Source organism: Piliocolobus tephrosceles, chromosome 9 (genome assembly GCF_002776525.5).
Source record: "Piliocolobus tephrosceles isolate RC106 chromosome 9, ASM277652v3, whole genome shotgun sequence".
Classification (NCBI taxonomy): domain Eukaryota; kingdom Metazoa; phylum Chordata; class Mammalia; order Primates; family Cercopithecidae; genus Piliocolobus; species Piliocolobus tephrosceles.
In genome coordinates this window covers 83,243,551-83,370,980 of record NC_045442.1, presented here as the reverse complement: position 1 = coordinate 83,370,980, position 127,430 = coordinate 83,243,551, and the positions used below count along the sequence as shown (strand labels likewise).

The window sequence follows — 127,430 nt, the reverse complement described above, 5'->3', positions numbered from 1 at the left end:
AGAAGAAAGGAAGGAAGGAAGGAAGAAAGGAAGGAAGGAAGGAAGGAAGGAAGGAAGGAAGGAAGGAAGGAAGGAAGGAAGGAAGGAAGGAAGGAAAAGAAAGAAAAAGGGATGGATTAAAGACTTAAATGTGAAAACTCAGGAAGATGGCTGGGAACGGTGGCTCATGCTTGTATTCCCAGCACTTTGGGAGGCTGAGGCAGGTGGATCACCTGAGGTCAGGAGTTCAAGACCAGCCTGGCCAACATGGTGAAACCCCATCTCTACTAAAAATACAAAAAAATTAGTCAGGCATGGCGGTGGGTGCCTGTAATCCCAGCTACTCAGGAGGCTGGGGAAGGAGAATCACTTGAACCCAGGAGGCAGAGGTTGCAGTGAGCCCAGATCACGCCACTGCACTCCAGCCTGGGCGACAGAAAAACACTCTGTCTCTAAAAACAAACAAACAAACAAACCCTGGAAGACATCCTAAGCAATACCACTCTGGACATAGGAACAGGCCAAGATTTTATGACAAAGACACCAAAAGCAATTGCAACAAAAGCAAAAATTGACAAATGAGATGTAATTAAACTAAGAGTTTCTGCACATTGAAAGAAACTATCAACAGAATAAACAGACAACAGAACATGAGAAAAATTTTGCAAAGTATCCATTTAACAAAGGTCTAATATCTAGCATCTATAAGGAATGTATGCAAATTTAGAAGAAAAAAATAATCCCATTAAAAAGTAAACAAAGGACATGAACATTTTTCAAAAGAAGACATATGTGATGTTAATATGCAGGGTCAACTTAATTGGATTGAAGGATGCAAAGTATTTTTCCTGGGTGTGTCTGTGAGAATGCTGCCAAAGGAGATTAACATTTGAGTCAGTGAACTGGGAGAGGCAGACCCACCCTCAATCTGGGTGGGCACCATCTAAATAGCTGCCAGCGTGTCAAGAATAAAGCAGGCAGAAGAAGGTGGAAGGATTTGACTTGCTGAGTCTTCCAGCTTTCATGTTTCTCCCATACTAGATGCTTCCTGCCTTTGAACATCAGACTCCAAGTTCTTCAGCTTTTGGACTCTTGGACTTACACCAGTGTTATGCCAGCGTCTCTTGGGCCTTTTGGCCACTGCAGACAGAAGGCTGTGCTGTGAGCTTCCCTACTTTTGAGGTTTTGGGACTCGAACTGATACTTCTCAGCTTGCAGCCTATTGTGGGACTTCACCCTGTGATCGCGTGAGTCAATTATCTTAAAACCTCCCTTTCATATATATATATATCCTATTAGTTCTGTCCCTCTAGTGAACCCTAATACAACATACATGTGGCCAACGAGCATATAAGTAAAGTGTCAACATCGTTGATCATTAGAGAAATGCAAATCAAAACCACAATGAGATGCCACCTCACATCAGTCAGAATGGCTATTATGAAAAATAACAGATGAACAAAAAAATAACAGATGCTGGTGAGGTTGTAGAGAAAAATGAACACTTATGAACTGGTTTGTTTGCTTGTTTTTTGTTTGTTTTTTCAGACATAGTCTTGCTGTGTCGCCCAGGCTGGGGCGTAGTGGTGCAATCTTGGCTCACTGCAACCTCTGCCTCCCATGTTCAAGCAATTCTCCTGTCTCAGTCTCCCGAGTAGCTGGGATTACAGGTGTATGCCGCCTCTGAGCCCTAACTAAGCCATCATATTTGGGGTGACCTGCACGTATACGCCCAGATGGCCTGAAGCAAGTGAAGAATCACAAAAGAAATGAAAATGGCCTGTTCTTGTCTTAACTGATGATGTTCTACCACAAAAGAAGTAAAATGGTCCCTACCTTAACTGGTGACACTACCTTGTGAAATTCCTTCTCATGGCTCATCCTGGCTCATCCTGGCTCAAAAGCTCCCCAATTGAGCACCTTGTGACCCCCACCCCTGTCTGCCAGAGAACAACCCCCTTCTACTGTAATTTTCCTTTGCCTATGCAAAACTTATAAAAAGGCCCCACCCCTATCTCCCTTCACTGACTCTCTTTTTGGACTCAGCCCGCCTGCACCCAGGTGAAGTAAACAGCCTTGTTGCCCACCCAAAGCCTGCTTGGTGGCCTCTTCACAGGGACGCAAGTGAAAATACACTGGTTTGTTTGTTTTTTGTTTGTTGGTTTTGTTTTTTCAGAAGCAGTCTAGATCTGTCACCCAGGCTGGGGTGTAGTGGAACAATCTCGGCTCACTGCAACCTCTGCCTCCCTTGTTCAAGCAATTCTTCTGCCTCAGACTCCCAAGTAGCTGGGCTTACAGGTGTATGTCACCATGCCCAGCTAATTTTTGTGTTTTTAGTAGAGACTAGGTTTTGCCACATTGGCCAGGCTGGTCTCGACCTTGGCGACTCCTGACCTCAGTGATCTGCCCACCCCGGCCTCTCAAAGTGCTGGGATTACAGGTGGTAACCACTGCACCCAGCCAGGAAGACTTAATATACTGTTGGTGGGAGTGTAAATTAGTTCATCCCAACCTTTTTGTCACTAGGGACCAGTTTCATGGAAGACAATTTTTTCATGGACTAGGGGTGTAGGGGAGATAGTTTTGGAATGATTCAAGCACATTACATTTATGTATTTATTTATTATTTTTTGAGACAAAATCTCACTCTTGTCACCCAGGCTAGAGTACAGTGGTGCAATCTAGGCTCACTGCAATCTCTGCCTCCTGGGTTCAAGCAATTCTCCTGCCTCAGCCTCCCAGGTAACTAGGATTACAGGCACCGGCCACCACACCTGGCTAAGTTTTGTCTTTTTAGTAGAGATGGGGTTTCATCATGTTGGCCAGGCTGGTCTCAAACTCCTGACCTCAGGTGATCCACCTGCCTCGGCCTCCCAAAGTGCTGGGATTACGAGCGTGAGCAATGGCGCCCAGCACAGGCACATTACATTTATTGTGCACTTTATTTTTGTTATTATATTGTAATATATAAAAATTATGCACCTCACCATAAAGTAGAATCAGTGGGAGCCCGGAGCTTGTTTTCCTGCAACTAGACGGTCCCATCTGGGGATGATGGGAGACAGTGACAGATGCACACTGCAGGGGAAGTGCATTAGATCATCAGGCATCAGATGCTCATAAGGAGCATGCAGCCTAGACCTCTCATATGTTCAGTTCACAATAAGGTTGGTGCTCCTATGAGAATCTAATGCCACCATTGATCTGACAGCAGGCAAAACTCAGGCAGTAATGCGAGTGATGGGGAACAGTAAATACAGATGAAGCTTTGCTTACTTGCTCACTGCTTCTACTGCTATGTGGCCCAGTTCCTCACTAGGACATGGACCTAGTCCATGGCCCACAGGGTTGGGGACCCCTGATCTAATGTGACAACTCTGGAAATCAGATTCTATACCCCCTATTTGTTGTTGCTGTTGTTGCTGCTCTTTGTTATTGTTGTTCAGTGTTTAATGAGCTTTCTGAAATAATTTTGTAGTCTGGGGCTACTCTTCAATACTCAGCCAGGCAGTTTACATCTCTGCCTTAGCCTTCACTTCCTGCTTGCCCAGAGCCTCAAGGTCAGTCAGAGGTGAGAGCTTTGAGCCTTCCCAGGTCTTTACTGAACATGTACGCTGCCCTACACTTGGGAGTAGCCTCACAGATTCCCAGGAATCATTCAGTTGGAATTTTCAAAGCCCTTATGGACATCTCATTCTCCTGTTTTTCTTTTAAAGCTTTTTGGTTAGCCTATTGTCTGCCCAAAATGTTATGTACAACCTCATACAGGCACCAACTTGAATAATGGCCTTTAAATGTTTTTGACAAATACCCTAAGGAAAAAACTTTTGCATTAAGTGAGCTCTTAGGACAAATAAAGACATCCTGGCAGTGGGATGTTTCTGAAAACCACCAGCCAATTCAAATGACAGTTCTCTGGGAGTGAGGCTTTGAAGGCTATCCAGCCCCATTCTGTCTTTCCAGTGGCTGCCGGGCTATTGGTCCTCACTGTAATTATGGGCTGTTAATTTTCAAGGCTGCAGTGGAGCCAGTGAGGCAGGGATGAGTATAGAATAGGGCAAGTTAAAAATACTATATGGCTTGCTGTACTTAATGAGATTTTTCAATTTGTTTATTTGTGTGTGTATATACACACATATATATACATATACCTACACACACCCCCACACACCCCCACATACACACATAGTGAATGGAAAATAAATCTTGGGGCCCCAAAATCACTAAGCTAAAGGGAAAAGTCAAGCTGGGACCTGCTTAGGGCAAACCTGCCTCCCATTCTATTCAAAGTCATCCCTCTGTTCACTGAGATGAATGCATATCTGATTGCCTCCTTTGCAAAGGCTAATCAGAAACTCAGAAGAATGCAACCATTTGTCTCTCACCTACCTGTGACCTGGAAGCCTTCTCACTGTTTGAGCTGTCTGACCTTTCTTGACAGAACCAATGTATATCTTACATATATTGATTGATGTCTCATGTCTCCCTAAAATGTATAAAACCAAGCTGTGCCCTGACTACCTTGGGCACGTGTCATCAGGACCTCCTGAGGCTGTGTCACAGGTGTGCATCCTCAACCTTGGCAAAATAAACTTTCTAAATTAACTGAGACTTTTCTCAGATATTCAGGGCTCACATTTTGGCAACCATGAAGGGATTCTGGGTAGAGGCATCCCTGACCTTTGACAAATCTCCTATCCGTGCTCGGTACCAGCTTGAACCATCTTTATGGCTCAAACCAATCGGACAATTTGCTGAGGCCTGGAGGCACCCCCTCCAATCACTGATCTTCCAAAATTTGGTCAAGAGCTAAAGTTTATTTTGCTGTGCAACTCCTTTTGTTGGAGTTTTACTAGCTTCCAACACAAGAAAGGCAAGTTTTTCCTGCTTTGATGACGATAAAATGCAGGTAACTCCTTTATGGAGTTTGACCTTGCTTCCAATGGCAAAGACAAATTTGAGTTTTTTCCTGCTTCTAGGATGGTAGAGAACAGCCTTCAGCCTGAGACCCATCCCTTACTTAAGGATGGGTAACTGAATTGGGGTTTGTCTTAGCTAAAGTTAACAACCAGTTGGTTGTAATTTGTCTTTACCATTAGAGCACTCAGTAGTAGGATAAGTTGTGCCATCTTTGTTTTCCTTAATTGTTTTTGTTGTTGTTGTTTGCTTGCTTCTGTTTTTGTTGTTGTTTCAGTCTTTTTCCCATTGGGATTGATCAACTCTGTCTGACTTGATCAAATCCAAAGGAAACTTCCAAATTATGGGGAACAAGACCTCTGAAGTGACTAAATTCCCACAGTGTGGTGGGGGAGAAAAACGGCCAACAAAAGGACAAAAAAAAGAAAAAAAAGCAGGAAAGATTTTTTATTTTGATTACTTAAGGGGACTTATTTACATAACAAGGCCACCTTTGTGCTAGCCAGGCCAAACTGAAAGCACAATGGCTGTCACCCCACACTGCGGTTCCATAGCTAAGGGCTCTGGCTTCTGTTTTTCCACCACGACTGCTTTGGTGTTGTTCCTAAATCAAGCTAATTCTGGTTTGATACTTGGCACTTCTGAAATAGCAGCAATTTGTTCTAGCTGAATTATGGTAATGAGATTTAAAAAGGTTTTTTAAAAGGAGCTCAGTGATTAAAAGCTTAACTAAAAGCTAACATCCAAGATGTGTGTGTGTGTGTGCATGTGTGTATGTGTGTGTTCATGTGTATTTGTGCATGTGTGTGTTTGTGCATGTGTGTTTGTGCATGTGTGTGTATGCATGTGGGTGTGTGTGTGCATGTGTGTTTGTGCATGTGTATGTGTGTGCATGTGTGTATGTGTGTGTGTTTGTATTGAAAAGGCCTTCACATTTTTTTTTTCTCCTAGGACCTTGTCTCTCTCTCTCTCTCTTTTTTTTTTAACTAAAGATTTCTTTTCTCAGTTGACTGAATTCTGGTTTTTTTTTTTTTTTTTCATTTACTTCCGCTGTCTCTCTCTCTCTTTTGCACCCTCTGCTGCATAAGCGACCTAAAATATTATAGTTTACAATAGCCTGACTTTCCTTCAAGAAAGCAGAGAAGGCACCAGATGCCCTTTTGGGGAGAAACCTGTTTTTCCTTATGAAACCCCAAGAGTATAAGCAGACAAGTTCATCACAGCTCTTACACTGCTTGCTTTTGTATTGTGTTACCTGACTTATTGACTACAAGAGTTATTGCACCAAAGGCTTTTTTAAGGAAGAGTGTAGTTCAGACATTAGAAGTGTCTTCGTTTAAAAAAACTTTTTAAGTGAACTGTGAAAGCATCACATGGTCTAGCCTCATAATAATTCTCCCTTTTTGGAGACCCCAGGATCCAGTGTGGGCTCTGCCCGGAGCTCAGAGATCTAGTCAAAAGATAGGTAGTTCGTATATAAATAAAATTGATCTCCTCATACAGTCCTATGATAGATTTCTCTCTTTTTTTTTTTTTTTTCTGAGACAGAGTTTTCACTCTTGTTGCCCAGGCTGGAGTGCAGAGGCGTGATCTCGGCTCACTGCAACCTCCGTCCGCCTCCTGGATTCAAGTGATTCTCCTGCCTTAGTCTCCTGAGCAGCTGGGACTACAGGCGCCCACCACTATGCCCGGCTACTGTTTGTATTTTTAGTAGAGACGGGGTTTCACCATATTGGGCAGGATGGTCTCGATTTCCTGACCTCATGATCCACCTGTCTCGGCCTCCCAAAGTGCTGGGATTACAGACATGAGCCACCGTGTCCAGCTATCCTATGATAGATTTCTGCAATTTTTGTTTGATTTGGCGTACCTCTTTTTTTTTTTTTTTTAGATGGGGACTCTCTCTGTCACCCAGCCTGGAGTGCAGTGACACAATCTCGGCTCACTGAAACCTCTGCCAGGTTCAAGTGATTCTCCCATCTCAGCCTCCCAAGTAGCCGGAATTACAGGCATGTGTGACCACACCTGGATAATTTTTGTATTTTTAGTAGAAACTGGTTTTCACCATGTTGGCTAGGCTAGTCTCAAACTTCTGACCTCAGGTGATCCACCCACCTCGACCTCCCAAAGTGCTGGGATTACAGACCTGAGCCACTGCACCTGGTTGGTCATGGGGAGGTCTTGTTTCTTTGATGGAAGCCATTTCTGACTCCTCTCATGAACAGGTTTCATACTGCTTTGTGGTGTTCCTGGATCCTGGAAGGAGTCGGCTTGCTCCCTGGGGCATCAGGAGGGGCTTCTCTGTAGCTTCTCTGTACTCCTCTCTGCCTCTGGCGGGGGGACCCACATCTGAACTTCCAGTGGTGCTTCTGAGCAGCTGTAGTAAGTGTCCTCCCGGCTGGCTCGGGATCCAACCCGTTTCACAGTGCTTCTGGGATCCACCTGGTCGTCCTGGAGCCGGAGCAACCGAGGCTGCCACCATCCCCGCCCCGGAGCCGCCCCACACCCCTGTATATGCAGTATTTGTTAACCAGTCCCTTTTGGTGTCCATCTAGGTACAGGTCTCAGTTTTTGAGCTAAAGTATCCATAAGACACTGGAACTGATAGATGTCACCTCCACAATGTATGCCAAACCTAATAAGCAGAGCAAAACTTTTCATCCAAGTGATTTGGTTAACATTTTAGGATGTTTCTAATCTCTCAGTAATACAAATATGCTACAATAAATCTCTGTTTATCCTTTGGGCACCTGTGTGTACCTGTGCACATCTGGAGAATGAAGTCCTGTGAGAGGAACTGCCATCCAAAGAGGGTGTTTCAGTCTATACTGCCACCAACAATGTGCTCGTGCTTCTGCGCTTGCATTTGGATCAGGAGAATTTGAAAGTCATCAGGAAGCAAACCAGGATATAAGGTCCAGCTGTAGCTGGAAAGTGGCAAATGTTCCAAAGCTAAGACATTGGCTATTCCTGGGCTGTTCACAAACTGTGAGGCCAAGTCTAGATGAGATCCAGAAATATGATGAACAACTCACTTATTTTTTAAGCAAAACACATTTTCTTCTCATTTCTGCTAAGAACAAATAGCTTCCAGCAAGATAAATAGGGGATGCAATATTTTTACAAATTATTTCTTTTTTATTAAAAAAATTTTAAGTTGAATGCTACTTAAAGATATGTTTAACCTCTGTGATACTGACTTGCTCATGAGAAGAGAGAGAGAGGGCCAGGCATCTTGTCCACTACTACCCACTATCAACATGTAGGCCTGACATCAGTCGTGAAATATTCTGGGCCAGGTGCGGTGGCTCACGCCTGTAATCCCAGCACTTTGGGAGGCCAAGGCAGGCGGATCATGAGGTCAGGAGATCGAGACCATCCTGGCTAACATGATGAAACTCCATCTCTACTAAAAATACAAAAAATTAGCTGGGGATGGTGGCGGGCACCTGTAGTCCCAGTTACTCAGGAGGCTGAGGCAGGAGAATTGTTTGAATCCAGGAGGCAGAGGTTGCAGTGAGCCAAGACCATGCCACTGAACTCCTGCCTGGGCAATAGAGTGAGACTCCGTCTTTAAAAAAAAAAAAAGAAAAGAAAAATAGTGGCTTCTAGGATGACTGAGCAGTGACTCAGTCTCTCCTTGACCGGATTCTGTAACTGTCCAGCAGAAATGCTTATCTGATCTCTGTGAGAACAGGAAGCAGCTCAATTGGGGGCCTGCCTTGCTAAATTCTTCATCAAACTGCTTATCTGCCCTGAGTCCTGCAACAACATCTCAAGAAAAATCCCCAAAACATGCAAAACAAATGAGGGTTCTCCTTTACTGTGTTCTTGAAGTACTGAGGTGCCTGAAAGCTATATATAGTTTCTGGGAAACAGTTTTTTAGGAAACGTAGCACAGACACTAACTATTCTTCCAGAAGAGCCCTTTCCTTACATGAAAGATCTTAGCGTGAGAGAGAAGCATCTGATTAACCATGGGGACCTATCCAGCCAGCAGTATGGGCCCCAATGCCAGTGTCCGCCTCAGCAGAGGAGACACGGGGGACATGCAAAATGTTTCTGTTGAAAAATACTTCACCTAGGGTGACTATAGTTAGCAGCAATGTATTGTATATTTCAAAGCAGCTAGAAGGCTAGGTGCAGTATCCCATTCCTATAATCCCAGCATTTTTGGAGGCCCAGGCAGGCCAATCACTTGAGGTCAGGAGTTTGAGACCAGCCTGGATAGCTTGGTGAAACCCTGTCTCTACTAAAAATACAAAAAATAAGAAATAAAAAACTAGCCAGGTGTCATGGCCTGCGCTTGTATTCCTAGCTACTCAGGAGACTGAGGCAGGAGAATTGCTTGAACCTGGGAGGCAGACGTTGCAGTGAACCGAGATCACGCCACTGCCCTCCAGGCTGGGTGACAGAGCAAGACTCTGTCTCAAAACAAAAACAAAAACAAAAACAAGAAAACAAAGTAGCTGGAAGAGGGGACTTGAAATGTACCCAACACATAGTAATGCCAAATATTCAAGGTGATGGGCACCCTAAACACTGACTGATCACCACACATTCTGTGCATGTAATAAATACTCAAATGTACTCCATAAATATGTAAAATATTTTATATCAACAAGAAAACACTTTGCCTAGTGTTTCCCTCCAAATGGGAATAAATCCAGGGCTCGATGTACTAATTTCACAGCTTTTTATTGAGACTCGGGAAGGGTGGACCGTGGCAGCAGGTGCACTCACTGTCCAAGTTTGCCCAGACTCTCTGCTGCATGGGTGATGGCATTTGTGACTGTGTTGGTCACTGTCTCAGTGACTTCCTTCATCTTTTTGTCCCCTGACTCTTGGGCTTTCTTTACGGCTTCGGCAATGGCTGTTGGAAAGAAAGAGGAAGAATGTCCTAGTGATCCACCCGCTGAACTTGTGTCCCCTTGAGTGGCCTGTGGGATGTGGTCATCTTAATGGATTAGTCCCTGGAGTGGCCTGACAGGACCAAGGGCAGCAGGACTCCTGGCAGAATGAATTTGAATTTGGTTTTAATTTCTCCAACAACTTGTATTTCTTCAACTGTGAGTGAGACTGAGCATCTACTCGTGGGTACATTGCCTGCTTGTCCTTTTTTTCTGGAAAATGCCTGCTTATGTCTTTTGGCCATTTTTATATTGGGTTGTTATATTGGATTATCATTTGTATTACAAATATTTTTTCATCAGTTTGTGATTTTTCTTTTGGCTTGGTTTATAGTTTGTTGTTGTTGTTTTGTTTTGTGTTTTTGGCTACAGAAAATTTCGAAGTTTTGGATTGTCGAATTTATTTAATATTTCCCTTATGGCTACTGGGTTTTTTTGTCATAGTTCTAAAGATTCTCCCCTCTCCAAGATTAGGCCGAAGTCTCTTATGTTATTACAATGTCTAAATGTTTATGATGTCTTCCTGCTCAAAACTTATATGTTGAAATCCTCAGCCCTAATGTGATGGTATTAAGAGGTGGGGTCTTTGGGAGGTTGAAATTAGTACCATGGGTAAAAAGGACCACAGAGAGCTAGCTCCTTCCACCACGTGAGGACACAGCTAGGCCCATCCACGAACCAGGAAGATGCCCTCACCAGATGCCAAATCTGCCATTGCCTTGATCTTGGACTTCCCATCCTCCAGGAGTGTGAGAAATAAATTTCTGTTGTTTCTAAGTCACCCAGTTTATGGTTTGTTTTTGTTTTTGAGACAGAGTCTTGCCCTGTCACCCAGGCTGGAGTGTACTGGTGCAATCTCAGCTCACTGCAACCTCCGCCTCCCTGGTTCAAGGGATTCTCCTGCCTCTGACTCCTGAGTAGCTGGGATTACAGGCATGTGTCACCATGCCCACCTGATTTTTGTATTTTTAGTAGAGACGGGGTTTCACCATATTGGTCAAGCTGATTTCGAACTCCTGAACTCTGGTGGCTCACCCGCCTTGGCCTCCAGAAGGGCTGGGATTACAGGTGTAAGCCACTGTGCCTGGCCTATGGTATTTTATAACAGCAGCCTGAGATAAGATGGTTATCTCCTAGTAAGTTAATAAATTCATTTATGTAAATTTAAGACCTTCATCTACCCAGAATCTATTTTGTTGAAACTGAGATATACACATGCTTTGTGCATAGTTCTACTCATAGCTCACACACATCAATTTAATATTTAACACAGAAGTTTACATGTTAATTTTTTTTTTTTTAAAGTTTTTTTAGACAGAGTCTCGCTCTGTCGCCCAGGCCGGAGTGCAGTGGCACGATCTCAGCTCACTGCAAGCTCCGCCTTCCGGGTTCACGCCATTCTCCTGCCTCAGCCTCCCGAGTAGCTGGGACTATAGGCACCCACCACTGCACCTGGCTAATTTTTTGTATTTTTAGTAGAGACGGGGTTTCACCATGTTAGCCAGGATGGTCTCAATCTCCTGACCTCGTGATCTGCCCGCCTTGGCCTCCCAAAGTGCTGGGATTACAGGCGTGAGCCGCCGCGCCCGGCCGTGTTAAATGTTTTGTCCCAGTATGCTGTCACATAGTCTTTTGTGACTTTGTCTTCTTATCATTCCACAGAGAGAACCATGTAGACAGTGCCCTAACGCAGTACGCTCTGCGGCCTCCGATGAGCATAGATAACTGCTCCGGCCAAGAGGCTCTGAACGGCTGCAACATCAGGGGCAGAGTTTGACCTGGTTAGTCAAAGAACAGACTGGCCCAGCACCTAACTTCCCTTCCTTCCTCCCTCCTTCCCTGCCCGACCTCAGCCAGCTGTACCTTTCTCTCCAGTCTCCTTGGCATGTCCCACCACCTCCTTCACCACTTCCTCCACGGCATGAACTGAACAGAGGAGACAAGTCCAGGGTGAGGTCTCAGAGCAGGCCCACTGCCCCCGAGTCCAGGGTGAGGGCTCAGAGCAGGCCCACTGCCCCCCAAGTCCAGGGTGAGGGCTCAGTGCTGGCCCACTGCCCCCCTGAGTCCAGGGTGAGGGCTCAGTGCTGGCCCACTTATCCTCACAACGGACCTGTATGTCCCTGGACATCCAAGGTGGGGCTCTGGGATGCCACCCCCAGCCAGGACAGACTGGCTCACGAGAAGGACCTTCGTCCACAGCAGGCTTCATTAGGAGATGCTGGGCCCTGGCTGCCGGAAGACGAGCTCAGTGAGCCCCATGAGGGCATGGGTCCCTGAAACCCCTTGGCCCTGTCCAGCCTGGAATGGCAATGAGCAGGCCGTCTTGCCAGCTGAGACATGAAGCCCAGGCTGGGCCTGTGTGCCAGGTCATACTCCTTTCAGGATGTGCTGGTGCCTGCCTCGGGTCAATTTCCAAAGCCTCATCCAGTAAAACCACATCTCTCAAAGCAATTCCTCCAAAAAGAGGGAATTCTCTGCCTACTTCATAGTTTTTTAAAGTGTGGGTGGTAGCGTGCTAGAACTGAAAGATTTCGGAGTCAGAAGAAATGGTTCTTACTCTAACTCTACCTTCCACCTCTGGGTTCCCTCATCTTTAGAATGGGAATCTGTTGGGATGATGAGACCCAGCACCAGGTCGTGGGGGCAACAAAGTCCCACGGAGACAAAGGAATGAGAAAAAGACAGTTTGAGAGAGAAATTGGACGAGGGAGCCATCGCACGTGTGGAGGCTGCAAAGGCCCCGAGCTCTGGGAGCCCACGCTATTTATTGGTGATCTAGCAAGGAAACAGGTGGTGAGGATGTGGGGGTTGAAAGGAAAAGGTGTATCAAGTGAATGAGAAACATATGGCTACTTGAGATAATGGGCGTGCTAGAAGCAAGGAGCCAGCAAGTCTAGCAGACATGCAAGCCCTGCCTCAGTTTCTCTCCCAACACTCAGCTTTTCTCCCAACAGGAATCACAGAAAACTCAGAGGCTAGTGAAAGGTTAAAGCAGGTGGTCCACACCAGCTGCAGAGTCACAAACAAAATACGCGTCTGCTGCCATTTAGAAAGAGGACACAAACTCAGGCAAGACTGTTTTTCACACAACCCACGGGTGGGACCTGGCTGGGCCTCCCCATGCACAGCTGCTGACCTCCGCATACAAAATACACTTCGGGACCGGGCGCGGTGGCTCATGCCTGCAATCCCAGCACTTTGGGAGGCCAAGAGGAACGGATCACGTGAGGTGAGGAGTTTGACACCAGCCTGGCCAACATGGTGAAACCCCATCTCTGCTAAAAATACAAAAATTAGCCGGGCATGGTGGTGGGTGCCTGTAATCCCAGCCACTCAGGAAGCTGAGGCACAAGAATCATTTGAACCCACGAGGCAGAGTTTACAGTGAGCCAAGATCACACCACTACACTCCAGCCTGGCGGACAGAGCAAGACTCCATCTCAAATACAAATACAAATAAAAATAAACATGCTGTAGGGGACTTGGATGACATTGAAAATGTCCTTTTTGACTTTGAACAGATCAGACTTGGTGACTTGTTAAGAAATCTCTGAAGCTTTAAAGTTATGGTAAAAATAAAAATCCATCTTCCTTTTCCTGCATAGGTTATTCAGAATAGGCTGTTTTGACAAGAAAGGTTCCCCAGATTTCCAGAGGGAAGGGTCCAAGCTGCCAGTGTTCACCCAGCATCCGGACTCATGCCCTGCCCCCAGGAGACCTCCCCAGCTCTGCACCCCTCAACTCTGTGCTGTCCTGGTTGGGCTGCAGACCAGGGTTCCTGAGGGGCCAAGGCCTCCCCCCAGGTCCTCACCTGCCCATTAAGATCCACCTCCAACAGACCCAGTCTGCCCCAGATCCCCCCAGCCCAGGTAGAAAGGAGCCCCAGGTCCTCACTGGCTCCCTCGGTGGCCTTCTCGGTGCGGTGGGCCAGGCCCTCAGCAGCCAGCTTCCCCAGGCCTCCCAGCATCGTGTGGCAGCAGACGGTGGCCAACTAGGATGCTGAGGACTGGCCCCAATGTGCTTTTATAGCTTGTTATACAACACGCCCTAGCCCCAGCCCAGTAGGAGGCTGGACAGGTGAGTCAGAGAGGGCGGCAGCAGGAAGGGGCTGGGTGGAACCACCCCAGCACTGAGATGGCAGCATCCCCTGACAGCATGAGACTTCTGTAACCCCGTCGTAGGGACCCCGTGAAGGATAGGGGCAGGGAGCAGGGCTGAGGCTGGACAGGAGAGATCTGGACATGCCTTTTCCTTTAGGCAGAGGGCCTGAGTCCCAGCCGCCCTGAGACCAAAGCTTCCCAAGCCTGGGCACTGATATGTACCTGGAGACAAGGCCTAGGATTCCAATCCTGCTGCTCAAGGTCCCCAGTGTGGCCTGGTAAGGGGTTTGGGGGTTCTATGGGCCTGGAGACCTGGGCAATGCTTTGGGTCATGAACACAAGTGGAGTGAGGGTGACTGCCCTCCCCATTCCTGGGGACCCTGGCTCTGCAGAGCAGTTTGCAGCCTCCATGGGATAGGTGGGGCGTTCAGGGTGGTGCCTTGCCCAAGGCAGAGGGGGGCACAGCACTGAGCAGAAATGTAGTCACCTGGTGCTACTCAGCTGATGCTCACTCACCCAAGAGGCTCTGTGACGTCAGCGGTGCCCTCCTATCCCCTGGCAGTACTGGAGGAGTAGACAGAGGCCTCCACCACCACTCAGGGAGATGCTTCTGGCCCTAGCTAGAATGCTCTAGAAAGTAGCTTCCCTGGCTCCTGGCACATCACATGAGGAGTGGCAGGGCTGCTCTCTAGTCACTCATGATGGACAGAGATGCCTCGAGCCACCTGCCACATGCTGCTTCCCTTAGTCACCAGCCCAACCTGAGCCTCCGTTTCCTCATCTGTAAAATGGGGATAGTGTGCTTTCCTGGCTGTGTCACTAATTGTCCCTGAGACAAAGCATGCAAGCTCCTGGTAAACACCTGTTTCCTCCACTCATCACTGAGGGGCTGGGAGGTGCCCTTTGGCAGTGAGCTCTGACCAACCGGTGGGGTGGGCCAAGGAGTAACTGGGACATGAGGCTGCCTTGGAGCCAGAGGGCTGGGGAATGTGACTTCCGCTGGCCAGGAGCCAAGGAGAGGTCTTCTCATGCTCCTGCTTCTGGGGTGCAGGCCTGGGGCAGGGGTCTGAGGCTCTCTCCCCAGTGCAGGCTCCCGGAGCTGCTCTCCTGGATGTGTCGGATCTTGATTAGTTTACTGGACTGTGGGCCCTCCCAGCCTGGGACTCGGGAGCCGAGACCCTCTTGCATGCCCACATGGTGTTTCGGGGCTCCAGGGCTACAACCAGTCCCCCTAGGGTGGGCAGTGGGTATCGTGGGCAGCAGGACCTCTAGGTCTCAAGGCCACGGCCCCACACATGCCATTGCTGTCTCCTTTGGGCAGGGGTGAATCACGGCTTAAACAATTTAGAGGGGCCCTCTTTATGAAAGGGAATTCAATCATATGCTTCTTGCACATTTTTCATTTATATACATATGAACTTCTGGACCCAGACAGGGCTATGAAAGTGGGGGGCCTGGAGCTCAGGCGGGCCCAGATGACCCTGTCCTCCTTTGTAACAGCCAGAGTCCAGGATGTTTTGTCCAGGGCATTGGGCTGGCACTGCAGAGGGTTGGGGGGCGGGGTGACCCCGGGGACACGGCTGGTAGGAATTGTGCTAGGAAACCTCAGGGATGCTCCCTGGACCTGTCAAAGCCCCTTCCCTGTTCCTTCTGAGGCTGTGTGTCCCCCACCCCCACAGGGGTCCTTTCTATGCCTGTTCCCCTTACAAGTGTCATCTGCCTGCTCTAGAATGGTTTTCAGAACCCCCACAGACCCCCTCCTCATGAGCTCCCACCCTCAGGTACTCTGCACCAGTCCCCTCTCTCAGGAGCTCACCAGCCCCAGACAGCCTGTTGTCAAGAGCTCGGCCACACAGCAGGACCCTGGCCCCACTGCCCAGCCCAGAGCCAGGCCCACCACAGCCTCTGGGGACAACTCGACATGGCCTCCACATGGCCCCTGCCCATGAGACCCTGCCCTGCTAATTTAATGCACTGCCTTGGTGTGAGCACTGCCATTCTAATGACAACACACCATGGCCCTAGACCTCCTGGGCAAGGCTGGGTCCAGACACAGATCCCGAATGTCTTCGGGGGAGAAGACAAGAGGCCTGGGGAGGCCCAGGACCAGACATGGGCCCCAGGCCCTGGTGCCCTCCCACTTGGCCTTCCAGCTGCTGCTGCTGTGACCGATCCCTGTCCACCCAGCCCAGCCCATGGCCCCCAGAAAGCCATCTGTGACCCATAGAGGGCAGACCCCTAAGAGTGGGACCCCTTTGTAGCCAAAGAACCTGAGATAGCCCCAAATCCTCCTAACTATGATGGATCCTGGTCTGAGGGGCTGGGCTTAGGTGACTCCTGCAGGGAACTTCACCTGCCTGGATGAGGTCAAGGGTGAATTAGGTGTGGCCTGCCCTCCACCACCCCATCATGGAAGAGGTTCAGCCCACAATGGCCCAAGGGGGCTGCCCTTGGACCCAGGGACCCAAGTCAGCATATCCTGAGTCAAAAGGTCAAGCCCAGCCTCAGGCAGGGAGAATCTGGCTTTGACAGGAGCAGATACATTCTCAAGGTGGAATTTGCCCAACAAACTAGCTTGGCAAGCGACTAGCTGGCTGAATCACTGAGTCAAGGAGAGCCAGTGTTTCAAATAGCAATTTGCCAACTTAGCAATTACCAATTCTGAAAAACAATTTGTTTATTTGAAGTACTTAAATACTTAGGCTGTCTCATGTCTGAAGCATGATGATGCCTTGTGTGATTTAAAGGACAGATGTCACAAACGCCAAGAGTTTTCTGGCAGTCCATCCTGCTGGTGTCTTCTCCCACTTTTGTTCTGTGGATTTGAGCTCACAGCTTGTGCTGTGCCCACCACCTGCCCACCCTAACGAGAATCCCAGAGACTTGGCTGGCCAGTCACCAGAGGAAGAGGGGCCCGGCAGCACGCCAGCATCCACCCACCTGTGGGTATCAGTCAGGCTCCTGGTGGAAGCCAGAGGACGCATTCAAATGGGTACTTGAGGAAAGGGCCTGTAATCCCAGCACTTTGGGAGGCCAAAGTGGGTGGATCGCCTGAGGTCAAGAGTTAGAGACCAGCCTGACTAACATGGAGAAACCTCATGTCTACTAAAATAAAATACAAAATTAGCTGGGCGTGGGGGCACATGCCTGTAATCCCAGCTACTCGGGAGGCTGAGGCAGTAGAATTGCTTGAACCGAGAAGGCGGAGGTTGCAGTGATCTGAGATGGTGCCATTGCACTGCAGCCTGGGCAACAGAGTGAGGGATCTCAAAAAGTAATAATAAAAAAAATAATAATTATTCTATTTTGAATTGTGGTAAAATATACACAAAATTTACTAACTTAATCACTTTTAAGTATACAGTCGGAACAGAGGTCAAGGAGAACCCTTGGGTTGGGTAATATATATTCACATTGCCATGCAACCAATCTCCAGAACTTTTTCATCTGACAAAACCAAAACTCTGTATTCGCTAAGCAACTTCCCATTTTCTCCCTTCCCCATGTCCCTGGCAACCCGTTCCACTTTGTTTCTATTAGTTTGCTTACTCAGTCTAGATGCTTCACATAAGTTAGAGAACACAGTATTTGTCTTTTTGTAACTGGCTTATTTCACTTACCATAATGTCCTTGATGTTCATCCATGTTATAGCATGTGTTAGAATTTCCTTCCTTTTTAAGGCTGAAGAATATTTTATTGTATGTATATACCACATTTTATCAATTCATCTCCCTATGGACAATTAGGCTGCATCCATCTTTTGATGAGTGTGAATACCACTGCTGTAAGTATCAGTGTACAAATATTTGTATGAGACCTTGCTTTCAATTATTTTGGCTATATATCCAGAAGTGGTATTGCTGGATCATTTGGTAATTCTATTTTTAATTTTTTGAGAAACTGCCTGTTCTCTGGTGAGCAGGTCTATATAAACCTACCTGCAAAGGCCAAGGAAACTGAGATACCAAAGAAGGAGGCTGACAAATGAAGTTTCTCAGAAACATACATTTAATAGGCATTTATGAACAGAAACCAAATCAGGGATGGCACCAAGACAAGATGCTGGATCCCTGCACTGTTACCCCCACCTTCCTGACCAGGGCTTACATAGCATAGGGAAAGGGTAATGCGTGCTTCAGTAGGGATGTGTACGGCCAGCCACGGTGGCTCATGCCTGTAATCCCAGCACTTTGGGAGGCCGAGGTGGGTGGATCACCTGAGATCAGGAGTTCAAGACCAGCCTGGCCAACATAGTAAAACCTTGTTTCTACTAAAAATACAAAAATTAGCCAGGCATGGTGGCAGGCGCCTGTAATCCCAGTTACTCAGGAAGCTGAGGCAGGAACCTGGGAGGTGGAGTTTGCAGTGAGTTGTGATTGTGCCACTGCAGTCCAACCTGGAGTGAGACTCTGTCTCAAAAAATAAAGAATAAACTTTTAAAAAGATAAAATAGAAATCGTAGATGAATTCTTGGAAGTGGGATTAATCAGAACATGGCAGATTAGCATCCAAGATGGAATTGCTTTATTCTCATTCAAGGTTTCCCTCAATCTTCATTCTGACCATGCTGGTCACTTTGCTGTTTGTTCCTCAAACACACATCAAATGCTTTTCTGTCTGTCTTGGCAGTCATCCTGCCACCTATAATGTCAGCACTGCTTTCTGTCGTCCCTTTAGTCAGGTCACTGTTCCAATGTCAGCTCCCTAGAGAGGCTGTTCCTTATCATTCTACCTAAAATAGCCCCCAATCACTGTGTCCCTTCAGCCTGCTTCCTCTTCCTGCTGCGTGTACTACCTGAAAAAATACTTAAGTTTGAACTTCCTAGAACATAAGCTCATAAAAGCAAGAACTGTGTTGCACCTGTCCTCTCCCCTACCCCAGCATTTAGAAGAGGAACAGAGACAGCATCCAGTGAGTGTTCATGAATCAAGTCACTGCTTGGCAGCATTCAGCACTGTGACCACAGCCTCGCCTATCTTCAACTCTTTCGTCTTTTCTTATCCTCTTCTGCTTTTCCTCTTCCCACTCTAGTAGCCACTCCTCTGGGGGCTTGTCCTTTAAATGATAATAGTCCTTACCAACCTATTTTCTGTCCACTTCATCTGTTTTTGAGACAGGTCTCACTCTGTTGCCCAGGCTGGAGTGCAGTGGCATGAACATGGGTCAGTGCAGCCTCCACCTCCTGGGTTCAAGTGATCTTCCTGCCTCAGCCTGCCATGCCATGTAACTGGGGCCACAGGCATGTACCACCATCTCCACCTCATTTCTTGATTTTTTTTTTTTTTTTGGTAGAAATGGGTCTCACATAATTTATTGCCCAGTCTGGTCTTGAACTCCTACACTCCAGCAATCCTTGCAACTTGACCTCCCAAAGTGCTGGGATTACAGGCATGAGATAATGTACCTGGCCTTACTTTTTCTTTTCTTAAGATACAGGGTTTCACTATCTGGCCCAGGCTGGACTCAACTGCTGAGCTCAAGTAATTTCCCCACCTCAGCCTCCCAAGTAGCTAGGACTAAAGGCATGAAACCACCTTGCTTGGCTTGTCCAATTTCATTCTACACACTCTCTCAGTATTTAAAGAGCTGCTGTTGCTCTTCATTCCGCAGCTCTACGTCAGATTCATGCTCTAGTCCTGTACATCCAAATGATGACTAGACGCTGCTGGCTCTGCTCTCTCAAAGGCACACTGAGCTTAGCCCATCTACAAAACTCTCCCTTTTCCAATCCGGCTTTCCCTCCTGCATCACCTATCTCTCTACATCTGGAACCATCAGCAGCTGCCTTCGTAAGGCACCTCGGTCTGGCATTCAGAAAACAGCCCTCTCTTGCCAGAGCCACTTGGTCTTGGGTAGCAAAAGCCACATGCAATCTAAATCAAGCTTTCAATCATGAGAAATCACAGTCCTTCTTTTCCCTTTCTACTATACTCCAGTGTGCTTTTTTTCTTTCCTTTCTCAATTTTAATAAGCAAATTGTACCACCATCTTATTCTGAGATGCTCCTTTTTAAAAGCTGTAGATCACATTAATGGATGTGTTTACTGCTGGGAATATTTTCCATGTGCAATGATCTGTAACCCTCTTTTTTTTTTTTTTGAGACGGAGTCTCGCTCTGTTGCCCAGGTTGGAGTGCAGTGGCACGATCTCTGCTCACTGCAAGCTCCGCCTCCCAGGTTCACGCCATTCTCCTGCCTCAGCCTCCTGAGTAGCTGGGACTACAGGCGCCCACCACCATGCCCTGCTAATTTTTTGCATTTTTAGTAGAGACGGGGTTTCATTGTATTAGCCAGGATGATTTCGATCTCCTAACCTCGTGATCAGCCTGCCTTGGCCTCCCAAAGTGCTGGGATTACAGGTGTGAGCCACTGTGCCCAGCCAATCTGTAATCCTCTTATCTCAACTAGCTGCACTTTATTAGTTCACATCCAGTTCAATTTATAAATTAAGAGAGGTGCCATGGGCCAGGCATGGTGGCTGGCCTGTAATCCCAGCACTCTGGGAGGCTGAGGCAGGTGGGTCATGAGGTCAGGAATTCGAAACCATCCTGGCTAACACGGTGAAACCCCATCTCTACTAAAAATACAAAAAATTAGCCAGGCGAGGTGGCAGGCACCTGTAGTCCCAGCTACTTGAGAGGCTGAGGCAGGAGAATGGCATAAATCTGGGAGGTGGAGCTTCCAATGAGCCGAGATCGTGCCACTGCACTCCAGCCTGGGCAACAGAGCAAAATATGATCAAAAAAAAAAAAAAAAAGAGGTGCCATGTGTACAAAAATCAACGCATATTTATGAACGTTTTTTCAAATACATTTTCACACATCTTATCTAAATACATAATACAGAAGCCTGTGTGACTCGGGCAATGTGGCCCAGGAGGGCCTGAGACTAACACATCCACCTCAGCAAAAGGACATAAAATATATCTTATAGTCAGAAAAATCAACTTTTTGTGTATTTACTTAGTTTACAAAATGTACTGAAAATGCTATTATGAGCTGAATTTGTGATTTCCTTTTGAATTTCTGAGTTATTCTTATTTATTTTCCCCATTTTGTTTTTACACCAAGGAGACTGCAGTCAAATAAAATTAAACAGATACTACATGTGCTCATCGGGGCAGCCGTACTGCAGCAGTACGTTGATGCACTCCTGGCTGGAGGCCTGCCGGGTGTAGGCCAGCACTGTGTTCCCGTGGGCATCTCAGGCCATGACATCCACCCCGTACCAGATCAGGAGCTGCGCCAGGACCACATTCCCCTTGCGGCAGGCCAGATGGACCGCCGTGCAGCTGTCTCCCTCCCCACAGGTCTCATTTACCTCCTCCTGGGAGCCATGTGCCAGCAGCAGGATGGCTGTCCACAGGTCCTCACTGGGGTGGACTGCAGCAGGTGCTGGCCCAGGGACAGCTCCATGTAGGGTAGTGGGGCCAGGAAGAGCTCTGTTCATATTTGGCATGGATCCACCATTCCTTCTCTTCCCTTGTGGAGTCTACTGAGGGTTTCGTCCGCCCCTGGCTGCTCTCTTGCCAGATGCTGTTGGCTAGCTCATTGCCAATAGATGACAAAACCTTCATGAGCTCAACTGGCCAGTCATCCAGGTCCAGAGATCGGACTTGGGAAAGGTGGGTGCCAAGATTACGGTGGATCCCTGAGCATTCAATACACATGAGGACTCCCAAGTTCAAACTGGCCCAGTTAGGATTCTGGGTCTCACAGTCCACACATTGGGAGTTCCCACACATGTTTCAGATGGACTGTAGGGCCATGGCCTCGCTCTGGCTTATCAGCTGGAACTTGCTTTTGCTGCTCTTGCATGACTGCAGGCTGGCCAGGATCTGGCTCTCGATGGCTTGGACCCAGGCATCCCGCTCCTCACACGACGTGGCTTCAAAGTGCCACGTTTGGCCAGTGAGGGACACAATAATAAAGTTTTCTTCTTGTTCCTCAGCAGTGCCAGACAGGCCATCGTCTTTCAAGCTGTTGGTGTTTTTCTTCTTTCGGTGTTTGTTTTTGTTGGCATGAGGAGAGTGGGGCGGGTTGAGCTTGGGGCTGGTGGTGCTGGAGATATTGGGGCTGGAGCATATGGAGTCACTCAGCCCAGTGTCTGAATTGGCTGAGATAGGTAGACTGTTCATGTCCTTGAATAGGCCATTGCTTTTAGAGCTAGAGATAGGCATGCAGGCCAATGTGGCTAGGGGTGGCCTCTTTCCTGGGACTTTGATGGTAGATGTTCGAAGGTCAATCTCTTTTTTGTGAATATTCTTCATATAATCACCTAAGCTTGAATAATAGGTGAGCACGCCATTGTCACAGCGGGTGACATATTTCTTTTTCCATTTCTTCAGCCATTTCCCACTTAACTTTAAGAGCATGCCCTGTTTAATGGGGATGGCTCTGCCACTCCCGATGGTGTCAGCATGACTCTCCAGGGCTTTCTTCTCTTTGTCTGGGTCACTACCTTTCTCAGATGTAAACAGCTTGGACCAGCGCTTGGACTGCTTGCGAACGGGTGTGGGTGTATTGGCAGAGGGAGGAACATTGACCTGAAGGTCCTCCTGGCTGGTGCTGGGAGTCGATGGAATGGACGAGGAATAGTTATTTAAACTCCCGCCTCCATTTCTTGTCTGGGTAATGTGCATGGTGGAAACCTGTGTGGAATAGAAGGAGGAATGGCTTCAAGAACTGGGTAGTGACTTGCAGGGTCCTATAGACAGCTCACAATTACCTTTTAGAAAGATACATTTTCTGGGCCAGGCTTGGTGGCTCACACCTGTAATTCCAGCACTTTGGGAGGCCGAGATGGGTGGATCACGAGGTCAGGAGTTCAAGAGCATCCTGGCCAACATGGTGAAAAATTAGTTGGGCACTGTGGCACATTCCTGTAATCCCAGCTACTTGGAAGGTTGAGGCAGGAGAATTGCTTGAACAGGGATCTGGGAAGCAGAGCCTGCAGTGAGCCGAGATTACATTATATTACTCCAGCCTGGGCTACAGAGAGAGAGACTGTTTAAAAAAAAAAAAAAAAAAAAGATATATTTTCTGTTATTTGGATAATATATTTATTCATACTAGCTCACCAACTAAATAGAACTGCAGATCAGTTCTTATTCCAGCACATTCTTTTTACAACACTTAAGATGGCTAAATGCAACATGAAATGGGGAAGATTTTAAAACAGATACAAGTGTATGATGAAAATACAGCTGCAATAAAAGTGCCACTTAACATAAATGAGTATAACTGTTCATCAAATATGCTCAAAGATCCATCTGCATCTCTATAAAATAAGAATGTGCATTACTTCAAAAACTGTTAATATCTTATTATAAGATATTATAATATATTATAAAATAATGCCTCCTGTGTGCTTTGGTGTTCATCAAAGCAGTTTTTACGAATTCTTCTGGATCCTGACTTGCAGAGGGTTTCCTGACTTCTTCCTCAGCACATCATGTCCTGTACTGTGAAGTCTTTTATACGATAACCAGTCAGAAAATGCCCGTAAGTATTGACTCTCCCTAACAGGCAATGGCAATAAACCAAATATATTTTCACTCTTCTAACCACACACTGAAACACAAGAATGTTTTACAAAGTAGTAGTGATGAATTTTAACAAATGTAAACGTGATTCAGATTTCCTAGCTTCCTTTCTCTTTAGTTCTCTGTAGTACACTTTCGTGACGTATTTATGTATTTTCTGTTGTTTGAATTAAAAACTCATCTGCCTTCTTAAGAGGCTAGTCTTTGATGAACTTTAAACTTTGTAAAAACTAATGCATTTTGCCTGTGTGATAAACCAGTGGTTCTCCAAATGGGCTCTGTGGACCTCTCGAGATCCCCAAGACCCTTTCCAGAAGGCCTAAGAGGTCAAAACTGTTCTTTTTTTTTTTTTGAGACCAAGTTTCACTCTTATTGCCCAGGCTGGAGTGCAACGGCGCAATCTCGGCTCATGGCAAGCTTCGCCTCCCAGGTTCAAATGATTCTCCTACCTCAGCCTCCCGAGTAGCAGGGATTACAGGTGCACGCTACCATGCCTGGCTAAATTTTGTATTTTTAGTAGAGATGTGGTTTCACCATGTTGTCCAGGCTGGTATTGAACTCTTGACCTCAGGTTATCCGCTCACCTTGGCCTCCCAATGTGCTGTGATTACAGGCCCGAGCGACTGTGCCTGGCCAACACTGTTCTGAATCATATTAATTAAACCTGAGAAAGCTGATTAAAAATTTAAAAATTTGTAAAAGTAATACAAAGTCATTGCCTGTTTTTTCATTGACACTTACCATGATTGTATAAAAGCAAAAGTGGGTAAAACTGCTAGTTTTTCAGCATAAATCAAGGCAGTGGTACCAATTACATTAGTAGTCATTCTATTCTTTACTGACCCCTACAGTTAAAAAACATAGCCTGAATTACTTAAGAATGTCTTTGAGGAAGCAGTAAAAATTAATGTTATTAAACCTTGACATGTCTCTTTAATATTCTGAATAAGTGGAAAGTTAACAAGAAGCGCTTTGCTGACTGCAGTATGTTTTGTTTTTTAGAATTCGTGATTTAATTGTGAACTGAAAAATCACTTTTTTCACAGAACATCGTTTTTATTTAAAATTACAACCGGGTCAGTGCAGTGGCTCACGCCTGTAAAATCCCAGCACTTTGGGAGGCCAAAGCAGGCAGATGACTTGAGCTCCTTCAGACCTCAAGGAGACCAGCCTAGGCAACATAACGAAACCCTGCCTCTACCAAAAATACAAGAAAATTAGCCTGGCGTGGTGCCACACACTTGTGGTCCCAGCTACATAGGAGTCTGAGGTGAGAGGACTGCTTGAGCTGAGATCATGCCAACGCACTCCAGCCAAGTGACAAAGTGAGATTCGGTCTAAAAAAAAAACACAACTATCATTCTCAAAAATAAATGAAGTGAGACGTTGTCACTTCAAGGAAAATAAATATTTGTTCCCAATGATAAAATTTAAGCTTTCCTGAGGACTTTGAAAAACTTGTTCCTTCTACTGTAGGCTTGACAGCTTTTCAATACTTAAAGGCATTTTAAAGTAAGATTGGTAGTTAAACTAAAAGTGATTTTTGACATAATAAAACATAAACTAATATATTCCAAGTAATTAATGCATATTATAAATGCAAGTATGGGGCGAAAGATCCATTTACTGTGCAAGAAAGATCAATGAGTACTGATGGAATAAATTTATTAATATGGAAAATGCCACTGTAACTAATTTAAGAAACTAGCACTTATGAAGTTTTGATTTAGTATTAAAGAATACCCACAAGTATCTGAAAACTTTAAAATACACCTTTTACCAACTACATATTTGCATGAGGTTAGGTCATCTTATTGCTTCTTTTTTTCTATATTTGAGATGGAGTCTCCCTCTGTCGCCCAGGCTGGGGTGCAATGGCGAGATCTTGCCTCACTGCAACCTCCGCATCCCAGGTTCACGCGATTCTCCAGTCTCAGCCTCCCAAGTAGCTGGAACTACAGGCATGCACCACCATGTCCAGCCATTTTTTGTACTTTCAGTAGAGGCAGGTTTCACCATGTTGGTCGGGCTGGTCTCAAACTCCTGACCTCAAGTGATCCGCCCACCTCGGCCTCCCAAAATGCTGGGATTACAGGTGTGAACCACCTCACCTGGCCAGCTTATTGCCTTTTTTTTTTTTTTTTTTTTTTTTAACACGGAGTCTTGCTCTGTCACCCAGGCTGGAGTGCAGCGGCATGATCTCAGCTCACTGCAACCTCCGCCTCCTGAGTTTAAGTGGTTCTCCTGCCTCAGCCTCCAGAATAGCTGGGACTACAGGTGTGTGCCACCATGCCCAGCTAAGTTTTTGTATTTTTAGTAGAGACGGGGTTTCACCATGTTAGCTGGGATGGTCTCGATCTCCTGATCCTGTGATCCACCCACCTTGGCCTCCCAAAGTGTTGGGATTACAGGCGTGAGCCACTGCGCCTGGCCTCTTATTGCTTCTTTAAAGCAAATTGCAAAGAAAGATCTAGAGAATCCAGTTGTCTCTTATTAATCTCAACAGGAGAGAGTTTAAATAATATAAATACATGACACACATTTTACTCAACTTTTTGTTGTAGAAAAGTTACCTTTCAATGAGAAATTTCTGTTAAAAATATTATTCTCAAGGAATATTTTCTGTTTTTACAATCTGGGTCATGGGTTACTACTGACATCTAGTTGGTAGAGGCCATGAATGCTGCTAAACTCTCTGCAATGCACAGGACAGTCCTCACAACAAAGCTCTATCTAGCTCATAATATCAACAGTGGTAAGGCTGTGAAATCTAAACTAAAAATAGATTCTGAAAAAAAATCTCAATTTTACATTTCTACCATAGTCAATATCAATATAATCAATATAAACACATACTCTTTGAGATTCTCAATCATTTAAGAATTAAAGAGTCTTAAGAAACAAAGAAAACACTAATAATTTGCTTCGATATTTTAGTATACACAATACAGCTTATGATGTCTAGAGCTGTGACCTAACACTGAGCTTGATATCTTGCAAAGTAATTAGCTGGAATAACAAGACAGGTTTCTAAAAAGCTTACCTTTGCGTGATATCATGATGTATCTCCAAGGTCACTCTGTGGAAGGAAAAACAATTCATAACAATAGATGTTATCATTTGTTAGGCCTGAAGACATTTTTTAAAGGGGGGGCAGAGGAAACTCTCCTAGCGGCCCTGAAATTCAAATCTTCTAGTTCAGAACAGTACCATAAGTGTACTTTGTTTTCATTTCTTGGTTTTTTGTAAAAATATGAGAGCCAAAATGCGAGGCAATATGCTGTTAGAAGACATGTTTCTGTTGACAATTATAATATATAAATAATAACAGATTTCCTTGTTATATGCTCTTCTGCCCACAAAGCCTTTCATCCCATGCGATTTATTTTACGTATGTATTTATTTTTTGACTTAAGAGTCTTGCTCTGTTGCTCAGACTGGAGTGCAGTGGTGCGATCTTAGCTCACCACAACCTCTACCTTCCAGGTTCAAGCAATTCTGATGCCTCAGCCTCCCAAGGAGCTGGGACTACAGGTTGCGCCACTATACCCAGGTAATTTTTTTGAGGGGGGGATGGAGTTTTGCTCATGTTGCCCAGGCTGGAGTGCAATGGTGCGATCTCAGCTCACCACAACCTCTGCCTCCCAGGTTCAAGCGATTCTCCTGCCTCAGCCACCTGAGTAGCTGGGATTACAGGCATGCACCACCAAGCCCAGCTAATTTTGTAGAATGAGGCTCAAAATAACTGAGGGAAAGCAAATCTCAATTTTAGTAATAGGTCTATGCAATATTAGCACTTTTTTAAAAGGCTGTAACATTGGCATGTAAGATGGACATGTCAATAATGCTTCAAGTAGTTTTCATCACTAAAACAATTTTAAAATTACAGAATTTAAAGTTACATGCTGGAAAGGACCAATGACCCTACACGACATTTAATTCAACACTCATTTTACAGATCAGGGAAACAAACCTTAAAACTGACTTGCCCAAGGTCTCACCAAATAGGAGCAGTTTCTTGTCCTAAACTCTAAACCGTGGCTCTCAAACTTTGCTGCACATTAAAATCACCTGAGAAGCTTTAATAACGGCCTCATCTTCAACATGAGACATTTTAATGTAATGAGTGTTGGGTATGACTTTGGGCATTAAGGTTGTTGGTAAAAGTTTCCCAGGTGATTTCAATGTGCAGCAAAGTTTGGAATGATTGAGCTGGGGTGAAAATCAGAACCTTCTGGGATGCCTTTCCTCACGTAAAGATGCCTCACATCCATCCCAGTTTTCCTAAAAGGCTTCTCAGTGCCTAGAGATAGAGGGAAAGTGGAGATGGGAAGATGCATGTGTTTGCCGACATGTATTTTGGAAAAAAAAACCTTGCATAAGTGATCTCAGTGAGTTCCACCTATCCCACTGACAACACTGCACTACTGACTCATCATAAACATTTTTCAAAATATTTTCTTGAAGCCAATTTGCTCTATTAATTTGCTCAATAAACCTTTATTTCATCAATAGTGAATATACCAAATGATTATTTCTCAAACTTGCTAATGGCAAATTAAAACTTACTTTACTTTCAAAAGTAGACTTCTAAAAAGTAGAATAATGAGGAAAAAAGCATGAAATTTGTTTGAGAAAGACTAATCTTCAAAGCTACTTTTGAATTTTATGCTAACACATGAAAATCTTTTGAACTCAAAGAAGTCAGGGACTCTAGGTACAGCAGTTTTGGTGTATGTGTGCTCAAAGATTTAAGAGACTCGGCTGACTACAGACATTTAGTGATTACTCAATAGGTCCCAAAGCTCAGGACCTGAGACAGAGTTTGAGTCCAGTTTTTGCGCAAACACAATTTCATCACAACTATTGTTAAAAGGGAGGGAGAGGCCGGGTGTGGTGGCTGGTAATCCCAGCACTTTGGGAGGCCGAGGCGGGTGGATCATGAGGTCAGGAGATTGAGACCATCCTGGCTAACACGGTGAAACCCTGTCTCTACTAAAAATACAAAAAATTAGCTGGGCGTGGTGGTGGGTGCCTGTAGTCCCAGCTACTCGGGAGGCTGCAGCAGGAGAATGGCATGAACCTGGGAGGTGGAGCTTGCAGTGAGCCGAGATCATGCCACTGCACTCCAGTCTGGGAGACACAGCGAGACTCCATCTCAAAAAAAAGGAAAAAAAAGAAAGGGAATGAGAAAAGTGACACTATTATGAGTGTAAACTTGCCATTTTTCATTGAAATAAAAGTTACTGACAATTGAATTAGCTAAAAAGGCTAGTGCATTTGAAACAAAATTGTTTATAAGCTAATTATGTTTACAGAATGAAAAGTAAAATTAAAGATAAAGACATTAATATTCTAAATTAGCACTTTCCAAACTGTGTTCTAAAATTCAACACTCATAACCCAAGGAGATGATAATAATGTACACTGGACAGCCCCTATGGAGCTGGTGCTGGTGTTGGTTGTTCCTTTTAAAATAAACTTCATCTCAGGGTGCTCTCAAAGTGCATCTTTGTGGCCCATGAGGTGCTCATGCACAATGGGAGAAATTCAAATGCAGATACACTGTGGTGCCAGAAGAAAAAAAGTTGTTCCTTCTTCCAAGGCTAATGTCCAAAGAAAGTAGTGCACACTGATTTAGGCCTACAATACATTGAAAAACTAGGTTTTCACAAAAAACATTCAATAAAGGGAACCTATCCTTCTCACTGTGTTCAACATTGTCTAAAGGCATAAAGGTATCAAAAAGATACACTTTTTCTGGGATTACTTCTCTGCTAACTGATTTTTCCTTCCACCATGGTGTCTAAGATTAAAAGATAAATTGATACTTAATATTTAGAATCTGGATATCAATATATAGTTGACTCCAATTTCTTAAACTGATTGTTGAAGAGGACAACCAAATAGCTGAAATAATTTTAGAATAAAAGAATCTATCCCTTGGCAATATAGTTGTACTCACGATACTATTGTCATTGTAAGATAAGGCTGGCTGGCTGTGCTGTCATCAAGGAATATTGTCGAACATGAGCTGTATTGTTGACTGAAACTCACCGCGCCCGGCCACTAAGATATTTCTTACACTCCATGAACTGCCTGAGTGCGGTATCATGTGCACTCTACAGAAAACCCATTGGAGGCTCTTAACTTCCAGAGACGTTGTCTAAGATACGGGTTATAAAATGCTGCCCTTAATATGGTACCTGTCATCAAACCTAACAAGGATTTTACGAATTACCTTTAACAATCACGAGAAAAGTCGACTTTGCTGGGCGCAGTGGCTCACACCTATAAACCCAGCACTTTGGGAGGCCGAGGAGGGCAGATCACGAGGTCGGGAGATCAAGACCATCCTGGCTAACATGGTGAAACCCCGTCTCTACTAAAAATACAAAAAATTAGCCAGGCGTGGTGGCGGGCGCCTGTAGTCCCAGCTACTCGGGAGGCTGAGGCAGGAGAACGGCGTGCCGGGGCTGCTAGGCCACCAACAAGTGAGGAAGCCATAGGTTTCTCTAGTCCTACTTTCTTATGTGGAGGATAAAAAGAGTATCACTTAAATATTCTCTCACACCCTGAAAACAGATGACAACTTAAAAAGCTACCTTTCACTTCATGTTTAAATAAGACTGCCATGACATGACTCAAATGACACTCTCAGAGAATACTTTCCAATTTCAAAACTTGATTAATTTCATTCTATAAATCTGGCCTGCACCTAACCATTTTCCTGCTCTACCCATGCTCTCTCTGCCTAGAATATTACTTTTATCTTTCCTTGCTTCAGCAAGCTCGACTCCATCTACCCTCTTGGATCTCTGTCGGCAGCCACACCAAAAAATGTTTTTTTGTACACTAATTAGTCGAATTCACCACTGCTTACAAGATGCTAATTCTTGCAGAGTATTCCCCTCATGAGAGAGTATGCCTCTCCATAAGAGTAGGGCCCTCCTCCAAACAAGAACTCACATAGCCAAAACAAAACTAAGCAAAAACAACAAATCTGGAAGCATCACATTACCTAATTTCAAACTATACTATAAGGCCATAGTCACCAAAATAGCATGGCACTGGTATAAAAATAGGCACATACACCAATAGAACAGAATAGAGAACCCAGAAATAAACTCAAATACCTATAGCCAACTGATTTTCAACAAAGCCAACTAAAACATAAAGTGAAGAAAGTAAACCCTATTCCACAAATGGTGCTAGGATAATTGGCAAGCCACATGCAGGAGAATGAAACTGGATCCTCAACTCTCACCTTACACAAAAATCAACTCAAGATGGATCAAGGACATAAATCTATGACCTGAAACCATAAAAATTCTAGAAGATAACACTGGAAAAACCCATCTAAACACTGGCTTAGGCAAAGACTTCATGACCAAGAACACAGAAGCAAATGCAACAAAAGCAAATGCAACAGAAACAAACAGGTGAGACTTAACTAAAGAGCTCTGCACAGGAAAAGGAACAATCAGCAGAGTAAGCAGACAACCCACAGAGTGGGAGGGAATCTTCACAGTCTATAGGACAAGTGGCTATGATCCAGAATCTATGAGGAACTCAAACAAATTACAACTTCAAAAATATGGAACCAGCTCAAATGCCCATTCTAAATGAAGTATCTCAGGCATGGAAAACCAAACATTGTATGTTCTCATTCATACATGGGAGCTAAGCTATGAGGATGCAAAGCCATAAGAATGATACAATGGAATTTGGGGAGTCGGGGGAAAGACTGGGAGGAGAGTGAGGGATAAAAGACTACACATTGGGTTCAGTGGATACTGCTCAGGTGATGGGTGCACCAAAATCTCACAAATCACTACTAAAGAACTTAGTCATGTAACCAAATACCACCCGTTCCCCCCAAAACCCATGGAAATAATACATAAATAAATAAAGTACAGCATTTTTCTCAGCAAACATAAATAAAATAAAGACTAAAGTTTACATTTTTCACTCTCCTTTTGGGCAGGACAAATTTTAGATATGTTTTTAAAGAATTAACAACTTTTTTCCTTTTTCTGAGACAGGGTCTCCCTTTGTTGCCCAGGCTGGAGTGCAGTGGTACAATTATAGTTAACTGCAGCCTCAAACTCCTGAGCTCAAGTGATCCTCTGCGTTAGCCTCCTGAGTAGGTAAAACGAAAGGCACATGCCACCAGGCCTGGCTAATTTGTTATTTAACGTTTTTGTAGACATGAGGTCTTGTTATGTTGACCAGGCTAAAAATGAACAAATCTTAATTAACTTAAATATTTCTAACACTTTGGGCGTTCATGAAAACAGCTCCATCTCTGTTGTGAAGTAATGGGAAGTATATGGCAGTGGATAAAGTTTGAAAATATTAAACAAGGCCTTAGGAGAAAAGTATAATATGCTTATTATAGATACATTAATTTTAAAAATTCTCTGGGTTAATCGTAATTATACTAAAATTAGACTTTGATTTAAACATAGGTCCTAAATTTGGATAAAATATAACAGACTGACCACGAATTTATTTCCTCTCCCTCCGGAAGTCTCATTAGTCATAAAATAAAGGTTACACACATGACCAGGAGAGAAGGTTGACAGAGATAATTTTTAATAAATGCTGAAACATAAGAAGTAGAAAAAGGACTGGTAAATAACACGGAAGCACAACTTTGGTGCCTACAGAAAATGACTGGAACCGAAGTGAGCCAGTTAGTCTTGCAGAACTAAAGGCAGGTTGTGAACTTACAGGCAAATGGCACTTTGGAAAGTCAGGTAAAATGTAAAACAAAAGCCAGCAAGGTCAGTTGAAAATCTCTAACCAAAGCCCCAAGTCCACCTGTACTTCCATCTGACAAGAAACGTAGATGTGTGTTCTCTGGATATATCAAACCTGAGTATTTCTGTCTCAGAGATACCACGGCTTAAACCTGAGATATAAAGAAAACTGTATACCAAAAATGGAACTCCAACTTCCTTCGCTAACTCTGCTTTTGGAAAGCAAGTGGTCATGCTTTTACTTTCCAGGCAGAAAATTGGGAGATCCTTCTCAGAAGAAACTGAAATGTCTCGAGTAAAGATCCCCCGATAATACACTAAGGTCCCCCAAATGAAAAGCTAGTTTGGCTTCCAAAACCTCACGCTGAGTGCTACCAGTTAACAGAAGTTCTGCTTCCAAATAAAGCAGGCCAGGGACCACCACACATTGGAGGGAAGCCTCCAACAACAGAAATCAAAGCAACAGAAAAAAAGAATTCATGGGAGCAGTCAAAACCAGGAGCAAAAGTTAACAAAATATCTTAAAACACTCTCAAAAACATAAAATTCAATAGAAATAGTAGAAGATAAAGTCACAGAATATCCCACAACTAGAATAAAAAGATAAACTGAAAAAATTAAAAACCAATGCAGGTGTACTGGTCTCAGCAGCCTAGCATCTGAATAACAAGACTATCAGTAAAAAAGTAACAGAGAAAATAAAAAAAAAAATCTCAAGAAGAGATAGTCTCAGGTTTAGTAGCCTCAATAAAATGAAAAGATCCCCAACATGCTGTTATTATAAAATTTCAGAACCTCAGAGTGAGACAAGATCCTAAAAAGCTTCCACAGCTACCTAAAACCTGGTTGTAAATAGTGTATCACACACTGGCAATAGATTCAAGAACAACGCTGTAATGACAGCATAACTGCAAAATGTCTTCAGAACCATAAAATTTAGATTCAACGTAGAGATGTATTCACTATCAAAGAGGAGGGATTTTAAGACTGGCCAGCTCTCTAAACATCTCCACCCAGGAAAATGTGTTCAAGTACAACTAGAGAGGATAACAGGACAGAAGGAAACACAGAATCTAGGACTCAGGTGATTCCACACAAGACAGCAGTTATGTGAGACAGGATATTTCGGAGACAGAATGAAGGACATGTAATGCAGAGACACAGTGAAAATACCATATGACTTAGCAGTGAATAATATTTGCAGCGTCATAATTATGTAAATATTACTGATTTAATGAAAAAGTGTGCTAATATTGGAAGAAAAGGAGGGAGAAAAATAAGATCTTGGTGTAGTGAGGAAGGTATGCTTTTACCTGCTGTGATAGAAAGTCAATAGACAGTGCTGGCAATTAACTTAGCTATTCTATTTTTGTTATTTCATTAAAAATAAGATTATTTAAGGCAGATATTTTTTTCACTCTGTCACCCAGGCTGGAGAGCAATGGCACAATCTTGGCTCACGGCAACCTCCACCTCCCAGGTTCAAGTAATTCTCCTGCCTCAGCCTCCTGAGTAGCTGAGATTACAGATATGTGCCACCACGCCTGGCTAATTTTCTATTTTTAGTAGAGACAGAATTTCACCGTGTTGGTCAGGGTTGTCTCAAACTCCTGACCTCAGATGATCTGCCCACCTCAGCCTCCTAAAGTGCTGAGACTACAGCCATGAGCCACCATGCCCAGCCTTAAAGCAGATCTTTTGAACCAGACTATTGAAATTTAACTTAAATGTCAGAAATCTTTAAAAGGTGGACACCCTAAGCTAAATACTTTTCTGGATAAATTTAATACTTAGGAAAATAGAAGAGATTTAGAAAATCCACAAAAAGAGGTCCATGCTATCACCACTGGGTCCACATTGTAATTTAAAGAAATCAAGAGAGACTACTTTTATGTCAAACTATCAATTTCTTAACTATTTGACTGTTTACTTACATGGTTTGTACAATTGCTTCTTCTTATTTCTACAACTAAGAATAAAAAAACTGGTCACTTCTGATACAAATACTATAAAATAAAAGTAGTTGTTAACATCTTACTGATTACTCCTATGTAAAATGACACAAAATTACATTTAAAAAATTATTTTCAATAATTTATAATTTAAATTATCTGGTATGATTAATTTCATAAAGTAAAATCTAAAAACTTAGTTTTTCATCTAGTTTACTTTTTGTTTCTATTACATTCAAATGAAAGAATCCTCATGTACAAAAGAAAAGGGCAAACATTTAGGCCATATGAAAAATTTAGCTAATAAAAAGTTTAACTGTTGCATATATGAGCCATGATCCATTAGTATTCTCTCATTCTGCATTTACACACAGGTTACTTTAATTATCAGAAGCTAAGAGCTAACAGCTCTAAGAACTACTTCCTGACCAGGCACTTATCTCTAGATGCAATAGAATCCCTGTAAGCATCTTGAACCACACGTAGTGGTTATCTACTAATATGTCACTAAAAACAAAACAAAAAAAAGGTCTTTATACAACTGGAAAGTAACCTATCTTAATTTTTTTCTTTTCTTTTTTTTTTTTTTTTTTTTGAGACAGAGTCTCACTCTGTCACCTAGGCTGGAGTGCAGTGGCAGGATCTCAGCTCACTGCAACCTCTGCCTCCCGGGTTCAAGTGATTTTCCAGCCTTAGCCTCCTGACTAGCTGGGACTACAGGCACGTGCCACCATACCTAGCTAATTTTTTTTGTATTTTTAGCAGAGAGGAGGTTACACTGCATTAGCCAGGATGGTCTTGATCTCCTAACCTTGTGATCCACCCACCTCAGCCTCCCAAAGAGCTGGGACTACAGGTATAAGCCACAGAGCCTGGCCTAAATTTTAATTGTAAAATGAGTATACAAACTTAATTGGACATGGTGTCTGCAGCACAATAAATATTTTTATTTTTCCTGAAAAAAGCCCGAATGATAAAAGCCCCAAGCGGGATTTGGACCATGCTTTGTTTCCTACACTGCCTCTACCTTTGATGCTGGAAGGGCCTTGTAGGTAAAAGTTCCTACCACTGAAGAGTGAGGGACATGGAATAGCTTTTCTTTTACTGCTTCCATGCTCTCTAGGTGAGAGAAGCCAATGGCTCTGGAAGGAGCTGGGAAATACAATTCTGATATGTCTTGAATATGTTCCCCCTCCAAATCTCATGTTAACATGTGACCCTTAATGTTGGAGATAGGGCCTAGTGGGACGTGTTTGGGGGATTCCTTATGAATGGCTTGGTCCCATTCCCATGGTAATAAGCAAATTCTCATTATGGTAGTTTAAAAGAGCATGGTACTGGACAGGTGAAGTGGCTCAAGCCTGTAATCCCAGCACTTTGGGAGGCTGAAGCAGACAGATTACCTGAGGTCAGGAGTTTGAGACCAGCCTGGCCACCATGGTGAAACCCCATCTCTACCAAAAGTACAAAGATCAGCCAGGTGTTATGGTGCCCGCCTATAGTCCCAACTACTCGGGAGTCTGAGGCAAGAGAATTGCTTGAACCTGGGAGGTGGAGGTTGTAGTGAGCTCATATTGCTCCATTGCACTCCAGTCTGGGCAACACAGTGGGACACTATTTCAAAAAAAAAAAAAAAAAGAGTGTGGTACCTTCCCCCTTCCCCTCTCTCCTCCCTCTTTCACCGTGTGGAACCACCTGCTTCCCCTTTGCTTTCTATCATGATTGTAAGCTTGCTGAGGCCCTCACCAGAAGCAGACGTTGAAGCCATGTTTGTACAGCCTGAAGATCTATGAGCCAATAAACCTCTTTTTGTTATAAATTATCCAGGCTTAGGTATCTCTTTATAGTAATGTAAAAAATGAACACAAATTCTAATCAGAAATAACTGACTCAAGATGGGCAAAGTCTACTAAAACTATAAAAACAAAGGTTTACAAACCCCCATGTTTTACTGTGCTGCATTACTTCACATATTATTATAGGACCCTCATTTGTATTCCTGCTGTTTAAGTCAACTGGAAAACCTGGCTGTGTATGGCTTTTTGGCAAATAAATGAGGATTTAACATAACATTGAGGAAAATAAGCAGGTGTAGGGCATGTTTAAATTGACATTACATCAAATGAAAAGGTTAGTAACCTAAAAGTTTTGAGTAGTATAAACTTGGATGTGGTAAATGAATGTGGTCAGAGGACTGTGTGAGAGGAGGCCCAAATCACAGATTCAATCCCCAATGATAAACAGCTATGTTTTTAATTTGTTTAAATGAAAACCAAGCTGAAGCCTAAGTTCTATCATTCATCTTTAAAATGTACTCTTTGGAGCAAGGGAAAAGGGATTGTAAATAAAGATAAATCCAAGAATTATAAATAAAGAGAAATCCATGACTCCTCCATCACATGACACATTAATTGTGTTGATAAAAAGATGGCAAAATGTATAAACAAAAAGGTTACATGTTTTCACTAACATGATAACAAGTAAAGGAAAGTATATCACACGGTAAAATAAGACAAGTGAACATGTGAAAAGGTGAAAAATTTAAACCCATATGAGTTTTTCCTAAATACTTTCTATAACCTGATCAAACAAAAGCTTTTATTCTTTCTCTTGGCAGAAAAAACAATGTTGTCTCACCATCTGTTTAAGAGTGCCTCTGGAATATTGTGGTTGCCTCTGGATTGGCAGAAGGGTTAAACTCCAAAGCTATATGTATAGAGGGAGAAAAGAAAAAATGATGTAATCATTTATAAAAATTTATCAACTCATTTATTCAATCGCTGCATTTAGGCTATTTCACTACCTCTACTTTTATTCTTATCCACTGAAATGAATGTATAGACATAAGAGAGAGCCAAGCAAGATGGCACATGCTTGTAGTCCCAGCTACTCAGGAGGCTAAGGTGGAAAAATCACTTGAACCCAGGTCAGGAATTTGAGGCCAGTACGAGTAACATAGTGACACTCTCCTTTATTTAAAAAAAAAAAAAAAAAAAGAAGAGTGTAAAATCAACTTTGCATAAAATAAATCAAGATGGCAGTAAGTTTTAAAAGACAGGTCTATTTAATAGGCAAAGTATAAGATGTATTCTAGAGTTTTAAAAAGTTTTAAAAGTAAATTCAGCATATCTGTCACTTCCATGTCATTCGGAGACATAGAACCTTACTTCTGTTGAGTAGCTGTCTTCCATAGTCATGTGATATCTCAAACTCTTCATTTCTTCATTAGCAATACATAGGGAGAACATACACAGGCCTTATTTGTATTGGAAAGGGCCAAGTGAAACATACATAAACTGTGTTGTAATCCTAAAGAATGACAATAAAGAGCCATTTTTGGGCTCTCCTCCAATACTACCCATCTACTAAGTGGTGTGTAACATCAATCAGCCTTTCCTTACATCACCAAGCAGACTACACGTTTACACAACTACTTACATGTTTTGTGTATAAAGGTATAATCAATTAATTCATATATTTGTTTGTTCTAAAGCAATCCTTAAATATCTTGAAAAGTGAGGATAGTACTTCCAAGTTACAAAGTCACACTCATCAAGCGTCTTAATTATTCTACTTCTTAAAAAATTAAGAGCCCAACCAAAGTTTAGATAGAAGAACTATAAGACATTTCCTCTACAGTAACGAATCTCTGGCATTTAAATGAAACCAATAAGCCAACTGGATTTAATATCTTTATGATGCAACGTTTTCTATTTTGAAAATTTTAGTTTTTATTCAAGAACCATATTATTACCCAGAATAACTTTTACTTAGATTCATCTCTTTGCAAAATTTTGGAGGCAAACCAACTGTTTTCTCTTTTCTACCGCCTCCCATCCCCCGCCTCTCCCAGCAGTGTAGACTGAAAAACTCTAACTTTTTTTTTTTTTTTCGGTGAGATGGGGTCTCACTCTGTCACCCAGGTTGAGTGCATTGGCGCAATCTCTGCTCACTGCAACCTCCGCCTCCTGGGTTCAAGCAATTCTCCTGCCTCAACCTTGTGAATAGCTAGAACTACAAGCATGCACCACCACGTCCAGCTAATTTTTGTATTTTTTTTTTTAGTAGAGATGGGTTTTCACCTGTTGGCCAGGCTGGTCTCGAACTCCTGACCTCAGATGATCTGCTCACTTCAGCCTCCCAAAGTGCTGGGATTATAGACGTGAGCCACCATGCCCGGCCGAAACTCCAACTTTCTTCTGTTTGAACAAAATGCTATTATCAGGAAAGGAAAGGATAAAGCGGGAGCCACAGCAACAAACACTCTTACAGGGAAGGTCTCAGACTTTAACCTGCAATCTTTAGATTACACATGAAAAGTCTACACTGACATTTCATGTCTTTTGAAAGTTTTGACCATGACCCAATCCCCACATCTTTTAGAACAAGGAGGTAAATAAAGTCTGTTAAGTCATTGGAATAAATCTGGAAGACACATTTTGTGTTAAAGTAAGAATTTTAAAGTAATCAGAGCCTCATAGGTAAACTCCTTTGAGAAACCCCAAACACACACACACAACCATTTTTCTGCAGCCCTGACCAGGACGTTTCACACAGTTTCACAATTATTTTAAGCACTCTTCTTTTTTCTTTTTCCTTCTGCGTTCAAATTACAGTTAGAAGAAACTAAGCAGCTTCTATCAAGATGACTTACAGCAGCCCATTAAGAATACCATATAGCCTCTCCCATGGCAACCTCCATTCTGATTTTAAACAAGAAACCCCCAAATATCTAAATATGAAATGTGCTGAGATTTAGCTACTTTAACAAAGGAAACAATTAGGCACTTACCTGGTTCCTTCACTTAGGTACCATCTAGATAGGTACAAAGAAAAAATAAGATGGGTACTGGAAAGTTGAGATATTTGAGTTTTTATTGAGAAAAGGTAGAGAATAGTCCAAAGAAGCCTCAACAAAGTCCCACAGGATAATACACAGAGATACAGACAATGTTGTCTCACCATCTGTTTGACAGTTCCCATGGAATATTGTGCTTGCCTCTGGATTGGCAGAAGGGTTAAACTCCAAAGCTATATGTATAGAGGGAGAAAAGAAAAAAAGATGTAACCATTTATAAAAATTTATCAACTCATTTATTCAACTGCTGCTTATTCGACAAGAAGAGCCATAAATAAATAGTCCCATGCCAGCCTGGGAGAATGAAATGAGAGAGCAAGAACTGAGCGACTGGGAGGGGAGGCGAAAAGAAACTGGGGAAAGACTAAGGGGTGGGAATGCAAGGCAGAGCCAGCTTGTGCTCCTGGGCAGCCCCGGGAAAGCTGACTACAGGCAGAAAGGAGCTCGAAGTGGGGGATGCCTCAAAGGGAACCTTGGGGACAGCAGCAGCCAGAGGCAAGCAGAAGGCAGATGGCACCCGTCACCTCCTTACCTTCAGGCATCTCCCGGTCATGGATGTGGTGCATGTGGAGGTCTTCACCAACTTCAACAGTCACCTTAGCAGGCTGTACAGCAGCAGCCATGGGCGCTCCTGCCATCCCGTCCCCAGTTCCTCTCATCCTGTCCCCAGCTCCAGCCATCCTGTCCCCAGCTCCTACCATCCTGTCCCCAGCTCCAGCCATCCTGTCCCCAGTTCCAGCCATCCTGTCCCCGGCTCCTGCCTCATAGATCTCGGACTCAGAGGGGTACACTGACCCCTGTTGCTGGTCAAACTCGTGGCTGTCCCTGGGGCACACACAACAGGTCAGTATGTTCCCCATGCAGCATCTCTACTGTCTGCCACCACCTGGGCCTCTGCTCACAGCTTTGGCCACGCACTCCCGCTGCCCTAGGCCGAGGCTATGCTGCACTTGCAGAGATGGTCTTGCCTGCTGCTCGCCTGCCCACCTCACAGCCGGGCCCCAGCCCCAGCTAGGGCTGCGGACCAAGGCCCGTGCCCTGCCGCCTCCCCTGAGTTGACTTGTCTGGGAGGGTGAAGACCAGTTGACTTATTTAATAGGTTGTGAACCCAACAAGCGCTGAGAGACACAACAACTGCCTGAAGAGAGAACAGACGGTGCTCCTCCTCCTTCTGTAGTCACCTACAGACTGAAGCCCACTGGCCCAGGTGGGAACACAGGCATGTGACACACAATGCCCCACCCCACACTTCACAATGCCCTCCCCGACAGCTCACAGTGCCCCACCCTGGCTGCCACCCCTCCCCAACAGCTCAGAATGCCCCTGCCTGGGCTGCCCCACCCTGTGGCTTATGATGCTGCTGCTCTCCTGGCCCCTCGTGCAGTGTCAGTGGGACTAAGGTTTTCATCCATCACCAGCTTCCTGAGATTTTTAGACCTAAGAAAAGCACAGGGTAGTTCGTTACTTGAAGCCATCTTCCTCTATGAGTTCTATACAAAGCCTCAGTAAAGTGGGTCCCATTAGCAACGAAGTTGAACAACTTTTATTTGCTGACTGAATATGGATACATCTGAGTGGCTGACTGCTTTTGTAACTAAACACTCCTCTCCTGTCTTCCAATGAGTGGTTGTTTTTGTCTGCAACTTGACCACAGCAATCCCTGGGGCCCTAGCTTACTCTCAATAAAGAGTTATGGCTGTGTGTCTTGAATGACACCTTAGGACCCATCCTGCCTCCACCTCCTTCTCCATAAAATAGAAAACTAACGTGTCCCTCCAGGCTCTGAAATGCTGAAACTTACCAACTTCCCTTTCTCCCCGCTATTTCTTCCTTCCATGGCAGGGACTTTCAGATTTTCTTTCTTTTACTAACAAAGCACTAAGTATAATTCCGTCACACAAAATCGAGAGCCATAAAGTGGGTTACCGCAGTCTAAAGTGGGTTACCACAGTCCTAATTCAATAAAGATGAATACTTGGCATCTGGCAAGTAGTATGTGCCTGACAGTGTCCCCACTGTGTTATGCTCATTTAACCCTCAGAAACAATCTCATTTACAGATTTTACAGGAGTTGAGATGGAGAAGGTAAGTAACCTCCCCAAGGTCACATGACTGCTAAGGGTGGGGCACAATTTGATCCCAGGTAGTCGGAATTCCCCAATTCCTCAAGCATGGTTATCAGAAAGTGTATCAGTCTGTTTTCACACTGATACACATAAATACCTGAGGTTGGGTAATTCATAAAGGAACGAGGTTTAATTAACTCACAGTTTCACATGGCTGGGGAGGCCTCAGGAAACTTACAATAATGGCAGAAGGAGAACCAGGTCTGACTTACATGGTGGCAGCACAGAGCGTGAATATGTGAAGAAGCAACTGTCAAACATGTATAAAACCATCAGATCTCAGCTGGGCATGGTGGCTCACACTTGGAACCCTAGCACTTTGGGAGGCCAAGGCAGGTGGATCAACTGAGGTCAGGAGTTTGAGACCAGCCTAGCTAACATAGTGAAATCCTGTCTCTACTAAAAATAGAAAAATTAGCTGGGTGTGGTGGTGCATGCCTGTAATCCCAGCTACTCAGGAGGCTGAGGCAGGAAAATCGCTGGAACCCAGGAGGCAGAGGCTACAATGAGCCAAGATTGTGCCATGGCACTCCAGCCTGTGCAACAGAGCAAGACTCCATCCCAAAAAACAAAACAAAACAAGACCAAACCCTGTAAGATCTCATGAGGACTCACTGACTATCACAAGAGCAATATGAGGAAAACTGCCCCCATGATCCAATCACCTCCTCCCAGGCCCCTCCCTCAACACTTGAGGATTATGGGAATTATAATTCATGATGAGATTTGGGTGGGGACATGGCCAAACCGTATCAGAAAGTAAAGGTAGAAGTCAAGCTTGAACAGGAAGGGACACTGTAAATTATTATTATTATTTTTTGAATGAAGTTTTGCTCTTGTTGCCCAATGAAATTGTTTAGATTAGCTTTGGACTCCCACAAAAGCAAGAAGGGAGAAAGGACCATGTGACTCTAGAGATATTTTTGGCAAAGGAAAGGTTTAAGAAAACATCTTTTGATGACCTTTATTTTAACACACTTAAAAACAACAACAACAAAAAAAAACTACTGTGGGAAAAAGGATATTATGTATAGAAAAGTCTACACTTCTTGACACAACTAACTAAAAAAAGCCTGATACACTAAACAAAACCCAAATAATGTCTTCCCTAAAAGTGGGTAACTTGAAAAGCAATTTGAGCAAAAATCAAGGAGTTCAATTATAAATAAATATATCAACAAAGTGAAAGATGGTTTTGTTTCCCACAAAAAGTTAAAAGAAATAACAGCAACTTTAGAGGAAGAGGAAAAAATAATAAGAAAATTATATGCAATTGCAAAATCTGTGAATATTTACAAACTCTAATATATAACTACAAAACGGACCAGAAGAATCATTATCATAGGAAGCAAAGGGGCATTTCAAAAATCAGAGAAGGAGGAATGATTCATATTTAATTCAATTCTGTGGAAAATATTTAAGTAACATTTGAGGACAAAAATAGGTGATATGTTGAAATGTGGGAAACCAGAGTGGAAGGAAAAAGAACTCAAGAAAACTCAGTTTCAGTAACCAGTATCTAGTAAAATCTTCAGGACCTAGAGGCTACAATCTGCGTTAATAGTGTCTGAAGACCTAGGAAGGTCATTAGATATCATTTTGGATAATTCTTTTTATTTTTGAGATGGAGTCTCGCTCTGTCGCCCCGGCTGGAGTGCAGTGGCGCGATCTCGGCTCACTGCAAGCTCTGCCTCCTGGGTTCACGCTATTCTCCTGCCTCAGCCTCCCGAGTAGCTGGGACTACAGTGGCCCATCACCACCCCCGGCTAATTTTTCGTATTTTTTAGTAGAGACGGGGTTTCACCGTGTTAGCCGGGATGGTCTCGAGCTCCTCATCTTGTGATCTGCCTGCCTCAGCCTCCTAAAGTGCTGGGAATACAGGTTTGAGCCACCTGCCCGACTCATTTTGGATAATTCTTGTAGACTTGAGATGATGTCTATTTAAAGTAACAAAATAGTGCCTGTATTTCTGTATTCATTACAGAAAACAACTGGATATGGAAAGGAAACTAGCATGCTGTGCCACAATCTCTAAAGAAAGATTAGGGAAATTTCAGCTTAAAGCAACAATTATCACAATAAAGTTTTACAACCCTTTGCAAGCATATATGAAAAACATACAAAAGTTTGTAATGATCTTTTTTTAAGCTAAGAGAACAGAAAACATGAGAAAAATTAAATTATAAAATGAACCTCTGGTTTAGAGGTAAGAAACATTTTATGACAGTCAGGAGATCAGGGTTGCACAGTGTATTATGTGAATGTTGTGACTCATTGGTTTCATCTTGGATATCATAACTTGACATTTTGTAAAAGTGATTTTTCATGGGAATTTCTTCAGGTGCCCTATAAAGTCCTGTCCCATCAGAAGTGAATAATAATCTTCCATATTCTTGAGATAGCTTAATGGCATCTTCTACAGTCTTCCATTGTTTAGTTTAGGTAAACCTGGGAATCATGTTTGGGTATCATCTCATCCAACTTCTTTACCCATCCCCATCATAAGTCAGGAAGGTCTTGGATATTTTCTGCTCTAGCAGTTAATTCATCATTAATCCTGGAGTTGTTTGCTATTCCAGTCATTTGTCCTACTTCACTTCCCGTAAGCATGATGCATTTGCCACCATTAACTCCTAAACCATATTGAATTTGTACATCTGACTTTGTGAGCAAAAGTTCTATGTATATCCTGTTATTCTTGCCTAGTATGAAACTTACTTTCAGTAGAGATTGTATTTCTGCACTCACGCACCTATGTAACTTGCACTGTTATTGCTGGTCAGGCTTCCCAGAGGTCACCATAACCTCCTGGGTTCTCTGGAAGAGGGACATATTCTTCAGGGTGACACTGTAATATTTAGTTAGCTAAAATCTTTTATCTATTTAAATGGATAATTCCCAATGTCTTGAGTAAGAAGGCTGGTACTTTTTTTCTTCGCTCTTCGAGTTGATGTGACCAATTCCTGAGGTTGGATAATCAGGCCAGTATCAGACTGGTCTTTGCCAGAACTTTTTGCCTAATACATTTCTCTATTGCTTTCTACAGGTCATTGGATGTTAATATGGGTTCTGGAATGCAATTTTTAAAAATACCTTGTGAATGACTTGCAACATGGTCATTTAATTTTCAAATATAATTTGCAAGTGAAATGTGTAGGACTCTGATAAGGCACAATGACCTAGATCCTGGGTATGATCCCCTCGAAAGAGGCAAATAGTGAATTGAGCAAGCTCACTCATGTCTGCTTACACCAGTCACTTCTGAACTGCTCAATGGCAGGCACAGGAATGACCCCTGGTTGGCAGATGTCCACTCACTATGACCCTGGATTGGACATGTAGTTACCTTGAGTCAGGCCAGTCATGTGTTGTTGGACTAGTCCTTGGAGATACACTCATTAGTGACTGTTAAGGTACCTGAGTTATTAGGTGCCTGTAGACTATGCCCAGTGATATGTGCATTAGGTACAAACTCCCTAGCTGTACTGACATTGACTGAAGCTGTGAGGTTTCACAATGACACGTCAGCCAAATACAGATGTTCAGATTTACCATTTATCAAGAGGTCTTCACACTATCAATTACGCAATTATCATTCTACACACAGGCAGTAATAAAGGGAGTAAAAAGTCACAGCCATGGCTCGGGAGACCAGTGAACCTCCAGAAGAGTCCAGTGGGTCCAGAAGCCATTTGGATGCTGGTCGGAGGCTCCTTTTGGGCAGAGATCACAGCAGCAACCACCAGGTCTGGAGAAGTCCTTAGAGTTCTCATGGACAAAGCTTCTGAAGGCAACTTACACAAGACCTTGTATTTGCTGGTTTTATGATCCTCTGCAGATGGGTCTATTCTCACTATCTCAGCCATCTTTCACTTCCTTTCAGTTCATTTCAGGTCTCTCATGATCCCAGGCAGCAGTAGTTATTATCTTATCACTTCAGTTCATTCCTTATGTTTATCTCTTTGGGGATGAGGGGACAACTTCACTGTCAACTTAATTCTACCGGAGATGAGTGACCCCACTTTAAGATATCAGGATCACAAATTAGTATTACCTATCATCAGGGCAGACAATAGCTACCACCTGGGGCTGAAAGCAGGTAACTCTTTTTATTCTGAAAACATTCTGTCTTGATTATGGTGACAGTTGCTGCAAGGGACTTCCTTTCCACAACCTGTTTTTCATAAGGTTTGAGTCTGAACTGCTAACATTCTACTGATTTCTGGGTGAAGGGACTGACTGCACCATCCTAGCCTGTCAGAGAACTTTCCCCAGTACTTCCACTGTAAGAGTTTTCCACCTTGTCCAGAACTACAGTCCATCAATCCCCTCATTTTCTCTCTTAAGAGAATAAACAGGCTGGGCGCGGTGGCTCACGACTGCAATCCCAGCACTTTGGGAACCCGAGGCAGGCGGATCATTTGAAGTCAGGAGTTTGAGACCAGCTTCACCTACATACTGAAACCTCATCTCTACTAAGAAAAAAAAATTTAAAACACACACACACACACACAAAATTAGCCAGGTATGGTAGCGGGTACCTGTAATCCCAGCTACTTGGGAGACTGAGGCAGGAGAATCGCTTGAACCTGGGATGCGGAAGTTGCAGTGAGCCAAGATTGTGCCACAGCACTCCAGCCTGGGTGACAGAGCGACACTCCTTCTCCAAAAAAAAAAAAAAAAAGAGAGAGAGTGAATAAACAACATATCTCACGTACACACGCATACCCCTCTTACCCCAAATACCAAACACACAAAAATCCAATCTGTCTCCTTCTACCTAAGTAATTTTACATAGTCACTTTCTCATAATTACCTTAAGCTCCCTGACTTGCTGCTTGTCCTTTCTCTGGCAAAATCAAATCCCTGGATGAGCCCCACTTTGTGTTTCCTCAATGGCACCACTCAGCTGAACCAGAAAAAATATCAAAAAGTGGTAAGAGATATCATCATACACTCAAATTACTTACACAAAAAATTGGCCGTAAATGTTTCCAGAAATCAGTAAAAGTTTTGTTTCTCCGATGACACCATTTCTTCAGGAACCCAACATGTATAACCTATCTTTTCTATGTTCTTATAACGTTTATTCAACTTCTCTCATCTGATATCTTGCCAAATCATTCAAGGAGAAAATATATCCTATTAGGCAAGAACCGACCATACTCCCATCACCTGAGAAAAGAATATGCACAGGATGCACCCACCTCCCCTTTCTCTGCTCATCATGTCAGAAAAAGTATCCCTCCTTTTGTCACAAGGCAAATCTGAGATAAAAGATTTAGATGGCCTGTGATTCCAGCATTTGGGGAGACCAATGCAGACAGATTATTTGAGTCTAAGAGTCTGAAAGAAGCCTAAGTAACTTAGGGAAACTGCATCTCTCAAACAAATACAATTAGCCTAGCATGGTGGTGTGGTGGCACATGCCTGTAGTCCCAGCTACTCAGGATGGGGAGCACTGAGGTGGGACGATCACCTGAGCCTGGAAGGTTGTGGCTGCAGTGAGCCATGATAACACCACTGCACTCTAGCCAGAGCAACAGCTATTTTTAAAAGGATCTTCTCTGTTAAAAATAATCAAATAAACAAGTGGCCCTGAAGCCGAGGTGGCTACAGTGCACCCAATTCCTCCTTAAACAAACCAAAACTTGACTCAGTGTAAATAATAAAAGGAAACCTAAGCTTAACCAATCAGAAATCAACAACTAACATCTAACTACAGGCTTTCCACTGTAGTGTTTCAAATGAGGCCACTGCTCCACTTCACCCAATCAAGTATTTTCCTTTTCTTCCACATTCACCATACACAAGTTTTCTCCCACCCTCCCTAAGCCTCTCTGTTGGACCTTTGAGCTGCTTGAAGTCTGGGGCTGGGTAGTATATACATTTCTGAGTGCTCAAATATATTTTCGAATGTTTCAAAGTGTCTAATTGTATCTTTTAACAGCTCTCATGATTACGTCATTGTTTCTGGATCCTCAAGTTCTACCTCCTTCATTGGATTGATTCTTCAGTGTGAGAACACATTCTCCTCTACCATCGTAAAGACTCTCCAAATATGGGCAGTTTCTTATAAAACTATACATACTCCTATTACGTGATCCAGCAATTGCACTCCCTAGGTCTTTATCCACATGACCCAAATGCTTATGTCCACATGAAAACCTACACACAGATGTTTATAGCAGCTTTTAAAATAGCTGCCAAAACTTAGGAGGAATCAAGATGTCCTTCCATAGCTTAACTGATAAATACAACTGTGGTATATTTAGAAAATGAAATATTAATCACCTCTGAAAAGAAATGAGCTATTGAGCCATGAGAAGACACTGAGGAATTTTAAATGCATATTACTAACCGAAAGAAGCCAATCTGGAGAGTTATTTACTCTGTGATTCCAAGAATACAACATTCAGAAAAATGTAAAACTATGGAGACTGAAAAGATGGGTGGCTTCCAGTGGTTAGGAAAAGAAAGACTAAATAAATAGAGCACGAGATTATTACAGTAATGAAAATATACTGCAGGATATCATAACAGCTATAATGATACATTCATTAAACATTTCATTCTCATTATACATTTCTCCAAACCCGTAGAATGTGAGCCACCAAGAGTATCACTCTGGGTGATGATGATGTGTCAATGTAAGTTCACTGACTATAATTATTCTACTCTGCTGGAGGAGGTTGTTCGTGGAGTGACCCGAGCGTGTACAGGAATTGAGGGCATATGAGATCTCTGCACTCTGCACTCCATTTTGCTATACACTCAAAACTACTCTAAAATAATGTATCTTTAAAAATCTATATCACATAGCCCTTTTCAAGTATCCAACTGCTCAGAGCCAATTCTATTAAAGCTCAGAAAACACTGATTCATAAGCTAGTTCTGACCCAACTGGCAAGAAGCAGGAAAGACCCAGGCCAGGGGAGTATATTGCACATGTATGCACCGGGACACTGGAGGAAGCTTAGAGGCCCTTTAACCTGGTCCTGAGCCTGCTGAAACTGCAGTTACAGGCACAGATGCCTGGGGCACCAATCTGAATCTGCCAACATCCAAGGCCACATGAACACAAATTCGCAGTCTCCTCTGCGATCAGGAGCTAAAGATGTTAGGCCATGACTGGACTAGGATGGGAGATCAACTGAGAACTATAGATTCTGTAGGCTTTTGTTGTCTCTTCTCACCCCCAGCAACAAGTGATGAACACACACACACACACACACACACACACACACACACACACACACAGACACACACCCCATAGTGACTAACAGGATCTCCCTCCAGGCGACTTGTAGAGAGGGGAGCAGAAAACATCCCAGGGACCTTTCACAGCTACTTCCTTGAGTCCCCTTTCAGACAGTGCTGTCTAGGCCTGTCTCAGACCAAGCACCACCACCCTGATATACAGAAGCTGGCATCCTTACCTGAAATTCAACATCAGGAAATGATCTCTTCTACTTAACACTGATGAAAATATCTCCAAGCAATGACCTCATTGGTAGGGGTGGAGTGGGGGAAGTTTCTTAAAAAGTGAGGCTTCTGCCCACCACCTAGAGAACCTGGAAATTTCCGTCTATGCCACAAAGTCCAAATCACTGGCCACTGCCCCAGTGGTGGCAGATTAGAACATCTCTCCATTATATCTGGGTTTCTAGTCCATTGAATGAAATGGCTTTTCTATTACAGGGACAGAATAAGGGATCAAAAGGGTCTTACAACTGAACTCCAGTGTACAGTCTGCACAGACACTAGGCTTGTGCAAATATGACACAGTGAAGTCCCAGGACCCTTAAGCCAGCCGAATGTACTGAATTTCAGGAAACAGTGAGATACATTCAGCAAAACAGTAGGCTTCATGCTGAAAGAAGTCAATCCAAGAAAATATCTCACACACACACACACACACACACAGAGACAGCCTAGTGGCCAATAGGTCCTCTCACCAAAAACCTGCCATCAGGAGAGCAGAAAGCCTCCCAGGGATCCATCACTGCACTTTCTGGAGCTCCTTATCAGATGGCCAGCTCCAGGACAGGACTGTTTATCCTGGTCCAGCCTAAACTGCTATCATCCTGTGATGTGGGAGCTGGCCACTTCACCAGAACCTCTGTGTCAGAAAAATTTCTCCTCCTTTTAAAATAATGAGGGAGAACCTTCAGACAGTGTCCTGATTAGGGTGGGTGGAGAGGGGGTTTCCCTAGAAAGTCAGGCAGGGCAGAGCTGAAGCCCTCTGGGTTAACTGTGGGCTTTTGATATGAAGGGAGGTAAGACTGGACAGGTCGGGGGTTAGAGAGGGGATGGACTAGGGTGTGCTAAAGAACTCCACTTGGGCTCTGTACACCAGGGAAAATGACCATAAAACATCCCATCTTCACTGCTCAGAGAAGGCTAGATCTGCTGTGAGCTAGAAAGCCATGTGGGGGCAGCTGATGAGTCATCGAATAGAAGAAACTTGAGAGCTGTGTGTTCCACAGGCCTCTGGTCCTTGTTCAGGCGGCAGGGCACTGTGAGATGTGGCTCCTTGGCCCCTTCCAGCCACCACCTTGACTACATGCTACAGGGAAAGACACTGAAGCCCAAGAATGGGGTCTTGCTCACCACAGGATGACGGCTCAGTGCAGAGCCGAGCTATGGCCCAGGAGGCAGAAGGTGGGGATGACCCAGGCTGGGCTGGGGGATCCAACGGAACATGCACTTGCTAAGAAGCTGTGGACTACCAAGATGCCTTGGGACCCCAGTCTGGATCTAGAATTGCAGCAAAACAGGCTACTATTAAAAGTTCTTGGGAAGCTAACCCACTTTTGCTACCATCCACAGGCAAACCAACCAACCCCCACCACTTCCCACTCCCTGTGAAAGCCACCTGCCCCTCTGATCGACCACAGCACAATGGTGTCACTCCCTAAGGCACAGGTAGACAAGGCATCCAGCCATGCACACTCCAGGGCCCACACATGTCCAGAATACACTGGTTCTTGTTGAGACTCCACTCTTCCAACTACAGACAAAAGCTCCCCACTCTCCTCAGCCACTCCCAACAACTGGAGGCCTGAAAACTTTCATGCACGCCACTATGGTCTAAGCCACTTGTGGCAGTTTTGATTTTCATTTTCCTGGTAATCAGTGATGTTGAGCACCTTTCCATATGCCTTTTCACCAGCTGGATGGCTTCTTTGGCTAAATGTCTATTCAAATCCATTGCCCATTTACAAATCTGCTTTTTGGGGGCTTCTTGATGGTTTTCTTTTTTTTTTTTTTTCCTATTTATTTATACAAATTCCTTAGCTATTTTGAGTATTTGTTAAAACAATTTTCAATTCCACTGTCCAGTTATAAATCTGCTTTGTTGTTGTTGTTGTTGTTGAGATGGAGTTTCGCTCTTGTTGCCAAGGCTGCAGTGTAATGGTATGATCTCAGCTCACTGCAACCTCCACCTCCCAGGTTCAAGTGATTATTCTGCCTCGGCCTCCTAAGCAGCTGGGATTACAGGCATGTGCCACTATGCCCGGCTAATTTTTGTATTTGTAGTAGAGGTAGGGCTTCTCCATGTTGGTCAGGCTGATCTCGAACTCCCGGCCTCATGTGATCCATCCGCCTTGGCCTCCCAAAGTGCTGGGATTACAGGTGTGAGCCACTGTGCCCAGCCAATCATCCCTTTGTGTGGGTGTGTGTGGTTTTTTTTGGCGGGGAGCGGGGGAAGAACAGTCTCGCTTGTCACCCAGGCTGGAGTGTAGTGGCGTGACCTCGGCTCACTGCAGCCTCTGCCTCCCAGGTTCCAGCGATTCTCCTGACTCAGCCTCCTAGGTAGCTAAGATTACACGCACACACCACGTGCCCAGCTAATTTTTGTATTTTTAGTCGAGACAGGGTTTCACCATGTTAGCCAGGCTGGTGTCAAACTCCTGACCTCAGGTGATCCACCCACCTCAGCCTCCCAACGTGCTGGAATTACAGGCGGGAGCCACCACTCCCTTTTTGTGTTTTAACATCAGTTGACACTCATATTTTAAAATAATAATAATGAATGGCGGTACCTTAGAACAAGGGAATTATACCTCTTCCTCTTGTCCTTATCCTAGTGCAGACATTTTGTCTATAAAATGTTATTCACAGATGAATTCATGAGAAAATTACTGTGAATTTTAAATCCACATACAAGCATATGCTCATTCATGAATATTTCAATAAAATAAAACTAATAGCGATAAAGAATCCCAGGGTTGAAGCAGTTTCAGGAAAAATAAGATGGCAGTATGAAGTAAAATAGCAAAAAATGGTTTTTTTAAATGGGTATATTTGTGCCTATAACTTTTTTAAAAATTATAGCATTAGACAATGTATATATATATATCCACATACATAAAGCAATGGAAGTGGCATTGTTTTCATACTAGTCTGGAATATATATATGTATAATGTGGTCAGCAAAATAATGGCCCCCAAAGATGTCCATAGATTCCTAGAACCTTACATGAAAACGGTACATCATGCATGTGATTAAGGTAAAGACCTTGACATGAGGAGACTACCCTGGTGCTATGGAAGGAACGTTGTGTTCCGTCAATGTTCATGTGCTAACATCCTAACCCTCGAGGTGATGGTATTAGGAGATTAAGCCTTACGGGGGACTCTGCCCTCATGACTGGGATTAGCACCTTTATTAAAGGCACAAGGGAGCTTGTTTGCTCCTCTCATCATGTGAAGACACAGCAAGAAGGAAGCCTCCATGAGAAAGCAGACCTTCTCCAGACACCAACACTGCGGGCACCCTGATCTTACACTTCTCAGCCTCCAGAACTGTGAGAAACAAAGTTCTGTTGTTTACATGCTGCCCTGTCTAGTGCATTTCCTTGTAGGAGCCTGTATGGATTAGGACAGTGGGCTCATGTGGATGATGATGGCGTCTCCATTCAGGACTAAGTAAGCACATGAGTCCTTAACAGTGGAAGGAAGGGGGAAGGAAAGAGCCACAGAGACACGTGGCCATAGAAGAAGGGCCTATGGGATGCAAGGTTGCTAATGGTGAGAGTGGAGAAGAGCCCAAAGCCAAAAAACGGAGGCAGACTCCAGAATGTGGAAAAGGCCAGAAAAAAGATTCTCCCCTAGACCCTCTAGAGATGAAGGTAGCCTTTCCAACACCTAGATTTTAGCCCAGGGAGATCCACATCAGACTCTGACATACAGGAGTGTAATCAGTTTGTTTTATGTCCTCACATGGTGGTAGTTTGTTGTAGCAGCAATGGACTAGATGGACTAGTAATATATAAATACACACACACACACACACACACACACACACACACACTACCCCCCTCCCCACCCACACACACAGAACTACATATATCCTGCCCTTCAAAACTGAAGCAGATAAACTATACGTTAGCATTAACTTAGCTGGGTGTGGTGGTGCACGCCTGTAGTCCCCGCTACTCAGGAGGCTGAGAGGGAGGATCACTTGAGCTTGCGAGTTTAAGACCAGCCTGGGCAACACACTGAGGCCACATTTCAAAAACCAACAAACAATAACACAAATCTTTGATTAAGCTCATTTCCCAAATTTGAAGAGGAGATAATTATTAGATAAAGAAGAGAAAAGAGAAAGGTAGAGCTGCTGACTTTTGTGGTGGAAGCACAGGCCCAGGCCCAAACACACTCCTGTCCTCCTGGCTTTCCTGTCCTTTCTTGTAAGAGACACATGAACCTCTCAAACTGAAGCACGGATCACAGATCCATTCTCAGAACTCAATGCAGTTTTGTGCTATGATTTTTTATACATCCGTGTCCTTGTTTCTACCTCCCATTCCCACCTCCCTTACTCTAGTTAGAAAAAAAATGGCTATTACCAAATATGAGTGTATCTTCATGTACTAATGCCAACTGATCACCAGCTGGTTTTCTTCTTTTACAAAGTCATAACTCTTTAGGCTTTAACGTGTCTTCCAAGCAATAGAATGCTATTTTCCAGTTCATTAACACAAATTATATATTTAAAATGAAGACTTCACAAGTTGATTTCAATAATATATTAACCAAAATAGACTGGCCATGGTTCAAACTGACATTTTAATTAAATGTGATGATAGGTTGAGTAACCTAGCAGTACTCTAACATGACTTTTCATTGTGGCTTTCTCCATATTATGCTTAGTCTGAGGCATCCCTAAATGACTCAATTGTAATTCCCCTTCTTAACAATGAGATTTATCTTTACAAAATAACTTATTTTCTTAAAATTACAAGCTAATTCTATAGTTCATGCCTACATAATCTCACTAGATATCAGCTGTATGTGTACACACATACATATAGGTATTTGTATATACACATATTACATAATTTCTAAAAAAACTTATTAGTAGGGTACGACCACAAAGACAAAGAGGCTTCATGTAATGTGATGGAAACACAATAGCAGGACAAACACCAGGCTGCTGTGAGGGCGGTATTTACCGTTGCTGCTGTAAAACTTGGAAAAACATAGATAGTGGATATTTAATCCCCATAACAGAAAATTTAGGGTGCAGAAAACTTCCCACAATTTTTACAGAGAATATCAATAGAAAGACATTCAATGCAGGGAATACACAGTGTGACAGTATACAAAAATAAGCAGGTTGATGGTTTAGATTTATGAGTCAAGAGACAGAAATAGTAGATGATGTCATAATTCTCCTTTTATGGAGTTAGGAAAATTCTTCATTTTATATATGGTCAGGTGCTTTCAAATGTCAATGAGAAAAATATTTAAAGGAAGAATCAAATCTAAGTTTGTGGAGAGATCTTTATAAAAATGACCTTCAGGCCAGGAACGGTGGCTCACACCTGTAATCCCAGCACTTTGGGAGGCCAAGGTGGGAGGATCACGAGGTCAGGGGATCGAGACCATCCTGGCCAACATGGTGAAACCCCATCTCTACTATAATACAAAAAATTAACCAGGAGTGGTGGCATGTGCCTGTATTCCCAACTATTCGGGAGGCTGAGGCAGGAGAATCACTTGAACCCAGGAGGCAGAGGTTGCAGTGAGCTGAGATAGTGCCACTGCACTCCAGCCTGGCAAGAGAGCAAGGCTTCATCTCAAAAAAAAAAAAAAAAAAAAATTACCTTCATTCTGAGAAAGTATAATCATCAACACATTCTTGAGCACAACTATGCACACATGCACTTCCGCATTCACAAGCCATGCTGCGTGCACACACTGACGCCCCTAGATTCCTTCTTTGAAGAGATGGTGTCTTGGTCTGTCACTCAGGCTGGAGAGCAGTGTTAGGATCACAGCTCACTGCAGCCTCCAACTCCTGGGTTCAAGTGATCCTCCTACCTCAGGCTCCTGAGTAGCCTGAACTACAGGAATGAGCCAAAATGCCCAGCCAATGTTTTCATGTTTTTGTAGAGATGAAATCTTGCTATGTTGCCCAGGCTGGTCTTGAACTCCTGACCTCAAGGAAGCCTCATGCCTTGCCCTCCCAACGTGCTGAGATTACAGATGTGAACCACTGTGCCCAGCCACCATATTCTTTATTAAGAAGAAAATTTGTTTGCTGACATGTAGGCCAGGAATTGATAGATAATAGTTCATAAATTACTAATTTACAAGTCAATATAAATGAGCTGAGTAAACACAAAATAACAGCATAAATTAATAAACAGTTTACGACTTTCAAGTTTCTTTTTTTCCTTTGAAACGTAGCTCTGACAGAGACTACTACTTGTCCATTAGATGGAAAAGTCAGAGGTGGTTAAAATGTCAGAGGTACACTTATTAATACCTTGCTGCCTTTTGTGTAGCTTCTTCTCAGTACTTCACCAGTTGGGACTGACTCACCTCTCCAGCTGGGTTCAGGAGCCAGACAGGAGCACGCAGAACTGGGAATCCAAAGCCATCTCTGATACTAAAAGCAATGAAAACATAAATAACCAAACATATTATCAAGAAATGAATAAGAGATCAATATCAGGTACAGCAAGAAGAGAAGAAAGCATTAAATCTGCCAGGCTTTCATTCTGACAAAATAATTTACAACACCCATGTCTCTATCTGACATATGTGAATAGAAAAAGAACCTAAATACCCGGTTAATTGCAAGATGAAAATGAAAAAGAACTCTTGCTTATTCACCAGTGTACAATTGAATCTGGGCTACTAAAACACTTTCCTGCACTGACTCTCTCTATGTAACACATGCTTTATCGCCATTTGGAAATGGGATTTCTTGCTTTGATTTAAATATACTTCCTTTGATTTCTTACTTTAAGTATACTTTTGTAACATATTCCCAGCTACATTCTCAGTACAAATTTTCAGGTGTAAGTAACTATTTCTGCTTTTGATAAACAGATAGTATAATTGGTGAAATAAGGTACACTCCCATGCAAAGGTGAGAGTACAAAGTAAGACTCCAGAGTCAAGTAAAACGTAACAGTCAAGAAAAAAAGAGGTAAGTAATTGGGCAGTGGAAAATCTTGTGTGTGGAAAGAATGGATCTGGAAAACTGTTCTTTCCTAAGAGTTCAGCAGGATTTGGATGGTAGAGAGCTTTGTGTACAAGGGTTCCAGTTCCACACAGTTTAGGTCTAATTTCAAAGGTAACTTCTAGTGCAACCTGTGACTCACCCTGTCCTAAAGTGCCATATGTAAAGGGTTTGGAGATAACCCACAGGCAGCACTGTGAACTCCTGACAGCCCTTCCAGATAAATACCAGGTCAGTGTCTACAGCTGATGACACAGAGCAGAAGATCTGAAAAATAATACTTCTTCAGCCAATGGACTGCTAGTCACTATGATTTAGTGTAAAATACTGTATTACATATGTGTAAATTTTTAAATTGCAGTGTTTCACATTGAAGCAATTAAATATAAAATCCAAATGTTTATTCAGCTTAAAGGCAACTTAGAAATACTGATGCCAGATAGAAAGATGCTTTAGCCCCAAGTTAGCTGTTTGGAAATGTCACAACTAAACCAACAAAGGGATCTTGAGGCATAATAAGCGCTCACACATTTTCAGCTATACCTCTGCTTGTCTTGAATATGAAAACCTAAGCTGCAGTTATGCCACAGCACAGAATGTGTTATATTTTACATCACTGAGCCTTAGTTTACAAATGGTAAAACATAGGGAAGGTAAACTCTGAGGTTTTCTTAAGGAGCTGTTACATCCAACAGACTCAGGAAAATCTTTGCCAAATGTCCCCGGTACATAGCTCCTCCTTACTGATGGGCTCAACTGGGAGAAGCTATGCATGTCTCAATTTTCATACGCTCAGAGGCAATGAAGGATTCTTAGGATAAGGTAAGGGATATAAATGACACAGCACACTGAAAAGACTGTAATGTTACTTCAGAGTGTTGCAAAATAAAGATCACAGATGGAAGTTTTAGTTCATTGAAGGATGTAACCATGTACATTTCATTAGTGTGTTTTAAAGTCTTATACTGCTTACATTCTTATGTGGGAAAATATATCTTGTTTGTGCTTTATGGATGAAATGTGAACAGGCAAAACTAAAAATAATTTTACAACTCAAATCACCAGATGTTAATGGCTCGTAATTCAACCGGAAATCTGAAAGATAGTATCTGTTTCATTGTGATACCAAGTATCAATGACAAGGAAGATTTTATTTGTGGTATTTAAGTGTAGGCCTCTGGAACAAATGACTTGGTTCATAGGCAGCACGCCCACTGCTGAACTGCCATGGCCTGACAGCCTGTCTTATCTGCCAAACTGCTCATTAGGTTTAGTAATCTTCACCTGTGCCTCCAGCTTACCTTTCAGCAGGTAATACACATCAGTCTGCTTTTATCATCTTCTGCAGCGAGCTTCCAACACTCCTTTAGCAGTACAGTGCCCCTGCATCCGCAATCCTCCAAACACACTTTGTATACACGTCATTATTTTTCAACTGTCAATTCAGCTTCCAACGTTGAAGGCTAGCTTAGCTTAAATAAAGCAAAAATACAAGACAGAGAATATGCAAAGTCAGTCCTGCACTGTAAATATTAAGTGGGCTGACCAATCATTTAATTTTTTGACATTAAAAAAGAATACATTCACCATACATATTTAATATTTAAATACAGATTTCAGAGCGTATTTCGGAGTGGGGCACACGGGACAATAGAGCAGAGGATTTCTCTCCCAATTGTCTCTGTCCTATCCAACCTTTGCTACAGGTCAGAGAGTTCTCCAATCTATAAATATACAACAGAGATAATGTGGCAACCAGGACACAGAGACTTACTAGAGTACTGCTCAGCTCTCTGCCTAGGCCTGATTCTGCTGATCGCTGACAATGAGCGCTGTGAAATTTAGAGGCAGATCAATACACACACGCACAAACACACAAAAGAGATACTTCATGGGCAAAAAGCACCAAAGATATAAAACAAAATGTCTGAAAGACCATAAAACAACTTCTGATGAAATGCTATTTGCATTTTGCAGAAACAAAATATTCACCACCAAACCTACAATTAGCTTAAAAATTACAGTAAGTGCAGTAATTTTGGATCCCACCTCCAATTCATACCTTATCAACATGTAATAATCACACTGCATCTAAAACAAAGATGGACAGACTTTATATGCTGAATACAACTTGTACAGTAAGAAGGTAATTTTTTGAAATACTGTGAATACAACATTTGTATGCCATGCTCTACTTCACAAGTTAAAAGAAAATATAATCATTTCTACTCTCAAAATGTATTGAAATAAAATACAGAAAAGGGTATTCTAATACCAGTTAACATTAAGAGAATATATCTCTAAACCAAAGATCTTGGATCTTCTAGAAAGACAAAATCAACCTGTATATACTTGGGTAAGAAAAAAAAATTAAGAGATCAAGAAAGGAGAGAGGATGTTAGCATAGAATCATCTCCAAAAATGGCTTTCCGATGCATCTGACCAGTTTTAAAGTCCATTTGTTTTTCCTCCTTTAGCATCAACAGCCTACATTACCAAGGAAATGCAAAATAATTCAATTTGTACATTAACCAGCTAATCTAGAAATGGCAATATAGTCAATGAAAATACAAAGAAATAGAAAAATGTCAAGGAATTGTTTAAGATGTTTCAGATGACATAGCATAGGGAAAAAATGATCTGATAAACACTGGAAGAGTTAATAAGCAAACTCAGGCATGGTTCCCTAACACCACACTTCAAAAGACCTTACAGCGAGAATAAAGGAATAACCCTTTTAAAAAAAATCTAATTTTAGAAAACAATTGCTCAACAGGGAAGTTAGTGTTTTGTAGATCTTTTGGAAAGCTGATTAATTTCTAAGCTAAAAACACATGATCCTTAAGAGAAATGGCTGAGTCCAGGCCCAAGGCAGGAAGAGGGCAAAATGAGCCTGGATCCTCTTGTTCTGTCAGAAAGTAAGAAATGCTAAAGACTAACAGAGACAGTTGACAGGACATAGGATACAGGCTGAAGGCTCCCGTGGCCAAATCTGGGACAGCATAGACATCAGAAAGAACAATGACAGTGATGGAAAATAACCCATAGAATAAAACGCAAGTGCATTAGTCAGCAGTGATACCAAAATAAAGAGGAGAAGCGAAAGCTCTTTGTTAAAAATGCCAAGTAACAAACGTAGGAGGAATGACACAGGAAGAACATTCAATTTAAGTCACCAGTGCCATAAATGATAGAGAAGATCATAAGGAGGCTAAAATCACTGGATGAAAGAAAACTATACAGACCTATTTATCATAGCACGATATATAAAAGTATGAAAACCTAAATTAGAAAAAATGAAAAATTATACCATAAGAGATGGCCAAGTTTGAATACAGCAATAATAGGCCAGACAGTGGCTCACACCTGTAATCCCAGGACTTTGGGAGGCCAACGTGGGAGAATAGCTTGAGCCCAGGAGTTCGAGACCAGCCTGGGCAACATAGAACTAATCTCCAGAAAAAAAGAAAAAAATCAGTCAGAGTGGTGGTGCACTCCTGTAGTCCCAGCTACTTGCAGGGTTGAAGAGGGAGGATCACTTGAGCCTGGGAGTTCCAGGCTGCAATAAGCCAAGATCATGCCACTGCACTCCAACCTGGGAGACAAAGCAAGACCTTCTCTCAAAAAAAAAAAAAAAATACACCAATAATAACAAAATGTGACTACATAAAGACTGTAAAGACTGTATAGAAAAAGGAAATGCTGAGAATATAGAAATAAAATTACGTATTTTAACTGTAACTCTATTAGAAGAGGGTAGGCTTGTAGACAAGGATGACTAGAAGGATATGCAAAAATGAAAGTAGCTAATAACACCCATTACGTCAGTCACTGCGGTAGGTAGTTTATGCACATTGTAACAAACTACATACTAGATTATCTCAAATTTTTCAGATAAATTTTACTGAGAGTCATAAATCAGTACAACAAAACCAATGTTTTGCAAACATCCACTATGTATAAAGGTATACAAATTCTTAACCCAGGCTGAAAAATAATTTTCACATAAGCCACATATCAGTGTAAACCTACCCATGAGATAATACAACATCATCTAAATAAAACTTTCAGAGAGAAGGCATGTGGCTTCTGGACAGCCACAAACTCCCTGACTCTGCTCTAGTGTTTCGGCCACCAAAAGAAAGCCAAGTGGCCTCAGGTCTCCTAAAAAACAAAAAAGCCACCAATGGAAGATGGCGTGGTATTTGAGGAGCATTTGGGGTCTGTTGAAAAAGGCATCCTGTATTTTATTTCAAGAAAAGACTCCCTCGTAATGTCAGATAAGTGAAGAGCCCTCAGGGACACATGCACACACAAAGAAAAACAAAAAATAGAATGAATCCCAACAAAATGCGTTATGATGGCAGAATTACGGATGATAAAATCTTCCATAATATATCTTTTAATTAAAAATAGGAAAAAAAGCAGACTTACCCGTGATTATCTATATTCTCTGACCCAAGTGGCTTGGAACCAGAAAAGAGCATCACTCGACTTGAAGCCATCTTGGTGGAGTGAGTGGAGATGAAAGTCTGGACCAGTTCATGGGTGGGCCCAACCTCGTCCTGTCAAGACCATCAGGAAAGGGCACATGAGGAAAGCACAAAGATCTTGGAGAGACACTGGTTTCACGCAGTTTCTCAAAATTATCTTAGACACATTTCCTGAGAACCTTTCTAATGCCTCAAAAAGCAGAGAAGAGACCGGGCACAGTGGTTCACGACTGTAATCCCAGCACTTTGGGAGGCCGAGGTGGGCGGATCACAAGGTCAGGAGATCGAGACCATCCTGGTTAACAAGGTGTAACCTCATCTCTACTAAAAATACAAAAAAATTATCCAAATGTGGTGGCGGGCGCCTGTAGTCTCAGTTACTCAGGAGGCTGAGGCGGAAGAATGGCGTGAACCCGGGAGGTGGAGCTTGCAGTGAGCAGAGATCGCGCCACTGCACTCCTGCCTGGGCAACAGAGCGAGACTCCGTCTCAAAAAAAAAAAAAAGAAGCAAAGAAAATCCTTACAACAAAGCTTGAAATGGACCCCCATCTCCATTAAACTTTTCCAAAGTTCAGGGAGTATATAACCTGATAACCTGAACACCTAACTAGAAAAACCTCAGTTCCAGTGCTACAAGAATGCGAGTTTTTCTAACATTTTAAAATAACCCCGATTTTAACCCAATTAACATTCCACTTCAGAACAAGATATAAACGTTTGAAATCCACCTTAAAATACAGAATGAGGAGACCACTGAGAATGAGAAAAAGACCAACAAGAGCTGGAAAGCACACTGATTTTGTAGAAATGAAGATGGGCCGTGCAGGCACCACACAGGCAGCAGGGTCCGCACTGGGGCCATGGAACAAAGAGGCATGGAGGACAGGACTCTTCTGCTTGGTACAATGAAAACAAGGTATTCTTTTTATTCTACATATTTACAATATGCATTTGAGTCTTTATTGTAAGTACAAGAGAGAAATCTTCAATAAATAAAAGCTGCGTACATTACTATTTGTGATGAAAAAATAGATTCAGAAAGAATAATGAGAGTTCAGAGCAATGATTCCCGCCTCACCGATGCCTGAAAACCATGGCTGCCACCAAGATCAACAAAGACAGCGTGTTTGTCATACAGCACACCCCCAACTCCAGAAAGAGGCGCATAAACCAGCTACTCCTTATTTAAACAGCGCTTCTTTCATTGTTCAGGAAGAGCACAAAGTTCTGGGAGGAAACTGATGTCACTCATGGCAAAATCTCCTACCCCTAGAAGACAGGACCCAAAAAGCCAGCTTCAGCTGACAAGAAGTCAGTAAGTATCTACCGTTGACTAGGGGTTAAAAACGATCCACAGTCCGAACTAGTTCAACCATTGTAGAAGACAGTATGGCGATTCCTCAAGGATCTAGAACTAGAAATACCATTTGACCCAGCCACCCCATTACTGGGTATATACCCAGAGGATTATAAATCATGCTGCTGTAAACACACATGCACACGCATGTTTATTGCAGCACTATTCACAACAGCAAAGACTTGGAACCAACCCAAATGTCCATCAGTGACAGACTGGATTAAGAAAATGTGGCACAGGCTGGGCATGGTGGCTCACACCTGTAATCCCAGCACTTTGGGAGGCCAAGGCAGGTGGATCACGAGGTCAGGAGATCGAGACCATCCTGACTAACACGGTGAAACCACGTCTCTACTAAAAATACAAAAAAAAATAAAAAAATTAGCTGGATGTGGTGGCGGGCGCCTGCAGTCCCAGCTACTCAGGGAGGTTGAGGCAGGAGAATGGCGTGAATCTGGGAAGCGGAGCTTGCAGTGAGCCAAGATTGTGCCATTGCACTCCAGCCTGGGTGACAGAGTGAGACTCTGTGAAGAAAAGAAAAAAAAAGAGAGGAGAGGAGAGGAGGAAAAGAAGAGAAAAGAAAAGAAAAAGAAAAGAAGGAAGGAAGGAATGAATGAAGGAAGGAAGGGAGGGAAGGAAGGGAAGGAAGGAAAGGGAAAGAAAGGAAAGAGAGAGAGAGAAGAGAGAGAGAAAGAGAGGGAAAGAAGGAAAGAGAAGGAAAGAAAGAAAGAAAGAGAGAGAGAAAGAAAGAAAGAAAAGAAAGAAAAAGAAAGAAAAAGAAAAGGAAAGAAAGAAAAAGAAAGAAAGAGAAAAAAAATGTGGCACATGTACACCATGGAATACTATGCAGCCATAAAAAAGGATGAGTTCATGTCCTTTGTAGGGGCATGGATGAACCTGGAAACCATCATTCTCAGCAAACTATCGCAAGGACAGAAAACCAAACACTGCATGTTCTCACTCATAGGTGGGAATTGAACAATGAGAACACTTGGATACAGGGTGGGGACTATTGCACACCAGGGCCTGTTGTGGGATAGGGGGAGGGGAAAGGGATAGCAGCACACCAACATGGCACATATATACATATGTAACAAACCTGCACGTTGTGCACATGTACCCTAGAACTTAAAGTATAATAATAATAATAATAATAATAATAATAGAAACATCCAAATGCATGCTTTCTAAAGAGCATGACTGATGGGGTCAGTCACCACCACCAACAACAAAAAAAGATCGACAGTCCAAGGGCTTAAACCATGACCCTAAAAAAGGGCATCATGCCATACTGGAATAGTATCCCTCTAGCTGCAAGACAAGAGGTCAGAGAAGAGGGGATTCGGTAACACCTTTGCAGGCCTACACATAGCTGGGTTACTTTTAAAACCTCCAGCAAGGCCATCTTCCCTTGTTTGGTCATTTTTCAGTTTTCCTGAGAAATGAAGCCATCCCAAGAATCTTATGTGTAATTCTAGTATGTTCTACAACAAGAGAATACCAGCCATGTGAATTTGGTTTTTACTTTTCAAGTGTGCTCCTCTTACATAACCATAAAGTGACACTTGCCGGTCACATTTGATGTTTGTTCGGATATCCTCTGGGTTTGTCAAATCTTCCATCCTAGAAAAATAAACTCAATCATACAGCAGAAATGAATGCCAAAAGTTCCTATACCTCCTTTCATGTGTCAATGACTCATCACACTCTTGTCCACTAAGCATGTCGTTTAGAAAACTAGAAAATGCAGAAATAAGGAAGCACCGTTCACCGTCCAGCAGAGGAAAAGGGGCAGGCACACAACTGTGTCTCTAGGCTGAAAGTGACATTCAGTAAGACACCAGACAGGGACATTCATTCCGTAAGACACCAGACAGGGAGACGACGTCCACCTGGGGTCAGGGAAGAGCGAAGAACATATTCAGAAAATCCCTTTCCGGAAGAGGGTGAGCCTGTGCTCTGGGATTTTTACTGTGGCTTGGATTCTGGCAGGTGGAGAAAGGGTATTCCAGGCTGAGAAAACCACAGCACAAAGAAGAACACAAAGGAAGGAAACTGAAGGCACACATGAAGGACTCAAGCACCCGGGCACGAAGGCAACATCACTGAAAACTGAGGCTGAGCGTAGGATGGGGTCACATCCCGTAGCCTTACATGTTTCCAAGTCTTCCCATTTTCCTAAACATCTCATAATTAATTTACTCCCAAAGGCACAGCATCTTTAAGCAATGATATAAGTAGACATTTTCCATCAACTACACTTCTACCCCCACTATTCAAATGGGCACAAAATAAATCCTATCACTGTTCTTTTTCTAGCCTTTTTAGCTTTGAAATATATGGCCTGGGAAGAAAAAGTTTATAATCATTTTTTACCTGTCTGCCAGGATATAAGGGTGAGAAGCCTGCCATGTGAAAGGCCTAAACTTCATAACTGCAATAAAATGGCCCAGATTGTGGATTTCTTGGTTTTGTTATTCTCCATGCATCATTCCAGAAAGGTAGAACAGTTTGGCACCGTAAACAGTAAAGGAAAATTAAAAATTAAATTTCAATTAAGTTCTTGTCAAAACTGCAACAAAATAAAAGCTCTAAACAAGAAGCAATCCTAAGAAGGGAGACTTCCAGCAAAGCCACTGTCCTGAGGCTTCCAGAGCCTTGCTGGCTTCTTTCAGGACTTATCAGAACCCCACAGAGGCAGACTGCTCTGCAGCTGAGCAGGGGCATCCAATAAGTATGGTGAGGAGAGGGAGGTGACGCCTCTGAGCACAGAAACGGTTCTGTGGCCGATGGACCAGAGCAGTATGGAAAGGAAGGGGCAGTGCCTGGTCTTGCAACTGGGAGAAACTTCTGATGTACTCTATTATAAAGTCCTGACCCCAAAACACCTAGACACTGCCTGGCAGAGACAAATGAGATACACCAAGAGGCCCAGAATAAGCGCTCTCCTGAGGGAAACCTTCCAGAGACTGGAAACACAGACACAATGGGAACTCAGGAGGCAAATCCTAGAGAGATGTTTAGTAACGTCTCTTCAGTCTTTTTGTTTGTTTGTTTGAGCCAGAGTCTCACTCTGTCACCCAGGCTGGAGTGCAGTGGTGCAGTCTCAGCTCACTCCACCCTCTGCCTCCCAGCTTTAAGCAATTCTCACGTCTCAGCCTCCTGAGTAGCTGGGATTACAGGCGCATAGCACCACACCCAACTAATTTTTGCATTATCAGTAAAGATGGGGTTTGGCCATATTGCCCCAAGCTCGAAACTCCTGGCCTTAAGTGATCTGCCCAACTCTGCCTCGCAAAGTGCTGGGATTACAGGCTTGAGCCACTGTGCCCGGCCTCTTCAGTCTATTTTAAAAGGATTATATTGTTAGTTTCTAACAATTATTTCTCTTCCTACCCGGTAAACTTCTGTACAGAAGCTGTGTTTTAATCACTTCTTTGTCTTCTTCAGTTGCTTATTATGCTTGAAGGAGTTGAGGTGTATGAGACCTCCCATAATTTTAGGAAAGCCATGTACTTGACAGATGTTTAGAAACTCAAAGGTTTCCATTTCAAACCCAAAGCTGGCATCTATAAGCATCACTACCTATAAACAGAACACATCATTTCTCAAAGAAACTACCAAAGCAGACCACCTACACTAGGGGTTGGCAACTGGCCCACATGCCAAATCCACCCATCACCTGTGTTTGTAACTAAAGTTTTATTGGAACACAGCCACATTAATTCATTTACATATTGTCTATGGCTGCCTGTGCACTACAACTGCAGAGCTAAGTAGCTGCAAAAGATACGATTCACAAAGCCGAAAATATTTACTATCTGGCCCTCGACAGAAAAGTCCCACTGCAGACTAAATCAAATGACTACACAGGCATCACCCAGAGAAACCACCACCCTCTCTGATTTGCTCTAAAAGGCAACCATAAGACAATGCCTACTAGGATATAAACTTGCATTTTAAGAATTCTAATGCATGAGAAGTAACTCAGAAAAGGCTGGGTCTAACCTGGCCCTTACGTAAGAATTTCTAATTTAAAGAAATGAAGTTCTCTGTAATGTACTTTTAAGCCAAATAACAGGTCTCTGACATCCAAGAAATGGGAAGAAAGTGATAATCAATGAAATATATTAAATATATATAGAAAACCAACCTCTTCTTTCAATCTCTTCACAGAAAAAAAAAAAATCTGTTTTTTTGCTGGGAAGTATGCAGTGGAAACCTCTATCTTGTATGTTAATTTGTATAACTCAAGTACTCAGAATTTTTTAAAAATAGCTATCAGTTTAGGATTAAGTCAAAAAACAGTAAGATTATGATGAATGGTAGTCTATAAGAAAATACAAGCAGATAAGGCCAATTTTTTGTGTGTTTTTGTTTTTTGAGACGGAGTCTCGCTCTGTTACCCAGGCTGGAGTGCAGTGGTGCGATCTTGGCTCACTGCAAGCTCTGCGCCCCCCGTTCACGCCATTCTCCTGCCTCAGTCTCCCGAGTAGCTGGAACTACAGGCGCCCACCACCACGCCCAGCTTTTTTGCATTTTTTTAGTAGAGATGGGGTTTCACAGTGTTCGCCAGGATGGTCTTGATCTCCTGACCTCACGATCCGCCCACCTTGGCCTCCTAAAGTGCTGGGATTGCAGGTGTGAGTCACCGCACCCGGCCAAGGCCAGTTTTTAAAATTTAAGACACTTCAAAGATGCAAAATAATTTCAGAATTGATTCCTGGAAACTTCTGCTTTTAATATTAAAGATAGTTGTTTTTATGTTTCCATGGATAACCAAAAATAACACAAAATGGAAAGAGAAATGCCCATCTTTGATTAAACTAGGAAACATTCAAAACCCGAAACCACAGAATATATGAAGTTGGGCTTGTAGGCAAGCACAACTGCCACTGCAGACCAAGGCAGCAAGCAGAGCTCTCCAGCAACACTGGACCAGCTCGAAGAACAGGTGGAAAATCCTCACACCACATCTGATGCCACAGACTGCCAAGGGGCAAGCAGCTGGTTGTAGGGTCAGGAAGAACAGGGAGCAAACAGGCCCTCAGCCACCAATCTTTGTCATCTAAGCCAGTGTTACTCCCCTAATCCACACACGCACGTACACACCCAAATCCACGTACTGCGTGCCTTTGCTGTAGTCAGGAGGCTCTGACAACCCAGAGCAGAGCAATCAACATAAACTAGGCTAAATAAATTATGGTGCATTCATAGAATGGAATATTATATTAAAAAGAAGGAGGCAAAGCTACAGTACTTACTGATTATATACCTCCAAGATATATTACAGGAAAAAAGCAAAGCATAGAAGAGTGTGTAAAATAAGCTACCATTTGTGTTTTTAAAGGGTGCCATGTGTGTTTATATGTATCTGGAAGGATACTGCTCTGCAGGGACCTGAGAGACCAGCGGTCAGAGCAAGGTAAGAGAAAACGTGCCTTGTGTGTACCCTGCGTTAGTTAGAGTGCTTTACCAAATGTGTGTGCTCCTTTTGAAAATCTGAAAAAGATTTACATAGGCATCTCTCTCAGTGATGGTTAAGAGGCTGGGAAGGGGAGCAGGGAGGGAGGGACAAAGAGGGAAAGGTTAACAGGTACAAAAATACAGTTAGATAGAGTAAATTCCAGTGTCCAACAGCACAATAGGGTGACTATAATTTATTATATAATTCAGAATAACTAAAAGAATGAAATTAAAATGCTCCTAACACAAAGAAATTATAAATGTTTGAAGTGATGGATATCCAAATTACCCTGATTTGATCATCACACATTGTATGCTTCTATCAAAATACTATATTACCCCGTAAATACGTACAACTATTATGCATCCATAATAACTAAAAATAAAAAAAGTAAAGGCATCTCTTAACATGTATGTCTTTAAAATTAGAAACTTGCTACATTTTAAATGAAAGAGAAACAAATAACTTCTATGAACTATTTCAATCAATTCAAGTATACAAGATTTAGTAATCTTTACACAACTTTACATTAATAACACTTAATTTTACTAATAGTAGCATAACATTTGAATGTTATTTAGTTTTACAACATTACAATGGAACAACTTTAAAATCTGTATTACTTTTTCCTTTATATTTTAGGAGTCTTCCTGGGTCAAAGTATAAAACCTGCAGCTCTAGAAAAAACTACATAAAAATGAAAAAAAAACAAGGTATCTGTCACCCCACACTTCCTAACCAATATGGCTTATTTTTTTGCTTTTTTTTTCTCTGAGACAGAATTTCGTTCTTGTTGCCCAGGATGGAGTGCAATGGCACAAACTCAGCTCACCACAATCTCTGCCTACCAGGTTGAAGCGATTCTCCTGCCTCAGCCTCCTAAGTAACTAGGATTCTAGGGATGCACCACCTTACCTGGCCAATTTTGTACTTTTAATAGACATGGGGTTTCTGCATGTTGGTCAGGCTGGTCTTGAACTCCTGACCTCAGGTGATCCGCCCACTTCCGCCTCCCAAAGTGCTGGGATTACAGGTATGAGCCACTTCGTCTGGCGTTTTTTGTTGTTGTTGTTGTTGCTAATTTGTACTTTATTTTTCTAATAGTTAATATCAGTAATAGTGAACATTATCATTTCCATAAATGCAAGAGCCTATACATTTTCCACACACTGAGTACTATCTAAATTTTCTATTGATAAACTCTGACCACTTCTTCAGGCAATTCATGTACTTACTTCAGCGTTATCATTAAGCATGAAGGTTCTACAACCCTCAAGAACAAGGGTCCCATCTTCACACAAGTTATTTAACTGCTGGGAGGCTCTATTTCATCTTATGTAAACTACAGATAATACCCACTCACCTCAAGGGTGTACCAAGGGTTTATGTACGCTAAATTTATAGAAAGCAGTTAGCACAGTGCCAGGAAGGGTCCAAGAAGAAATGGTACTTACTATGATATATTTGTATGCATATATGTATGCATGTTAACGAGCTCTTATTAGCTGTGTTCACTAAAGGTTTTCTCCATCCTGTGATTTGCTTTTAGATTTTGGAATACATTTCATTGTGCACATTCCATCTGTATTATTAATATAACATTTATTACTATTATTATTGTCATCATCAATTCAATTACATTTACTGTATCCCTGATATTGACCATGATTCCTTTAATAATCATAAAACTCTCTTCCCTTCATCACGGGGTAAATAACCTGTCACAACGCTGTAAGTCTCCATCAGCACCCCAGGCTGCCCCAGCTGACTTAACAGATCTGTTGCTTTAGCCAGATCAACCATCATGTTAATGTCACACCCACATTCAATAATGGCGAGTCTGCGCTATTTACCTGTAAGTGAAAAGATGAAAATTCTACTTTAAAAAGACTCTGAAAAAACTGTAACCATCAACTCTTAATTTTCATTTTTTAATTGCATCCAGTAAAACACCATATACGTTTACAGGAGTGTACCCAAAGTTCATTTTTATAGGCAAAAGCTGGTAAAATAAAATAAATTCCATCCTGTTTTTCTTCCTGTGCTCTAAATTTAGATAATATCAGGTCTACCCAGATGAATAAAAGTGCTCAAACAGGGAAAATTCTGACTGGACAGGCTCCATGATAACCATGATCCTGCTGTTCAGCTGCAGGTGTCTTCACCTCTATCAAAACTTCCCGTATTCCCACTATCGCTAAAAACATCCTCAAACATAATGCAACAGAATATTCATAACGATAATCATTTCTAAATTAAGGTAATAAGAAAATGGTCAAGAAAATATGGGCTGGGTACACTGGCTTACGCCCTTGTCCCAGCACCTTGGGAGGCCAAGGCAGGTGGATCCCTTAAGTCCAGGAGTTTTGAGACAAGCCTGGGCCACATGGGGAAACCCCATCTCTACAAAACCAAAAAAGAAATGAAAAAAAAGAAAAATTAGCCAGGTGTGGTAGCATACATTACTCAGGAGGCTATGATAGGAGGATTGCTGGAGCCTGGGAGGTTGAGGCTGCAGTGAGCTACAATCACACCACTGCGTTCTAGCCTGTGCCACAGAGTAAGACTCTGTCTTAAAAAAAGGAAAAGAAAGTATGGATGCTCCAAAGATAAAGAAAAGTCTCAATCCAACTATATTACTGCAATAACAAGAGATTTCAGAGTGTGCATTGCCATTCCACCACTGGAAGTTTGTTTCATCTTCCCTCAAACTTGGAAAGGTCACCATCTCCCAAAGCAAATTCTCATAAGAAAAAGAGAAAACGTGCACTTCCACCAGCATGTGGCTTCATAAGGGCAAGCATGTGCACCTGGCACATAGGAGATACGTGCTATGTATTAAATACATATGTGTTAAATGATGTGTTCACAGTGACCAGGCCTGCTAGGCCCCTTCAAGGAACATGCTTGGCAAAGCCATAGAGCAGTCAGGATAAGATATGTATCACATCCTTATCTCTGGGAACTTACCCTTTTCTGAAGTTACAGCTAACTTAGTAAAAGTGTAAGAGAGATAACACGATATGACAATATTTAACATGCTCCATTCAAGAAAACAAGAAACACACGCATGTCCCTCAGACGACAACATGGCTGTTGTCATGCCAAATCTGTGTCTGCGGCAGCATCTCCTACCTGACACGATCGTCAGTGGGCCTCTGATCTCGGTAAACTTCTGCTGGGTGAAGTTCCAAATGAGGCATTATATCAAAGAGGTCTTTCCAACTTTGGAGGCCCCGTCACCACTGCCACTATTGGTGGGGGCTCCAGTGGAGTTTGATCAACCACTGGAATATGATGCTTTTTTGTCTTCAAATCCTGAGTCCTATTCATTAAAGAAAAAAAAAAGTAAACTCACTTTCAAAATAGAGTAAAAGGTATCAACCTTATAAGTAGACTTTTTTTGGTATACTTACAGACATGAGTACTTTAGTATATTTTATAGAGGGTACAACAGACAATATATAAATATAATTAACTTGTCAATTATTAACTTCTGACCCCCATCCAAATAATTACTGTTCAATAAAGATGTAACAAGATGACTTCAATAATATAGAGATGAAAATTAACTACTCCTTAAATCTGACTGTTTTAGGAGTGATTTTAATCGTTTTTTAAAAACCAAAAGGTAAATACCAAGGCAGTGCATCATAACAGATAAGAGCAGAGGCTCTGGAGTTAAATTTGGCTCTCCTACTTACTGGTTATATGACTGGAGGTAACTTTTCTTGACCTCAGTTTTCTTGTCCATAAAATGAGAGCAGGAACGATTCCTACTCTGTCAAGGCTGCTGGAAGGACTTAGTTGAATAATGTTTAAAGTACACTGCTAACAATATCATAAGGACTCACTAAATAAAGCTATGTTAGTATTACATATTGTAATGTTTGTATTTTATATTACAACTTTGTAAAACATATCCGGAGGGAAAAAGCACACTTATCACTGTAGAAACACTTTAAAGTTTAGGAAGAAACAAATTCTAGAAATTCTTGTATCTTGGGCAAGAAACACCAACCAGTGTGCAGATGCTGGAGGCAAGGCAGCTTCTATGGGAAGGCTTCTCACATTTTAGTAAAAGCCACACAGCATGCATCTGCATGTCCTTTGGAGCTGCACTAGACTTGTGACTCCAAATGTCACCTGTGAGAGGCTCCTACTACTTAAAAAGAATCAAAGGAAGAACCATCAGACTATAGCTAAACACACCTGTGAAAGTATCAAGCCATCCCCACAGCAGACTGAACTGCAAAAGCTTTGGGATTTCTCTTTCGGGCATCATCTTCGTCTCCTAGCTGGAGATCCTGCAGATGCCGCTTCTTTTTCTTTGCAGCTTTGGGTCCATTGTTTTTCTTTCTGTGTTTCTCTGGTCCTTAGTTTCCATAGTGGCTACTTACCAATAACAAGTAACTCTAACCTACAAGGAAGAAGGTTGGGGTAAGGAGGTGGGAGAAGGATGTTACAATCCAGGCAATACGCAGGGGAAAACATTAAATTTCATTTATTTTTTTATGAAGAGATGATGTATTTGTTCACTAAACAAGGGTAGGAACTGCTTAACCATCCCCAATTTCATTTCTCTCTGTTATGCTATAAATTAGATGAGTTACCTCTGCTAAGGTTACATTTTATGGTTAAGTTACTTTTTATTCATCTTAAATGTCAACATCAGCACTATCTATTTCTGCAAGGATGGAAACATTCTATATCTGTACTTTTCAGCTATTTAGACTTTAGCCACATGTGGTTACTTAAAATGTACTTAGAGAAACTGAAAAAATGAATTCTTAATTTCATTCTAACTCTAAACAGTCACATGTGGCTACCGTACTGGACAGCTCATACCTAGATATCAACCAGACTAATGAAGTGGTTTCCTAACTTAAACTAAAACTTAAATTTTAATGAAAAATTTAAAACCTTTTTTTGAACTTCCAATATGATCACAGTATTACTTTTGGTACCTGTCGACTCTGCAAAACTCCTAAATTACAGCTCATCTACATACATTTGAAAAATCGCAGTATCTGTATGTATGAGATATGAGTGATTCTAGATGATGCCTGGAGACCCCATAGACTTACAGAGACCCTTGCAGTGATTTCTGAGGTACTTGGGAATCTGTGGCCAATAAATTGGTAATCACTGAGTTAGTGAGTTTTTTTTAGGGTATCAGGTTGCATAAAATCTGACAGCTTGATTGAAAAAAGCGGAGCAGGGTGCCATTTCATTCAGTTAAGGTCCTGTATTAATTCCATTTAATAAACGTTTGTGTCTCTGATGTGCTAGCCACTGTGCCAGTAAATGGATATAGCTATGATCTGACTGGCAGAGAAAATCCAAACTAGTATCTTCCGTGCCATGCAATAAGGGCTACATCGCAAGACTGCACAGGGTGCTACTGGAGCACAGAAGTGAGTCAGAGACTTCCCACAGACACACACACGAGCGGAAACAGAAAGTCTTTATATATCACCATATTGTCAAGGAACACCGGCCGGGAGTTAGGAGGGCTGGGAACTAGGAACGCTGTGAAACTGAATAGCTGTGTGATTTCAGAGATTATGTCGCTTCTCTATTTTAGTTCCGAACTTGTACTAATATTTCTCTCCCTTTTGCTCTTGGTGGGAAAAGCACAATTTGGGGTCAACAGATTCGGCTCAGGTCTAAGTCGCCTGCCGGCACCACGTCGCCAGGAAATGACGTCTCCCGGACACCTTCCCTCCCAGTCCGGGCTCTCTGCAGGGATTCATGCCGTCACTCTCCCAAGGACTCCCGGGGCACACCTCCGGCAGATGCTAAATATTCTGCTCCTCGGGACCAAAGATGACCCGGGGGATCAGGGGAGGACCTTCCCACGCGCAAGACTCGCGATCTTCCCAGTGCCCCAGAGCCAGGGACCCCACCGCCGCCTGCCCCAGAGCCAGGGACCCCACCGCCGCCTACCCCAGCCCACCGCCGCCTACCCCAGCCCGCCGGACCACCGAACCTGCTCACGACTACGACTCCTCAGGTGAACTTGGACACTGCCGGAAACGGAAATTCACAGTGGCGCCGACTCGGCGGAGGGAAACAAGAAGACAGAAAAAAGAGACCGGCGCCTGGAGAACGTTCAGGGGAAAGCTGGGAGGAAGACTCCCCAACAGCTGAGTGCGGGCGGCGGCGCCGTCTGCGCAGTGCGTTCCGCCGGGTCCGCGTGCCTGCTGATTCCACCACACCCTGCTCTGGGAATCCGCTGTCTCAATTCCCGCGGTAGCACTCCTTAGGTGGGTACACCTGGCTCGCCCGAGTCCTCGCTGAAGGGCAGGGCAGCTGTGCGACCTGGCGCGGGTCACTTGGTGCCGTGCAAAAAGCCAGAAGGAGACTCATTTAGCAATGAGCTCTGAGTGTGGTCTCTTGTTCTCTTTTTTTTTTTTTTTTTTGAGACAGAGTCTCACTGGATCACCCAGGCTGGACTGCAATGGCGCGATTTCGGCTCACCACAACCTCTGCCTCGATTCTCCTGCCTCAGACTCCCAAGTAGGTGGGATTACAGGCGCCTGCCATTAGCCCGGCTAATTTTTTTGTATTTTTAGTAGAGTTGGGGTTTCACCATGTTGGCCAGGCTGGTCTCAGGTGATCCACCCTCCTCGACCTCCCAAAGCGCTGGGATTACAAGCGCGAGTCACCGCGCCCAGCCGGTCTCTTGTTCTGTTTAAGAAAGACACTACATTGAGTAGTGCAAACCAGTGGGCATTATGTTGTTATTTGTAGCTCATTCTCAGTGCTAAAGAGAAAGTCTTGTGAAGCACGGCCCCCTGGAACTATACTGGTACGCAATTTTCCTTCTTTAAGTGATAAGCAATCTAAAATCAAGGCCTACGGGAAGGACGCAATTGTTTTTGTTACTCATTTCTAGATGTGAACTGGAACGTGCCGCCCTTTTTCTCCTAGCCCCACCTAGAAGTGCAGTGTTGGTGGGAGAATGTATTCTTCTTTGGGCTTTCAGGACCATTATGTATGCTGGGGAGCCTGGCAGTTGGCGCCAGGCCTGACCCCTGACAGTATTTCCTTCAGCTCCAGTATTTGCATTCTCACTGTTGAAAAGCATTTGGCACTCAGTTTGCATTTCTGTATTCATAAGTGTTAATTATTCACGAAAACAAACTGTGGGAAAACTAATTTTATAAATCACTTTACTAGATTGCGTTTTCCTTCCTTGCTTTCATCCTTTTTGTTGGTAATTATACAAATAATATAATTCTAAGTTCTCTGTGTAAAAATATTTGAACAATGCAGATAAAGAACAGATCACTTTTTAATTCAGCCAGCTGGAACGTTAGGGATATGTTGGGAGTTAGGGGTTTGGTGTGAAGTAAGGCATTGTATTTTGTTTACATGGATAGCAAATTGCTTCAACAAGTTTATTGAATATTTCATACTTTTGCCACTGACTTAAATTTTTATTTGGATTTTCATTTTATATTGATTGCCTGTATAAAATAAGGCTGTAGTTTCTCCTGCTCCACTGGTGAGTTTACTCTGCAGTGTTCTGGTGGCCGGGTTTATAGTATATTTGATGCCTTCGAAGGGAAGCCCTCCTGAGCCCCATTGTTCTTTTTTTTAATTACACCTGTTTCTGAACAAGAATATATGCACATCTTCAATTGAAAAAGGACAGAAAGATGGGTGGTGAAGACTGCTAACCTCATCTCCACTTTGCAGAGCTAACCGCCGCTACCAAAGATACTCTGCTCACACAGAAGCACAGGACTCTCATCCACACATACCTTTCTAAAAATACTTCACTAAATAGTTTCATTAGTCTACTCTTAGATGAACTTGGATATCATGTTATATTAAGTATCAAGTTATATTAAAAACTTCCTTTTTAAATAGTGGCAGAAGACAACGTTGAGTCTTCCCATCCAAGAAAAGTATAAAGCCTCTTCCTGTCTCAGGCTCTGTTTTGGTGACATGCTCAAGTCTTACAGTAGATTTTAAGACACTCATGAATGGGATGTGTATGTGCCTTGATTTAGTAGAGCTTAAATACTTGTTGAAGGAATGATAGCTTTAGGCTGAACTAGCTCTACTTTTGTGATGTTATTTGTACTTACTTTATGTTCAATCCCTACACTGTTTTTTTCCATCAGAAAATATAGTCTACTTTGCCGAGCATGGTGCCTCATGCCTGTAATCCCAGCACTTTGGGAGGCCGAGGTGGGTGGATCACCTGAGGTTGGGAGTTTGAGACCAGCCTGAGCAACATGGAGAAACCCTGTCTCTACTAAAACTGTAAAATTAGCCGAGCGTGGTGGCACGTGCCTGCAATCCCAGCTACTCAGGAGGCTGAAGCAGGAGAATTGCTTGAACCTGGGAGGCAGAGGTTGCGGTGAGCCGAGATCACACCATTGCACTCCAGCCTGGGCAACAAGAGTGAAACTCTGTCCCAAAAAAAAAAAAAAAAGAAAATATAGTCCACTTTATTATATTTTCTAGGAACAGAAAGCTGAAAAAGTGAGTGTTGTCTCTATTGGTAAAAGTGTACCTTAAATACATTCATACACACACACACTCACACTCCTAATTAGCATTAAATGAGAATGTGCTTTGACTGTAATTCATTATATTTGTTCAACAGAGAAATTGGACTTGACATTTCATTCTTTCAATTACTCCCTCTTACAGGATATTAATGGACATGCCTATGTTACTGGTAAACCCATCAGCCAAGGGGGAATCGATGGACGCATCTCTGCTACTGGCCGTGGTGTGTTCCATGGGATTGAAAACTTCATCAATGAAGCTTCTTAATGAGCATTTTAGGAATGACACCAGGGTTTGGAGATCAAATATTTGTTGTTAAGGTAAAAAAAAAAAAAAAAAAAAAAGTTTCTTTAATAACTGATAGACATTAAGTAAAGGTTTTAAGGTTTTTAGAATTGTAATTTTAAAACTCAGTTATCTCACATCTCTTAAATTTTAGAGTGGTGGTTTCCAGAGTAATAGATCTTTTGTTTTTTGAACCTTGCTATGATTCATGTAACTAGAACTGATTTAAGTATCTCTCAAGTAGATGTGAAACTATTACCAACTATCACCAAATTCAACCAAAATATTGGTCAGTATTCAAACTTGAAATTGTATCTAGAAGGGCAAGTCTCTTAACATAACTCTCTTAAGTTTTGTAAGTATATAAAAAGGTTTACACATTGATCCAAATTTGTTTCATGTGTTAACATGTATTTTACTTAGGAGAATCTTAATTAAGTTGAAATAACTTTACAACAGAAGTTGTAGCTGGGCATGGTGGCTCATGCCTGTAATTCCAGCATTTTGGGAGGCTAAGGCGAGTGGATCACTTGAGGCCAGGCGTTTGAGACCAGCCTGGCCAACGTGGTAAAATGCCATCTCTACTAAAAATAGAAAAATTAGCCAGGCATGATGGCGGCGCCTGTAATCCCAGCTACTTGGGAGGCTAAGGCAGGAGAATCACTTGAACCCGGGAGGCAGAGGCTGCAGTGAGCCGAAATTGTACCATTGCACTCCAGCCTGGGCAACAGAGTCAGACTCTGACTAATTTTTGTATTTTTAATAGAGACGGGGTTTCACCGTGTTGGCTGTGGCTGGTCTCGAACACCTGATCTCAAGTGGTTCACCTGCCTCAGCCTCCCAAAGTGCTGGAATTACAAGCATGAGCTACCATGCCCGATCATCACATTCTTAAACAGAGCATTTTATTATTGAAGAGAAACCAGTTAGTACATTGTTTCTTTTGGCAAAAGAATTTTGAGAATTGCTTCTAAATGAACAGAGTGTGGATTTACATTGGTCAAAATATGACTCTTGCTGTCTATACCAGGACTTTAATTTTTGTGTCATGGATAATTGTTCTTCACAGGGATTTGGTAATGTGGGCCTACACTCTATGAGATATTTACATCGTTTTGGTGCTAAATGTATTGCTGTTGTGAGTCTGATGAGAGTATATGGAATCCAGATGGTATTGACCCAAAGGAACTGGAAGACTTCAAATTGGTATTACTACATTTTTATGGCATAGACACTAAATATAAATATTTAAACTCTGGTGCAGCTATTAATTGTGATTTTCAATCAATGGCAGCAACATGGGTCCATTCTGGGCTTCCCCAAGGCAAAGCCCTACGAAGGAAGCATCTTGGAGGCCAACTGTGACATACTGATCCCAGCTGCCAGTGAGAAGCAGTTGACCAAATCCAACGCGCCCAGAGTCAAAGCCAAGGTGACAACATTATAGAAACCGGAACCAACATTATGAATGTGAATGACATCGGGGGTCATAGAAGAGTCTGATTGAGTTTTCTCTTTCTTTTTAGCAGCTTTATTGGCATATATTGTACATACCATACATTTCCCCCATTTAAAGTAAATAATTTAATGGCTTTTACCTCCCTGCACAGAGTTATACAACCATTACCAAAAAAAAACGCATCTGCCTGACACTCCTGTTAAAAAAAAAAAAAACCCTAGATAAACAGAAAAGTGAAAGGTAGTTTTATACACTTTGCAGAACAAAATAACGTCTATTAATTTAATTTTAACTGAAACTGTGCTTCCCCCCACATATGAACACACGTTCGTTTATGCACATCTCTTGCCCTCAGTGGAGGGGATTTGACGGTGTTGTTGGCATTTCTCTATGTTCCTGACTCTCTTGCAGATCATTGCTGAAGGTGCCAATGGGCCAACAACTCCAGAAGCGGACAAGATCTTCCTGGAGAGAAACATTATGGTTATTCCAGTAGGTCATCTATATTGATTAGGTTTTATATGTACTTAGAATCATAATTGTCTTTTGCAAGGAATTTGGGGGAAGAGAGGAATTATTAGTCTCCCAAGCTCTAGTGAATTCATCTTTATTTCACTTTTGAGTAAATATACTAGAAGCATGGTTAATTCTAAGCCTGTCACTTTTCACTGTGATCTAAACATTTATTCCAGTTTCAGGCTCTTTACTGAATGTCTTTAGCCTTCTAAGAGTCTGGTTATATAAGTGTATATACTGTGTTAGAAACACTATTCTAACTTAAGCTCTAAGATTTTCTGTATGATTCCTAACCTTATGCATTTCAAGTGCCCCTTCCGGCTTTACTCAGAAAACTAATATGAGGCACACATGCTCAGGTTTTTTAGCAGGTAAGCGTGAGTCTACACCAAAAAGTTATTAGAAATTAGTGTGGGCTTGGAATGCATTTTAAAGAACCCCCTTTGCTGAAAGCACTTAAGACATTTAATGTAACTGAAATGGGCTACCCTTAGGTAATAGGAGAAAGAATCCTGTCTTCTGAGAGGCCCTGTGGACGGACCAATCCAATTGGTTGGTGGGCAAGCCATTTAGTCTGAGAACTTCTGGTAGAGAAGAGGCTCTAACCAAAGATTATTAACATTCATTGATTAATAAGCCAAAAAATGATTTTTTTTTTCCCTAAATAGAAAAAGCGTTAGATGGAATTGGGCGAGCTGGGGAGGAGTGTTAAATTAAGTGTGAAATTCCTGATACTAGCTAAAATATATTTGTGATATTTGAAGTTCTGTCTACCTTGGTATTGAACCTAAGGTCTTAGGTTCATTTTAAGCTTTTACTAAAACCATCATCTTCTAATTTCTTTGGTGTCTTATTTTTGTGTATAGGATCTCTACCTGAATGCTTGAGGAGTGACAGTATCTTACTTTGAGTGGCTGAAGAATCTAAATCATGTCAGCTATGGCCATTTGACCTTCAAATATGAAAGGGATTCTAACTACCACTTGCTCAGTGAGTGTCAATAATCTTGTTCACCCAAACTCATCTTTTGAGCCAACCAAAAGGCTGTAAAAAGATCCACTTAAGAGAACTTATCCCTTTGGGAAAGAATTGAGTCTCAGAAAAGAAAATAATATTTTGTCTCATGAAACTTAGACCAAAAATGCACAATGTCTTTCTGGATATTAACTCTCCCATATACTTATATCCAGATTTTTATTCTGTGATGTAATGTTCGCAGAATATAGTCTACAAATTAATTTTTTTTTTTCTCTTTTTGAGACAGAGTCTCACTCTGTCGTCCAGGCTGGAGTGCAGTGGTGCGAACTCAGCTTACTGCAGCCTCCACCTCCCAGGTTCAAGCAATTCTCCTGCCTCAGCCTCCCAAGTAGCTGGGACTATAGGCATATGCTGCCATAGCTGGCTAATTTTTGTATTTTTAGTAGAGATGGGGTTTCACCATGTTGGTCAGGATTGTCTTGATCTCCTGACCTCGTGATCCACCTGCCTCAACCTCCCAAAGTGCTGGGATTATAGGCATGAGCCACCACGCCCAGCCAATAGTATTTATTTAAGTGTGATTTTAAAACCCCACTGCCAATACTCATTTCTGTCTCTGGTTGCCTATCTAGTGTCACGAATTGTTTTTGAGACTCCTGATGAGAATACTTGTTTTTCTTTGACTAGAGTAAGCTCCACAGTTAAGAGTAGAATTTCTCATCAAGCTGAAATGAGACCAAGACCTCCTGCTGAGCTTCTCTCCTCAGCCCACTGTGAGAATCTGGGTGAAGTGTTCCATCTGTTTCCTTTTCTTTTTCCCCCAGCATTTTCTTTTTAATAGAGCCAAGGAAAAACCCTGGTAATGGGTGTTATGGAAACACAGCAGTGACCTAAATCCACATTTATATAGGAAATTGACAATAATGTGTTTTATTCCTTTTTGACAGAGTTTTTTTTTTTTGAGACAGAGTTTCATTCTTGTTGTCCAGGCTGGAGTGCAATGGCACAATCTCAGCTCGCTACAACCTCTGCCTCCCTGGTTCAAGTGATTCTCCTGCCTCAGCCTCCTAAGTAGCTGGGATTACAGGCAGGCATCACCATGCCCAGCTAATTTTGTGTTTTTAGTAGAGGCAGCATTTCACCATGTTGGTCAGACTGGTCTCGAACTCCTGACCTCAAGTGATCCACCCGCCTCAGCCTCCCAAAGTGCTGGGATTACAGGCGTTAGCCACCGTGCCTGGCCCTTCTTGACTGAGTTTTAAATGATTAACCCTTTTATGTCATTAGAACTCTCTGTATGTTTTTGGGTTACAGTTACTGTTTGGGACTACTTTTGATTCTACTTCATTTTTCTTTTCTGTTAGCAATATCTTGATATATCTCTTTTTTTTTTTTCTATAGTGTCTGTTCAAGACAGTTTAGAAAGAAAATTGGGAAAGCATCGTGGAACTGTTCCCATTGTACCCACAGGAGAGTTCCAAGACAGGATATCGGTGAGTGTACTCACCCCACAGTTGTACTTTACACATGCTCCCTGCTCTTTTGTTTAGACAGAGCTGGTTAGATGGATTTCATTTATGGCGTAGTCTTTGTAATTAGCTTGACAGTAAGTGTGTGATGTGTGTTTTTTACCTTCCCTTTTCATTACATTCTAAAACTGGAGTAAGAATCCTAATGACTACTAACAAATTTAAAATAAATAAATTTGGTATTTTTCACGCACATGTTTTAACAGTGAAGGATTATTATGTACTTTAATTATCTTAAGCTTCAGAGAAATAGGAAGAATTGAAAAGTAAGCATTAGACTGAACTATATGGGAGTCCAAGAGTTTGAGACCAACCTGGGGAACATAGCGAGTCCCCAGCTCTATAGAAAGAAAGCAAGAGGCCAGGCTCGGTGGCACACGCCTGTAATCCCAGCACTTTGGGAGGCCATGGCTGGCAGATCACAAAGTCAAGAGATAGAGAGCATCCTGGCCAACATGGTGAAACCCGTCTCTACTAAAAATATAAAAATTAGCAGGGTGTGTTGTCACTCACCTGTAGTCTCAGCTACTCGGGAGGCTGAGGCAGGAGAATCACTTGAACTTGGGAGGTAGAGGTTGCAGTTAGCCAAGACTGTGTCACTGCACTCTAGCCTGGGCCACAAAGAAAGACTGTGCACCCCTCCTCCACAAAAAGAAAAGAAAGGAGGGAGGGAGGAAAAAGGGAGGGAGAGATGGAGGAAGGAAAACTTCTTTACCAGTAAATGATGGAAGACATGAAAAACAAAAGTCCATAGCACATAAACCTGGGGAAAAAATTTATCCTCATTGTTAGAGAAATACAAATTTAAAAAGGGTTTTTTTTAATGTATTAACAAAAACAATGAATGTATCTTATGTTCACCATGTATATGGTGAAAACAGTTGTACCTTTATTGTAGTGACAGTGCACATTGGTGCAGCTCTTTGGAAAATGTGAAGTTATTAAAGTGTTCCTGCCCTTTGGTGCTATGATAATGTCCCCTCTGGGAATTTATCCTAAGAAAATAATTCAAAAGAGTAGGAACCACTCCATGCACAATGATGTTATTGAAACTATGTGTAGGCCAGATGCAGTGGCTCATGCCTCTAATCCCAGCACTTTGGGAGACCAAGGCAGGTGGATCACCTGAGGTCAGGAGTTCAAGACCAGCCTGGCCAACATGGTGAAACTCCGTCTCTACTAAAAATACAAAACTAGCTGGGAATGGTGGCGCATGTAGTCCCAGCTGCTTGGAAGACTGAGGCAGGAGAATTGTTTGAACCTAGGAGGCGGAGGTTGCAGTGAGCCAAGATAGTCCCGTTGCACTCCAGCCCGGGCAACAAGAATGAAACTCCATCTCAAAAAAAAAAAAAAAGAATCTATGTGTAGACAGTTTTTAAATTTGGTTTCATTTAAAGTCCAGGGGCAGGAAAATGGCTGAGTTATATCTTATAATACATCTTCTTAGGAAATATTCAGTCATAGTTTAAGAATATATTGCAATATATATTGCAAGTTATATCCTATGAAATATTCAGTAATGGAAAATGGTTCTGAGACTATATTGCAACACGGGAAGAAGTTAAAGGTTTTGTTTAAAAGAAAGAAAGAATGCTTTAGCTATTCTAGGTACTAACTGTTCCCCTCAGTAAACCTTCCTTTTTCCTAGAGTGATGTCTTTGTTCTGGTCCTTCTATCTGGAATGCCCAGATCCCATCCCTGCTTAAGTGTCACTGCAGTTCTGTGGCTCTCTCTGAAAGTCTCCTGTGTGCCACTGTTTCGTATATAACATCCATCCCAAGTGGCTAGTAGTGCATTGGAAGGGCTTGTGCTCTCTCCTACATCAGCAGTTTTCCCTCCTCTGAGTCATTCCCCTCAGCTTACCAAATGCTGTTTTTAAAAATGTACAAATCTTAATCCCACTTCCCCTTCCAGTACTGCCATTTGTTTCCTGTACAGCAAACCTCCTTGGAAGAGTTATATGTACTTGGCCTCCAATTCTTCTTTACTTGAACCTATTCCACCAAGACTATTCTTGTGAAGACAGCCAGTGACACCAGCATTGCCAAATACAATAGCTATTTTCAGTCCTCATCTTGCTTACCTATCAGCAGTTCTTGTCACAAATGACACTCCCACCTTGAAACATGTTCTTCTCTTAGCTTCCAGGATACCACATTCTCCTGGTTTTCTTCCTACCTCACTGAACATTTCTTCTCAGTTGCCTGTTGCTGGTATCTCTTCAACTCTCCACTCTCCTAACATTGGAAGGCCTGAGTCCCTAAACAACTTCTCTATCTAGATTGAAAACTTCAGTGATCCACTTAACCTCGTGGTTTTAAGTCTATGTATATACAACTCTCTTCCCACTAGAATATAAAGTTTATGAGAACAGAATTTTGATTTTATTCTCTAGGGTCCCCTAGTACCTGGAAGAGTATGTAATCAATAAGTGTCCAAACTACATCAGTGACCCATTTTAAGTTGTTATTGGGCATATGTGTTTTGTGGCTCTGTATGTCACCTTAAAAGTGGTAGTGAGTTAATTGTCCTTAATTTTTTAGAAAGCATTCCAAGAAACAAATTGGGAAAGAGAGAAGCTGACTTGATGGTGGAGGCCCTGAGTCATACACAATGGAGCGTTCTACCAGGGTATGTGTGCAGATGCTGTTTGCCTTCCTGCTAGTCACATGAAGTGCAACTCAACCGTGTTATCTCAGCCGCCAGACTGTGTGTGCTGGTAGAAAATGGCAGTCTGGGCCGGGCAAGGTGGCTGACACCTGTAATCCCAGCACTTTGGGAGGCCAAGGTGGGCGGATCTCAAGGTCAGGAGATCGAGTCCATCCTGGCTGACATGGTGAAACCTCATTTCTACTAAAAATACAAAAAATTAGCCGGGCGTAGTGGCGGGCGCCTGTGGTCCCACCTACTCGGGAGGCTGAGGCAGGAGAATTGCTTGAACCTGGGAGGCGGAGCTTGCAGTAAGCCGAGATTGCGCCACTGCACTCCAGCCTGGGCAGCACAGCAAGATTCCCTCTCAAAAAATAAAAAAGAAAATAGCAGTCTGTTCAATGCTCCTCATTTGTGTGTAGCAAAACACGTGTTTTTTCAGTCTCAGATGATGAGCAATTTTTTTAGAGTCTTCATATATGTTTATGAGGCTTTGGAGAGAAATAATAAGGCTGAATTAGGAGGTAATGATGTTGGCAGCTAGCCCAATATCGAGTAGTTAGCCCAATTGGGTTGTAGCTCAGTGCGCCACTATGTTATAGCTACAGGAGGCTATCTTACTGTAGAATTTGGTATAGGCAAAAGTTACTTTGACTGCTTGATCCCTACTTTAAGACCTCAACCACAGTTTGAGTCCCGTTTTCCTAATTTCTTCTTGGGTTTAGATTCTATCTGCTTGGATTTATGATGAAACAGCATAACAAATATTGATGGAGAAGGTGGTGCTTAGTGCTGTTGTTTTTCTTGTTAATTTTTGATTGAGATAGGGTTTATGTGGTATGAATTCATCTTTTTAAAGTATACAATTTGGCATCCTTTATTATATATACTAGCCATCACCACTGTAGAATTCCAGAACATTTTCTTCACCCTCTTCTTTTTTTGTTTTTTTTGAGACGGAGGCTTACCCTGTTGCCCAGGCTAGAGTGCAGTGGCGCAAATTCAGCTCACTGTAACCTCCGCCTCCCGAGTTCGAGCAATTCTTGTCCCTCAGCCTCCCAAGTAACTGGGATTACCAGTGTGAGCCAACACGCCCAACTAATTTTTGGTTTTGTTTTCCTTTGTTTTTTGAGATGGAGTCTCACTCTGTCGCCCACCTGGAGTGGTGCAATGGTGCGATCTCGGCTCACTGCAACCACCGCCTCTTGGGTTCAAGCAATTCTCCTGCCTCAGCCTGCGGAGTAGCTGGGATTACAGGCATCCACCCCAACGCCTGGCTAATTTTTTTGTATTTTTAGTAGAGATGTGGTTTCACCATGTTGGTCAGGCTGGTCTTGAACTCCTGACCTCAAGTGATCCACCAGCCTCGGCCTCCCAAAGTGCTGGGATTACAGGTGTGAGCCACCGTGCCTGGCCTAATTTTTATATTTTTAGGAGAGATGTGGTTTCACCATGTTGGTGAGTCTGGTCTTGAACTCCTGACTTCAAGTGGTCTGCCCACCTCGGCCTCCCAAAGTGCTGGGATTACAGGCATGAGCCACCACGCCCAGCCACCCCATTGTTAAGTCCAGAGAATTAGGCCTTGCTGCCTAGAGGTTCTGCTGCTACAGTGGTTTGTCTTTGGCTGCCCAAGTCCTGCCTTGAAACACTGAGAAGGTAACTTGGACCAAGCCTGTCTGGGCCTTGTGTGTTTTTGGCCTGGTCCCTTGAGTCAGGATCATCTTCAGTGCATTTTCTCTTTCTTTTCAGCAAATTATGCGCACAGCCATGAGGTATAACCTGGGATTGGACCTGAGAACAGCTGCCTATGTCAATGCCATTGAGAAAGTCTTCAAAGTGTACAATGAAGCTGGTGTGACCTTCACATAGATGGATCGTGGCTGACTTCCTCACTACCCTCTTCACCTGTAACTTCTGCAGACCTATCACAAGTTTACATGTAACCACAGAAATCCCTTTCTCTCCTGACTCAGTAATAATGGATACCATTCTCAACAAGTCAATGCAAATCAGCCCCGAAGGAGAAAGAAATTAAGGTTAGGGGATCATGTACAAGCTGAGTGTGAAAGTAGAAATCACCTACACCAGAGAGCCATTTTGGTATTTTGCCTTTAAATAAAAAGTCTCCTCCATCTGGCTGTGCAGCCTTGCTCTGTGGCTTTTCGCAAAACAATCAGTGCTATTGCTGGGGAAGGGACAGTCAAGAGCAGTCAGTTGCTTGCTTATTTTGCTCTGGACGAGTCTGGGACACGCTGTAACTTTAACACATTTAAGAAGTAGGTGTGTGGCCTTTTCAGAAGGTGGCATGGTCCTCAAGTGAGTTCTTAGTATTTTATATCAGCAAAATAACTCAATTTTGCAGGTTGCAGACAAATATAAAAGCTGTTTCTGTTTATGAATTCTATTCTTTTAGAATAAAATAAGTATATGCTGCTGTAATAAAATTGTCTTTAATCACTTAACAGGCCTAACCTTGACTCAAACAGTGAATGCCTATAAAAATAATAAATGAAAAAAACTAGTATCATAAAACAGTGTCATTTATAGCTTATCAGTCATGTATTATTGTCCAGCAAACATTAAAAGCCTTGTAGATAATTAAGTTTTCTTCATACCTGCAAAATGGTGGAGGCTATTTTGGTTAAAACTGTCAGAATTTGCTAACTGTAATTGACACATAGTCCAAAAAATGCAGTGACCTTTTTATCATGTTACTAATTGTTCTCTTTGGAAGATCCATGGTTGACTAATTAAACGGTAATTCAAGTAGAGTGTCCAAGAAAAAAAACCACCTGGGCTCTCTGTTTGGAGTCTGGCTGGCTCTGAGCATTGCCAATGGCCCCTACTCACCTGACTTTGTGTCCTCTCCTTTTAGAGGCTTTCCATTCTGCACCCAACTTCGCTAACAGTGGGCTGAAAACAACCTTGGGTTGAGTGTTTCGTTTGGGAGTTATTTGGCCAGGGCCTTTTGAACAGTAGTGTCCCCATGAAGTGCTAAATAATGTTATGTGTAAGAATGAGCTTTTTTTTTTCTTTTAACTGTAACACCCTTGAGAAATTTCTAACTACTTTGTAACTGCATGGCTTAACCAGGTGATAAAAGCAAGTATTAAAAGTCTACGTTTTCCAAAACTTATGTTTCTTTTCTGTGTTTTTACATGTGGTAGTTTCTCTTTTCATAAGTTATAACACTGCAATTGGATTTCTGAAATGTTTATAGCGACTACCCATATAATATTTCCTTCCACTTTATTGTGAGCTGCCCAGATTTTATTCTTGAATTTTTTTTTCCCAGCGCTCTACATGTTCCGAGAAACTTCCCTAGTAACGAACTATAGAAATGATCCCTGAAAGCATAGTCTTTATTCTCGAATTATTTTGTATTTTATTAAATAATATCAACAACTGTTCTTGAGGAAGAGGCTCCGATGTTTAAAGCCGATATACTGAAGTAACTTTTAGTGCCGTTTTTCACTAAAGGGGATTTTATGTGGAATAATTTAGCCACAGAATGTAACAACTATTGAAGAGAGAATACTAACTGTAATCAGAACTGAATTCTAGATTTCATTCCACCGGTTACTTAACTGCCAATGTGAAGCCTGACTTTCATTTGGTCTTTGTGTTTCACAGTTCAGCCGCTTCATGCTCCTGGCATCGGGTCAGTCAGATAAACAGGCCCCTAGTATATGGGCATAGTGAGCCCTTCCCCAGCATCATGGAGTGTATCTGCACTCTAGGTGGGCTACTAAAATGTGTAAGGGGAAAAGTGATACAAAAACCAGTTCCAGAATGTTCGAATAATAGTGGGGCAGCAGATTCAAGTCATGTGAATGTGGGATAAGTCTTAGTGGTGGCCTTTGACTATATATTGGAAATACTGATTTTTTTTGTTAGTGGGGGTGGTTTTTGTTTTTTGAGACAGTGTCTTGCTCTGTCACCCAGGCTGGAGTGCAGTGGTACAGTCACGGCTCACTGCGTTCTCTACCTCCTGGGCTCAAGCAGTTATTCTGCCTCAGCCTCCTGAGTAGCTAGGACCACAGGTATGGGTACTACACCTGGCTAATTGCTTTTATTTTTTGTAGACACGAGGTCTCCGTATGTTGCCCAGGCTGGTCTCACACTCTTGAGCCCAAGTTATCTTCCCGCCTTGCCCTCCCAAAGTACTAGGGTTACCGGCATGCCTGGCCAATAGTAATTTTTTAAAGATTAATGTTGAGGAGTATTCTTGATAGTAATATTAAAAAACTAAATTGCCTGTGCTAGCTATATGAAGATGAGAGCATTAGTGTCAGTAATTTTGACTCCTGACTCCTGAATGTTTTAGTTTTTAAAAATCTAGTCAATTACTCTTTTTACCTTGACAGAAATTTTCTTTTTTTTTTGAGACGGAGTGTCGCTCTGTCACTGAGGCTGGAGTGCAGTGGCGTGATCTCGGCTCACTGAAACCTCCGCCCCCTGGGTTCAAGCAATTCTGCCACCTCAGCCTCCCAAGCACCTGGGACTGCAGGTACGTGCCACCACGCCCAACTAATTTTCTTGTATTTTTAGTAGACATGGGGTTTCACCATATTGACCAGGCCGGTCTCGAACTCCTGACCTCAGGTGATCCACCAACCTCAGCCTCCCAAAGTGCTGGGATTACAGGCGTGAGCCACTCTGCCGGCCTATTTACAGTTATTTTCAAAACTCACATATGATAATCAAGTTACTTCTGAAATAGCCATAGATGACTTATATAGCACCTGAAGAAGACTTAACTGTTGCTTTATGAGCCTCTACAGCAGAGTGTATTCTAATTACCCTGATTAAGGAGATGAAAAGTAAAGGCATGATTTTTCAGTGCTGCTTTCACCTTAACTAGTAGGATTGGTAATTCCTTTTTTATTTATTTTTCTTTTTTTTTTTTAATCTATGATTCTAGCCAAAGAACTGATTTACTTTTTTAAAAAAAAGCCTGGCATCTTAACTCACAAGCAAGTGAATTCCATATTCTCTAAACATCCCTGGCAGGCTTTCCCAGCCCTGCTGTTCAAAGCATGGCACATGAAGAAAACTACATCTGTGGGTCGGACGCAGTGGCGTGCGCCTGTAATCCCAGCACTTTGGGAGGCCAAGGTGGGCGGATCACCTGAGGTTGAGAGTTCGAGACCAGCCTGAACAACATGGAGAAACCCTGTCTCTACTAAAAAATATACAAAATTTGCTGGGCATGGTGGTGCATGCCTGTAATCCCAGCTACTCAGAAGGCTGAAGCAGGAGAATCGCTTGAACCCGAGAGGCGGAGGTTGCAGTGAGCTGAGATGGCGCCATTGCACTCCAGCCTGGGCAACAAGAGCGAAACTCCATCTCAAAAAAAAAAGAGAAAACTACATCTGTGGATATTGTACAAAAGATTGTTTTTATGATTTTTTAATTTTTTTTAACATAACTTATTGACTTGCGTTTGTATTTTTATCAAAACATACTTCATTTATGTATTTATTTTGAGATGAAATCTCAGTCTGTCACCCAGGCTGGAGTGCAGTGGCGCAATCTTGGCTCACTGCAACCTCCACCTCCCAGGTTCAAGCAATTCTGCCTCAACCTCCCGTGTAGCTGGGATTACAGGCATGCACCACCATGCCCAACTTTTTTTTTTTTTTTTTTTTTTGAGATGGAGTCTCAATCTGTCGCTCAGTCTGGAGTGCAGTGGCATGATCTGGGCTCACTGCAAGCTCCGCCTCCCGGGTTCATGCCATTCTCCTGCCTCAGCCTCCCGAGTAGCTGGGACTACAGGTGCCTGCCACCATGCCTGGTTAATTTTTTGTATTTTTAGTAGAGACGGGGTTTCACCGTGTTAGCCAGGATGGTCTCGATCTCCTGACCTTGTTATCCGCCTGGGATTGCAGGCATGAGACACCACACCCTGCCGGCTTATTTTTGTATTACTAGTAGAGACAGGGTTTCACCATGTTGGCCAGGCTGGTCTCAAACTCCTGACTTCAGGTGATTCACCTGCCTCAACCTCCCAAAGTGTTGGTATTAAAGGCATGAGCCACCGCACCCAGCCTCAAACATACTTTAGACAGTTTTTCACCTCAGCACTATTGACATTTTAGGCTATGTCTGCCTTTTAGGCTCTTTCTGCCTTGTAGGATGTTTAGTAATATCCCTGGCCTCTACACATTAGATGTCAGGAAAACCCCTCAGTTATAACAATGACAAATATATTCAGATTGCCAAATGTCCACTGTGGAGCAAATTCGTCCCTTGTTGTGAACTGTGATCCAGAGAGCCAAATAGTGATACAAGGTTTATTCACAATAGCTCATCCCCTTCAATCCAGACACCACTTGCCTCACCATTTTCCACTGCCCAGAGGCAACCACTTTCAGCAATCTTCAATGTCTCATTTTTATTCTATTTAAAGCCTTTGTTCATTTTTAAATTGGGTTTTGTCCTTATTATTGAGTGGTAAGTGTTCTTCACATATTCCACATCCAGTTGTGGTGGTATAGGTCCCAGTTTCTCAGAAGGCTGAGGCAGGAGGATCACTTGAGCCCAGAAGTTCAACACTAGCCTAGGCAACATAGGAAGACCCTATCTGTAAATGAATTTTTGAAATATATATCTTCTAGGTAATTGGCCTTTACCATGTATATAATTTGCAAATATTTTCTCTCAAACTGTTAGCTGTCTTTGCGCTTTCTTGATAGTCTCCTTTTTAATCTTGATAAAGCATAATTAATTTTTCTTTTGGTTGGTGTGCTTTAGGTTGTATGTAAGAAACCATTGCCTAATCCATAGTCATGCAGATATATCTCTATTTTTTTTTTTTTTTTTTTTTTGAGAAGGTCTTGCTCTGTCGTTCAGGTTGGAGTGCAGTGGTGTGATCTCACAGCTCATGGCTAAAGTGCAGCCTCTAACTCCTAGGCTCAAGCAATCCTCCCCCTTCAGCCTCCCAAGTAGCTGGGACTATAGGCACATACCACCACCAAGCACAGCTAATTTCTGTATTTTGGAGAGATAAGATCGTGCCATGTTGCCCAGGCCAGTCTTGAACTCCCAGGCTCAAGCAATCCGCCCACCTTGGCCTCCTAAAGTGCTAGGATTACAGGTGTGAGTCACTGTGCCTGGCCTATAAAGATTTTTTTAAGAAATAGTGACCAGGCCGGGCACGGTGGCTCATGCCTGTAATCCCAGCACTTTGGGAGGCCGAGGCAGGCGGATCAAGAGGTCATGAGATCGATACCATCCTGACTAACACAGTGAAACCCCGTCTCTACTAAAAATACAAAAAATTATCAGCCGGGGGAGGTGGTGGGTGCCTGTAGTCCCAGCTACTGGGGAGGCTGAGGCAGGAGAATGGGTTTACCCCCATCCTTGCAGTGAGCCAAGATCGCGCCACTGCACTCCTGCCTGGACAACAGAGCGAGACTTGGTCTCAAAAAAAAAAAAAAATAGTGACCAAAAATATCCCACATTTGATGGGAGTTGTGAATCTACACATTCAAGATGCTCAACAAATTCAAATCAGGGTAAACTCAAAGAGATCCACACTGAGACACATTATAATCAAATTGTAGAAAGTTAAAGACAGAAACACCCCCAAGAGATAAGTGATTCATCCTGTACAAGGGATCGTCAGTAAGATTAACAGTTGCTTATCAGAAATCACAGAGCACAGAAGGCAGTAGGATACTTCTTCCCCTCTCTCCCACCAATACATGATATATTAAAAATACTTACAGGAAAAAATCAACCAAGAATCCTATTTCTGGCAAAGAATAACCTCTAAAAATGAAGGAAACATTAAGACATTCCCAGAAAAGTCAGGGGAGTTTATCATTAGTAAACTTGTGTTATAAAGAATGCTAAAGTCTCCCCATATTACTCTCAGGAAAGAAAACAAAAATAGAATGCAAAAGTGGAGCTGGGGCCGGGCACGGTGGCTCATGCCTGTAATCTCAGCACTTTGGGAGGCCAAGGCAGGTGGATCACCTGAGGTCAGGAGTTTGAGACCAGCCTGGCCAATATGGTGAAACCCCATTTCTACTAAAAACACAAAAAAATTACGTAGACGTGGTGGCGTGCCCCTGTAGTCCCAGCTGACTGAGGCTGAGGCACGAAAATCGCTGAGTCCAGGAGGCAGAAGTTGCAGTGAACCGAGATGGCACCACTGCACTCCAGCCTGGATGACAGAGCAAGACTCCGTCTCTAAATAAATAAATAAATAAATAAATAAATAAATAAATAAATAAATAAATAAATAAAATAAATAGATAGATAGATAAATAAATAAATAAATAAATAAATAAATAAATAAATAGAAGGGTTGGGGAAGCTCAGCATGGTGGTTCATGCCTGTAATTTCAGCACTTTGGGAGGCTGAAGTAGGATCACCTGAGGCCAGGAGTCCACAACCAGCCTGGGTGACATAAGGAGACCCCATCTTTACAAAATAAAAAAAATTAGCCAGACCAGTGGCTCAGGCCTGTGGTCCTAGCTACTCAGGAGGATGAGGCAGGAGGATTGCTTGTAGCCAGCAATTTAAGACTAGCCTGGACAACATAGTGAGACCCCATCTCTACAAAATATAAATTTAAAAAATTAACTGGGCATGGTGGTATGCATCTGTAGTTCCAACTACTCATGAGACTGAGACAGGAGGATCACTTGAGACCAGAAGTTGGAGGTTACAGTGAGCTATGATCACACCACTGCACTCCAGCCTGGTTGACGAAGAACCTGTCACTAAACAAAAATAATACATGAAGAGTTCTTGGACAGGTGCAGTGGCTCATGCCTGTAATCCCAGCACTTTGGGAGGCCGATGTGGGTGGATCACCTGAGGTCAGGAGTTCGAGACCAGCCTGGCTAATATGGTGAAACCCCATCTCTACTAAAAATACAAAAATTAGTCGTGTGTGATGGCACACGCCTGTAATCCCAGCTACGTGGGAGGCTGAGGCAGGAGAATTGCTTGAACCCGGGAAGCAGAGGTTGCAGTGAGCAGAAATTGAACCACTGCACTCCAGCCTGGGCCACAGAGCAAAACTCAGGCAAAAAAAAAAAAAAAAAAAAAAAAAAGCTAAAGTGAGTCTTTCAGACTAAAATGAAAAGATACAAGATAGTAAAGTGAGTCCTTCAGACTAAAATGAAAAGATACAAGATAGTAACTCAGAGCTATATGAAGAAGTAAAGATCACTGGTAAAGGCAACTATGTAGCTAAATATAAAAGCTAGTATGATTGTATTTTGGGTATGTTATTCCTCTTTCTCCTTTATGATTTAAAAAGCATGCTTAAAATAATATGGATCTATGTTCATAGGCACTAATTGTTTAAAGACATAATTTGTAACAATATAGGTAGGGGACAGAGAAAGGAGCAGAGTTAATGTATGCTATTAAAGCTGAGTTGGTATCAGTCTCAACTGGACTTAGAACTCAGCGTGTTAAATGAAATCTTCGTAGTACCCACTAAAAAAATACCTTTCAAAATATACAGAAAAGGATTTAAGAAAGGTTCAAACTATTACAGGATAAATCATTAACCAAGCACAAAAGAAGGTATTGAGGAGCAAAACACTTTATGTAGAAACTAAACAGCATGTTGACATAAGTAAGTTCATTGGTGTGTGGGTTTTTCTGTTTTTCTTTTTTGGGGTTTGTTTGAGACAGAGTCTTGCTCTGTCACTCGGGCTGGAGCACAATGTTTCATTCTCAGCTCACTGCAGCCTTTGCCTCCCAGGTTCAAGTAATTCTCAGCCTCCTGAGTAGCTGGGATTGCAGGCGCCCGCCACCACAGCCAGGTAATTTTTTGCATTTTTAGTAGAGACAGGATTTCACAACATTGGCCGGGCTAGTCTCGGGTTCCTGACCTCAAGTGGTCCTCCTGCCTTGGCCTCCCAAAGTGCCAGGTACAGGCGTGAGCCACCACGCTCAGCCTGTTCTGGGTTTTTTTTGAGACAGGGTCTGGCTCTGTTGCCCAGGCTGGAGAGCAGTGGCACAATCAGCTCACTACAACCTTGACCTCCACAGGCTCAGTTGATCCACCCACCTCAGCCTCCTGAGTAGCTGGAACCACAGGTGTGCACCACCACGCACAGCTTATTTTTGTATTTTTTTTGTAGAGACAGGAGTCTTGCTATGTTGCCCAGGCTGGTCGCAAACTCCTGGCCTCAAGCAATCTGCCACCTCAGCATCCCAAAGTGATAGAATTACAGGCATGAGTCCAACCATAAATAAGTTTTTGTTTTTTGTTTTTGGGTCGATCTCACTCTGTCCCCAGGCTGAAGAGCAGTGGTGTGATCATGGCTCACTGCAGCCTCATCTCCAGGCAGGAGCCACTGTGCCTGGTCAAGTAACTTTTTGTTTCAGTAATCACTTTAAATGTAAATAATCTCACCAACAGAAAGATCGGCAGAACTGATTTATTTTTTTTTAAATGATGTGATACATGATCCAAATAGGCAACTTACGAAATACTCACTGTAGACCTAAAGACACAAATTGGTTGAAAGTGAAAAGATGGAGATAATCTATGCAAATAGTAACCAAAAGAGAGCTAGGGTGGCTATACTAATACCAGACAAAATAGATTTTAAGCCAAAAAATGTTACAGAAAAACATTTTATGTTGGTAAGAGAGTCAAATCATAAGAAGATGTAACAATTATACATACATATGAACCAAAAAAAAAGAAAAAAAGGGCTCCAAATGCAAAAACAAACTAACAAAATTGAAGGAAGAAATAGTTTTACAATAATGGAGACTTCAATACAGGCTGGAGTGCAGTGGCTCTATCACAGCTCACTGCAACCTCTGCCTCCCAGACTCAAGCAATTCTCCAACCTCAGCCTCCCCAGTAGCTGGAACTATAGGCACACACCACCATACCCAGCCAATTTGTGTACTTTTTGTGGAGATGGGGTTTTGTGATGTTGCCCAGGCTGGTCTCAAATGCCCAAGCTCAAGCAGTTTGCCCACCTCACCCTCCCAAAGTGCTGGGATTACAGGCCTGACCTACTGCGCCCAGCCAGTACCCTACCTTCAATAGTAAATAGAACATCTAGACAACATCACTAAGGAATTAGAGGAAATGAACAACACACTAAACCAACTAGACCTAACAGATATATAGAAAAATCTCCATCTAACAAGAGCAGAATATACATTCTTCTCAAGTGCATACGGAACATTCCCCATGATAAATCATATGTTAGGCCACAAAACAGTTCTCAATAAATTTTAAAAGGTCAAAATTATACAAAGGGCCAGGTGTGGTGGTTCACAGCTGTAATCCCAGTGCTTAGTGAGGCTGAGACAGGCAGATCACTTGAGCCCAGGAGTTCAAGACCAGCCTGGACAACATGGTGAAACCCTGTCTCTACCAAAAAAGAAAAAAAATTAGCTGGTGTAGTGGTGGTGAATGCCTGTAGCCCCAGCTACTCAGGAGGCTGAGGCAGGAGAATGGCTCGAGTCTGGAAGCAGAGGCTGCAGTGATCTGAGATGATACCACTACACCCCAGCCTGCAGGACAGAGCAGGACCTGTCTCAAAAAAAAAAGACTAAACAGGACAGGCTTGGTGGCTCATGCCTGTAATCCCAGCACTTTGGGAGACTGAGGTGGGTGGATGACCTGTGGTCAGGAGTTCAAAACCAGCCTGGCCAACATGGTGAAACCCCATCTCTACTAAAAATTACAAAAAATTAGCTGGGCATGGTGGCAGGCGCCTGTAATCCCAGGTACTTGGGAGGTTGAGCCAGGAGAATCGCTTGAATCTGGGAGGCAGAGGTTGCAGTGAGCCGAGATCATGCCACTGTACTCCACCTTGACCAACAGAGCAAGACTCTGTCTAAAAAAAAAAAATTATATATATATATATATATATATGTATACACACACACACACACACACAGTGTCTTTTCCAACAAAAGTGTAATGAAGCTAGAAGTAAAAAATAGGAAAACCTGGATAATTTGCACATAAGTGAAATTTAAACAACATTCTTAAACAACCAGTGGCTCAAAGAAGAAATGACTAGAGAAACTGAAATACTTTCAGATGAATTAAAATAAAATGCAAGGTACCAAAATTTATGAGATGGCATGACAGGAGTACTCAGTGAAATTTATAGCTTTAAATGCTTACATTAAAAAAGAATGATCTCATGCTCACTTTGTCAGCACATATACTAAAATTGGAACAATACAGAGATTAGCTGGGGCCCTGTGCAAGGATGACATGCAAATTCGTGAAGTGTTTCATATTTATTTTATATATACATATGCCTGTAATCCCAGCACTTTGAGAGGCCCAGGTGTGCAGATCACTAGATCAGAAGAAGATCGAGACCACCCTGGCCAACATGGTGAAATCCCATCTCTACTAAAATACAAAAATTAGCCAGGCGTAGTGGCAGGCACCTGTAATCCCAGCTACTCGGGAGGCTGAGGCAGGAAAATTGCTTCAACCTGGGAGGCAGAATTAGCAGTGAACCAAGATCATGCCATTGTGTTGCAGGAAGTCAGGGACCTCGAATGGAGGGACCAGCTGAAGCCATGGCAGAAGAACATAAATTGTACAGATTTCATGGACATTTATTAGTTCTCCAAATTAATACTTTCATAATTTCTTATGCCTGTCTTTACTGCAATCTCTGGACATAAATTGTGAAGAATTCATGGACATTTATCACTTCCCCAATCAATACTCTTATAATTGCCGGCCGGGCGCGGTGGCTCAAGCCTGTAATCCCAGCACTTTGGGAGGCCGAGATGGGCGGATCACGAGGTCAGGAGATCGAGATCATCCTGGCGAACACGGTGAAACCCCGTCTCTACTAAAAAATACAAAAAACTAGCCGGGGGAGGTGGCGGGCGCCTGTAGTCCCAGCCACTCAGGAGGCTGAGGCAGGAGAATGGCATGAACCTGGGAGGCGGAGCTTGCAGTGAGCTGAGATCCAGCCACTGCACTCCAGCCTGGGCGACAGAGCGAGACTCTGTCTCAAAAAAAAAAAAAAAAAAAATACTCTTATAATTGCCTATGCCTGTCTTTAATATCTTGATCCCGTCATCTTCATAAACTGAGGATGTATGTCACCTCAGGATCCTGTGATGATTGCGTTATCTGCACAAATTGTTTGTAGAGCATGTGTGTTTGAACAATAGGAAATCTGGGCATCCAAAAGGAACAGGATGGCTGCAATTTTCAGGGAATAAGGGAAATAACCATGGGGCCTGACTGCCTGTGGGACCAGACAGAACAGAGTCATATTTCTTTACTTACAAAAGTGAACAGGAGAAATATCACTTAATTACTTTTCTCATCAAGGAACAGCTGTGAGAAATAGAATGCATTCCCAGGGGTAGGTCTCTAAAATGGCCACTCTGGGAGTGTCTGTCTTCTATGGTTACAGATAAGGGATGAAACAAGCCCCAGTCTCCTGCAGCGCCCCCAGGCTTATTAGGATTAGGAAATTCCTGCCTAGTAAATTTTAGTCAGACAGGTTGTCTGCTCTCAAACCCTATCTCCTGATAAGATGTTATCAGTGAGAATGCATGCCCAGTGGGACATGAAACTTCATCAGCAATTCTAATTTTGCCCTGGTCCTGTGATCTTGTTCTGTCCCCATTTGCCTTGTGATATTTTAGTGCCCTTGAAGTATATGATCTCTGTGACCCACACCCTATTTGTACAACCCTCCCCTTTTGAAATCCATAATAAAAACTTGCTGGTTTTGCAGCTTAGGGGGCAAGACGGAACCTGCCGACACATGATGTCTCCCCCAGACACCCAGCTTTAAAATTTCTCTCTTTTATACTCTGTCCCTTTATTTCTCAGACCAGCCAACACTTAGGGAAAATAGAAAAGAACCTATGTTGAAATATTGGGGGCTGGTTCCCCTTACACCATTGCACTCCAGCCTAGGCAACAAGAGCTAAACTCCATCTCAAAAAATAAAAGTAAAAATAAAAAAATAAAAGAGAAGAAAGGAAAACTACACACAATCCTTTATGAATATAGACACAAAAATACTGAACGAAATATTAGCAAACCAAAGCCAGCAGCTGACTAACAGTGGTATACACCATGACCAGGTGGGACTTATCCCAGGAATGCAAGAGGACTTCAACATAAGAGATCAATCGATGTAATGCACCACATTAGTGAAACAAAGGGGGAAATCATATTATCATCTCAATAGAGGCAGAGAAAGTAGTTGACAAAATTCAACACCCTTTCATAATAAAAACATTCAGCTAGGAATAGAAGGAACTTCTCAAAAAGAATGAAGAGCATTTATGAAAAAATCCATAGCTAACATATTCATTGGAGATAAATGGAAAGCATTCCCCTTAAGCACAGGAACAAAACAAGGATTCTCACTTTCACCACTGCTACTCAACATTGTACTGGAAGTCCCAGCCAAGAAAATTAGATAAGAAAAAGATATAAAAGCATCTAAATTGGAAAGGAAGAAGTGAAACTCTGTTGTCAGATGACAGGATTCTATATTCAGAAAATTCTACATAATACATACACACACATATATACACATACATGAACCTACTAGCCAGACATGGTGGCTCACACCTGTAATCCCAACACTCTGGGATGTTAATACAGGCAGGTTGCTTGAGCCCAAGAGTTCAAGACCAGCCTGGGCAACACGGCAAAACCCCATCTCTACAAAAAGTACAAAAACTAACAAGGTGTGGTGGCTCACGCCTGTCATCCCGGCTACTCAGATGGCTGAGGTGGGAAGATCACTTGAGCCAGGAGGTGGAGGTTATGGTGAGCCAAAGATTGCACCACTGTACTCCAGCCTAGGTGACAGAGCCAGACCCTGTCTCAAAAAAACAAACAAATAAATAAACCTACTAGAGCTAATTTTAATTCAGCAAAATTGCAAGGTACAAAATCAACACACAAAAATTAGTTATGGAAATATACATGTTAAGATGGCCAACTAGATGCAGCCAGGTACAACAGCTGCCAACAAGGGACTGATTTGACTGGTGCAGTCCTAACGGATCTTCAGAGTGAAGGCACTGAGAGTGGATGGAGGGAAGACACAGAAGCTCGGCTAAAGAGGGAGGAAGCTGGGAGGCACCCTTTCATAGAGATGAACTAAAATCACTTAAAATAATAAATTAGATTTCAAGTAGGAATTTGAAAAGTACTGTCATCATTTTCTTTATAATAAAGAATGTGATATTATATTTATATAATATCACATTTATAATAAAGAATGTGACATGATATTTAAAGAAAATTATTTTTAGAAGTGTTCAATTCCACTTGCAACACTATCAGGCAAACACCTAAACTTTCCTTTGTTCAGGTTGCAAAACGTGAGTATTTCCTAAATTTACTGTGTACATTCAGGAATAAAGCAGAACACAATTTTCAAAATAAAAATGAGCAATTTAATACATTTAAATATGAATAAGTTTCCTAAAAATGATATATTAATAAACTTCAGTACTAAAATATATAAATCCTAAATAAATTTCCATTTCAATACTTCCTTTTGATAGTTCTGTTTTCTCTCTCTTGATACAGAAACAACCTGTATGTATGCAGTTCAATCCCTTAGGCATATATGATTTGTTCACCTTAATTTAGAAAATATCAAGGCCATGCCTGGGAACAGAATTAGGGCATTTATTTGTCTCTCAGCAGTGTGTTTTTAAAATTGTTATGAATAAATAAATTGACCACATCCTTTCTAAAGTGAACAGACAATTTCAGTCAATAATGCACACTATCAGGACATAAAATCTTCCCTACCTTTTTGAGAAATCCTAAAGTTTTCATCAGGGAATAGATTTACACTTAGGTTTTATCATCTATCCTACACTGACATTTGGGGGCTGAATTTGTTGAGGCGATGGGTGCCTCTGTACAGCTGCAACCCAGATTGATCCTTTCACTACTATGCCTTGAGCAAAAACAGTCTTAGGTTACAGGAGTGAATTAGTGCCTTCTCGTTTCCTGCACCCTTTATTTCATGACCTAATCCCATGCATAGGACAAGTAAGAGTAGTCAGTTCATAACGATCTCAGCAGTTAGTAATATAAACAGATACTTGGCTCACAGGGCATAATTTACATTTACTAAGAAAATGCTCAAAACAATTCATTGAAGTTTTTCTATACACACTTTCAGGGATTTTAATGAGTACTTGCTTATAAAACATTGACAATCTTAATCATAATTTTAAAGGGGCAAAAACTAATATGCAATATATCAAGGGAACAGTACCTCAAACTGTTTTCCCAGAATATACTTTACAAATTACCAAAGCAGGTAACTGACCACATTTCCTTTTTAGTTTACCTCGCTAGTTCTTTGATGTTCTATTCACCAGTAGCTCTGTGAATAACTGTTTTAAAACAGATGGGATGAACATCTGAATAACACAACATATATATTTTTTTCTGTCAATAGCCTTATTGATGTGAGGAACATCTCCTCCCACACACACAGTCCTGTGCCTCATCTAATGTGTTAACACTTTGGATAACGACAACAACAGAAGTGAATGCTAAATATCTCATTCAAATTAACTGAAATCTGAGTGCAAATGTGGAAGTATCCATGCAATTCACAAACTGCTGCCAGAGCCTGTGTTTTTAACAGCAGTGTTTGATGATGTTGGCACTCTCGATCATTTTTCATTTTGAAGTTACTGAGTTCAGTAATCCATCCTTTGTGTTTATTTGTCGGGACTGTGAATATCACAAACAATTTAAGATGTTTAGAATTAAATGTTGATTTATATCTCTCAGCCCATAGTGCAATCAAATTAGAAATCAAGACTAAGAAATTCACTCAAAATCATACAATTACATGGAAATCGAATATCCGACATTCTATTTCCACAGGAAATAGTGTTAAGATAGTCTTCACAGTCTGAACGTGTTCATATTCATTAGTTGGAAAAATTTTCAAATATCTGAAAGGATTTGGGTGTTGCTTGTGATTTTTGCACATTGATTTTGTATCCTGAGACTTTGCTGAAGTTATCAGCTTAAGGAGATTTTGGGCTGAGATGATGGGGTTTTCTAAATATACAATCTTGTCATCTGCAAACAGGGACAATTTGACTTCTTCTTTTCCTAACTGAATACCCTTTATTTCTTTCTCTTGCCTGATTGCCCTAACCAAAACTTCCAACACTATGTTGAATAGGAGTGGTGAGAGAGGGCATCCCTGTCTTGTGCCAGTTTTCAAAGGGAATTTTTCCAGTTTTTGCCCATTCAGTATGATATTGGCTGTGGGTTTGTCATAAATAGCTCTTATTATTTTGAGGTACGTTCCATCAATACCGAATTTATTGAGCGTTTTTAGCAGGAAAGGCTGTTGAATTTTGTCAAAAGCCTTTTCTGCATCTATTGAGATAATCATGTGGTTCTTGTCTTTGGTTCTGTTTATATGCTGGATTACGTTTATTGATTTGCAAATGTTGAACCAGCCTTGCATCCCAGGGATGAAGCCCACTTGATCATGGTGGATAAGGTTTTTGATGTGCTGCTGAATCCGTTTTGCCAGTATTTTATTGAGGACTTTTGCATCGATGTTCATCAGGGATATTGGTCTAAAATTTTCTTTTTTTGTTGTGTCTCTGCCAGGCTTTGGTATCAGGATGATGTTGGCCTCATAAAATGAGTTAGGGAGGATTCCCTCTTTTTCTATTGATTGGAATAGTTTCAGAAGGAATGGTACCAGCTCCTCTTTGTACCTCTGGTAGAATTCAGCTGTGAATCCATCTGGTCCTGGACTTTTTTTGGTGGGTAGGCTATTAATTGTTGCCTCAATTTCGGAGCCTGCTATTGGTCTATTCAGGGATTCAAATTCTTCCTGGTTTAGTCTTGGGAGAGTGTAAGTGTCCAGGAAATTATCCATTTCTTCTAGATTTTCTAGTTGATTTGCGTAGAGGTGTTTATAGTATTCTCTGATGGTAGTTTGTATTTCTGTGGGGTTGATGGTGATATCCCCTTTATCATTTTTAATTGTGTCCATTTGATTCTTCTCTCTTTTCTTCTTTATTAGTCTTGCTAGCGGTCTGTCAATTTTGTTGATCTTTTCAAAAAACCAACTCCTGGATTCATTGATTTTTTGGAGTGTTTTTTGTGTCTCTATCTCCTTCAGTTCTGCTCTGATCTTAGTTATTTCTTGCCTTTGCTAGCTTTTGAATGTGTTTGCTCTTGCTTCTCCAGTTCTTTTAATTGTGATGTTAGAGTGTCAATTTTAGATCTTTCCTGCTTTCTCTTGTGGGCATTGAGTGCTATAAATTTCCCTCTACACACTGCTTTAAATGTGTCCCAGAGATTCTGGTATGTTGTATCTTTGTTCTCATTGGTTTCAAAGAACATCTTTATTTCTGCCTTCATTTCGTTATGTACCCAGTAGTCATTCAGGAGCAGGTTGTTCAGTTTCCATGTAGTTAGCGGTTTTGATTGAGTTTCTTAGTCCTGAGTTCTAGTTTGATTGCACTGTGGTCTGAGAGACAGTTTTTTATAATTTCTGTTCTTTTACATTTGCTGAGGAGTGCTTTACTTCCAATTATGTGGTCAATTTTGGAATAAGTGCGATGTGGTGCTGAGAAGAATGTATATTCTGTTGACTTGGGGTGGAGAGTTCTATAGATGTCTATTAGGTCCGCTTGGTGCAGAGATGAGTTCAATTCCTGGATATCCTTGTTAACTTTCTGTCTCGTTGATCTGTCTAATGTTGACAGTGGAGTGTTGAAGTCTCCCATTGTTATTGTATGGGAGTCTAAGTCTCTTTGTAAGTCTCTAAGGACTTGCTATATGAATTTGGGTGCTCCTGTATTGGGTGCATATATATTTAGGATAGTTAGCTCTTCCTGTTGAATTGATCCCTTTACCATTATGTAATGGCCTTCTTTGTCTCTTTTGATCTTTGATGGTTTAAAGTCTATTTTATCAGAGACTAGGATTGCAACCCCTGCTTTTTTTTGTTCTCCATTTGCTTGGTAGATCTTCCTCCATCCCTTTATTTTGAGCCTATGTATGTCTCTGCATGTGAGATGGGTCTCCTGAATACAGCAGACTGATGGGTCTTGACTCTTTATCCAGTTTGCCAGTCTGTGTCTTTTAATTGGAGCATTTAGTCCATTTACATTTAAGGTTAATATTGTTATGCATGAACTTGATCCTGCCATTATGATATTAACTGGTTATTTTGCTCTTTAGTTGATGCAGTTTCTTCCTAGCCTCGATGGTCTTTACATTTTGGCATGTTTTTGCAATGGCTGGTACCAGTTGTTCCTTTCCATGTTTAGGGCTTCCTTCAGGGTCTCTTGTAAGGCAGGCCTGGTGGTGACAAAATCTCTAAGCATTTGCTTATCTGTAAAGGATTTTATTTCTCCTTCACTTATGAAACTTAGTTTGGCTGGATATGAAATTCTGGGTTGAAAATTCTTTTCTTTAAGAATGTTGAATATTGGCCCCCACTCTCTTCTGGCTTGTAGAGTTTCTGCCGAGAGGTCTGCTATTAGTCTGATGGGCTTCCCTTTGTGGGTAACCCGACCTTTCTCTCTGGCTGCCCTTAAGATTTTTTCCTTCATTTCAACTTTGGTGAATCTGGCAATTATGTGTCTTGGAGTTGCTCTTCTGGAGGAGTATCTTTGTGGCGTTCTCTGTATTTCCTGAATTTGAATGTTGGCCTGCCCCACTAGGTTGGGGAAGTTCTCCTGGATGATATCCTGAAGAGTGTTTTCCAACTTGGTTCCATTTTCCCCCTCACTTTCAGGCACCCCAATCAGATGTAGATTTGGTCTTTTTACATAATCCCATACTTCTTGCAGGCTTTGTTCATTTCTTTTTGTTCTTTTTTCTTTTGGTTTCTCTTCTCGCTTCATTTCATTCATTTGATCCTCAATCGCTGACACTCTTTTTTCCAGTTGATCAAGTCGGTTACTGAAGCTTGTGCATTTGTCACGTATTTCTCGTGTCATGGTTTTCATCTCTGTCATTTCGTTTATGAACTTCTCTGCATTAATTAGTCTAGCTGTCAATTCTTCCACTCTTTTTTCAAGATTTTTAGTTTCTTTGTGCTGGGTACGTAATTCCTCCTTTAGCTCTGAGAAGTTTGATGGACTGAAGCCTTCTTCTCTCATCTCGTCAAAGTCATTCTCTGACCAGCTTTGATCTGTTGCTGGCGATGAGCTGCACTCCTTTGCAGGGGTGATGCGCTCTTATTTTTTGAATTTCCAGCTTTTCTGCCCTGCTTCTTCCCCATCTTTGTGGTTTAATCTGCTTCTGGTCTTTGATGGTGGTGACGTACTGATGGGGTTTTGGTATAGGTGTTGTTCCTGTTTGATAGTTTTCCTTCTGATAGTCAGGACTCTCAGCTGTAGGTCTGTTGGAGATTGCTTGAGGTCCACTCCAGACCCTTTTTGCCTTGGTATCAGCAGCAGAGGTTGCAGAAGATACAATATTGCTGAACAGCGAGTGTACCTGTCTGATTCTTACTTTGGAAGCTTCCTCTCAGGGGTGTACTCCACCCTGTGAGGTGTGGGGTGTCAGACTGCCCCTAGTGGGGGATGTCTCCCAGTTAGGCTACTCAGGGGTCAGGGACCCACTTGAGCAGGCAGTCTGTCCGTTCTCAGATCTCAACCTCCGTGTTGGGAGATCCACTGCTCTCTTCAAAGCTGTCAGACAGAGTCGTTTGGGTCTGCACAGGCCTCTGCTGCTTCCCCCTGTTGTTTTTTTAGCTGTGCCCTGTCCCCAGAGGCGGAGTCTACAGAGACAGGCAGGTTTCCTTGAGCTGCTGTGAGCTCCACCCAGTTCAAGCTTCCCAGCGGCTTTGTTTACCTACTTAAGCCTCAGCAATGGTGGGCGCCCCTCCCCCAGCCTCTCTGCTGCCTTGGGGTTAGATCGCAGACTGCTGTGCTAGCAATGAGGGAGGCTCCGTGGCCGTGGGACCCTCCCGGCCAGGTGTGGGTATAGTCTCCTGGTGTGCCCGTTTCCTTAAAGCGCAGTATTGGGGTGGGAATTACCCAATTTTCCAGGTGTTGTGTGTCTCAGTTCACCTGGCTAGGAAAAGGGATTCCCTTCCCCCTTGTGCTTCCCAGGTGAGGCAATGCCTCGCCCTGCTTCAGCTCTCGCTGGTCAGGCTGCAGCAGCTGACCAGCACTGATTGTCCGGCACTCCCCAGTGAGATGACCCCAGTACCTCCGTTGAAAATGCAGAAATCACCAGTCTTCTGTGTCGCTCATGCTGGGAGTTGGAGACTGGAGCTGTTCCTATTCGGCCATCTTGCTCTGCCCCGTGTCTCTTCTGGCTCTTATCCAAGACCATTAAGGTGGTAAGAGTCTGCAAGAACCACAGTGTTATTGGGCTTGGGGTGCCTCCTAAAGCAGATACAGCTTTAGCAACACCCAAATCCTTTCAAATATTTGAAAAGTTTTCCAAATAATGAATATGAACAAGTTCAGACTGTGAAGACTACAATAAATAACCAATTCTTAAATGCCCAGACACAGACAAACATCCACAAGCATCAATATCCAGGAAAACATGAACTCACCAAATGAACTAAACAAGCCTCCAGAAACCAATCTTGGGGAAACAGAGAGAGTGATCTTTCAGACAGACAATTCAAAATAGTTGTTTTGAGAAAACTAAAAAAATTCAAGATAACCCAGAGAAGGAATTTAGAATTCTATCAGATACATTTTAACAAAGATATTGGAAATTCTGGAGTTGAAAAATGCAATTGACACTCTGAAGAATGAATCAGAGTTTTTTAATAGCAGAATTGACCAAACAGAAGCAAGAATTAGTGAGGTTGAATACAGCCCATTTCAAAATACACAGTCAGAAGAGGCAAGAGAAAAAAAAGAACAAAAAACAATGAAACATGGCTACAAGATCTAGAAAATAGCCTCAAAAGGGCAAATCTAAGTTCTTGGCATTAAAGAGGAGATAGAGAAAGAGATAGGGGTAGAAAGCTTATTCAAAGAAATAATAATGAAGAACTTCCCAAACCTAGAGAAAGATATCAATATCCAAGTACGAGAAGATTATAGAACTACCAGCAGGTTTAACCCAAAAAATACTAGCTCAAGTCATTTAATAATCAAACTCCCAAAGGTCAAGGATAAATAAAGTATCCTAAAAGCAGTAAGAGAAAAGAAACAAATTACATACAATGAAGCTCTAATACATCTGGCAGCAGACTTTTCAGCAGAAACCTTGTAGGCCAGGAGAGAGTTGCATGTCGTATTTAAAGTGCTGAAGGAAAGAAAACAATTTTATCCTAGAAGAGTATATCTGGTTAAAATATCCTTCAAAGAGGAAGGAGAAATAAAGACTTTTCCAGACAAACAAAAGCTGAGGGATTTCATCAACACCAGACATGTCCTATAAGAAATGCTAAAGAAAGTTCTTCAATTAAAAAAAAAAAAAAGAAAGTTAATGAGTAATAAGAAATCACCTGGAGGTACAGAACTAACTGGTAATAGTATGTTCACAGGAAACAGAATATTATAACACTGTAACTCTGGTGTATAAAATATTCTTATCTTAAGTAGAAAGACTAAATTATGAAACAATCAAAAATAATAATTACAACCACTTTTCAAGACATAGTAAAATAAGGTATAAGTAGCAACAACAAAAAGTTTAAAAGCAGGGGGATGAAGTGTAGAGTTTTTATTAGTTATTTTTTCTTGTCTGTTTGTTTATGCAAACAGTGTTGTTATTAGCCTAAAATAATGGGTTATAAAATAGCATTTGCAAGCTTTATGACAACCTCAAACTAAAACACATGCAACAGATACATAAAAAATAAAAAGCCAACCAGGCACGGTGGCTCACGCCTGTAATCCCAGCACTTTGGGAGGCCGAGGCAAGCAGATCACAAGGTCAAGAGATCGAGACCACCCTGGACAACATGGTGAAATCCCGATTCTACTATAAATAGAAAAATTAGCTGGGTGTGGTGATGAATGCCTGTAGTCCCAGCTACTCGGGAGGCTGAGGCAGGAGAATTGCTTGAACCTGGGAGGCAGAGGTTGCAGTGAGCTGAGATCACTCCACCAGAGTAAATCACCTTCACTGAAAGGAAGACAGAAGGGAAAGAAAGAAGGAAGACAAAACCATAAGACAACCAGAAAACAAATTACAACATGGAAGCTACAGGTCCTTAGTTATCAACAATTACATTGACTGTAAAGGGATTAAACTCTCTAATCAAAAGACATAGGGTGCATGAACAGATTAAAAAAAAAGACAAAATGATCTGTTGTCTACAAGAAACACACTTCACCTATAAAGACATGCAGACTGAAAATAAACACATGGAAAAATATATTCCATCCTGATGGAAACCAATAAACAGCAGGAATAGCTGCAATTATATGAAACAAAATAGACTTCAAGACAAAAACTACATGAAGAGACAAAGAAGGTCAGTATATAATGACAAAGGTGTCAATTTATCAGGAAGATGTAACAATTGTAAATATGTATATATGCACTCAACACTGGAGCACCCAGATATATAAAGCAAATATTATTAAAGCTAAAGAGCCAGATAGACCCCCAAACAAAAATAGCTGGAGACTTCAGTATCCCATTTTCAGCATTGGACAGATCTTTCAGAAAGAAAATCAACAAAGAAACATCAGACCTAAACTCCACTGTAGAACAAATGGATCTAACAGTTATTCATAAAACATTTTATCCAACACCTACAGAATACACATTCTCCTCAGCACATGGATCATTCTCAAAGATAGGCATTACCTTAGGTCACAAAACAAGTCTTAACACATTCAAAAAATTGAATTAATATCAACTATCTTCTCTGACCACAACAGAATAAAACTAAAAATCAATAACAAGATAAATTTTGAAAATTACACTAACACATGAAAATTAAACAATATGTTACTGAATAAGCAAGGGTCAATGAGGAAATTAAGAAGAAAATTGAAAACTTTCTTGAAACAAATGATAATGAAAATACAAAGTACCCAAACCAATAGGATATACTGAAATTTGTACTAAGTGGGAAATTTATAGCTATAGGTGCCTACATCAAGAAAGGAGAAAAACAGAAAAACTTCAAGTAAACAAAACAACCTAATGATGCATCTTTAAAAACTAGAAAAGCAAGAGCAGACTGAAGCCAAAATTATTAGAAGAAATAATAAAGATCAGGGAAGAAATAAAGGAATTTGAAATGAAGAAAACAATATAAAAGATCAATGAAATAAAAAGTTCATTTTTAAAAAAGTTAAATCAAATTGACAAATCTTTAGCCAGACTATCTAAAAAAGAAGAGAGAAGATCTGGATAAATAATATCAGATATGAAAAAGAAAACATTACAAGTAATACTGCAGAAACTCAAAAGGATCATCAGTGGCTACTATGAACAAACATATGTCAATAAATTGGAAAATATAGAAGAAATAAATAAATTCCTAGACACCTACAACCCACCAAGATTGAACCATGAAGAAATCCAAAACATCGAACAGACTAATATCAAGTAACAAGATATAGCAAGTGACAAGTATTGAGCTATAATAAAAAGTCACCTAGCAAAGGAAAGCCCAGAACCCAATGACTTTGCTACTGAATTCTACCAAATATTTAAAGAGGTACTAATACCAATCTTACTTAAACTGTTCCAAAAAAATAGGAGGAGGAGGGATACTTTCAAACTCATTCTATAAAGGCAATAATACCCTGATACAAAAACTAGACAAAGAGACATGTAAAAACAAAAACTATAGGCCAATATCCTTGATGCATATTGATGCAAAATTCCTCAACCAAATACTAACAAAGAAATTCAACATTGTATTAAAAAATCTCAACATTGTATTAAAAAATCATTAATCATGACCAAATGAGATTTATCTCAGGGATACAAGGATGGTTCAATATAAGAAAATCAATCAATATGATATATCATCAACAGAATGAAAGGCAAAAACCATATGATAATTTCAACTGATTCTGTAAAAGCATTTAATAAAATTCAATGCCCTTTTATGACAAAAACCCTCAAAAAACTGGGTATAGATGGAACATACCTCAACATAATAAAAGTGTTATATGACAGACCCATAGCTACTCTCATACTGAATGAGGAAAAACTGAAAGTCTTTCCTGTAAGAACTGGAACACAACCAGGATGCCCACTTTCATCACTGTTATTCAACATAGTAGTGGAAATCTTAGCAAGAACAATCAGAAAAGAAAACAAAATAATGGCAATCTAAATTGGAAAGGAAGAAATCAAACTGTCCTTGTTTGCAGATGATACAATCTAATACTTGGAAAAACCTAATGACTACACACACACACACACGTACACACATACAAGTATTAGAACTGATAAACACATTCAGTAAAGTGGCAGGATACAAAATCAATATAGAAAAATCAGTAGCATTTCTATATGTCAACAGCAAACAATTCAAAAAGGAAACCAATAAAGTAATCCTATTTAAAATAGCTACAAATAAAATAAAATACCTAAGAATTAACCAAGGAAGTGAAAGATCTCTACAATAGAAACTATAAAACATGGATTCAAGAAAATGAAGAGAACATAAAAAGATGAAAAGATATCTCATGGTCATGGATTTCAAGAATCAATATTGGTAAGATGTCCATACTACACAAAGCAATCTACAGATTCAATGCAATCCCTGTCAAATACCAATGACATTCTTCAAAGAAATAGAAAAAAATTTTAAACTGTATATGGTACAAAAGACCCAGACAGTCAAAGCTATATTAAACAAAAGGAACAAAACTGGAGGAATCACATTATCTGACTTTAAATCATATGACAGAGCTATAGTAACCAAAACAGTACTGTACTGGCATAAAAAATACACAAATATCCATGGAACAGAATTGAGAACCCAGAGGTAAATTTATACAACTACAGTTAAGTCATTTCTGACAAAAGTGCCAAGAATGTAACCAAGGAAAGGATAGTCTCTTCAATAAATGGTGCTGGGAAAACTGGATATCCATATGCAAAAGAAGAAATTAGACCCCTTCTCATGCCGTTTACAAAAATCAAATCAAAATTGATTAAAGATGTGAATCTAAGACCTCAAACTAGGAAACTACTGAAAGAAAACATTGGGGAAACTCTCCAGGAGATAGGACTGGGCAAAGATTTCTTGAGTAATACCCCACAAGCACAGGCAACCAAAGAAAAAAATGAACAAATGGGATCACATCAACTTAAAAAGCTTCTGGACAACAAAGGAAAGAATCAACAAAGTGAAGACACAACCCACAGGGTGAGAGCAAATATTTGCAAACTACGCATCTGACAAAGAATTAATAACCAGAATATATAAGGAGTTCAAACAACTCTATAGGAAAACATCTAATAATCCGATTTAAAAATGGGCAAAAGTTCTAAACAAAAATTTCTCAAAAGAAGACATACAAGTGACGAACAGGTATATCAAAAGGTGCTCAACATCACTGATCATCAGAGAAATGCAAATCAAACTTACAATGAGACACCATCTTACACCAGTGAGAATGGCTTTTATCTAACAGTCAGGCAATAACAAATGCTAATGAGGATGTGGAGAAAAGGGAACCCTCACACACTGTGGGTAGGAATGCAAATTAGTACAACTACTATGGAGAACAGTATGGAAGTTCCTATAAAACTGAAAATAGAGCTATCATACGATCCAGAAATCCCACTACTAGATACATGCCCAAAAGAAAGAAAATCAGTATATGAAAGAGATATTTGCACTCCCATGTTTATTGCAGCTCTGTTCACAACAGCCAAGATTTAGAAGCAACCTGAGTGTCCATCAACGGAATAACGGATAAAGAAAATGTGGTACAGCTACACAAGGGAGAACTATTTAACCATAAAGAAGAATGAGATCCTATCATATGCAACAACGTAATCGATGAAAGTTAAAAGTACACGAGAGAGGCACTTTCTGGGGTCTCCCAGCAACCAGTGGGTGATATTTACGGAGCCATGGGAGAGATTCTTTACTACTTAGATATACTATTTTTAATCCTGGGCATGTACATTTTCGTTGTTTTCTCTGGTTTGCATCTTTATAGGAAATATGTTACATCTTAGTCCTAAAACTCTAGAATAGTAGAATTAAAGATACTTTGTCCTGCTATCACCAAGTTCGGTGACAAATATAATATAAAGAGCACACCAATATGAATCTGAAAATGCAGAATAGAAGAGAGGGAAACATTTGAAAGCCATACTTCAAAACAACCCCAACAGAACAATTGGCAAGTTGTAAAAAACAATATTAAATCTGACCATACACCCACTAGCTGATTCACAGAAATTATCATTTATTCAAATTCCTACCTCCAGACAAGGAAAGTACAACAGGTATGCTGTAGATGAAACGTCCAGAATTTCTGTTTTGTTTGAGTCTGGGACAACCTTCTGGTCTCTCAAGCGTCAGCTTCTTTGATGAATCAAAAGCAGGACCCTATCAATACTGTCATGATGGAGCATCGGTGGCACATAACTGCCTCTCAGGTGTCCACGGTTTCACAAATGCTGCCTTGGTACTGCGCATTGAGTTTTCCTCTAGAAAAGTTATCCTTTTTCTTCTATTCTATGGGGTAGGAATATTTTTTTGTGGAGAAGGAAACTCTGCTGAAAGGTGGAAATATTAGCTTCATTTTCCAAGACCCACTGTATTTAACAATAACCTCAGCCCTTGTTACAAGGTGAACTTGATGATATTTCACTTCTCATCCTTTCACCCCTCCCTGCCTACTCCTACACCTGCATGCTAAGACAGGCAAACACAACCAAAGGTGAATCTAGTCTCCTTTCTTTACAGAGGCATGTCTCCTTGTCTCTTACTCCCATGCAACCATTCTATCCAAAATTATAATGAGGAAAATGACTTGGGTCATCTGTTTATCTCGGACAAGTTCTTTATATTCCTTATAATGCTGCTTAGTATCATATATCTATTTACATATTCAACTTTTCAGATTCATATTCAGTTTTCAGTTTGCTGTAGAACAGACCTTTTCTTTCTGTGTATTTTCTATATTATCTTACAACACATACTCTAAGACCAGATTTCTATTATAACTTTGTTTGTAAGGCTAGATATCACTCTGGATCCTTTTCAATTGTTTAGAATTTTATTTTCATTTTTCAGAGATTTGCTTATATTATCTAATTTACTATCATCACAGATTCGGTTCTTCTAAATATTTAGTATATCGAGAAATATACAAGAAAAATATCTACAAGTAAAATACACGAGTAAATATCTAGTACATACAAGGAAAAAGCCTTGTTGATGTTCTATAAAATCTTTTCAAGAAAAATGTATGTTATTTGTATGATCATCACAGGTTTTGTTTTGGTTTCTTAAAACTTGACACTAGGCCGGGCGCGGTGGCTCAAGCCTGTACTCCCAGCACTTTGGGAGGCCGAGACAGGCGGATCACGAGGTCAGGAGGTCGAGACCATCCTGGCTAATACGGTGAAACCCCGTCTCTACTAAAAAAATACAAAAAACTAGCCGGGCGCGGTGGCGGGCGCCTGTGGTCCCAACTACTCCGGAGGCTGAGGCAGGAGAATAGCGTGAACCCGGGAGGCGGAGCTTGCAGTGAGCTGAGATTCCGCCACTGCACTCCAGCTCGGGCGACTGAGCAAGACTCCGTCTCAAAAAAAAAAAAAAAAAAGAAAAAAAAAACTTGACACTAAGAAAGCTGTGTGCAGGAGTCTTGATAAACTTTTATTTATAGTGTGGAAATACTGCTTTTCCAAATAATACTTGAATTTTCCTGTTCTTGCTCCAATTTTAAACAGGTTTCTTGGACTAGACATTAAACACTTCATCTTTTATTTTTTCCTCTTGTTGACAAAAGAAATTATGTTTCTGCTCATTTTGAAAGAAATTTCAAGATGCTTTCGTGTGGTGGCTTTTTGGGTTCAAGTATCTCCTAGCAAATACCATGCAATTATGTTATCAACAAAACATCTTTTCAGTACTACAAGTAAACAGACCAAGTATAGACAATTTGCAAAGTTGGTAAAGACTACATTTGTGGAGAAATGAGAATTGTATTCCATTCGTCTCTTCAAAAAAAACCCAAAACCCAAAAAACAAACAAACAAAAAAACCAAGGATAATAATATTTTTATGGGCCTTGGTAGTATATACTAGAATTTTAAAGTTCTATTTGTGATAATCTCCACCCTGAGTTATCAGAAAAGAGGAAAGCAAGTGTCAGTCTACATTTGGGAGAATTTTCTACAAATTTTATTATGCTTAGATGAACTTGGAAAAATTAAAAATGGTATTACATAAGTCGAGTTAAATGTTAAGTTTTGCTTTAAATGTATAATAAATAGGCAATGACTTTGCATGAGTCAGGACGCCTTGACCAAAGGAATGGTGTTACTTTTCTAAATAAGATAAAGCAACTGAGACAACACAAATCAGACCAACACTCCTATCTGAGGAATAAATTATCTTTCCAGCTGCTGATGTAGAAGTGTTAAGTAATATCCCTGTATTAAAATAAAAGGGTGGTGAGGCAACATAAAGAACTTTTTAAGAGGGATGAGTCCCAGAAACAGAATGAGGGTCATTTAGGGCATATCTTGCTTTTTGAGGTGATAATTTTGGACATAATTTAACTCCCCTGTCATTTTTCATCAAAACAAACCAAGCAAATATATCCAAACTGAATCCAGAGCTGCCAAGTCAGACTCTATGAATGTTCATTATAACTGTCTATCATCAACCACACCGTCATCAGAGAAAAGGCCATACCATTTGAGGATCTATTTTTCAATCTGGGAAGAATAGCGGGAATGTCATTAATAGCAAGTCATTTTTTCCCTTCTTTGTCCAAAATCATCAATAAATGAATTATTTTTCTATTTTTAATGTTTTAACTGTTCAGTTCCACCAAGTCACATGAGTAGGCAAGAGTAAACCAAGGTAAATTTTTCACCTGGTCCAGAAGATATTTTGCTATTAGTCTATTTAGATCACTCTCACCTTAGTCTTTTTCATCTGCTTACATCTTATGGCACCTTCATAACCATCAATATTATATTCCCTAAATATTTTTGTAACAGATTTCTAAATGTTATAACACAACAGTGTGACAAAATCATACTTCAAAATACAATATGATCAAAGCCCTCCCTTCAAGTTCTCCATAATTTTGTCTTGTCCCTTGATCCTTTTTCCAGACCACTAGAGCACTGACAATCATTGTCTCAGGAAAGAGAAGAATGAAAAGAAAAATCACGTTACCCAAGAAAAGATTTTGACAGTTTGGATTCCTATTTCTAAAGAAAATTTAGTGCTGACTAAAGTTTTAATTCCCTGAAATAGACACATTTCCTACCTCTTGAAATAAATATCTTAAGACAGAGAGACACAAGAATGGAAGAATTAAGTATATAGACATGTGAAACCCTGAGAAATAAAGAACCCAGATCCTGATAAAACTCTCCCAACTGGTTTAGGGCATCCGAGGATGGAAGAAGCTTATGATCTCCATTCCAAGGTAGTTTAGAGGTGGCGGCAGTATCCACAGAAGAAACGGCATCAGTGTATGTGCTAGCAGATAATCCTAGGTCAAGTGTAAAGTAAAGACAATGGAAGAGGTGGGGGCCAAGAGGGCTAACTAGAGGTAGATGATGTGTTTGGATCTCATGGAGAACAGAAAGGCCGGTGATTAGACACCAGCTCGTCTGAAAAATCCAGGTGGAGACACATTGGAATTCATCAGAGAACCAGCATGACACATAAAGAACAGAGGAGAGCAAGACAGGACAAATGCCCACCTCGGGGGTGGCACAGAGCCAGGGGAGTCCTCCCACTGTGGGGAAACTGAGTAAGTGAGTCCCTGGGGACCCACACTTCTGCCATGGACTTTTGCATCCCTGGACTCAGGAGATCTCCCCCGCGAGCTCCCTACCAGTGCCTCCAGGCTGACATGGAGAGCCATGTGGAGTCCTGGTAGAGCCATACTCAGGCACACATGGAGTCCCAGGAGACTTGTATCCCTAGACACTGTGGCACCAGGGGCTGCAGTTCCAGCAGCAGGGGAGGCCAGGCTCCCTTGCATGCCCCCAGTAAAGGGGCCAAATCCACGAAGCTGAGCAGTGAAACATTGTAGGCCTCATCTCAGCTGCACCTTGCAGGATAAGGCCTACTCTCCACTCCAGCCCCACCTGAGTTCCTGGGTTGGGAGCAGCCCTGTATTTCTCTGGGATGGAGCTCCCAGAGGGAGAGGCTGGCTGCTATTTTTGCTGCTCTGCAACCCTCCCTCTTTTTGCTCTTAGGCTTGGGAGGGGCAGGGATTAGGGACTGATGCGGACCCCCAATACAGCACAGTTTCCTTACAGAAGGGTGGCCAGGCTGTTTTTCATGTGGGTCACACCCTTGCTACTTACTCCTCACTGGGCAGGGCTTACCAACCGGGGACCTCGGCAGCCCCCCAGCTGGGCTCTTGGGCCAGTAGCAGTTCCGTACTTCCCTGGGACAGAGCTCCCAGGGGGCAAGGCAGGTCACCGTTTTTGCTGCTCCACAGTCCTCACTCCTGTTGCCCTCAGGCTCAGGAGGGAATGTAGTGGTTGAAGACTGATGCAAACTCCCAGCACAGCACAGCAGCATTACAGAAAAGCAGCTAGACTGTTTTCTATGCAGGTCTCCACTTCTGCTGTTCTTTACTGCCCAGTGCCTCTGGACTTGGGCCCCTAGCACAACCACCCTGTCCCTGCCTAACACTTCAGTCGGTGGTGGCTCTGCATTTCTCAGAGGAGAAAACCCTAGAGACAATCCACAACCTCTCTGTGACTGCAGTTGCCCTTGGGCTGGGGAAGGAACAAAGGGCCTGGTCACTAAGCTGGGAATTCCAGCACACCACAGCCACCACATGGAGAGGAGCCCAGTCTCTCTTCCCTATGAGCTCCCACCTCTCACTCTTTACCAGGCAGGGCCCATGCTCAGGACCACGGAACAGCCACCTCATCTCCAACTGAGCATTCCCACTGTTAGTGGCTTTGTGTTTCCTTAAGGAGGGACTCCCACAGTCAACTAACAGCCACTCTGCCACTGCCATGGCAGTAGTTCTGCCCTTGCTGCCCTTGGACTGCAGAAGAAAGAAAGAGCCCAAAGGTTTTACTCACTCTTCCAGGAGAACACAGTCATCATATAGAGAGGAGCCCAGACCGTCCACCCTGTGAATCCTCAACCTCCCGCTGTTTACCCAGCTCAGGCCAGCAGCGGAGTCACCCTCACCCCTGGCTGGACATTCCCAGTAGCAGCAGTTTTGAGTTTCCCAGAGGTGGAGCACCCAAGGACAACCAAAAGCCCCTTTGCCACTGCTCCTGCAGTGGTATTGCCCTTGCTGCCCTCAGACTGCAGAGGCAACCAAGACCCTGAGTGCTTTAGCCACCCCTCCAGCCAGCCGCATCACACACAAGCTTGGGCCTACAATGCAGCGGCCACACCCCAGGCTGATCGTACTGATTAGGAGTGGCTCTGTAATTTTCTGGGGTGGAGCACCAAGAGACAAGTGAAAGGCCATCTGCCACAATCACAACCAAGGTTGCCTCTCTTATTGTGTCTAAGCTGGGGAAAGAACATAAAGCCGGAGCTTGCCCCAGAGCTACAGTGTGCAGCCTGGGAGTGCCAAACCGAGCTATACAGCCAGCAGTCAAGTGCAAAAGGAGCCCACACTTTCAGAGCACTGAGAGAGGGCACAACAATCCTTAGGAAATAGAGGAGCCACATGACTGACTAAGAGCCTACCTACTGGCCATTCCACTTAAGTGCCATCAACTGGATCACAGCCCAAACTTTAATATTAAAAATACTTTGTTAATATATTCTGACATATTCTTCTGTGAAACCAAGGACAAGAGCTCAGTCACAAATAAAGGTCATGCACAAAACCTCTATCCTCTGGAAACACCCAAATAAGCCAACTGACTGTACTCAAATTAGACAGTTTAAAGAACATCAGCCAACACAGATGAGAAAGAACCAGTGCAAGATCTCTGGCAACTCAAAAAGGCCGAGTGTCTTCTTCTTTCCTCCAATCAACTGCACTAGTTCCCCAGCAAGGATTCTTAACTCAGCTGAAATGGTTGAAATGTAAGAACTAGAATTCAGAATATGGGCTAAATGCCGCAATTTAAAGGCACAGAGTGGAAAGCTGGATAAAGAAGCAAGAACCAAGGTTATGCTGTCTTTAAAAGGCCCGTCTGACATGCAATGACATCCACAGGCCCAAAGTAAAGGGTTGGAGAAAAGTCTACCAAGAAAACAGGAAACAGAAAAATCTGAAGTTGCTATCCAAATTTCAGACAAAAGAGACTTTAAATCAACAAACATAACAAAAGACAAAGATGAACTGTATATAATGGTAAAGGGTACAATTCAACAAGAAGATCTAAATATCCTAAATATATATATGCATCCAATACAGGAGCACCCAGATTCATAAAACAAGTTCTTACAGACCTACAAAGAGACTTCAATTTCCACACAATAGTGGGCCATTTCAATACCCGATGGACAGTAATAGACAGATGATCAAGTTGACAAATTAAAAAAGATATTTAGGACCTGAATTCAACACTTGAACAAATGGATGTAATACACATCTATAGAACTCTCCACCCAAAAACAACAGAATATATATACTTCTCATCACCACATGGCACATACTCTAAAATTGACCACACAATTGGACATAAAAACAATCTGTAGCAAATTGAAGAAAACTAAAATCCTAAGAACCACACTCTCTGAACATGGTGCAATAAAAACAGAAATCAATACTAAGAAAAACATTCAAAACCACACAATTACATAGAAATTAAGCAACTTGTTCCTGAATGATCTCTGGGTAAACAATAAAATTAAGGCAGAAATAAGATACTTCAAACTAATGAAAACAAAGACACGACATACCAGAATCTCTGGGACACAGCTAAAGCAGTGTTAAGAAAGAAGTTGATAGTGATAAATGCCCACATTAAAAAAGTTAGAAAGATATCAAATAAACAATCTAGCATTACATCTAGAGGAACTAGAGAAATAAGAGCAAACCAAACTCAAAGCCAGCAGAAGACAAGAAATAAACAAAATCAGAGCTGTACTGAAGGAAACTGAGATGCAAAAGACTATGTAAAAGATAAATGAATTTAGGAATTAGTTATTTTAGTTATTTGAAAGAATTAATTAGATAGATGGATGAATAGCTAGATAAATAAAAAAAGAGAAGATCCAACTAAATACAATCAGAAATGACTGAATGTAAAAGGACATTACCACTGACCCCACAGAAATATAAAGGAACCCTCACAGACTATGAACACCTCTGTGTACACGAGCTAGAAACCCAAGAAGAAATGGATACATTCCTGGAATCATTCAACCTCCCAAGTTTGAGTGAAGAAGAAATTGAATCCCGGCCAGGCACGGTGGCTCATGCCTATAATCCCAGCACTTTGGGAGGCCGAGGCAGGTGGATCACGAGGTCAGGAGATTGAGACCACAGTGAAAACCCATCTCTACTAAAAGTACAAAAAATTAGCCCGGCATGGGGGCAGGCGCCTGTAGTCCCAGCTACTCGGGAAGCTGAGGCAGGAGAATAGCTTGAAACCGGGAGGCGGAGCTTGCAGTGAGCCAAGATCATGCCACTGCACTCCAGCCTGGGTGACAGAGCAAGACTTCCGTCTCAAAAAGAAAAAAAAAAAAAAAGAAATTGAATCCCTAAGCAAACCAATAATGAATTCTGAAATTGAATCACTAAAAAAAGAGCCTACCAACCAGGAAAAGTCCAGGGCCAGATGGATTCACAGCCAAATTCTACCAGATGTATAAAGAAGAGCTGGTACCATCCCTACTGAAACTATTCCAAAAAATTGAGGAGGAGTCATCCCTCCCTTACTCACTCTATGAGGCCAAAATCATCTTGATACCAAAACCTGGCAGAGACACAACAACAACAACAAAAAAGAAAACCTCAGGCCAATGTTTTTGATGAACACGAATGCAAAAATCTTTAACAAAATACTGACAAACCAGCAGCACATCAAAAAGCTAATCCACCACAATCAAGTAGGCTTTATGCCTGGGATGCAAGGTTGGTTCAATATAGGCAAATCAATAGAAGTGATTCACCACAGAAACACTAAAAACAAAAACTACATGATCATCTCAATAGATGTAGAAAAGGATTTCAATAAAATTCCACATCCTCCCATGTTAAAAACCCTTACCAAACTAGGCACTGAAGGAACATACTTTAAAATAATAAAAGCCATCTATGACAAATGTGCAACCAACGTCATACTGAATGGGAACAAGCTGGAGGCATTCCCCTTGAAAAGAGAGACAAGATAAAGATGTCCTATCTTATCACTCCCAGTCATCATAGTAATGGAAGTCCTGGCCAGAGCAATAAAACAATAAAAAGAAATAAAACCCATCCATTTAGGAAGGGAGGATGTCAAACTACCCCTGTTTGCAGATGATATGATTCTACACCTAGAAAACCCCATAGTCTCTGTTCCAAAGCTCCTTGATCTAATAAACAACTTCAGCAAAGCTTCAGGATACCAAATCGATGTATGAAAATCAATAATAGCATTCGTATGCACCAACAACATTCAAGCTGACAGCCAAATCAAGAATGCAATCCCATTTACAATAGTAACACAAAAAAGTACCTAGGAAAACAACTAACCAGGGTGGTGAAAAATCTCTACAATGAGAATTTAAAATATTGCCCGGTGAAATCAAAGATGACAGAAACAAATCGAAAAACATTCCATGCTTGTGGAAAGAAACAATCAATACCATTAAAATGGCCATACTGCCAAAAACAAAGTACAGATTCAATGCTATTCCTATTAAACTACCAAAGACATTATTCACCAAACCAGAAAAGTGTATTCTAAAATTCATATCAAACCAAAAACGAGCTTGAATAGCTAAGGCAATCCAAAGCAAAAAGAAAAAAGCTGAAGATATCACATTTCTTGACTTCAAACTATACTACAATGCTACAGTAACCAAAATGCATCATACTGGTATAAAAACTGACACATAGACCAAGGGAACAAAATAGAGATCCCAGAAATAATGCTGCATACTTATAACCATCAGATGTACGGCAAAGTAAATAAAAACAAGCAATGGAGAATGGACTCCCTATTCAGCAAATGGTGCTGGGATAACTGGCTATACATATGTAGAAAAATGAAACTGGACCCCTTCCTTACACCATGTACAAAAATCAACCCAAGATGGATTGAAGACTTTAATGTCAAACCTAAAACTATAAAAACACTGGAAGATAACCTAGGAAATATCATTCTGGACATAGGCCCTGGCAAAGATTTCATAACAAAGATGCCAAAAGCAATTGTAACAACAGCAAAAATTGACAAATGTGACTTAATTAAACTAAAGAGCTTCTGTAGAACAAAAAAACCTATCAACACAGTAAACAGGCCACCTACTGAATGGGAGAAAATGCTTACAAACTACGCATCTGACAAAGGTCTAATATCCAGAATCTATAAGGAATTTACAAATCAATAAACAAACAGCAAACCACCCCCTCAAAAAGTGGGCAAAAATATGAACACATACTTTTCAGAAGAAGACATACATATGGCAAACAAGCATATGAAAAAATGCTCATCGTCACTAATCATGAGAGCAATGCAAATCAAAACCACAATGAGATACCCTCTCACACCAATCAGAATTGCTATTAAAAAGTAAAACAACAACAACAGCGAAAACATGCTGGTGAGGTTGAGGAGAAAACGGAATACTTATCCACTGCTGGTGGGAATGTGAATTAATTCAGCCATTGTGAAAAGTAGTTTGGTGATTTCTTGAGGAACTCAAAGTAAAATGACCATTTGACCCAGCAATCCCAGTTTTAGGTATATATCCAAAGATAAATAAATTGTTGTACCATAAAGACACATGCACGTGTATCATTTGTGTCATGCTATTCACAATAGTAAAGATATGAAATCAATCAACCTAAATGTCCATGAATGGTAGACTGAATAAAGAAAATGTGGCACATATATGCCATGGAATAACTCTGCAGCCACAGAAAAGCATGAGATCGTGTCCTTTGCAGCAACATGGATGCAACTAGAAGCCATTATCCTAAGTGAACTAACATAGGAACAGAAAACCAAATACTGCACGTTCTCACTTAGAAGCAGAAGGTAAACATTGAGTACAGAGGAACACAAAGATGGGAACAACATACATTGGGGGCTGCTTGAGGGTGGAAAGATGGAGGAGAGTGGGGATAAAAAAATGACCTATAAAGGTACTATGTTTATTACCTGAGTGGCAAAATAATCTGTACAATCAAAGCCTGTGACAGACAATTTACCTGTATAACAAACCGCACATGTATGCATGAACCTAAATTAAAAGCTTTAAAGAAAGAGAAGTGTTGGAAATTACTCAGAATCATTTGAATAACTCAGCTGAGCATGCCCTAAACCATATGTCTTCAGTTACAAGACACAATATATGTTAAGATACAACATTTTATTTTATTTTATTTTGTTTTATTTTATTTTATTTTATTTTTTGAGACAGAGTTTCACTCTTGTTGCCCAGGCTGGAGTGCAGTGCCGTGATCTCAGCTCACTGCAACATCCATCTCCCAGGTTCAAGTGATTCTCCTGCCTCAGCCTCCTGAGTAGCTGGAATTACAGGTGTGTGTCACCACACCCAGCTAATTTTTTGTATTTTTAGTAGAGATGGGGTTTCATTATGTTGGCCAGGCTGATCTCGAACTCTCAACCCCAGGTGATCCACCTGCCTCGGCCTCCCAAAGTGTAGGGATTACAGGCGTGAGCCACTGCATCTGGCCAAGATGTAACATTTATTTATCAAAGTTTTATAAGTTACAATAGCAAAGACTTGGAATCAACCTAGATGCTCATCAATGGTGAATTAGATAAATACAAAAGGGCACATATACACCATGGAATACTATGCAGCCATGAAAAAGAATAAAATAATATCCTGTGCAATAACATAGATACAGCTGGAGACCTAAACAAATTATCCTAAACAAATTAATTCAGGAACATGAAATGTAATACTGCATGTTCTCATTTCTAAGTGGTAACTAAATATTGGGTATTCATGGACATAACGATAGACACTGAAGATTAATAGACAGAAATTGGGTGGGTTAGGAAGTGAAGAAGCGGGGGTTGAGAAAGTAATTATTGGGTATATATTCACTATCTGTTTGACAAGGTCATTCATATCCCAAACCTCAGCTTCATGCAATATACTTATGTAACAGACGTGAACATGTAATGCCTGAATCTAAAATAAAAGGTGAAAATGTGAAATAAGACACTAAAAAGAGAAAAAGTAGTGGAATACTTCGTGTGTTTCACTGTGATTGCAGAATTATCCTAAAAAAATCCAGACCCCAAAATTTTATGGTTAAGAACATTAACCTACCGGAAAAATACAGTTATACTAATTATGTATTGGTGAAATCTTTTTTCACATCATTAGTTTGTTGTCTAAGAAAACCAATAGCATATATCTAGCTATTCAGCAGCATAACAATCAAACAATAACCTAAGAAAAGTGATTATTTCTTCTTCCATCATTTCAAATAAAAGAAAATCTTATTTGTAGTCCCTGTAATATAAGAATTGTAGAAAAGTTGCCTATGACCTTGTTTACCTTATGACACTGGATACATATAGTCTTCTACTAAGGTCCCTCAGAGACATTTGTGTTGCACATGCATAATCTGAATGATCTCACATAAATGTACTGGCCACTAAAATAAAAAATTTTAAAAAACAGAAAGTAATCTTCGGGAACTTTGTCTTATTTTTAGGCAGAAATGTATCTGCACCTTCACACAGTCTTCAGTCTTCAGGTAGCCAACAAAATCCAAATGATATGGAATTGTTAGTAATTTCTCATAGGTAAATTCTGCTAAACAATTCACCTTAAACACTTAATGGACTGTAACTCTAGCCACTTCAAAAGAACAAATGAAAAAGCATTGATGGGAACAAAATACAACCTGAAAATGTAATACTGGCAAAGTTTAAGTGAACATGGATGCCTAGAGGTATCTGCATGATCTCCAGGATTAGATAACCTAACAAAGTTGGTAAGTCATGTAACTTTGATCCCACTCAGCTCTTACACACTTTTAGTGACTATATAAAGCATGAATAGTACCACCATGTAGTAGACAATATGTAGTTGCCAAGATTTCATTCTAATCCTATGGTCTGATCCTGCGACTAAGCATTTATTAAAAATGTCCACATCTTTCCACATTTTTCTATCTAAACCCATAGATTTCATTGATTTTTAACAAAGAAACTTGATATCTATGGTCACCTGGTAAAATCTGAGCCAGAATTATCAATTATATTTTTGGGGGTAGAACATAGATACAACTGTGAATAAAATATAAATCAAAACATCTATACTAAAGTTAAATTGTTTATTCAATTAATTACTCATATTCATCTATTTTATGCATGGCCATTGAAATACTCTATAAGCTTCTTTGCAAGTGCTTCATTTATCTTATAGATCTTCTGTCTTTTTCCTCCCTCTACTGCCCTTGCTCTGTGTGGGTATCTCTATTTCTTTCTGACCAGCTCTTTTTCATCATTCAAAATCTATTCAGGAAGCAGAAAAAAAAAAAAAAAAAAAAACACTTTAAATAGGACACTTTCAAGTTTCTGTTTTCTTCCCTTACCAAAACAAAAATTTTTACAACATACCTTGATAGTGAATGAACTTTTACTTTATATCGCCTAAGAAATTATTGTCATGTAAAGTCAATTTTTAGTAATATACTCATTTAGTAAAGTAACTTGAGGATTTCTGTATAGGTATTTTTGTAATTGAAGTAAATTTCTCAATATGGGATTCAGATGTCTTATATAAGAATCATCTGTGTACTTTTCCAAAATGCTGATGTTTATGATGGTCCCCATGGAACAGGTCCTTCTTTGGGGAAGGAGTGGAGAAATCTGAAAGTTTCAGATGACACTCAGACGATTTTTGTATGTACTACTATTTCAGAACTGATCAACTTATAGTACTTCTTCTCATATCTACTTGTAAGTTGTCTCTTAAAAATCATTAGAAATTCAAGAGGTTAAAAATGCCATGCTCTTTCAGGCAATCATCTGGCACAGGGTATTATAATAAATGAGATAACAAATCCAGAGAGGTTAACAAAGTCCCCAAGGTCATAGAGCTTGAAAAGCGTTGAGCCGGAATTTAACCCCAATTCCATCTAACTTGGAAACTTATTTCATCCCAGAGGTTTGGGTTGCAAAACTAATTTTGGGGCCTAAGAACTCTTGGCTCTTCAGAGTCATTTACAAAATTGTTTTAATTGAAGGATTTGTACCAAATAATTATGCCTGATGCTGTGGAGTTTGAGCTAAAATCTAGTCTAGAGAGGTTATGACTTGATGGAAGTCACAGAGCTCATGCAGACTCACATTTCCATGGTCTTTGTACTCCTATTTAGTGCCTCTTTCAAATTTATCTTTTATAGTCAAAAATATAGTTATTTTTTATGTATTCATAAATATTTCCCATTGGAAAATCTATGTTCTGGGTCTGATACCACTGTGTCATTAGGAATTATTATCAAAACATATTATTATAGGTATAATAGAAGAAACAAAACCTATATGTAGAGAGAGCAAAGCAGGCAACCTGAAGTCATCTCTAGTCCTTACCTTTATAATCACTGTGACAGTAGCAATACCAGGTGATGTTTTTCCATAAATATCAAAGGCCTCCACCAGAAAAGTCATACTTGCTTCTTGGTCTGGAAATACCTTATAGTCTAAACTCCTTAAAAGGGATAGTTCTCCTGTAAATGGATGTAGTGCAAAAAAGTGCTTCACTTCTGGGCTTCTCATCTGGTAAGACACATTTGCTCCAAGGTCGACATCTTTGGCCTGTAATAAGCAGAAGAATGGTTTTATTAGTGACGTTACCAAAATAAAGAGATGCAGGAAGGATGGAAGTCATGTGTCAGTGCCTAGGACAGCATGAATTTAACGAGGACAAAAAGACACGTTTTAAAAGAAAAGCACATTATTTAATAATTTACCAGAGAGAGGGAAGGAGGGATGAGGGAGAGAAAGATGGAGGGAGGGAGGAAAAGAGGGAGGCAGTGAGAGGGAGAGTCAGAGACAGAGAGAGAGAGCTTCTCACAAGATTCTGTCATTGTTGATGTTATTACTATACCTATATAACTTGAAAAATCACTAAATGAATTATATCACAGTAAAGAAATAAATATTGTCTTAAATGGTTGTTTCTTATTTTCTGCTGATTTGATAACCATGAACAAATATTTTAAATAAAAATAAATACTGAGTGATTTCCATAAACATGATAGATGGCTAAAGTACTATAAGAAAACTAAGAAAATATAAGTAGTAATTCTTTTCCACAGGGATCCTATAATACATCTCTAGAGATCGCTCTACTATACTTCCCTTCATTTAACTAGCATTTGAGTAGTAGTTACGCACAGGTGCTGTAGAGAGCACCAAAAGGAACCAAGACACAATTATTGCCCCACAGATTATGGTCTCAGAGAAGAAACAAGAAACAAATACTAAAATAGAAAGGAAAAAATGTGACATGCTATCCAAAAGATGTTCTAAACTGGGAACGATGTCCTTTAGCTGAAAGGATGGGTTTTCATGGGAGTCTTGTAGAATGGCTATTTCACTCCGTAGTACAGACTAGCAAGTGCACCTCAGGTACAGAAAACCGAATGGAGCAAGAATGAAAATTGGGAAGATTCAGAGTATGTTATAATGTGCATTTTTTAATGCAAACACCTATGTGAACCTCAGCCTTGGTCTCCTCCAGTCAATTATTGACTTAATAATCAGAAAGATGCTATTAAAGCATACATCTTATTATGCAATTTTTCCTGCTTAAAATCCTCTGGTTTTTAATTCAATTTTCAGTCAATGCCATTATCCTTAACTTGGTAAGAGCCACTACATTTTCTAGACCTTTAGCCCCTCACCCCTCACCCTTTCCCGTCTTCCATGATTTTGACCAGGCTTTTTTCCCCCTACTGCTTTAAACAATCTTTCTTCTTTTTCTGCTTGAACAGCCCTTACTTGTCCCTCAGTTCACCATTTAGAAATAAGTTTCTCTAGCAAATATTCTCTGCCTTAGGATTAGGTTAGGAGCTCCACCTCTATTACCTAGGCCTGTTGTACTGAGGACCTACATTTTAACTACTAATTTTCTTGACTGATCGCTAAACCAGCCTGAAAACTCCAAGAGAGCAGTAAATTTGTCTTGTTCACCATTGTATCCCCAAAGTCTTTGTATCCCCCATGACAGCATGAATTTAACAAGACTAGCAGGAGACTTGGCATACTGTACATACTGAAGACATGTTTGTTAAATAAATGAATTAACTAATTAATTAATTGATAGATGAATGGTGGAATAGATGAAGGAATAACGGTTCTCTCCCTGGTCAGTATTTGCCTTATTTAGATTTGTTAATGTCTATTGCTGAGTTCAACTATGGAAGGGATACAGATTATCTGGAAAACTGTGCTAAAAACATTCAAGTTGTGGACTGTAGGTGGAAAAATGGCTACTTTTTTCAAAACATACCTCATAGACCAACTGAGTCAGTATTAAATGAGGTGGTTGCTTAAAAATGCAGATTTGGCCTGGCGCGGTTGCTCAGGCCTGTAATCCCAGCACTTTGGGAGGCCGAGGCGGGCGGATCACGAGGTCAAGAGATAGAGAGTATCCTGGCTCACACCGTGAAACCCTGTTTCTACTAAAAATTCAAAAAATAAGCCAAGGGTGGTGGTGGCGCCTGTAGTCCCAGCTACTCGGGAGGCTGAGGCATGAGAATGGCCTGAACCTGGGAGGCGGAGTTTGCAGTCAGTGAGATTGCGCCACTGCACTCTAGCCTGGGAGACAGAGCGAGACTCCGTCTCAAAAAAAAAAAAAAACAGAATATCCTTTGCCCACTTTTTGATGGGGTTGTTTTTTTCTTGTATATTTCTTTGAGTTCTTTGTAGATTCTGGATACTAGCCCTTTGTCAGATGAGTAGATTGCAAAAATTTTCTCCCATTCTGTAGGTTGCCTGTTCACTCTGATGGTAGTTTCTTTTGCTGTGCAGAAGCTCTTTAGTTTAATTAGATCCCATTTTTCAATTTTGGCTTTTGCTGCTGTTGCTTTTGGTGTTTTAGCCATGAAGTCCTTGCCCATGCCTATGTCCTGAATGGTACTACCTAGGTTTTCTTCTAGGGTTTTTATGGTATTAGGTCTAACATTTAAGTCTCTAATCCATCTTGAATTAATCTTCGTATAAGGAGTAAGGAAAGGATCCAGTTTCAGCTTTCTACTTATGGCTAGCCAATTTTCCCAGCAAAATTTATTAAATAGGGAATCCTTTCCCCATTTCTTGTTTCTCTCAGGTTTGTCAAAGATCAGATGGTTGTATTATTTCTGAGGACTCTGTTCTGTTCCATTGGTCTATATGTCTGTTTTGGTACCAGTACCATGCTGTTTTGGTTACTGTAGCCTTGTAGTATAGTTTGAAGTCAGGTAGCGTGACGCCTCCAGCTTTGTCCTTTTGACTTAAGATTGTCTTGGCAATGAGGGCTCTTTTTTGGTTCCATATGAACTTTAAAGCAGTTTTTTCCAATTCTGTGAAGAAACTCATTGGTAGCTTGATGGGGATGGCATTGAATCTATAAATAACCTTGGGCAGTATGGCCATTTTCACGATATTGATTCTTCCTATCCATGAGCATGGTATGTTCTTCCATTTGTTTGTGTCCTCTTTTATTTCACTGAACAGTGGTTTGTAATTCTCCTTGAAGAGGTCCTTTACATCCCTTGTAAGTTGGATTCCTAGGTATTTTAGGAATGGCGTGGTGGTGCATGCCTGTAGTCCCACCTACTTAGGAGCTTGAATCCAGGAGATGGAGGTTGCAGCGAGCCGAGATCTTGCCACTGCACTCTAGCCTGGTTACGGAGCACAAATCCATCCCCCAAAATAAAGATAAAATGAAATAAATTATTTAGCTATAGCTGAATTAGTGCTGATTGTACTGTCTCATCAAAATTTATAGCCTAATGAAAGTTAAAAGAGAATGGCACTGTTCAAAGATCTCAAAACTGAATGTTCCATGAAATTAACTATGTCAAGCACTCCATCAGTGCTTGTGCTTGTGTTTTTTATCCTCCACACATTTTTCTCAGGAAAAATATTTTATGTGATGATGTGAACATGCTATTAGATGCAAATGCTTAAAGAAAATGTTCACATTTGCTTATGTTGTCAAGATGACGTTGCACTTGTCAAATATATATTTACATATATATATATAATATTGAATAGTCTCAATGTAGTTTTGAAAATCTACTTGTTAAA

General features: G+C 41.6%; 2 protein-coding genes, 1 non-coding gene and 2 pseudogenes across 4 annotated transcripts; 2 read left to right on the top strand and 3 right to left on the bottom strand.

Moving 5' to 3' along the window:
• Positions 1 to 9,575: 9,575 nt before the first annotated feature.
• Positions 9,576 to 13,804, bottom strand: LOC111527997 (protein FAM25A). The gene is made up of 3 exons (XM_023194594.3): positions 13,701 to 13,804; positions 11,670 to 11,732; positions 9,576 to 9,769 (listed from the first exon to the last, which is right to left on the bottom strand). Exons 1-3 carry the CDS (start codon positions 13,771 to 13,773, stop codon positions 9,636 to 9,638), a joined length of 270 nt encoding a protein of 89 aa, XP_023050362.2. The 5' UTR covers positions 13,774 to 13,804; the 3' UTR covers positions 9,576 to 9,635.
• Positions 13,805 to 20,675: 6,871 nt separating this feature from the next.
• LOC111551970 (arf-GAP with GTPase, ANK repeat and PH domain-containing protein 11) lies at positions 20,676 to 73,229 on the bottom strand. Its single transcript, XM_023226052.2, is given in 13 exon segments — positions 20,676 to 21,283; positions 21,286 to 21,348; positions 21,351 to 22,557; positions 26,495 to 26,530; positions 36,806 to 36,874; positions 38,251 to 39,199; positions 39,559 to 40,463; positions 54,992 to 55,058; positions 56,939 to 57,109; positions 60,072 to 60,202; positions 70,090 to 70,279; positions 71,167 to 71,374; positions 72,947 to 73,229. Coding segments are annotated over 3 exon segments (1,536 nt in total). The 5' UTR covers positions 22,549 to 22,557; positions 26,495 to 26,530; positions 36,806 to 36,874; positions 38,251 to 39,199; positions 39,559 to 40,463; positions 54,992 to 55,058; positions 56,939 to 57,109; positions 60,072 to 60,202; positions 70,090 to 70,279; positions 71,167 to 71,374; positions 72,947 to 73,229; the 3' UTR covers positions 20,676 to 21,008.
• Positions 73,230 to 75,423: 2,194 nt separating this feature from the next.
• LOC111551971 lies at positions 75,424 to 86,309 on the top strand (annotated as a pseudogene). Its single transcript, XR_002734517.2, has 7 exons — positions 75,424 to 75,806; positions 76,841 to 76,977; positions 77,066 to 77,203; positions 77,642 to 77,722; positions 78,613 to 78,736; positions 80,126 to 80,217; positions 84,652 to 86,309. The product of XR_002734517.2 is annotated as a glutamate dehydrogenase 1, mitochondrial-like (transcript).
• LOC111552009 lies at positions 86,161 to 86,265 on the bottom strand (annotated as a pseudogene).
• Positions 86,310 to 95,058: 8,749 nt separating the features above from the next.
• Positions 95,059 to 95,162, top strand: LOC111552004. The gene has a single exon (XR_002734524.1). It is a non-coding gene; the product is annotated as a U6 spliceosomal RNA (small nuclear RNA).
• The last annotated feature ends 32,268 nt before the right edge of the window (positions 95,163 to 127,430 follow it).

Coding starts and splice junctions, on each gene's coding strand:
- LOC111527997 (XM_023194594.3), bottom strand. CDS start 13,773: ATGCTGGGAGGCCTGGGGAAGCTGGCTGCTGAGGGCCTGGCCCACCGC. Junction 11,733..13,700: donor GAAGGCCACCGAGGGAGCCA/GTGAGGACCTGG, acceptor TCCTCTGTTCAG/TTCATGCCGTGGAGGAAGTG. Junction 9,770..11,669: donor CAAGGAGACTGGAGAGAAAG/GTACAGCTGGCT, acceptor TCTTTCCAACAG/CCATTGCCGAAGCCGTAAAG.